A 123,456-nucleotide genomic window follows, 5' to 3' on the forward strand; every position below is an offset into this window, starting at 1 on the left:
AAATTAATAGTTATAGTCAGAACAGCAATTTTACTCTCGACTGCCATAGCACTGCCCATTTTTCTTGTCTCTGATGTCTATTTGGGAACACTGCAGAGTTTTCACAGAAGTTCGTGTTATTAAAGTACCCTCATTGCGCTGTGTTGATTTTCACTGTACATCGAAAACTGAAGAAAGAGGAATGCTGAAATTAGGATACCTTTCCAGCTGCTTGCAATACATTTTGCAGTGCATAGTTCATAAGGGCTATTTAACGCCGATTTCACATTAGCATAATATTCTTGCATGTTAAGTGTTTTATATGACTTTTTTTTGCAGCTACTATGGGCAATAAATAAAGTGGCTTTTCTATAAGAAAATATTTTCTTGGTAAAGGTAATGTTTTAACTCCATACTACTACTCAGAACCATCATGGGCTATCCTAACCTTGTTTTTCATTGTGCATATTCATCTGCAAACATCAGAGCTCACACTGCTATTCTTTTTCAGCCAGCTGTTGGCTTTATTATGACAAGTTCTGGTTTCCATAGCATAGACTGAAGTAATTCTTTTGATTATAAATGGATCAAAATTCGCTTGATCACCTCACTGACTCTTCAAACAAACTTTGCATGTAGAGACAAAAAAATTACTTTTCCCAGAAGTAGTTTCAAAAAATTACCTTGACACAAAGTGAAAAAGCTTTGCACTAACTGTTCAGACTTGTTTAGCCAATACCCAGAAGCATGATCCAGGCTGGACAGTGGAGAAAGCAGTGTTTATGGTGGTGACCTGCACAGCCCATGTTTTCAGAGTTGTAAGCACACTTGGGTAGCTACTGAAATAAGGAGTTGGTCTAGAAAAATCAGTAAAGTAGAAAAGCTTTTACCTGATCTGGTGTCAGTTGGATGAGGTAGAACATGGTGTGGTAGCTTAAACCCAGAGCCACAAGATGGTGTTTAATAAGTTCTGGTGGATGTAAAGTGAGAGATGATTTACCACCACATAAAGTAAATGGTTGGTGCATTAAGGTGTATCAGTAGGAGTACTGAGTCACAGCTCATCATCTGTAACACTGGAAATGTTCAGTACTGCAGGAACCCAGCAGTTGCTGTATATATTCTGGGAGCAAGGGTAAAGTGGCAAGTAATGCTTTTTGGAGTATATTATAAAAGAAGTGGGTTTTATCTTCTGGGTGTTTCCATCCTGTAAGTTTTCCTGTCATATTTGGGAGAACAATATTTCACTTGGCTTTCAGTTTGTCTCTGAATCATTATAACAATGGAATTTATTCTTCCAAATCTGAATTGTTGAATAAAAGAAGGCAGATCTGTTTGGGAGGTGGGTGGGAAAGAGGAGAGGGGGTTAAAGAAAAGGAGTCTGTGCATGACTGATCTAATTTTCTGCATCTCACAAACTCAACACAAATATGAGTGCTCAATAAACATTCTTTGTGAAATGACCAAATGCCTGTTTCTTGGTTTGAAAATCAGAATAAAGAGAGCATTTCTCCCCCGATGAGCTAGCTTTAAGAGCAGCTTCATGTAAGACCTGAAAGGAGTGATGACTTTTTTCGTAAGGGGAACAGCCTGTGCAGTGGACATGCTTCAGTGAAAAAGGCAAGAACTTTCTTCTAGAATGTAGTAACAGTAATGTTATTACTTGTAACAGTTATAGGAAAGACACCTGCAGACAAAAGAATACATTTATGGAGGATTTAGTGGAAAATGACTGAATTCTTCTAGACTGGAAGCATATCAGTGTCTTCTTTATAGCCAATGTATTGTTTGAAGAGACACAGTTAGATAAATCAGTGCTTGAAGTCACTGGCAGACCTCACTGTAGGTAACTATGGAATTCCAGAGTGATATTTACTGGTCAGTAATTCATGGTATCTGCTGGTTACATTTAATAAAAATTAAGCAGAGGGGGCAAAACTGGAAAACACATTGGGGCTTTTTTTGTATGTTTCATTTATTTGAAGTTCACAGAGAAAGAGGATAAACATTTAATCTAGAGATCAAATATTCTTTATTACTTAGTGGATGTAAAATATTGTGCTATATGCCTAACAATTGCCTTTGTAAGCAGAGTTATGACATCCAAATTTTCAATGTTCCTGTTGTCTTCCGAATTATTGCACCGGTGTGCCACTAGGTCCTTAGGTTTTGGAATGAAAGACCAAAACTGTTTTCTTGGTTGGAGTAGACCCAAAATGCTTTTTTTCTAAATGCCCATATTGATTTTTATCCTCATCTGCACAGGTTTATATATACTCTGAAAGCTTTGTTTGATTTTGACCTTCTTATGCTATTAATAGATTGCAGATGTGCTTATATGTAATTAATGCTTATTGTTTTTGTGAAACTAAATTGTTTAAACTTCTTTCAAGATAATTACCTGTCTACGTTGTTATTAAAGATTGTATGTTATACTTGCTACTTGTACTATGTACGGATTTCTGGTTTACTACTACCTATTAAATATTCAGGTAGTCTGGTGTTTTGCTTATGAAACATAGGAGGAACTGAAAACAGCCTTAATTCTGCAGAAAACTAGACAAAGGCAAGTGATTTTACTCTTGTAGTTTGCTTCTTAATATCAATAGACTACGGTGTGATAACTCTAGTTTGCAATATGATCACATGGATTTTTGGCTTGACATGAAAAGGTTGGGTTCTGAAATACAGAACTAGAATAAAACATTTGTGAAGGGTAAAGATTGTCTTATCCGAAGTGGAATCTCTTGCTGTGAAAAGAATGACCGTAACAGATTTTTATTCTACAAAACAGCATCAACGGGTAGGACCAAAAGCCCATGTTTGTTTCATGATGAAACAAACTAACAACCCAGCCCCCAAATTCATATGATCTGGAAGCCTAGGAGAAGTCTGGCTGGAAAGCTGCCTGGAGGAGAGGGACCTGGGGGTGTTGGTTGGCAGCTGACTGAACACGAGCCAGCAGTGTGCCCAGGTGGCCAAGAAGGCCAATAGCATCTTGGCTTGGATCAGAAACGGCGTGACCAGCAGGTCCAGGGAGGTTATTCTCCCTCTGTACTCGGCACTGGTGAGACCGCTCCTCGAATACTGTGTTCAGTTCTGGGCTCCTCACCACAAGAAGGATATTGAGGCTCTGGAGCGAGTCCAGAGAAAAGCAACGAGGCTAGTGAGGGGGCTGGAGAACAAGTCTTACAAGGAGTGTCTGAGAGAGCTGGGCTGTTTAGCCTTCAGAATAGGAGGCTGAGGGGAGACCTTATTGCTGTCTACAGCTGCCTGAAAGGAGGTTGTAGAGAGGAGAGTGCTGGCCTCTTCTCCCAAGTGACAAGGGACAGGACAAGAGGGAATGGCCTCAAGCTCCACCAGGGGAGGTTCAGGCTTGACATCAGAAAAAAATTTTTCATGGAAAGTGTCATTGGGCACTGGAACAGGCTGCTCAGGGAGGTGGTTGAGTCACCATCCCTGGAGGTGTTTAAAAGATGAGTGGATGAGCTGCTGATGGTCATGGTTTAATGGTTGATAAGAATGGTTGGACTCAATGATCCTGTGGGTCTTTTCCAACGCAGTGATTCTGTGATTATGTGACTGATCTGCATTGTCGCATTCAACTCCTCCAAACCTTCTTTCAACTTGGTTGGAGGACTGGATCACGCAGGAATATTCTTTCAATGTTGATATCACAGCGAAACCCATTTGAACAAAAAACTAGAAGATATATAGTAGTTTAAATACATTGTTCGTTTCTGAAATGCAAATACATCATCCAGAGAAGGAGACAACTATTAGTAAGGATTGATCTTCCATGACCAGGGGAGCGAGGACAGTGCAGGCCGCCTCAAGTTTCGCTGCAGTGTTAGGACATTTTCCTCACACTCACTTTTTATGTGTTTACCTGCTGCTTTGGCAAAAAATTTCTAAGCGTCGCAAACCCCATTTTTAGGGCTTTGAGCGCCGTTCCGTGAGGAGGAATCCGCGACGAGGAGCCGAGCGCTCTCAGCGAGGTCACCTCCCGTAACGCCGCCGAGCACCGCGCTTCCAGCATGTTCCCGGACACGTGAATCCCCCGTCGCGGGCCAAACGCAGCCGGGAGGCCGGCGGGCACCTCCGGGGGCTGGAACCGCGCGTGGGCGCAGCCCGCCCCGCCGCACACCGCCCCCCCCCGCCGGCGGCGGCTTCGGCGGGAGGCGGGGCGGGAGGGGGGCGCGGGCAGGTGGGCTGGAGGGAGGGAGGGAGGGAGCTGCGAGCGCCGCGGCTGCCGAGAGCGGCGGAGGGAGCCCCGGGCCCGCCGCCCAGAGGGAAGGGAAAGGAAGGGAAAGGAAAAGGGGGGTGCGGGTCTGCCGGGCGGCGGCACCGGCGGGAACGTGCCTGGGAGGGGGGGGGCTGTGCTAGAGGGAGGGGGGCAAAGGGGGAGGGGGGCTGTGCAGAGGAGAGGGGGTGTGCAGTGGAGGACAGTGTTCAAAGGATGGGGGGCTGAGCAGAGGAGGGGGGTGTGCAGAGGAAAGTGGGGGCTGTACAAAGGAGGGGGGTAGGGGTGCAAAGGGGGGGTCTGTGCAAAAGGAGGGGGGCCTGTTCAAGGGAGGGGGGGTCTGTGCAAAGGAGAGGGGAGGCTGTGCAGAGGGGGGGCTGTGCAGAGTAGGGGCTCTGCGAAGGAGAGGGGGTCTGTACAAACGAGGGGGGGCGGCTGTGCAGAGGAGGGGGGGTCTGTTCAGAGGTGGGGGCTGTGCAAGGGCTCTGCAAATTGGGGTCTCTGTGCAAACGGAGGAGGTAGCCGTGCAAAGGAGAGGGGGCAGGACCGTGCAAGAGGCTGTGCAAGGAGGGGGGTAGCTGTGGAGGAGGCTGTGCAAAGGCGGGGGGCGGGGGGGGAGACATACGAAGCGGGGGAGCGGTGCTAAGGAGTTGGGGGTCTGCAAAGGCGGCTGTGCAGGAGGCTGTGCGAAGGAGTTGGGGGGCCGCAAAGGAGCGGGGCGGCCGTGCGAGAGGCTGCGCAGAGGAGCGAGGGGGCTGTGTGAGGAGGGCTTGCCGAGCGAGCAGCTGCCTCCCGCAGGAATCCCGGGCGGGCGGCGCGGCGGCACTCGGGACCCGCGGCTCCCTCTGGCTGCGCGGCGGCGGGAGGGAGAGAGAGAGAGAGAGAGAGAAGGGAGAGAGGGAGGGAGCCGCGCTGCGAGGAGGAGCCGCCGCCTCATCCTGCGGCACCGGCCGGCGAGCGCGGAGCCCGGCGGCGCAGGTGGGTGGCAGCGGGGCCGGGGCGGGGGGGATGCTCCGCGGGGTCAGGGTGCGGCTGATGCTGGGGGGGCGAGGGGCTCACCGGCGCCTCGGGGCATCACCCGCGCCGGGGCGGGGTGGGGGGGTTCTCTATTCTATTTATTTTTTATTCAAGAGCCGCTCGCTCTTGGAAAACCGCGTTTCATTTCGGTTTCCATTCCCGCTGGCGGGGTCCGGGCTGCGGTTGCTGGGGGGCAGCGCAGGGGCACCCGCTGGGATGAGTTGGTTCGTGTCCCCCGGGGGCAGCCGCTTCCAGGGATGGGAGGAACAATTTTTAACTGGAAGAAGGGGGTGAGCGTGTCCTTGCCAGAGCTCGTGATCCCCCAGAGCTTGTTCTCCGAAACTTCGTTGTTCGGTGAAACCCCAGTTCTGAACATCAGAAAGCTTCGCTTTTTTTTTTTTTTTTTTTTTTTCCCTTATTTCCAGAAAGGCTTGAATTTTCTCTTTCATCACATTTTCAGGAAAGGATTAACGTGCCGGCTCTGGGTACTGTGTGTTTGAGTCTTATTTTGATGTAAATGATGAAGTCGGCAGAATCTGTGGCATCTTGTGCAGAGGGCAGAAAGCTTGGAATAAATTGAGCAGTTTTCATGGAATAAAAAAGTTCAGGATCACTTTCAGGTCTATGAGATGTTCTTCGAAATACTAGCTTTATATTTTTTTTTTTTTTTTTTGGTATTTCTTTACAACCTATATAAGGTAACTAAGCCGAGCGTGGACATTACGTTTCTGTAAAACTATGTTCAGTTTTCAGAAGAAAGAACAAATCAAATTATTCTTTGTATGTACTAAGTAACTAAGCACAGCTTTTTCTTTTTAATTTCCACTTCAGATGTCACCTTGCTCTGTCAAGGTTATGATGTGCCCACTGAGCAACAAGGATACAACAGAAAATTTTAAAGCCCCTATCTGTCTTTGGGAGTTTTAAATGTTCTCTCAGTTTAAGCTGGGATTTTTTTTTTATGTTCCTTCCTGAAATTCACTAAAGAGACAACTACAAGTAACTTCGTTTGCGTGTCTTTAACACACATTTTATTAAGGGGAATGCCATAGATTGGTCGTATAGAAAAAGCAGTGAGCTGAAACATTGTGGTAATAGAATATGCAGTATAAAATATGGCTAATTTCTCTTGTATGACTACAGGTGGCAGTGTAGAAACCAAGAATAAAAATTGGCAGAAACTATTCTGTGTGCAAGAAGATGAAGAGTGTACTCATGACTAAGCACTGGAACCTGGAGAACGACAGGTATGTGAAGTGATTAATGCAACTGTCCATGATTCTCCCAGTATTTACTGAATTCTGATGTTCCTGGCTCAATAGGTGTTTTCGGACCAGTTATCACTTCATGTATTCACAGTAAGAGCCTCATCAAAATGTCATGGAAAAATCTATACTTGATGACTAAAAGGAGCAAAAATAATTTGAAGGCAGTATGCAAGGAGAGGTGGGACTTCCCACTTTTTTCATGGTTTATTTTAACTGTAAAGAATTGGAGCGCTATCATGAGTATTTTTTTCCTTTAAATAAAAGATTTCATATTGATAAACCTATCAGCAGTTATAGGCCTGAATATACTTGAAGTGGAGAAACTTTTAGATGTGATAGAAAGATTTGCATGTCTGCATGTCTTATCATTCTATTTTTATGAGCACTGAAGAATTGAAAGCATGAGGAAAATTACAGCGATGTTATTAAGAAGATGTGATTTGAAATAACTCTCCAGTGGTGATGCACGTGTGTTGTTAAGGGTTAAACCTTCTAAGATTTTTTTTTAAAAGGAAGTTTTACAACAAAAAAGTAAAAATAAGTAGTATGTAAAAGCCCGTGATTAGCTCTCATATTTCAAAGCAAAGGGAAATGCTGGATTACCCTAGTAATTTTTCTCATTAATTAGCAATGTTGGAGGGAAGCAAAGCTTTTCCTGTATGTTTACATCAGTGTGCACAGCATGTAGAAATTAGTCCATGGGTCTGCCTTCCAGGATTCCTGGGAAGCCATGGAGGATGGAACAAATTCGGAGCTGGAGCTTGAGGATTTTTTAGAACTGATGAGTGGGAAGTTGTCCTGGTAAGAAGTGTCAAAGTAACTATCGCTGTGTGCATTTGCGTATTTATACTTTTGCATTTGGCTGTTCTAGTCTAAGAAGGCATTTTGTCTAAGCCTTTAAATTGCTTCTGAGATAATGAGTTATACCACAAATGTCCACAGAAGACCAAATCGCTTGTGTTGGCTACCCTGCAGTAGCTGGCCTTCAGCACAGTTTTAATTAACCCCAGTTGCAACGTAAGTTGCAGACAGAATGATTTATTTCTGTGGTAGAGTGGGCAAAGAGTGTACATCCCATTAGGTAAAACCAACCAGCTGTCACCAATAAACTTAAATTATAGTAGTTTGGTGTCTTGAGATTCTGGAATCCAAATCAAAATGGTTTTTTTCTACCCACTGTTTAAAAAAAACATCCAGGAAACTGTACTTCAGGTATAGCTTTGGGCACCCAAGCCCTGAAGCTATAAGCTCTCTGTAGAGAAGCTGTATCTCTGAGTGGGATTAGGGGTACTGTCATGATGCTTTCAAAACACAGTGTGCTGTGGATAGATATCCTGAAGAGCTATCAAAGTTCTTAAATTCATTTAAAAAAAGAAAAATGTGAATAAATCTAGATCTTCAGGGCTGTTCTGCAAGGGAGAGGTCTTCTAACCATCTTTGCTTGGATATTGTGTTATTGCACGTCACTTGTTTCTTCTGAGTGGGCACCCACTCAGGTGTAGCTGGGATGAAAATAGCATCAGCACTAATTCCTATACAGTCTTGTAGTTTTTATTATTATCTCTTGTTGAGCAAAACAGTTAAGTATACTTCAAAAACTTTATTAATAGCCTTGATAAAGCAAATGGAACTGTTTACGTGGTACAGGTTAGTGTGTGCTTATGGATTTGTTGAACACAGAGTTCATTAGTTTATGCTAACACATTTAGAACAGAAAATGAAAATGTCATTTGTCACTGGCACAAAATTGTAATGGGGTCTTCCATTACATCAAGTGTTCAAGATATTAAATAAAAGAAAACTGGTAACTAAGCAGTGTGCTCAAGAGTTCAATTTACAGACACTTCTCTCTGCTAATTATGAAGTATTGACATAAATGAATGATACTGCTTGTTAAAGTGCCTTTTGCAGTGTTTAGCAGTTATGTGTTCACAAGATGATTCATAATGTTCAGCAATTTGTGATGAGCTTCCCTGCCATTACTGGAGATTACTAAGTATCTAATGTATTTGCACTACACTAGGTTACTTTAAATTTGATTTGATGGTGGAAAGGGAAGGAAAACCATTTTCTTTAACTGAAAAATCAAGCCTGTTTTATGAATCAGTTAGTACTGAATTTCTCTTCCCTGTATAGTACAATTTATTCTTTACAATAAAATACAAATGTTTAATCGTCTTGCCTATAAATACCATAGTGACTGTGTGAGAAATCTTCAACACTTCTTCTGTGTTGAAAGTTGTGTGCATTATAACTAATAAAGTGTAGCAGTGTTGCTGTAAATGAAAATAGAATTCATAGTAAGAAATCTAAATTTGGAATCAAATGTATAAGGTCCCATTTTGAACCAGCAAATCTTAGTTACATAGAATGCTATTTGATTTGTTGCAGGATATATTTGTAAGTACAGCTCCCATTAGCAGTGCAACAGATGCTGCATCTTAGAAAACTGTCTTGGCTTCTGCTTTGAACTGAAAGTTGTGGTTGGTTATGTGTGTTGTTGTCTTAAGAAAACTGTGCTTGAGGACTTGCTCAGTCAGTCATTTTCACACTGTCATGAAGTTAACTGTAATCTGTTAGATTATAAAGCATGATTGCCTGGCAGGTATTGGAAGCGTCTGTTAATGATACTAGGGTTTTACACAAGAAAAAAAAATTCTCACTTCTTAGTACTTTTATAGGATTGTCTTGAAAATGGTTTGTGGGAACCTGGGGAGTGCACTAAGCCCATAGATTACTGATGCTGAATGGAAGAAAAAAATTTGTCTTTTTTGTCAAATAATGGGTACCGACCAGTCCAGTATCTAAGGCTGATTTTTAGAAAACGAATAGATTGCCTATCAGGAGGATGAGGATGGCCTGAATCAAAGTCTCTGGTGTGGCACGAAGGGAAAATTTTCAGTTGGAATACCCTGAGAGTAAGCCTAAGATACAAGGAGTGTGTCTGAGGCTGTTTAGCTTAGACACTTTGGCTTCTTAGGCTAGATGTTGATGCCAAATCTCCAGTTAAGCACCTAGCGTTTTCTTGATTTCAGCAGCATTAATACAGGTGTTAAATCGAAGGGATAGTTACAACATGTCAAATTGCCCATTGTAGATTGCAGTATCTGAAGTGGACTCTTGTGAAAGGCACAACATGCTAAGCATATTTGTAGGAAAATATCTGCAATTAGCAAATGTCTAAAGTAAACCTCTAGGCACGTAGTCCCTACTACATGCTATCTTTGGGCAGGCTGCCACTGGGCTTCAGTGAGATGTGAGCCCTGATGTAGGAGGACATCAAACCTGTAAAGGACAGATATTGTGAAATTATATTCTGTGGATGAGACCTTGCTCTCAGATGATGGCCAAATATCCTTCTGCGCTAAGAATGCCATTGCGTGGTTTTGATTCTAGATTATAGAAGGACTTTTCCTGCCATGTTGGAGTCACACTCCACTTAGTTAAGTGGAGTGCAACAAACTGCATTTATGATGCTGGAAGGGAGCATGTGATAACCTTCTAAATACATGCCAAGGTGGCTTACAGTGAAAGGAGTCTCAACCATTTTTTAGTGCTAGAGAAGCTGATGGAGAAGTGCTGATGACATAGACTACCAAAATAGTGGTGGAAGCAACACCCAAGTTGGTAGGTAGAAGGTTAAGAACCTCTGCAGCATCAGTCTGCACTGTAATCCCAATACCATACATGAGGACAAGCAGAAAGGGCATGTGGGTCAAGATAACACAGCCCCTGGGGTTGAAGTTTTTAACATTGCTGTACATAGGAGACAAGCTGATGAAAATCATTTAGAAAATGGTGAAGAGGTGCCTGAGTAAATTAGGTCCCATTTAAACAGGAGCACAGAAGAACAGGCAGTCAGACCAAAATAGGAGTGTTTCTATACAAATTCTAGAAGATAAGATGGAGGGACTGAATGCCTAGTTCTAAAGTAAATTACTGATGGTATAGGCAGCTAGCAGGTCACTCAGGAGGGTTTCTCTGGAAAGCCTATTAAGAAGAACGCTCAAAAAAGTAAAATGCTTGTAACCAGCATGGAGAGATTTGGAATAAATGCATACACCCTAACAACTGCTTCTCTGACCCTTTAAAAAAGATTTTAAAGAACAAATAAGCATAGTTGAGCAGGCTATAAGGAATATACAGTAAAACAAGTTAAAGCCTGATATGTGGTTTGTAAAAGGCAGAGAAGCTTGTCATGAGTCCTCTTTCAAAAATATCAGAAACCGGAAGGCCATTGGGCCAGTAGGTAGCTATGATCTGAGAAAGCGTAAGGAAGATTGCACTGTAGCTGAGAGAGTATGAGATCTACTATGCAGGAGCTCAGATACCCAAACAAAATCTCTTCTCTGTGGGGAGAGAAGTACAAGGTCCTGTTGAGGCAGCTGTTCCAAATAGTGCTGCTGGGACAATTTACTTTAGAACAAAATGATAAAAATGAGCTACAGCAAATTGCCAACTCTAGATGCACCCAAGGCCTCTAGAAGAAATGTCTGTGTAAAATTGCCGAACTGTAATAGCGGTGTTTAACAGCACAATACTGCTATGGTAGCAGTGAAATTGAGGATGCCAAAGATGATGCCAGTTTTTAAAAAAGCTTCCAGGAAGCCTGTAGGAAAGAACAGGACAAGTATGACTGGCATTCCTACCAGCCAATTTGCTGGTAAATACAGTGAAGAATAATGGATTCATGGACAAATTTGATGATACCAGGAAAGAGTTAGAACAGTCTCATGGGTCTGGTAGAGCTCTTTGAAGATACTGATGAGGTTGTGAGGAAGCGTGATCTTGCTGATGCAGTATGCTTGGGTTTCAGAAAATCTTTTGAGAACTACTTACCAGAGGTGCTGAGCAAAATGAAACTACTCTGACATAAGAGGAAAGTTCTCCCCTAGACTGGTGGTTAGTCGAAAGATGGGGTAGGAATACATGACCTGTTTTCACAGAGGGGATGGAGGTCACTGGTTTAGCTGCACGTACATCTGTGCGAGATTTAATGCTGGCCAGTGTGTGCATTGGTGATCTGGAAGTGTGACTGCAGCGTGATTCTGATTTAATGAGGGCAGCAAAAATGAAAACTAATTATGAAGAGCCGAAGAGGGATCTTGTAATACTAAACTGGGGATGAAGCTTACTGCTGATACTATGAAGTAATGCATACAGGGGAGAACGATCCAGCTGTTACTGAGACTGTGAACTATTAACAGCAAAGGAAGTGATGTTGTAGAGAGCTTACCATGGTAAATCCAAGCATTGTTTAAATGTTCAGGAGTGGTTAAAAGAAAAAGAAAGATTCGTGAAGAATGGCCAACAGAATAGAAGTCTGCTCTGCCGGCCTATAAATTGCCTGTGCTTTTCTGTTGACCTCTGGGTGCAGTTCTGATCCCTATATTTAAAGTAAAGGGAGGGGAGGGAAGAAGAGATAATAGAACTAGAAAGGGGAGGCAGTGATGATAAAGAGCAATTAAATAGATTAAAAATCTTCAGCCTGCCAAAGGAATAGCTAAAGAAGAAAATGATAAAAATCTATATAGAATTGTAATGGAAAAAATGAACAGGGAATGCTCATTAACTGTCTCTTGTAGTACAAGACCCAGAGGGATCAAATACAATTATCAAGTGACAGATTCAGAACAAGTAAGAGGTGGTATTTTTTTCCTAGTACATAGTTTAACTGTGAGCCACTGTACATACTAAAAGTTTATCTGGCTTTGCCTTTCAGTGCAAAAGTACCACCTCTTACTTAAAAGAACACAAGGTTAAGTCCCTGAAGGCTGAGGAGGGAACCTGAGGTGCATCCCTGCAAACTTTCCCTGTCCTACTGCTCTTTCCTAGATCTCCAATCTCAGCCTTTGCTAAAGATGCAATATGGGGTATATTTATGTTTGGTCTGACTGAATATGGCTGTTAGTATGTAAAATGAAGACAAATTGCAGTCCTCTAAAGAAAATGCTGACCATATGCCACTCCAGGTAGATAACAGAATTATTGGTGAAGAAAACGTGTTGCAAAATACAGGGTTTTTTTGTGGGCCTAATAAATTCCAGTTCCGTAAGTTGGATGTTTGTTATTCCTTGCATTTTATCCTCAGATGGACTGAATAAAAAACCTAAATGCAAAAATAAACTGGAAAAGTTTGGGACAGGCATAGTCATCTAATGAAATGCTTACCTGTATAATAAAATGAAAATGGTTTTAAGTCATGAACGTGGAAGGTGAAATCTCTTTTCCTATAAATGTGGTAAGATTACACCTAGGTTCTTTCGTTATCCAAACATACAAGGACTAAAGCCGTATTAGATTCGGACTGAATATAAGGACGTGGAGAAAATAGGTTATTAAGAATAAAGGATGACTTTACTGTTGGACATGAAAACAGCATTTAAATAGTAAAAGGATGTAGTTGAGATGGAACAAAAATTATGTAGTCATGCAAACCAGGTAACAAATGAAATTAGAGTGTCCCAGTGGTAAGGCTTATAAGCTTGTGTGACTACAACCAGCTGTAAGGGACACAATCAGCACAAACACAACACCACCCTGGAGGGAGTTACAGGACTGGATGTTGGGGTATATACAAAGTTTAACAGAGGAAAAAATAGTATTTTGGAGTTCCTGTAGTTGGTAACAATAAATTGGCATCTCCAGTGGGTGATAGGGAGCACCCCAAGCTGGTTTCTGCTCTGAATTACCCTTTACAAGCGGCTTTGTGTCTCTAGACTGGGTATAGGCTGAGAAGGGAGACAGAGATGACTTGCTTCCCTGAGAGAAAATTGACCTTTGAATATACCCATTTTATATGTTAGCATCAGACCTGATTTCTCTATGTGTTTTAGGTAGGTCACTCCCCCCTGCAGTGGTGCTAAGATAAAAATACATAGCAAGACAATACTAGCTAAACCCATATTTAAAGGTTTCATGAAGAAGTGCCTATTTTGTGCTTACAAAAGTTCAGATTGTCCCCAAAAGTTTACTGTTGTTGCCTGACAAAGCTAAGAGCTTTATTAAAAATGAGAGTAAAATATGTTTCTATTTAAGGAACAAAAAGAGAGATAAAAGACTTTTTTTTCTGAAATACAAACATAAATCATACAAAAAGAGATTATGTGGAGTTCTCATTAAATTTTGTAATGTAAAAATAGAGCCTGTTTGAAAGAAAAGGTTAATTGTGTACCCCACCAAACGCTCCCAATACGTTCTTCTTTCTCAAGAATGGGAGAAGAATCAGTTTTCTCGTTAGCTCAGTTGTTCTGATCCTCTCCTTGAACACTTCTTAGAGTTTTTCTAATTGTTCAACAAAAGCAAAACACAAACCTAGAAGTAATTTTTGTCATTTTAATGTCCTGTAATGGCATATGATACCAATGAAAAAAGCATAACGACAATCTTGTTTCCTCTTTACGTAACTATGTTAAATAGTAAACAATGAACTGAAGCACTGGCAGCACGACATTAAAGGAGATTTTGGTCTGTGCAGATGACAGTAAGTTTTAACTTTTTTTCCTAAAAGTACTTTGATACCAGATACTGTAGAACAGAACTTCACTAGTAATGTACTCTGAAGGTTAGTTTTTTTTCGCATCCCCTTAAAACCATACTTTAAACCATAATGCATCATCTTAAATCGCTAAGAGAACGCACCAGCCAGACACACTTCTCAAGCAGTCACCTGAGAAAGTGAACACTGCTGTGTATTTTTTTTTTAATTTGAAGGCAATTCTTTGGAAACTATTTCGGTTATACTTTTCTGATGCAAAATCCTGGGAGAAGATAGGTTGTATGTACAGGTTGAGTCACCATCCCTGGAGGTGTTTAAAAGAGGAGTAGATGGGGTGCTCAGGGACATGGTTTAGTGGCAGATAGGAATGGTTGGACTCGATGATCCAAGAGGTCTTTTCCAACCTGGTGATTCTATGATTCTGTGTTTCAATACTATGAAATTTCTATATATGTACTATTTTTTTTTACTTTTTAATGTCAACTAGACTTGGTTTATTCCTCTTTTTGTTTTGGGGAGGATGGCTGGCTCTGTAGTTGTTCTGTAATGCCTTACAGTTGATTGTACTTGCTAGTTTTTATCTCTGTGGCTCTTGGTGTTCTTGATAATTGAGGTAGTTGTGTACTCTATTATAATAATAATTCTATAGTCAAAATGAAAGTCATGTGCTGTCCTTGACTCAGATTTCAGTTATGTGAAGTCTGTGTTGCTCACAAATAAAGTTGTGAACTCCTATGAAACCTTTGATAAAAGGTTCAGAGACCAAAACAAAAAACCCAGGTCTCTGCTGAGCCCGCTGGCCAGGGACAAACGTACTTCTGACATCATCTCTTACAGCCTTGCATGCTGCTGATTCCTGAGAATGCAGAATTAGAAGTCCTCTAGTTTAATAGACTGAAACTGTTGCAAAATGTTTTTTTTCTCTTTTTAGATATGCCTTCTTTTCTGTTTTTTTTCCTCTGCTTTTTCTTTGCTTCTCTGCAGTTTTACTTTAATCCTCACTCACTTGCACAAATGTTAATTTGTTAATTTTTTTAATTTATTTTGACCTATCTCAGTGATTCCTGAAAATTGTAAACATTATCTCCCTCTTTCCTTTACTCCATGCACAAGTGATTTTGAATTGAAATGAATATTTAACAGCATATTAAGGATACAGACACAACAGTGGTATCTCCTTTTACCATAATACGCAGTTTAAAGAAGTTATTTTGCTTGTTTGCACTACCCTAAGCAGTAGTGAGTTACATCAGTTTTCTGATGAAAAATGTCTTCTGAAGGTTGTGCAGTTTAACACGTTTTACCTCACTAGATAAACATGTATATGATCAATTACAGAGACCAAACCAGTACTGGCACCTTCTTAAACCATGTTACCTTAAGTGCTTGCCAATGTGAGTGTTCGCATGCTGAGTTAGGAACCTGAAAAGATGTAAGCTCCTTTTGAGTATGGTGAAGGTGATTTTGAACAGGGGTGTTCTGTTGCATGGTTTCTGTTAAGTCTATAGCATACGTAGCTCAAACTGCTGTATGCTTGGTTTAATCTGAAATGTTCCTGGGAACATGATTGTTGGAAGAAGCCAACGACTAAAGAACTTGGGGATCATCTGGTTTTTCTACATTAGCTCCAGTCATGACTCCACTTGCTCTCACTTTCTGCGGTCCAGTTCTTTGGGGCAGTTTCTGCAGTGAGTGAAAAGCAGGACTGCTCATGCCAGAGAGCTGCTAGTCTGAGGTTTAGGTTGGTGACGTCAGGGGTGTGGGACTGGGTTGTGGTTGTGTTGTAGTCACAGGCTGCCCTCTCAGGGAGGTACCTGAGCTACTTACTGTCTTTCCATTCAGACCATTTGGAAAGAGTCCTCGTCATCTGCTGAAAGAATGAGCGCAGGTACCTGACTTTGGGGTCCAGGCTAAAGTAGGATTTAAGATCAATGTCTACACTTGGTTAGGCATGTTTTTTCCTAGCTTTGGCTGGGCATTCCTTTTGAGACGTAGCCCTTCCTGCTGCCTAGAGAAGGGGGCCAGGATTCTGGCTCTAGATTCTGCTTTCAGGATCACTCTGCTGTCAGCTGGGAGCACTGGTGCATAGCTTGTATCAGAGCCTTCTGTTTTGTCTAGTGTTTGGATCAGTGTCAGCAAGGTTGGATTTCAAGGAACTGCAGCATTCACAGACAATAGCTGTTCTGGGGCCATGTGTTTCCTCACACTTTCCATCAGCCTTATGTTTCTTACCTTTTAGCTCCCAATGACTGCCAGTAATCCACAGCTAAAACTTGAGATCTGGTGAACATTGTCCAAATGATCTTGTGTAAATCCTTGTCCATTGCTGCCTCCACTGCAGCAATCTTTTTTTTTTTTTTTTTTTAACTTCATTACAAGTCACCACATGTAGATGGCCACTGAGAGTGGAAAGACTTAGAATGGGACTATAACCTACCTTTCTATTTGAACCTGGTCTATATGTGAATGTTACATAAAGAAAAAATACTGGTTAGGTTTAATTTTGTGATTTTTTGTCTTAAACTTCTGGGGAGTTGATAGGAGAGGAACTAATAAAATCAGTGATGTGTTTCACAGCTCTGCCAAATGTCACTTATTTAGCCCTGAATGTTAAGTCCAACATGCAGAAGTTTGTCTGTTCCAGCACAGAGCCATCAAGTGTTCACATGAAGTGGGACATCATGGTTAAGGTGAATGGACATAGGTATGTAATAAGACTCTTCAGGCCTTGAAGTCTTAGTGATTTCTGTAAAGAGTTCTGTGGCATTTACTCTATTTAGCATTTTTTCCCTCGGTGCTCTTAAAATTGTGAAATTGGGACCAGTTTCTTTTGGATGAAATACACAGTTCTATTATTGAGAGAATTTTTTATTTAAAATAGAAATATTGCTCCAGCATTGTCCTACAGAGCCAAAAAATAATTGCAAGAGTTTGTTATGACAAGGTCTTGTGAATCTTTTCTTTCACGAAGTCTTTCACTAAAAAAAAATCTCTCTTTTTAATTATTTTTTTTTTTAGTGTAGTGTGTGTGTGTAGGCAGACCTAGAAAATGTCAACCTAGAAAGGGGATTGCTTTGCATTTGTGGGGCTGCGGCATGGGGGAGTACTCGTAATGTGTTTTTGAAACCTTCAGAAAGTAGCAGTTATTCCAAGAAGTCTGCTATAAGTCCTTTGATTCAGCAAAACTTAGAAAGCTTGTAAGAATTTGAAGCCAGATGGACTACTTACTTAAATACTGTGCTGAGATGTGTTTGTAAACTGTGTCTAGTTCAGTAATTTGAGTTTCATTTCATTTTAATGATTCAAGTTACAAGAAAGTGTTGTCCTGCAGTAATTTCCATTTGTTTTACTTCTCATTTATTGAGTAACATAACACAGCGAAGAGATAATTGGACTTATGGATGATACGAAGCTGGGAAATTGGAAGATTCTTAGGGAGTTAGAATAGAACCTAGCTGTGAGGCTTTTAGGGCGCGATATCGTGTGAAAAAAAATAAATTCTAGGAAGAAAAATGCCTTGGCTTTATTAAAAGCACAAATACTAAGTAACGTGGTGGGCACTGATACTTGGGCAAGAATTTTGATGCTAGCAGTGCAGGTTAAGTAATGTAGTGGGAGAGAAATGTGCCTAGGTAGCATGTCCATCAGGTTCTTCACACTTGATTACATTTGAGGTTGTGACAAAAGTTTATTGAAAGGCCTCTGGAATAAAAAACAAAGGGGAAAAAATAGCCCAGTCAGAAGACATAATGACTGAATACCTAAGCAGATAACATTAAAGAGGTCCATTTAACAGTCATTTTATTAAATGAGTCTTGTTACACGATTCCTTTTCTTCATCTGAATTTTGATTGCTGCCTGCTTGCTGAGGCTTTTTTCTCTCTTATTCTTCAGGGGTCGTACTCTGTCCAAGCATGGCCATCTAACTGTCCACATTTGACCTGAGGAATAGGCTATGGATCTTCAGTCCTCAGGATTTTAGTTTTTATATAAAAGGGTGTCAGAACTGATAAAAAGTTTCATCTCTTAGTCCAAATGTTTCTTAAATGGTACAGAACTTTCCTTTGGTGGTGGTTGTGTGTTTTCTTGGTTATGTGATGAAAGGAATGCTGCTGTCTTTATTATTGAAGTTCATAGATATCTTTGCCTGCTCTAGTCATCTCAAACATCCTTTTACCCTTTCCATCACTGGCCTGTATTACTCCCAAGACCCTTATGAGGTTCTCTTCTCTTAAGAAGCTGGTTACCCTGTCACCATTTAGAGTCATTTAAGTTATCCACTATCTTTACTGATAAAGACATTTGACCTGTGTGATGCCTTGAAAATCTAGCACTTTCCTTCTCTTCCAATGCAGAGTCACTTTACTGTATTTTTTTGTTGTTGTTCTGATGCTGCATGTTAGTCTCTCAAACTGCTTTTACTGAAATGTTCATTATTATCATCCTTTGCCTCTCCCTTGGATATTTTATGCTCCCACTGTGTCAGGCTAGACTTCTTTCCCCTCTTTTAGGCAGTGTAATTTTCTGCTGAAGTATTAGTTGAAGGGCATCAGCTTCGATGACTTCGGTGAGGCATTCACAAAGACTGTCTTCAGTATAGTGGAAATACCGGCTCTGTTTCTTCCTTGGCTAATAGAAAACAATTGGGGTTTCTAGGGCAATTCTGAGTTTCCATGTTAGGTGTTTTTTTCTGAATTGCCCTCCAGAGAAAGCCACAGCTTTTGTAGATGATGCCACCTGAACTATCCCTTCTGCTGTTTCTGCAGTACTGTAAGTGAAGGGCAGAGGCTCCTTTCTGACTCCTGCAGCTGCAGCAAGGCTGAATTTTAGATGGCTACTGGTGAAGAACTGGATTCCCCTGCCCATGGTAGCTGGATGTATCAGGAGAGGAGAAATAAGATGAGCGATTGACAGTTATGCCTTTTTGTTAGGTTACAGGGCCTAAGGGTTTATATTGGCTCAGACTGTATATAGTTGATTAAAAAAATATGCCATACAAGCATTTCAGTGTTCCGAGTTGTGTTTCTGTTTTTAGTGACTGTTGGAAATGAGAGAATCCAAACAGTTTAGCAGTGAATTTCTCAGGGTGCCTTGCATATAATTGGGCTGCAAATATTTAGTGGCTGCTGTCATTGGCTTCACAAGATAGTCAATTTTCATCACAGTTCTACATTATTTGTCCTGTTCTGCCATGTAGAAAACTGTATTTCAGTTTTCAGACTTTTGAAGCTGATGCTTGGCCAAAATATTATGTGATGCTGTTGCAAGCTTGTCACTAATGAATTAATTTTAACTCAAGAAATGTAGTTTTTTTGTAGTATGTCCCCATCTTTGTTCTTCTTCTGGAAAAAGCTGAGACTTCTTAAGAACACCAAGCTACATTTGAGACCTCAGAGGCTTTTCTCCTTACCTCTTTATGTGTGGTTGCATGAGATCTGTTCCCAGGCTACTATTAAATAATTTTTGTTTACTACATCGTGCTTCATTGATGCATGGATTGGAGGACTTTCAGAAGAAAATAGCATCTCTGCTCTAAAATAGATGTTTGTAGAATACAAAAGGCATTAGACAACAGATGAATCCTTTGCTGTGTACCCTTTTGTTTTCTCTTAATTAGTTCTTTTCTCTTTCTTGTCATATCAACTATTAGTCTGTCTAAGCTCATCAGAAAGTTTACCTCAAATTTATATACTTGTGTATTTTAGAGCTTAATTCCAAACTTATGTTTGTAATATTTGTTACTTGTATCTTATGTTATTCATGTAGAAAGCTATTGTTCTACATGAACCCATTGTTCATGTAGAAACCTGCATGATAGGCTAACTTAATTGCATTTCTCAGTTTTTAACGTGAATGGGTTTAATATTTGCACTTCTTGACCTTGCTGTTCTTTTACAGATTTCCCTCCCCCGCATTTCTACACGTATTTTCATTTTTTTTCCCTGTGTGTTCATGTTCTATGTTAATTTTTCTACACGTACTGAGAGGGGCTTCAGGGTGAGGGAAATGTGTGAAGATGTGCAGAGAACTGTGACCTTGTGAGGCATAGAAATAAATTGTTTGTTTGATGTTAGTAATTTGCTTAATGCTATACCTAAATCTAAGCTTGGAAGAAGAACGTGGGGAATTCCTTTAAAAAGTGGCACAAAAGTAGGAAAGAATGTTAACAGACAGTGATTAATTACTTTATTGCAAAAGGGGAGCTTTTTGTGTCTCCTCTTGGTTTGAAATGAGTTGCCATAAGTTGAGAAGGTAGAGAATGGCAGAAGACTTTCCTGTCTTACTAAGTTGTGAGATCAGGAAATAACTAAATTTACCACGGGGAGTTTACCTAAGTAACCACAACCTTTTACTAATGTGTTCACTTTGTCCTTGCAGACAAATTTTGAAATAAAAATGCCAGTACTCATGTGTCACTGATGGGAAGTAAAAGACAGTATTTTGGTCATAATTGGTAGGAGGCAAGACTGACATTCACATGAATTTTCCCCAATTACAGAATGAGCACAAAATATTTCATAAAAACTAAACTATTTCTTAAAACTCTGTCATGCTCACCTGGCACATGGAAATGCTTGTGCTTTCCCTCTCATAATACTTAGTCTTTAAAAGTGGTTTTCTGTTAATAGGAAATACATTATTTGTTTAAAATGTTAAATATTTTCTTAAGATTTTAGTCTTCAGCTTAGCACAGCCCTTGGAATCTTGTCTTCAAGGCGGGAAAGATCCTCACACTATATTTAAAACCTCCTGCATGCCAAAGGACACAGCAGAGTACTCAGCAATGATTCTCCTGTGTTCAGTATCTTGCAAAAACTTAAGGGGATGACAGAATCCACCACTTGGCTTGGTACTCTGTTCAAACAAATTATCCTCACTGCTAATTTAAACAGACTTAAATCCTTAAGTCTCGCTTGAAGGTACTTTGTTTTTTATCCCTTATATCACTTGGGGCTGCTTCTATTTCTTCTCCACTTTTTTTAGCACCCTCTGCATACAGTTCTGATGTCTGTGTATTCTGGTATTGATCTTGCCACACTTAGATAAAGTGAGATCAGCAAGCTTATTTCTGTTAGGTGTGTAGGGATTGCCCTAATCCTTTCTTACCATAACATTGCCTGCAGGGCACACGTTAGGCGATTCCTTCAGCCATCAACACCTTTGTGAAAGTACCTGCCATCCAGGTCATGGTTCTGGGTTTCAGCCATGCACCAACTTTCTGCGTTCTTAGAGGAGTATGACCTTGCATTTGCATTAGTTTGCCTTCACTGTGTGTTATTTGCCTGTGCAGCTGGGAATTTGGGGAAATAACAGGTCTGTCTGAAGGTAAGTTTGCTTATGTTGGGTATCTGACTCTGTAGTGCTCCTTTAGACTTAACTCTACTGTGTGAACCCTAAGAGTAAGAAAACAGTCCTAATCCATGTTCTCTAACTCCTTGCATTTTTGTAATTATTAAAAAATTATCTGTCTATATGTAATGTCAAATTTGAATAAGCATACACTTAGCAACTAAGTCAAACTGCACTTGCCTCTTACGTAGGGAAATAAGTAGAAAAAATTTACCTTACAAAACTGATGACTTGCTGTGGTCAGTCTCCTGATTGCGAGAGGGTGAAAGTTCAAATGAGTGTTTAATATTTGAGGCCTTCTGTTCATATCTGATATGTAAGCTATGTTTTGGGATGCTGTCTTATGAAGTAAGATGCTGTCTTATGAAACATGGGGTTCCATGCTGTCCAGCACCTTGTACTAAACCAAGGTTATGCTCTCTATTTTTAGAACTACTTTCTGGAGCCTTTCAAAACCTGCTCGGAGCTGCTTATGAGTCAGATAACTCTTGTATAAAGTTCTGATTTATTGAAATGACTTTGAAAATGTATTGTCTTCTCAAAGTAAATCAGACGTTCATCTTTTCTGCAGATCCTTCACCTGCTGGTTGATCCTGGCAGATTTTTCATATATAACTATTTTTTGTTTATAACTAAACACAAGCAGACTAAACTAGGCATTCCAGTGCTCCTTCTCTTGTATAAGTGTGTCCTCCCAACTCTGTGTTGTGCATGATAGCAATGGTGGGTAGATAGGTCCCGGAGACTCTTAACTGGGCAAGGTCCTAGAAGTCCTTGCAAAGCTCCCTGACAAATTTTGGAGGAGATGCAAGCAGCATTTCTTCCCTTGCAATGTGATATGAAATGTTGGCGTTTGCATGAATATTGTTGGAACTGTTGGTCTGTTTAAGATGACTGTCAGTTCAGGATTATCACAGCTTCCCCCACACATGCACTTTTTGTCCACTTTAATTCCCCCTTTTTCAGCCTCCTGCATGTTGCAACAATGATCAGCTTTGATAGCCGGTAGCTGCTCCTGGTGTATGGTGATTCCATAACAAGTTATACTTCCAGAAAAAGGACTGTAGAGGTTCAGCCTCTACAAAAAACATATTCTGTATTCCTATCCAGTGTAAACCAGACTAGAGCTGCTTAGCTGCTGAAGTCAGTACGTGACTTGATGGGACTGTTCATGTAATCCTTTTTCCCAGACTGTCCATTTGGAGATAGTAACCTGTTACTGACACTGTTCTCCCTGCAGCCCTTCTGTTGTCACTGTATGTATTGCTCCTCAGGAATCACACTGCCGCCAGCATAACTTAAGTTTGTGTGGGTCCCTTCCTTATCTACAGATGAGTTGGAGCTGGGGATAACTGAGGCTGCTTCTAGGCAGTGTGAATTATCTATGCAGCAGTTGTCCATTCCTGGCAGTTGTCCTCCCATTCCAGAGGGCAGATGAGGATGCAGATTGTGTTGTGTAACATATGTTTGGGAAGTCTGATGCTTTCAGGGTGCATCCAATTTTGTGAATTTGTGCTATGGAGATGTACAGAGCCCCAATGTACAGGTGACTCTTGGGATCTCGCAAGATGTGCGCAGGGCTGGGGCAGGAGGCCGTGGTGTTTGACAGTGCCATGCCATCCCATATCTTTGAGCGTGGAGCGGACTTGGAGAGGCTGGAGGCATTGTCTGTGCTCCTCAGCTGGTCTAGTTTATTAGGTGAACACCAGATCTTGAGGAGGAAGTGTTGGAAACTGGAGAATCAAGTCGTAGTGGGAATACTGGGTCTTCTTTATCTGTCCCTTGTAAATATCAAATTACTTACACTAGCAAACCATTTTTGGGGTGGTTGACGGCATTCAGAAACCCCACACATACTGCATTTGTGCTTTTTTTTTGCTCCTTTGGGGAAAGGGAGCAGAGTGGCAAATCAAGAAACTGATGTTGTCATTGGAAGCTAGGAAGGAACAAAGAGAAATTCACAGCAGAGGTCCATCATGCACAGCGTGTTCAGGCAAGATGACCCAGAGTAACACTAGGCAAGTTAAAAGGTGTTACAATCTGATGCGGCTCAAGACTATGGCAGTGCTGTCATGGTGTTGTGGATCTTCCTCTTCTGCTGTATAATTTATTGTTGTGAATGCAGAAGGCTGGCTCATGTGCAAAGAAAAAGGAGTTGTTACCTTTCTGTGCAAATGAAGGATGGATAGATCGCACAGCTATAGATAAATTTCATTTCTGGAGGAGGAGGCAGTGGGAGAGGATGATGAGCATAGATGATCAACTCCTGCAGTATTAAATTGTCTTCAAAAGAAGAGATGCACACTTGGAGTTACATTACTTTGAGGTTTTAAGACTTAAGTGTGGACTGTACTAGACATCAAAACTGAAAATGGAGAGTGTTGAAGCTCAGACATTGTTGCCATGGAGGTGAGGTCCATCTACATATTATTCAGGCCTCTGAAAGTAGAAAATCAGATGGAGAGTTGAATGAGTCGCTTCGGGTAAAATTCTGTAGACAGTCCTTAAATATTTAAAAATAGCAAACATTTTTCTGGAAAAATTAAAAGTTTGTTTCAGAGCCAAGTGTTTAAATTCATAGGAGAGAGGGAATCACACTATTGTATACATCATGAAAAGCAGGGTAACAATGTAGATCTAGCTGCTATTCCCAATAGGATTTTTCTTTTCTGTGTTCCCTAGTACATGCTAAAAATATTTTCAATATCTTAACATCTGCATTGTTATGAAAAATGGCATGTCTTTGTTTTGTTTTCAGCTGTGTCTTTCTTGCATTACATTTTGTTCCATGAGCTCTCTTCAGTTGGGATGTGAAGTCATTTTCTTTTGTCAGCTGTAGACCTAATTGCCTTGACTCCAGAACTGCACTGTGTACCACTTGGAAGAAGTTACTTCTTTTGTTCTGCCTCAAAAAACCCAACCTCTGTGTTGGGTAACATGGAGTTACTTGACTTGTGAAAGTGTCCTCTACTTGTCAGAAAGGGGCAGAAAGTAGGGTAAACATATAGGGAACTAGACCTGAGATTGAAGAAAGACTGGATATATGAGTATTTTGCATACTACTGTATATTAGCATGTCTAATCTTAAATGCACCAGTGTGTCCCCTTGATTTCAACTGGAAGACAGGATGCATGGGTGAGGTAGACCCTCTCATGGTTGTTCACGGCCTTGGCAAGCTCCTAAGCACCCTGCAGCAGAGGAGGATGGTTCTGTGAGGGTTGGCTGCAGTTCCGATCCACATATTGAGTGCAAACAGCAAAGTAGGCAAGAAACAGGGACAGACTTACTGTGAACACCAGAAAGGGAAATGTTGAGACAATCTGTTAGTGAAGACAAGGTGGCAGTGGGCGAGGGACAGCCGAGGGAGGTCATTAGTTGTTGGATCCTGCTGGTTTCCAGTGCACTGCCTGGGACACAAGATTCCTCGGTTCCTCTTTCTCCTCTAGTCTAAAGCACTGCAAACACTTGTTTTGGCTTCTTGATTGACTGAAGCAACAAAGCTGAGTGTTAATGCTCTAGCTCTGTCTCTCTCAGATGTCCAGTTGTCAATAGGTTGCCACAAAAAGGAATTTGACTGCCTGGCTTGATTATTTTTTTTCCTTTAAAGTTGGGGAAACTGTACGCATACAGAATGCACTTTAAAAGACTTGCAAAGCCAAGCAGCCAGAACTGGGAAATGATGAAGTCAAGGTTGCACTTGTTACTTAAATCCTGTTTCCCTGGATATATGTGTTAGTGCAAAATCTTCTGATAAATGGTAAGTATTGGTTTTTTTCCAGAAGAGTCACACCTGTTATGAAATATTGTTTATGGGATGAATCAAGGCAATGTAGTGGATGAGGTGATCAGAGGTTCCTGAGATGATTTGTTTGCACAATGCTGTAGCAGACACTTGGCTGCCCTGACAACCTCCTCCTCCCAGGGGTTCCTGCCAGCTGCCTGGATCTGCAGCTCTGCCCCTCTGGGCAACAGCACTCATGACAACAATAACCGGTGGGGCTTATATGTGTTTAGTGTCTTCCCTTAAAAATCTTGAGAGGTGTGGGGAGTTTTTGTACCTCTACAGTGAGCTAGCAGTGTGGCAGCAGTTCCTATCTTCATACAAGCTTGCCATGTGCTTCAAAGGAGGTGCTGGGCTGTGCAAGCAGCCTTTGTTTATCATTTTAAAGTAGCCAGCATCCCACTAATGGTGTATGTGTTATACTTTGGGAACATCTCATCTCTAAATTTCTTCTTGTCACAAGAGTGGGAAAGTGTGAATGACATAGGGCATTGGACAAGGACAGAGGAGGTTCTCATGGCTAAGACATCAGATGGTACGAGGTTGTAATGAATTCTGGCACTGCTGCGTGTACTACAGAGTTCCTGCATTTTGTGGCCAGCTGCTTAAATGCTGTTACATGTCTTGTTTTCTGAATTTCCAAATCAGCTCTGGGAGCCACATGGTCATTCAAAGCTAGTTTTAGATGATTTGGTGTGAGGATTTCAATGAAAGGCACAACCCCTATTAAGAAGTAATAGGGAGTGAGACTTAACTATTGAATAGATTATGTGAGACTGGGAAGAATCAAACAGCTTGAGGTCTGGAGTGGTCTAGTGCTCGAATTTGCAATTTCAGGTCAAACAACTTACTGGGATTTCTCTCCCCCAATTTTTATATTCACCAGAAAGCAATGTACTTAAATAGGAGTGATTGAAAGAGAAAAAAGGCAATAGGTTGTGTCAGTTAATCTATAGCTTTTTTCTATACTAAGTTAGTTTAAAATAGCATTAAAGGCTCAGTTTAGCAAAGCACTTAGTAAGGCATCTAGCTGCATATTTGAATTGAGGCCAGGATTGATAAACTTGGATACAGTGTGATAATGAATTGTAATAGGAACACTGCATCCACAATGGTTAATGTGTATGTCCCAAACAGGGCTGTATCTTCTTTCTGCTGAGATTTAGGGTTGTAAGTTTCAAAGCTGGTTTATTTGTGGGTTTGGTTTGGTATACAAAGGAATTTTTTTTTTTTTAAGTAGTGGATTTATAAGCAAAGAATATTCTCTAATTTGCCAAATACCTGCTATCTGTCACAGAGCTCACTCTTCATTCCTTTAGCACTTCTTTATTTTTTCCAGTGGTTGTCAAATCACTTGCTGTCCCTGTCCAGTTACAGCAGATTTTCTGAAAAGTGTTCTGAGACTTCAGAAATCTGGAAAGGAAAAGACATTCTTTAAGTAGACTATCATTAAAACTATGCTTATTCATAATTTATGGGGAAGCATTTAAATTGTCTGAAAGGTCCCTGTAATGAGGCCTTTACAACTAAAAGTAAGACATTATATGCTAGTTCTAAAATCACAGAAAGAAAAAGATTCAAGATAAGACTTTCATGACTTCCAAAAGACAGACTTCTAGGCGGTTACCCTGTTGAAGGAGGGATAAAAATTAAAGGTCTCCAATACACATGAAGGAAGAATAAGAAAGGGTGACTTCTTGCAAGGAGTGAAGACGATAATTAATGATCTATATATAGAAGAGGCACAAGATGTAGCTAAAATACTAACAAAATTTTTGAAGACTTGCTAAACTTCTGTTAACCTGAGCTACCATAAATGGGAACAAAATTGAGATATGTTGTTTTCACTTGACTTTCTAGTGGAAAAGTGTTGACTTTTCTTTTTTAATTCCTGCAAAAATGTTCTAAGTTATTTCTTGTGGCTGGGGCAAGCGCACCTTGGTCAAATATTTTTAGTTTAAAATAATAACATATTTTCAAAGTCTATTTTCCTTAGCCTTGTGGATTGAATTATAATTTAAAAACTGAGAATCAATCTCAGTGGCTCAATTCTTTTAAATCTCTGTAAATCGAAAGAGTAGTCAAGAAAATGCCACACTTTTCTAAATGAGAGTGCTGACTTCTAGCAAATAGTGTCTTTAGAGATATGGAAACTTTGCCAAAATGTGTACATCCAAGACAAAATAGCTATTATAGCAAGTCTTGAGTATATTTTATTATTTTAGAACAAAATGTAATTGCTTTTTTTTGTTAACAGATCAAAGTGGATACGTTCTGAAAATCCTTGATAGGAGCAAACAGCATTTCCCACTGTATTCTCATAAAACTAAACAAAGCAAGTAATATTTGGTTTGCATGATGTGTTTGATCAAAATGTTAAAAACGTGATTTTAAGTAGAATTTAATAAATCTATTACCACTTCCATTTAGGAAAAAAAGAAGATGAAATTGTCTCCTTTTTCACTTATAATTTATGGTCTCCAGCTGAAGGATTCTGTCTGGAAATCCTCCCACAAATTGCTCATAACAGCTGATAAAGTACAAAGTAGTATTGTATACAGTGATAGGGCACTTTCTGTGCTGCTAGTTATAACAGTCTTAAGTTTGAGGCTCTCTGGGGACAAAATTACCATTTCGTTTCTGTGTTTCTGCTAATTGTTTAGTGGTCATAGCTAAATCATAGGAAACACTAAGTACAAATTTTCACCTTTTTTTTAAATGAAAAAAAAAAGAAAGCCTAAGTAACTTTTATGGAGATTTCTCATAAATGTGTCTGCTAGGCAGAGTACCAAAATAACAAAATAAAACTTCCTGTATCTTTTTTGTAGATATTATCATAAAAGTAATTGTATCACTTTATTTCCTTTCCTTTTCTAAATCTAGACTCTTGTTTTATTTTCTGTACACATTAAGACCCAACAATGATGTTAAAGTTTATTTTTAATCAGGAGTGTTTAGTTTCTAGTGCGTAGCACCAACTGGCTAATAGTTATAGAGGAATTGCATGTGTACAGGTAGGTGATGCATCTGTAAACTAGAACATGCTTTAACACAACAGCATTTAAAACAGTAGGCACAGAGGGGTAATCTGTAGTCTTTCCTTTCCTTCCTGGAATGTTTACTATATAAAAATAATTTTTCGCTATTGTTTTCTTTTGTAGTGTTTTGGACTAAACCAAAAAAAAGCTGGGTACCTGATATTGACTTAATGAGTAATATTTTATTTTTGCCAGCTCTCACAAATGTATTAGGCCATTTGAATATGTCTCTGAGATATATTCCATATAAAATATACGTGCGTGTGTGTATGTATAAAGAAAAATATATGGGATATATATATGTAAAAATATATATATAGTGGTATGTATACATACACACACAGAGACATATACATATATGTGATACCTATCCATCTTCTTCTGCTTGTTTCTATTATTGTGACTGAGACAAAATGTTTTTTTCTTCAATGCTTCTGTCTTTCTCAGTAGGTGATGTACAAATGTAGTTATTCTGTGTCTAATTTCTCTTGTGGAACTAACCCTACAGAGAGAATACTAAGGGACTATCACTGAGTGATTCATATGAACAAATAAAGAGCAGGCATAAAATTATGATACAAGTTAGTGGCAAAAGCCCTATCGACTCTAGTAGGAAGGGAACATGGGGCGAGAGGATGCACAGGAACACTCAGTCATTTTGAATAGCTGTTGCCCCAAAATGTACTTTGTGCTGCTTCACCCTGATTCAGTGACTGTACCCTTCCCTTCAGCTTATGAAAACTAATTGAATTAGTAGCCAAATTCAGATAAATCTCAAATGATACTGGTGCTTTTGTTGATTATTATGCAACAAGTTAAAATACTATTAATAAACCGTTCAACAAAAATTAACCTCTGCTAGTTTAAAGTGGTTTTTTTTATTTAGGATCTTATTCTGTCGTGCTTTTACTTTTTATGAGAAGAAGGCATTTCAGTTATAGATTCTACAATAAAGTGACTGTTGCTGCTCTTCTTGATTGCTAACCCAGATTTAAGAAACTTGATGGCATTATGTGATGAAGAGTAGTGAAATAATATAAAGAGTAGTGAAATAATGTAAAGGCATCTAGGGCTTTTTGACTTGGACCCACTGTACTTCCGATGCATGTCCTTCTACAAATAACTACATACAAATCACGCTAGTGTGGCTGCTTACGCGTGTAGTGTTAACAAATTTATGTGCATGACTAAGATCAACCCTCTGTAGCATAGTCATCAAATCCTTCGGTGTGTACTTTGACTTCTGTGAGCTGCGTGACTGCTTTGATGTCAAAATTGAAGCATATGTCTTGGGCCTTGCAGAATTGTTGCTGTGTTTGTGAACCTCAAGTCCAACTGGTCAAGCATAGAAAGCGTAGCTGGTGTTCCACATGACTTCAGTTAAAAATGGAGTAGGTTTGAAACATGAACCTAGTGTTTTCTTTGAGTTCAGTGAGTAATAGTGAGACGTTATGAAGCTGCTTATTGCCTTTTATCTAAGGAGAGGCTGATGCATTGCTCTGTAGAAAATTATAAAACTACAAGACAGCATCTAGAATATTGACATCTGTGAGCAGGTATGTACTAATACTGTTTTCCAAATGTAAAGCTGCATAATTGATAGTTTACAGATAATGCTAATCTTGCTAAGAGGTGCCAAGAAGAAGCTGACAGTTTGGAGCAAGGATTGCTAGAACAAGTAAGTGGGAAATAATACCAGGGTGGGAAAGTATTGCTATGGTTACAGAGTATTTTCTTTAAAGGAGAGGTGGATAAGGGAGCAAGAATTGCTGAAACTTAGGTAACATTGTATTATACAAAAAGCAATAAGATTGAAAGATATTAATTGTCTTGTGCTGTTAATGGTATTTTGTTAGTTTCCAGCAAAGATGGATTTAATTAAAGTAGAAATAATTTGTGAAAGCTTTGTTAGAAAAATATACTTAGCTTTTATTTTTTTTAAAGTGGAATGCCAGTAGAATATCTTGCATATTTTGGTTCCATCTCTTTTGTTTTTTTTAAAGCAAAAAGATTTTTATCTTTTCAAATGGACCAAGAGTTCCTTTTAAAAGAATAGAAGTATGATTATACCCAAATAATTTAATTCATGTGAACTTCTAAGTTAGATTTTCAGTACATTAAAAACTGTAGAATAAATGCATTTTTCAAAAACAAGTGCGATACAAAATGGTTTTAAAATAAAATAAAAATTGTAATAAACAATAAGCCTGCTTTAAGTGTTGCAGTACAATTTTTCTAGGAAATGTCGTAGATGTTTCACTTATAGACATCCTATAAGATTTAGTTATAATCACCTCTTTTGGTTTGCTCCTGAAAATCTGGAATTGGAAACTGAGCTGTACAGAGGTCTTCTATTTTTGATATTTGGGAAGATTCTGTCTTCACTACCATGTTTATCAAGAGGAATAGTGTGAAGCATCTAGACAGTGTGGGCTGGACTGTGCCCGGCTCACCCTGCACCACCAACTGTTCAGAAATGCTCTCTGTGGGAGGGATGGGACAGATCTGTGCTCTAGGACCAGGAAAATGGAAACTGTAAGAAGTGGCACTATTTTTAGTGGCTAGTGTACTCTTTTATCTGTCACTCTCCAAAGTCTTGCCTCTGAAAGCTGCATTGTTCAACTGTACTTCAAGGCCTGTTGCTGCAGTTCACTTGAGTCTGGTTGATGGAATCAGATGTACAAGACAATTTCTGAGCGGCATAACTGCACCGAAGATGTGCACGTGACCCTGGCTAATGTGCCAGCTTCATTCCTTGTCTGTGCTGGAGGGCAGGGAGCAGAATTGATTGTGCTGACGGATGGAAAGAGACTCACAGGATTCTCCTCTTCTTTAGAACATGACTCCTTCACACCACATAAATTGTCCATGTCACACATCTGCCTTGGGCACATTTTATTGAAGATAAGAAGGGAGAGAATTTAAATTGTCAGGTGAAATATGTTCAAGTATTTGTGCCTTTTTTCCATAGTTTTATTGCTGGTTTGCCTGTACTGCGAGATAGGCATTTGAAACTTAGAAGTGAGGCATTGCCCGTTTACTTTGCTTTTGACAAATATACCTAAACATGGAAATAACCTGCTGTACCTGTTAGTGCAAAATTTGGCTGTTTCTAACTGAGATCCAAGAACCTCTTTAAAATAATCTTATAGCTTTTCTGGAGTAATAGGACAAAGGGGAATGGCATTAAATTTGAGAGGGGAAGATTCAGACTAGACATTAGGAAGAAATTCTTCATGTTCAGGGTGGTGAGGCACTGGTTGCTCAGGGAAGCTGTGGATGCCTCCTTCCTCAAAGTGTTCAAGGCTAGCTTGTATGGGGCCTTGAGCAGCCTGGTCTGGTGGGAGGTGTCCCTGCCCATGGTAGGGGGTTAGAATTAGGTGATCTTTAAGGTCCCTTCCAACTCGAACCATTCTATAACTTGATATACTAGTGACATACTATTGAAAATGTTGGGCTTCTAGATATGAAAACTGTAAACAGCTATTTGGATTTTAATTAATGCCTCACATTTGTAGAGGAAGTTTTTGAAATATGCTGTTGAAACGTTTTAGTGGGGAAAAGAATAATGACAGTTTCTCAAAGACCGGGGAACTTATCCTCTCTTTATTATGAAGAGACAACTTTTCTTAAACTATGTAATATTCTATGATTTACTTGCTTTTACTCGTGCTGTATAAAAACATAAATGTAGTTCTCTTGCAGAATGTCACTGTTTATTAATTATAGCATTGAAGAGCTATAAGACATCTTAGTCTAACAAATCCAGAGAATAGGGTGCTTGATTGCTGGTCCTCAGTCTATGTTTATGCTGTTAAGTTTTGGTATCCTGAATAGTGCTGGTGAGATAACACTGAACAAGAACAGCATGTGAGGAATCCCTGAAATCCTCCACTTTTTCTTCTACTGGAAATCACTGCAGGACTTTTCATTTTGAATATAATCATTGCTTGAGTTTTCATAACAAGATACTAGTACACTGAAAAATATTGAACAGGTATTCCTAAAGACAAATACAAGAAAAGTATTCTTGCTGGTTTTGTATACATGGAATGAAAATTCACTTGTGTTGGAACAGTCCAGGTATGAAAAAGCTATATTTGTCTTGCTGTTTGTATGCTTATTTACAGCAGAATTAGATCATTCACAGACATGTTGTTGGTTGGACTCGATGATCCGGTGGGTCTCTTCCAACCTGGTTATTCTATGATTCTATGTTGTATAATAGGCATTAAGTCCCAAAAGGAGGCTTTAAGGATATCCATTCATGCCACAATGACAAAATTAGTATTGTATGTCAAATAGAAGATCACAACACCAAAAGCCTGAAACTGCAGTGTGCTGACAACATTGCAGAAGAAATAAGAGTAATAATTTATACTGTGTCTTTGTATTAGCCTTTCTGAGGAAGCAGAAAATATGCCAATATACTTGCATTGCTGCCAGCTCCTGAGAAGTCAGTTCAGAGCTCCAATATTCTTACGCTGCTCTAAGCCAAGTGCTCAAGTTCATCTTTTCCTTAGACATGTTGGCCTGGAGCTGCGTTTCATTGGTTTTGTGTTGTATTTTTGTATTTTTCATTTGTGTATTGATGGGAGAGAAAAAATATTTGAAGATAGCTTTCACTCTTTTCTTACACTGGAAAGGCCACAAGTCTAAATATTTTGGAGTATAAAACAGAAATTGAAAATATGGAGGACACTGGAAAAACTGTAAGGAAAATCCAAGCACCGGCAGTGTAATTATTTTTGTGTGACAGTTTCAATGACATTTCATTGGTGGTATGAAGCACAGGTGCAGGACCCTGTTATGTTTTGGCTGATTTGCTTGTGCTGCCAGTATGTATCTGAAGGGTTGTTCGTGAACTTTGTGCTATAAGAAAAGATGCCAGGTCTCCAAGTTTGTTTCCCTTTATTTGTAGTGGTAAAATGGCCTAGATTTGCCCCTGTTCCATGTTGGATTGTGAGTAGTTTCTAGTTTATTGCTGAACATAATTTCTTCGGGACAGGCAATTCACTTGTGTGAATAAGGAGATTTTGTTGTCTTCTCTGAAGGGAGGTATTACTGCATTGAGGAGGAAAGGTGGTAGTTGGTTGCAAATTGGATCACAAAGCTTCAGTAAACTAATTCTTCTTTCCGATGACGCTCAGCTTCTCTCTTCTCTGGACTGCTTTGTTGTTGCACAGAGGAATGATTGTCACTTTACATGCACGTCTTGGTCAATGTACTTAACTATGTGCATATACAAGAGTCATGTTGTCATTTGGGTGCCTAGGGTGGGTTTTAGTTGCTTACATGTTATTGTCTAGTGCTTCTAGAGGTGCTGTGGTGTGTTCTGTGTCTTTGTGTGGGATGTGCCAGTCTGATGTGGATCTTGAGCCCTTTGGAGTTTGGAGGACTGGCTGTAAGAGGCCAGGGGAAACATGGCACCAGAGCCCTGGACTGAAGAGACTGAATCGCACCACTAAAATCTGAAGAGAATTTGTTACTCGTTTCATATTAGTCTAGTTTGTGGGTTTGGTGGGGTTTTTTTGTAACTAGCTAGCCCATTTGGCAGTAGATTGTCTGATAATGTGACTCAAAACTTCTTCTACTGTCCTTAGTTTTTTATGGCAGTTTGACACTTCAGAGATTGCTTCTAATTCATCAGTCAAACTCAAAGGTTGGATGCACTTACTGATTCCATTATGTTTAAAAGTACCATGATAACAACCTGCAAGCAAATGTCTGAACAACTTTACGACTTTTAATTACGTAAATGTTTTACATACTTTTTTCCTCTAAGCTCTCTACTCTGAGCACACTCTCCCAAAATGCTGAAAAAACATGGAAGTAAGAGACAGAAAATGTCAGGGTATCAACAATGAACTGTCACTAAAATCTTACCTCCTCTACTTCAGGGAATAACTTTGGTATTTGAGAGAGAAAGATGGAGAGTGTAATGAGCCTGAGGGATTCCTTGTCAAGGAAGGCAGGAAAGTAAAACCTCTTCCATAAAGTCCAGCCTGTAGTTGAAAATAAGGAAAGAATGGTGTTAATGAAAGCAGCGTACATGTTAGTCAAGGCATTCAACGTTTCGTAACATCTTGAAAGACCTGTACTTCTGAAAGACCTGCATGGACAAGTGTTAAGTCCTGTACCTGGGGAGGAACAATCCCGTGTACCAGTACATGATGGGAGATGCCCAGCTGGAAAGCAGCTTGGCAGAAAAGGCACAAGGATCCTGGTGGACACCGAGTTGAACATGAGCCAGAAACGTGCCCTTGTCTTGAAAAAGGCTAACGGTACACTGGAATGCATTAGGAGGAATGTTGCCAGTAGGTGGAGAGAGGTGCTCCTTCACCTCTACACAGCAATGGTGAGGCCACACCTGGAGAGCTGCATCCAGATCTGGGCTCCCCAGTACCAGGGAGACATGAAGCTAGTCGAGAGATCTGAGTGAAGGGCCACTCCTGTCTCTCCTGTAACAAAGGCTGAGAGCCGGAGGTGTTCAGGCTGGAGAAGAATGGGCTCATGGGAGGATCACATCAATGCATTCAAATAGGTGAAGGGAAGGTGCAAAAAGGACAGAACCAGGTCTTTTCAGTGGTGTCCAGTGACAGGATGAGAGCCATGGGCACAAAGTGAAACACAGGAGGCTCCATCTGAACCTCAGGAATCATTTCTTCACAGTAAGGGTGACTGAACAATCTCATGGATTGCCCAAAGAGGTTGTGGATTCTCCATTTTTGGAAGTATTCAAAAGCTGCCTGGACCCGATTCTGGGCAGTGCAGCCTCTGTGGTCCTGCTTGAACAGGGGACTTGGACCAGATGACGTCCAGAGGTCCTATCCAATCTCACCCATTCTGTGATCTTGTAGTTGTGGCGAAGTGCCTCCTCTACTGCATTATTTTAACAATAAAGAAGGTGGAAATCATATTTTTCCTCCAGTACTGTTGTATTTGCCTATGTTTATTTAGCCCTTCCAAAAGTTATTTTTAATTTACAAAATTTATATTAATGAGTTATTGTTTCTTTTAAAAGCCATAGTTCTACTATTTCTCTAGTACTGCAAGGTCTGTGAATAGTTTCCACATTTGTGCTGCATTGCACAGTCTACATGGCTCTGATGCATGCTGGTGTAAACAACATCTAGTATGGCAGAGCAACACTCTCTGTAGCAGTCTACTCAATTCGTAGACTCTTAGAAAAGGGCTATGATTGGAGGCAAAACAAATATCAAACTCTCTAAACATATCAAAGCTCCAAGATAAAAATTTGTACTCATTGTCTGACCAGGCTTTTGGCACACTGTGATTGGTTGGATTATTCTTGTGTAGTTGGACAGTTCTTTTCTCTCCAATTTCTTTATTTTTTGTCTTTTGCACTTGCTTGTTACCTTACCAATACTTTGAGGTCCATTTATGTATAGTTCCATTCGTTCTTGCTTAGAACCATAATGTAGTTTTGAGACAGTCATGCATACTGAACAATGTACCTATCTGGTCGTTATTAGCATGCCAGAGTCTCCTTTGGTACAATGCTGGTCCTCTTTTTTTCCCATCCAGCTTTCCTTGCTTGTCTAAGTAGTGAAATGCTGTTTAAGTTCCTGGCACTTGGAAATTTTGTCCTGCTCATCGACATTAAGCCTTTTTGCTCCCTTTACTTTTTTTTACCTACCTCCAGGCAGAAGTAGCAGTAATTTTTCTCTTCTGACACTTTTCTCAGAAATAATTGATGCTAGTTGTTCTTTGTAACACCCATGTTTATATAGTGACTCAGAAGTCTGGATGCCCTGGTGGAGGTTGCTAGTTTGGTGGACATACTTATGCTGGTTTACATAAACAGAGAACTTTTTCTATATGCTGATTTAAGATAGCTATTTTTAAGAAGATAAAATTTGTGTGTTTGTAACATTTCTTCTTTCTTTTACTGCTTTTTTTGGGTGCATTTTTTTTTTTAAGGTGAACTATCATGGAAGAGTTTTTCTAAATATTTTGTGGATTTTCCTCCTCTTTATTCTGATGCAAGTTGCCAAACCATTAGTGGTGACTTGTGCTGAAGTAGTCTTATTAGTTACAGTAAACCTGTTTGCTGTGAACTGGGCTATATGAATTATATCTAACAGGTAAGTGTGGGGTTTTTTTATATTTGTTTCATAGTTCAGTTCTCCACACAGTTCCTTGGGGGCTGCAAACTAAAAATATGTTAACCGCAGATTGTTCTAGTTGCTAAAAAGCATTTCCTTATTCCTATCAGCACTTGCTTTGGGAGCAGCTCTGAGTTGACTGAGGGGCAAATTTTTTGCAGGACTGAAATCTTGCACCTAATACCACCAGATCAGAACTGCACGTTTCTCAGATAGGTGCTACTAGAATAAAAAAATATCCTTTAGAGAATTAGAAGTTTGAAAGCAACAATCAGAAAAGTGGCTACCAAGGCTCTGCGAACAACCTGACTGGTTTAAAACTAAAAAGCCCAGGAGTGTCACTAAGTTGATCAGTGACAGTGTCTGGTCTTGCAAAATTACACCTGATGTTACAATTCTACGCGTAATGTTCTGCTTTGGGGACATGTTTTTGTATTTCAGTATTAATAGGCTTGCTACCACATAATTGGAGAGCTTGTTGCAGTGAGAGCCCTGAAATAAGAATTGCATCTGAGTTCATCCCAATAGTGCAGGACAGGAGGACAACTAAAAGAGACCCACATGTGTAAAGATACTTAGGATGTTTTTTTCTCAACATTATAGAGTGCTGTCCCTTTGGCAAAACTACTTAAAGTTACAATTTCTTGAATTACACTGTTTTAAGAATGAGATGTTGCTTCAAATGAAATCTGAGAGCTTTATTGATGTTAGTATAGCAGATGTTGATGTCTTGTAAAGTTTGAAAATGTATATTATAAATAAATGTCTTTCCAGACACAGTGTGTACTTTCCTTGCTGCAGTGAAACATGAAGAGATGCACTTTGCTATTCTAACCTGAATTTCTTTTAAAACATTATTCAAAACTTTGTTTTGAGTACAAAAATGCTTTGTTTTGTTTGTAAATTATTCTGACGTAAAGATGGGTTAGTGGATCACATTGTATCACTATTCGTGCAAAAAATACCTGTGCACCGCACTTCATGTATTAGGTTGAAACTAGCAGGACTATTGAACCTTGTGATGTCTGTTAGTATAAAGAAAGGAAGGTAGTTTTTTGTTTGGCACAGGATTGGTAACCAGGGGATGAAGCTCTCTTCTTGCCTTAATCTCGAAACTGCTTGGAGAAAATGATTTACTCTTCTCACAGCCTTATGTTCTGCACATGTAAACATGTAAGCATGAGAAAAGTTCTGAAAGTACTTAATGAGGCCTTTTAATTCCTGAGCCTTGTCACAATGCTTTGGCATCCCGAGAAGGAAATTACCAGATACAGACAAAGGACATGTTGCTATGTTCTTCCTTTTTCAAGATCTGAAAGTGCAATTTGGAAAAGACTCTTGAATTTTGAAGTCTTGCTACGTTAGTCTTTTAATATACCTGTCATCAAACATAAACACTTCTTATTTTTCAACTCTGGCTCACTTTTTGGCTTTCATTTCTTCCTCCTAGGGAAAATCTCCTAGAACTGGTCCGCAGGTTTCTGCTAGTTATTACTCTGTGTCATTTTAGAAAAATGAAGAATAATTAAGATCGAGGAACTGAGCAGTAAAAGGGGTAGATTTTGGACAATTTGTGAAATAGTTAGTGCCTTTTAATGGTAGGATACTCCCTCTGCTCATGAATTATTCATTTTAATGCTTTTGTTATAATGGCAACAGTGTTCCATCTCTGAGGCAGTTCTGGATAGCCTTCCTCTGCTGAAATATTGCACAGCAGCAGCTACTATTTTTGTTATAAACTAGCGCATCTTTGTCAATAATATCGAGTAAATGTATTTTCATGCTAAATAAAATGAGAAAAGGGGAAGAATAACAATGTTATAACTAAGGAGGCCTGTTTTGCTGAAGGATCCAGTTTGTTTACTTTTCTGGGAACTCTTTAGTGAAATAATTAAAAATAAATTTTTTATAGATTAATATGTTTAGTGTTAGATAAAAATTATATCTGTAACAGACATCAGTGTTTTTGCTGTGTATAGCATTGTGCAGTAAGAGAGTTAAAAAAAACATTTATTGTACATAAACATGTCAAGCTTCTCTTAAAACTAATGTTTAAAGATCTCTTTGAAACAATTTTTAAGATGAAACATAACATTACCACATAACCCACACAGAAAATGTATCTGAGTCATGTGTATACAGAAATAAAAGTTTCTTTGTGGTATCTAGTATCAGTCTTTCATTAAAGCATGGACTTTCCTAAGAAGAAATTCCAGTGCAGATGGTTAAGGGTTCTCCCCCTGGCTTCCCCCTGCCTCCCTACCCTTTTCTGACGCTGAGTTAAGCCCCTTAGCCTTGCAGGGTGCATTAGGGATGGTCCCCATGCAGAGTGGGGAATTCAGGGCTGAAGATTCCGTGGTACTGGTGTCAGTAGACAGAAGCACGTGCTCCAGTGCAGTACGCGCTCTCTGATGTGATTTAAAAAGAAGCGTTTTCTCCTAAAAGTGTAGTCCTAAAGTGCCTTCAAGCAATAGATAAGTATGCATGGGGGACGGAAGCCGTGAGCAGATAGATGAGCGATTAGGTCATTTGGATTAGGACGGAAGGTTTTTTCATGCTGAACTCTCTTCTCATTTCTTGCTGATCAGATTCTCTGCGTACACAGAGGGTTTAAACCCTCTAAGAAAGAAAAGAAAACTCTATAGATGGATATAGTTGCAGAACTATAAGGAGCACTGAAGAAGAGAAAAGTTTGAATTGAAAGTATATGTGGTTTCGGGGAATCTGAATCATTCAGTATTACTTTCGCTTTTTCTAGGCTTGTATTTCCTACGAACAAACCATCGGGGAGATAGAAGTTCTGATTTAGATAATGTCTTGCAGTCTTTGGAACAACACATTCTGCTGGAGGGGGAGTCCTTTCGGCAAAAGTTGTGCTCCGTGTGTGGAGAGCTTTCCCCACTGCCCACATTCACATTGTTTCTGCTGGGAATGTCAACTTTGGGCCTTTTCCTACGAATTTTTCATGTATTTAGGTGGCTAGCCCACATAAAATGGAAGCACCGATAGGAACCCCTCCTTTCCTTTTTCCTGTAGCTCTGCTGAGACCATTCTCTGTTAGCATGGTAGTGGTACAAAGTGTGTGGTCTTTCAGCTCTGACTAATGCATTTTGTGCTGTGTGACTGAAAATGCCTCGTAGTCTGCCAGGGCTGACTGAGGGTTGTGGAATGTGGTGCCTTTTCTCTATTTCTCTCTGATTTCCCCCTGCCCCCCCGCCCCCTTTTTTTTATTTATTTTTTTTTTTTTTTGATAGAAGTGTGTAGGCAGCTTGTTGAGAAACCTCGAGATGCAGGGGAAATGCTTGTACGCTGTGGAATGCGGCTTCCCTTGGGAGACCCTGGCCAGGCGGGCAGTGAATGAGCAGAGTGAAAGAATGAGAAAGGCAGGAGGTTGGAGGCAGGGACAGATAGGAAAGAGTGAAAGAGGAGGAAGGAAGGAGGTGGAAACGGAAGGGCCCATTTCCCTTTTTCTGAAGCAGTGACAGCTGGTTCTGTCCTACCTCACATGACAAAGTGCTGTGGAGAGGAGTATTTAAGCTGGAAGCCAGCAAGCAGGAGTGGTCAGCTGATTTGATTTTATTTTCTTTCTAGGCTTCAGTCAGGTGATTGCTGATGACTAGTGAGCCCACCAAGAAAGGACTTCAGCACACAGGTAGGAGAGAAACTGTGTACTCGTACATATAACGGGGGGATCCAGTGGGGGAGCTAAGCAGCCCTAACATTGTTTGAATACTTTTAAAAAAATATTCCTGACTTGCTTGGGTGTGTAACACTGTCTCTTTTAATGCTGCTACTTTTGCTATTTAGGCTTGTTCTCACTTTAAAAAAATAAATAAATCTGTCATTAATTAGAAGCTTTATTGAAAAAAAGACCAACTGTATGTTGCTAAATATAGTTCTGGGTATTGCATGAATGTTGCATTTTGTTACTTTTTGAATAAAATAACTTTCCATAATGGAAGTGTGTCAAACTCAGATTTAGAGGGGAATTCCCAAATACTTAAACTATGAGTCATAAAATGTTAAAGGACCAGTACAACAGTTCACAATAAAAACTGCATTCAGCCCTGGGTAGATGCTTTTATATGTGTTGGTAGTTAAATATGTCTTAAAAAAAAAACCCAGAGGTGTGCAAAAGCTGAAGCAGTCACAACTCTGCTGACCAGAACCCAAAACATGCATAGCAGAGGCTAAACAGATGACTGGGGAAGAGGATTGTTTGAGCACTCTCACTTTCATACATCTTTTCTTTCATTGCTTACATCTAAGAACCTGATGAAAGAGTCTTCTCACGTGCTGAGGATGCTTCAAAGAACTCTGACTCCTTAATTCCTTTTGTATAATGACTTAGAGATCAAGAAAGAAAACCAGTAATAAGTGCGCTTACTTTGAGTGAAAACTTAAAAATAAAAATATTGTAAGCGTGACAGAAGTGGTTTTCAGCTGGTTGTATAACTGGCTATTGTGCCACAATCCCTTCTCTTGAAACATAACTATGTAGTGTGTTCTTCCTTACCATTGCTTCTCTTTCCTAAAAGATCTCAGGTGCTCCCTGAAATTTTGAATGACTTCCTACTGAAAGATGCATTCAAGAATTTTTAAGATGAAAAAGACAAGTGTTCCCATATCACACCTGTAGCTCTGAAAACTTCCATGTGATCTAGGGTAGAAGAAGACTTAATTTTGAAAAGCTGTCATACAGATTTCTGTATTTCACTGCTAGCCTTACTCTTGTCTACTATTTTGCATTACTTAAGTAAAGACTACTTGAGACATACTTTTCCCTATCAGTGTAAGCAGTGCTTCGTAAGATGCTGATGCTGTGCACACAGAGGATAAATATGCATGACTTTCCAGTTACTTTTAATTTTGTGTCATTCTTCTTTTCTTGTTGTTAAAAAAGACTACTTGTGGCAAGCTGGATGTGGGATGTTGGTATTGTCTTATAACAACAGCCACTGCTTAGACACTCTGATGAACTGAAGCTTAATCTCTGTGAAGGAGACCCTGGAATGTGGTAGTGACATAGGTGAAGGACTGTTTCTATTTACCCGAATGGACCTTTATCATATACAGGCCTTAGGAAACACCTGGCTTTGAGTGACAGATTTGGGAGGATAATTGCAAGAAGCATAGGGAGCATCAAAGAGGTTGGTAGTTGTAACTGTATTTACAGAAAGGGATAAGAGTTGTGAAGCTGGCTTTTGTACTAGATCATGGCACAGAGAGAGTTCTTAGGTTTCAAATAGTCTTTGGTGATATTCTCTACTTAAAGGTTTCAAGATGTATATTTTCCTTTTTATGGGATGGGAGAAGGTGAAGTTTCATGAGGTGAGGAAAGATTACTGAAATGAAACAGTGTATGGCCATAATGACTGGTTAGCGAAGATTGCCCTGAAGAGACTGGTCTGCTTGCTACAAGGGCCAACAACGGGGCACTGTGCTCTCCAGTGCACTTCCCTGTCTGAGAATTGGGAATTACATGGGCTTGGTGCTCTGGAGAAATGAAGTATCAAGTCTGACAGTACCCCGAGCTCCTGTAAGTTGATCCACATTGGCTTCATCTTAAGCAAAGTGATCTTTTATGAATGGATGCAAATCTTTTAAGTTCATGCAGTTGTCCTTAGGGGAATTCCTGGCAGGTGGGCTTGTGCTTGGCTGAGTGCTGTAGAAATGCTGTTGGTGCAGGTGCATAAGCAAGACGGTTCATATTCTTACATGTGGGCACTACTATGATGTGAGAGGGGATTGGACGTGTAAAACTGGAATGGGTAAATGTAAAACTATTTCAGGGAGCACTGATTTCTTTTCCTTATTATTTTTTTCCATCTAGTTAAAACTGGGTAGTCATTGTAGACTACTTTTTTTCTTTTTTCTAATTTTTTTTAATGAATGGTTTTCTTTAATTTAGTGATGGTCTGTAAGCATTAGTATCTTTGAACTTCTGGCAAGGTGGCGTGTCTAGTTCAAATATGTTTCAAAGACAGGAAATAATTTCAGCCACATTTCCAACTTTTCATTTGTGTTTTTAGTATGTTTGCCTCTGAAGAGAGGGGTTGGTTTGAACTGTTTCAGGTACAATTCCTAGATTTCTACTTATTGATGTAAAAATATCTCTTTCTAATAACATCTAGCTTGTGATCACTTTAGGTCGTGTTTGTTTAACTCTGGCAATGCCTAATGATCATGATTGCCTTCCAGCTAAGCAGGAAAAAATCCTGCAGATGAGGAACTGATTCTACGTATATGGTGTTACAAAGGACATCTGCAGTATTTAATTCTCCTTAGAGTAGTAGAGCAAGAATTAAGAGTTCAACAGTTGTACTGAGTAAACTTGCAAGAACATGAGCTCTTAACACCTTTAAATAGAGACGCGTACCTTCATAAATAAAATATATTTAAGAATCTCAAGAAAAATCTCAAACACCAATACCTGAATCACATTAATGAAATGTTTATTATAACAAAATGTTTTACTATACATGTCTTATGTTTATTACATTTGAAGAGTTAAGGTTGCAGATTTGTTTGCTGTTTTTTATTGTGAGGTAAAGAGCTGTTACTCATTGTGGTAAGATGTCTATGTGTATATTTCAGTATTTAATCTGACACCAAAACAGTCATTACTTAAGTGTTCTATCCCACTTCTATTACAGCCAGACAGCGTTTTACTTGTTTACAACCAGAACTCTCCTTTCCCCTCTTTCCTAGTTATGAGGAGACTCATATGCACAGACATCAGAAATCTGGAATAGAATTTTCCACTTCTGAGGAACTACGGAGTGTAGAACTTTTTGGTATTATTCACATGAATCTCTTAAGACTTCAGTTGCATACTAAAACTCAAATAACCTCGTGAAATTTTACTGTTAGCAGGCAAAATCCTTGTGTCTTTAAGATCTTCTTAAACTATTTTTCTTCTTAAACTACTTCTAAACTATTTGATAGTTTATTGGTGCTGTTTTAATTTTAATCTAGTCCGAAGGCTTACTGCTTTAAGTCATTGTCATTACAGTAAACTGAGTTGTGCAATTATTGGCTTTTCCTGATGGCCCTGAGGCTGCCGCGGTACCACCCTGCATCCCTCCTGCCCCGCTTCCCCCTGCACCACCCTTGGCTCAGCCTGCGAACCCCCCGACACCGGTGTCTTTGCAATTGCAGGGTCCTGTGTTGGGCTTTGTGCCTTTTTTTTTGCATTCCCCCTCCCTTTTCTCCCCCTGAAAATGAAGAAAGAGGCTGTTAGAGGCAGCTCTAGCAAATTCAGCATTCCTCTAGTTTCTCACTTCTCCTCAATATTTTATGCTTGTTTTCTGTACTAGCATACATTACATGATATAATATACTGTAAGTGCACATCTATTGTGTGTAATTCTGTTACATATACTAAAAAGGAGCTCACCTTGGTGAAAACTGATGTTATTCTGAAACAATGAAAGAAGGCTCTTAGGATGTCCTCACTGACTGAAATGTGACTGCTAGCATATCAAATTTAGTCTTGTTGCAAAAGCATACCAATGGAATCATTTTTAATATGGCTAGATAACTGGGAAATGCTGTTTGTAAACGTCCCAGAGTCTGTTTAACTGTAACAAAATTTAAAAAATATATAAAAGCTCTCTAAAGCAGGTGTTTTTAACCTCAATATTTAACATCAATATACGAGAGCTATTTCCCAAATCAGTTTTACTTTACCTCTTAGCAGCTGAGAAAGAAAAAAGAATTCTGTTAATGCATTGGTAGAAGCAACAGGCTTCTAAAATAGTCACGAGCTCTGACGCTTAATCACTGTTTCTGACGAATGATTATTCAGAAGTGAAAGTCCTGCCACAACATAGTTACATTTCAATTGAAAGCTGTCATTGCAGCACATGCTCTAAACCTCAGTTAGGTGGACTGAATATCCAGTAAGTTCACTGTGGAAAAAGAATAACCAAAAAACTATATGTGATATCAAAATGCCTCTGTACTTTTGGAGCTTTGGAGCATCCTAAGAATCAAGTTGATACTCTATAAAATGCAAGAGCTAGATGTAGGGAGCTGCTTGTATGGGACTTGTCAGTGGCAGCTTGCCGTTTTTCCCCCCTGCCACCACATGTACCGCTTTGACCAGCGATAGCAGATTGCGCTCCGTGGAAGCTGATGAAAAAGATTTTTCTGAGCCTGAACACAGAAGGTGCCATAACAAGCATCATAAATGTCCCATATTATAAAGCTATTAAGGACAAAAAAGTATGAAAACAGTTAGTAAGTGATGCTAATGATATGCAAAATTCTTCAGCAAAATCAGGGCTCAGTACTTGTTCACAGAAAAGACTGAAATGAAGGAAAAAATGCTGCCATTTAAATGAAGCAAACTGGATCTTGACAAACTGGGGTGGCTTTTTTTTGTATTCATTCAGATTATAGCTAGCTTTACAGTGAATCGCCTTTTCTGAGGAGTTTATTTGTGTGTGTGCTTTTTTAAAAATAGTGTTACAATTTGTCATTTATAAGAGGAGATGTGGGTAAGCCCCAAAATGGTTACCTGCGTCTGAGGTTGGCCATCTTTTACATCTTGACAAGAGGAATCAGAAAATCCACATCAGGGGTGCTTTCCCAAGGGCTGTATTCCAAGCTCTTTGGTATTACTCTGTATTCTGAAGCTCATATTTAATTTGATGTTCAATCAAAATTCATGCCAATAGAAGCAACATATTATGACAAGTTAATATAGTTTTTACTGTGTAGTGCCACTGCTCAAGATGTTGTTTTTCTAAGGATTTTTTTCCCTTAGAAATAGGGGCGTGTTTTTACTGCACATCTTCTCTTCTGTCATAGTAATTGAAGGTCAAGACCCACTTTCCCAAATATTTTCTCCTTGTTTACGTAATTATTAAATATCAGACTGTGAATTGCCTGATAGAAAAGTTTTAATCCTCTAGCCTCTACATTTCATCTGTGATACAAATTATTGCTCTTTTCCAAATAAGATGGCCCACTGCTTAGCATGTACTGGGTAGGAATGGTTGCTTTTTGGAGTGGGGTATACAGTTGTCTTCTCTCTATAAATCTACAGCAAGTGTGCTTGTGAGTACAGGCCAGATCTGAGGTGTTGTGATAAATCTTGCAAATAGGCAGTCACGGGTTTAACTGTATTTTCCTGGAATGGTTTGGGTCAGAAGGAACCCTAAAGGTCATCTAGTTCCAACCCCCCCTGCCACGGGCAGAGACACCTTCCATTATCTCAGGTTGCTCAAAATCATAGAATCATAGAATCACCAGGTTGGAAAAGACCTCTGAGATCATTGACTCCAAACATACCGATCTGCCACTAAGCCATATCCTTAAGTACCTCACCTACCCATCTTTTAAATACCTCTAGGGATGGTGGTTCAACCACCTCCCTGAGCACTCTCTGCCAGTGCCTGGTGACACGTTTGGTGAAAATTTTTTTCCTAATGTCCAGCCTAAACCTCCCCTGGTGCAACTTCAGGCCATTCCCCCTTGTCCTGTCACCTGTCACTTGGGAGAAGAGACCAGCACCCACCTTTCTAAAGCCTTTTTTCAGGCAGTTGTAGAGAGTAATAAGGTCTCCCCTTAGCCTCCTGTTCTCCTGGCTAAACAACCCCAGTTCCTTCAGCTGCTCCTCTTAAGACGTGTTCTCCAGCCCTTTCACCAGCTTTGCTGCTCTTTTCTGGACATGCTCCAGAGCCTCAACATCCTTCTGGCCTTGAACATTCATGACTTCTCTGGGCAAATCCGTGTATATATATATATACACAGACACATACACACACGCTCTCTCAGATAGTATGGTTAGTTCTGAGCAATGGCTACATGGGATCTCTTATTGGCTAATTGATAGGGAAAAAAAATTACAGGCCTGTGTATTTGTCCAAAGAATTTTGAAGAAATTCTTTTCAGTGGTTCACTGACTTTAAAAGCTTTCCTATAGGATGAATTCTTCGCTGAGTGCTGTTATGAGAACATAGAAGATGTAATCGAAAGTGCCTTCCCCATAGCCCAACCTGTGTACCTTCTCGCCAAATTCCTCTTCCTTTGAAGGAAAATGAGCCATAGAGTTAGTGTCTTTTCCCTGAATGTTTTGCACTGAAGGTAGTTGCCTTGCAAATTGTTGCCTGATACGGGATGCACTTTACGTGCTGAAGCTGAATATTCTCCTGAACTGAAGACAAAGCTCTTTTCAGAACATCTCATAAGTCTCCAAAAAATGCTTTGTAGATACTGATGTAAACGTTTTCTGAGAATAAGGGGGAAATCCCCTCTGAAAAAACCTCTCCGGCTGGAAAAAGTTCAGCCCAGCACGTTAACGTGGGAATTTACTGGTTGGGGATGGTGGCTGTTGTCTGTTTGGGGGTTTCTTTGGGTTCGCTCCATTCTGCGAAAGGCTTTCAGGCAGACCCTTGCCGTGCACCCAAGCCCACGGGAAGGGAACTTCCACGGAGTGCCCCGGCAGTGGGGCAGCGGTGGCAGCAGGGATGGGGGGCAGCCCTGGTTTCCATCGCCTTGAGACGGTGGGCGAGGGCGGATTGCAGGATGCTGGGTGTGTGTGTGTGGGGTGCGTGGGCAGCGGCTGTGACACGGCGGTGGGTGGAGATTGCGGCATTTCATCTGTTTTTCCTCTGACACCTTTTAAAGATACAGCCCACGATGCTCTTCAGGGGTTGGTGCCAAGTGCTGCTCGAGTCATCTCGCAGCCGAGCTTAAGATTTATAGCTTGCCTCGCTGCGAAAATAGAAATTAATTCTGGGCAAAATCTAAAGGTTCTTTGCATTAACCCACCACCCTCCAGATCCTCTGCAGGAGCAGAGCGTTTCCTTGGTCAGATGCTTTTGATTTCTAGTTAACTTTACACTGATTTACGTAAAAGTACTTTATGGAAGTAGAACCTTAACATACGCGGGTAAGAACTGTTCTCTTTAGTCTCGGCTAAGGTAGAGAAAGATGGGTTTCTTTCTCGTTTGGTTTTCCTAGCTCTTCTGTCTTGCTGCAGCTCTGAATCTGTTCTGCGTTCGGTATTTTTGCAAGTGTTTGGCTCAAAGGCAGAGAACAGCTTGTTATTACTGGTGCCTGTTTCCCCCCGAAACACATAGAGTGTGGGTTGTTGGTTTGGTTTTTTTTTTATTTTAAAGGAATAACAAGAATTTGCCTCTAACTAGTAGAAAACATTTCCCTATTTAAAGTTTTCCCTTCAGTTATGAAAATGCCAAATAATATTAATTGCCTACTCTGTACTCTTTCTGTTCTGTAGAATGCTTAGAAGCTGTTCTAGATGAAACACTTGTCAATTTATTCAGTACTAGTAGTGCTTGGTTTTAGAAAATACAGGCATGGAGTGGGTTACACAGTACTCGGGTTATTTTGTTTTCCCTTGTTATTAAGGCTATTCTTCAAGTAATAATGTCCAGTTAGTCAGCTACTGGGTGGATAGGCTGAATAGATTCCAACTTTATAAATGTTAATGCACATTATGACTAGGCTTGACTAATAATAGATGACAGTATAACATTCGAGAGGATGCCTGAACTGTTCCAGTATGACTCCGCTATGTACTTTTGGGGAGGACATACTTATTTCTCAAAAATAGGAAAGAATCTGGTAAATGCAAAAAGCTGCTGGGGGAATGCAGCTTTGTTTTTCAAAGAAAAACAACAAGCAAAGTCTTCAGAGATGGCTTCTTCTCCTAATTAAGTATGTTGATATGTGTGATACCATACCTTCATTTTGAAATTTGTTAGCTTTCTGCTTCTGAAGAATCTTACCCTTAGTCTCCAGACATTTTGTAACCATTACCTTATTCAAAAAATTGAGTGCTGCTGTGGATCTTAAACTAGCAAAAGTGAAGCGGTTGTAGATTGATACTTAAAAAACTGAATGAGGCAGCAGCAATTCCCTAATCTTGTAGCTGCTGAGTTAATATGAATGATACTTGTCATATGTCCCTATAAGTTGAACTGACATCTGTTTATTGCTTGCTTATTAAAGCACAAGCATTGTCTCCTAAAATTGTTTAATCCTTATTGGAAAAATATAGGCACTTTATTAATATGTTGAGAATGAGAATTTGTCTGCTCTTTTTTTTTTATATAATTATTTAACATGTGCATCTGACATTTGGAAACTTTAACTGAAATACTCTTTCTTAAATGTGTTTTTCACCAAGATTTAAATGGGGTGCAGTAAATTTGTTTCATGTAGTGGAGGAGGAGGGGAAGTAGCATTTGAAAGTTATCACCGCTTGCCTGGAAGTATACAAATGCTACCATATGCCTGGAAGTTTTACATCATTTATTAAGATGAGAAAATAACCTAATCACTCATACTTTGAATAAGACTAAAAGAAATATCTAAAAATGAAGTATTGTTTTTCTGAGAGCAGTATTGTGTGGTTCATTCAGTGTTGGAGAAGCAAGAGTGATCGGTGTTGGCTCTAGAGTCAGCATTGCAAAATAGCAGTAGATCAGGATTTTTCAGACTGCTGTCTGAATAGTAATACTTTAATGTACCAGCACCATTCGTCTTTCAGACTGGACTGAGCAGACATATTTTAAAATAAGTTTATTATAGTATATTTTTAATCTAACTGGCTTCTCAGAACATTTATTTGTGGAGGAGTTTAAGCTGTTAGCTGTCCTGGACTTAAGTGCAGAATAGTGGGAGCTTGCAGGAGATCAAAAGATTCCTGGGAATGGGGTATGTATACACTTGCCAAATTTCACTGCATCTGTGCCATGGGAGGATGGCTGCAGGTCAGGGTGGTAGAAGCAGAACTTTTGGTCTTTTCATGTGTATATTTTGAATCTGTAGCCAGCATGTCCTTCATGGCCACTGGTGTGGCTGAGAACCAAGTGTTGGTACTGCATGCGCATTGATGCCTGGAGCTGGCTTTGGAAGGAATTTAACTGAAGTATTTCCCTTGCGAAAGAGAGCAGTTTGGGCACTGGGGCAGGGATCGTTTAATAATAGAACTGATGATGTCCTTAACGTGATGGAAAGAAGATACACTGGTTGCTTTTAGTCTGCTTTTGAAGGGTTTAGTAACTGTTTGCGTGCGTTTTCCCAGTGGAGGTCTGTGAATGAGATCTTTAGGCAGTTGAGCAAACAGGGAGCTTAAAGAGCTTTGATGAAAAGTTACCAAGGTGGCGCTTTTGGGAGTACCAGCCAGACAAACGTTTCAAAGATTGTACGGAGTTCCTAGTGGTTTAAGGCATTATGCAGGTTCGTCAATTTAGTTGCAATAACAGTTGTGGCATGGCTGCCTTTTAAAAGGGGTGGATGCATAAGGGAAAGGAAAAATTAGGGATATGTAAGAAGGGAAGCCGACCTTGCAAACTTGTTAATTACTCCTGGAGCTTTCTTTTTTTCTCTTTTGTTGTTTCTGTACCACTCACATTTTCTCCATGCACATACATGCTGTGCTGGTCCTTTTTTTCCATCTACAGACTGAGAGGATTTCCACAGGAGTGTTTCACAACTGTTCCTCTGTGTGGGACAAGGGATGTAATCTGGTGCCATATTTTCCAAGGCTTTCCTTGAGAAACCCAGTGAGCTAGCCAACACAGCCTCCTATACAGTGGCATTTGCAGAGCAGATGGCATGAGGATAAGGCAATCTCTGCTCTTTCTCCAAGCCCTTCCTAGCCACATTCCAGATTTTTCCTTAGGACAAGATAGATGGCTAAGAGCAAAAGATTTAGTATTACTGGAATGCGTTTTGTTTGGAATTGAAGATTTCTGTTGACCTTTTCTGCATGTGTGTGGAGTAGCTCTTCAGGATGTCATTTGTGGTAATTTTTTTGCTAGTAAAGAGGTTCTGCCAGAGCAGATTTTTAGCCATGGTCATGTGTCATAGCAGTCAAGGTATAAAATGGGGAGATGGCCCCAGAGCTGGCTGTTCAGGTAGATAACAGCAGGTCAGTGTTATGCCTGATTGCTGGGCAGGTCTGGGGCACCTGGTAACGCTGGTCTTGATTATTGACCGGCAGCATCTGCAGAGGGGTCTGGGCTGCTTGTAGAACTGAAGAACTATGGATTGGGAAACTAAGCATGTCAGCTTTGCTGGAGGTAGGCTTGCTGGGCTTAGATTAAGTCTATACATCTCTCTTTTCTAAGCAAAGTCTGGTGGGGAGTTCTCTGAGTTAGGCTTCCCATATTTTGTCTTGCAGGAATGATAATGCTATCTCTTTTGAAGACCCATGTGACACGTAGGGGTTGCACGGAGTGGTATTAGAAACCAGGCTTCACTGCCTTGGTAAGGGATGTGTTAGCAGTTTCGGTCAACATTTTTCAGGAACAGTCTGTGATGTGCAGCTGTCCAGACTGCTTCTGGTGCACCCTGTGGGGAAGAACTAGTTGGATCCTTGACTTTCCATCTGTCTTTCAGTTGGGACACTCTCAAAATGACTCTGATTGTGTATGGTCAAGGAATTCAGCCTTGACAGAGTCACTAGGAGCACTGGGTGGTGAAAATGCAGCTGTGCTTAGCAGGATATGAATGTTATTAGTTAACTGGTCACAGCAAACAACACTCTGCCACCCTGCAGTTACTCTCTAATGCAATCTGCTCACAGTTCAGAATATTCTGTTGAATGAATGAACCGACGTATTACTTTTGGGGAGCTATAATCCCGCATATTCTGCATGCAGGAAAGGGGATTGCCTTCTGGATTCCCTGTCAGATGAGCCCTGTGCAGGCAGTGAAAGTGCTGGTCCCTGAAACTTGAATATGTCATCGTTCCCAAAGGGGCTTCAGAATGACCTGCTACAGAAAGTAGATGGACAGATGAAGAGAAAGACAGGAAACCTGCTCTTATTTTTGATGAGATGTGAAGCTCTTTCTCACCAGCTCTTGGCAAGTGAGAATGCTGTGTAAATCTAGAAATGAAATTTATTTAAATTGACCTAAATAAAAACAACATGCTTGTCAATAATAACATTTTGATCTAGCATGAAATATTGAGTCAAATTGGAAATTTATCTTCTAGGAAGAAGTCTTACATAAGCATCTCTCCCTTTCTTATTACTCTTTTATTTTTTCAGTGTGAAAATCTTTTGCATTCTATTTTTTTTATGAGAAGTATAAAATACATTTCTTTTCCATGCACTCCACGCAAAAGTGCTGATGTGTTGTCCAAGTCGTATAGAGATTGTCCATCCCAACGAAGTAACTATGAGATATTCGTACATTTCATGTGACTCAAGTTATGGAGGAATTTTGTGTTGGCTGAGCAATACAGCATTTCTCAAACTTTGGGGCAAGAGAATTTTTTTAAGGTGTTTCTTATTTTTCCCTCAGTAATAGAGCTTGATTTGTTTGAACTTTAATAGTTGGGATAGAAAAAGACAACTGGCTACCTCCCATCTTTCAGCTTAGAGAACTTACATGGAATTACTGCTTGTAAATTTTAAGCGATGTTTAGATTGTTAAAGAACAAAGCAAAAAAATTACATTACTTGGATCCTCTAAAGTTTTTTTAAAGATCTGAGTATTGTTTGGTTTCAGTATGCTTGCTTTAGTGTGTTGGTTAGGGCTCTTCATAAACAAAATACAAACATTGTCTTTATTACTCACAGTGCTGCTGCATTCTTGCGGTTTAGGTTTTGCCAACTATTTGCAATGTATAGCCACAGACTCCATCTAGGTGGCATAAACAAAAACAAAGTCTTTCTGTTCCTATCAGGACTTGTTTTTTCAATTAGGCACATTAGTGTATCATTAGGCAGAGAGGTATGAGTATGGCTGTAGTATGAAGTGGCAAAAAACCACATCAGAATAGATTTACATGCATGTTATTAGCCGTAAGCACCCACAACATGATTAATGCTCTACAGGAGAGACAGTCAAGACCGTCTCAGCCCCAAGAAGCTTGCAGTCTAACATTGATAAGACTTGCCTTGTAATTTAAGAGGTGTGAAATTAATTTTGTTTTTATTAGTATCATGACCCTCCTCTGGATGTAATTCTGGGGTTCAGGAGCCATCATGTGCATATGAATCAGCCTGCAGTGGCTTCACTAATCCATGCAAATCGCATACCTCCTGTTAGCTGTGTATAAGATGCAAGATTAGAACTGCCTCTCTTCCATTGTAAGACCTCTCCTGGAACATGCCTTAAAACAATTTTCAAATAACAGGTTTCGTGAATCTTGGGGTAATTTAAATACTCACATGTTCCTCCATTCCTAAATCTCCAAAAGATCATAATCCTAGACTGCCTTTTAGAGGTAACAGAGCAGGAAAAAAAATAACAGTGGAGGGCAAGCAATAGTGTGTACCCAAAGCCGTGCTGTGCCTATGAGTTTTGAAGGAGAAAAGCTCTATATTTTATTACAAGTTTAGTGGTGTATTATGTTGACTACAGCTGCAATTTCCTTACAGTCGTTCACACACCTTTCCAACCTTCCTATAGTTTTCCTTCATAGGATTGGAGAAACAAAGTGTGAAGAACTTCATGAAGAACTGTTTGTGTTTTGGTTTTGATCATGTTCCAATCCCATGCTTCAAATTGTATTTGCAAGTGTGGGCATTTTCAGATGGATTTCCCCATCAGTTTTTCTTGAACTGTTTCAGAATTTTAGAAGTGTACAGTATGTGTGACTTTTTTGAAAGCAAAACACGGAGAGCATTGAAGTAAATAAGTATTCATAATGTATGTACTAGTTTTTAAAACCATTGAGTTTAGAGGAGGTTTTCTACCAGAATCCATAGTGTTTAGGTAAATCCCTGATGATTTTGCTAAGTGCATAAGTATATTTTTTTCCTCTACTCTGATAAGAAAGCCAGAGTGGCTTGATAGCAGGTTCCCTCTTGACACTGAGACAGTTAGAAGAGGAGGTAGCAAAAATACTTACTGGTTTTAAGTCTCATAGCTAATATATACAAAATTGCATTATGTATAATAACAGTATTATTCAAAACATGATTAGTATCTGGGGTTGTGGTGTGAGAGCCTTCTGCTTAGTGGCTAGGAATGCTACTGCTCTGAGCTACATTGATATAGCATGATTTTTTGCCGAAGAAAAGTGTTCTTTTCCTTTCTGATGCACTTTGTCTTCACACCTGCAGGAAATGGCAGCTATTTGCTATGGAAAGCTGGGAATTAACTTTACCAAGCGGTGTGTATCATCTAGAGGACAGTTAGCAGTGCTACTAAGCTCTGCCATTGTATGCCAAAATAAGGAGGAGGAGCATTTGAGGAGTTTGGTTTATGCACGGTAGTTGAGAAATAATTAAACCAGAAATGGAAAAAAACCTCACTACCTGTGTTAATCTATACTGTTGGGCTATAAATACAGAAGGCCACAGAAAAGGTAAAGATCCTGGTTTATCCTTCAATAAGAGATATTCAGCATTTTCTCTGGCTAACTTCTGGCAACTTGCATATTATTTCTACTTGGAGTTTATTCTTCATTGCAAGTAAAAGCTTCAGTTGGGGAGCATTGGTGATTTTTGTCTTGAGGAAAGTGAGAGCGAATTGACCTGCCTTGAGATTGTGAACATAAAGGAAAAAATTCTCATATGCTTATTATAGTCCCACACCAGTAAGCAGTCTCACAATACTGGTGGCTACAGTGGTTTATTGCAAAACAGTCTTTGGAGTTATTTGATTCCCTCTTGCATGTGTCCTGCATGTGAGGTTTGACTGTGAGATGCTTTTAAGACTGTGATAATCTCTGTGAGACATGAGGCATGTTCAAATATGCCTCTTACCAAGCACTGGTAAGTTGATGGGCTTTCATACTACATGGCAACTGATGGAGGCTTGGATGAAGGCATGTACTGAGCGATTCTGAAAAAAGGGAGGAACAGCTTCTACAAGGTAGCAAGGAAGTTGTCAAGCCATCAAACTTAATGTTTGAGATGGTCAAAGGGAGCCTTCCAGTAGGACAGCTGAGCGAATTCTCACGTGTTGTTGGCTATTAAGCTTTTTAACTATTCATGGGCACAACTGTCTGGTGGGTCTGTAATGTGTGCATTTGGTTTTGGTTTTTAAGTGATAGATTGACTGTTCTTGAAGATCACCAGGCAATGTTAACAGCAATGAAGCTGGCTTATGCATTGGCATCAGCATCGATGGGGTGGTTTCAGCTGGCATAAAGCAGGTACGGCAGCCACTGCTTCTGCCCAGAGCTTGTGACCTTCAGCTGTTATAAGAGCAAGGTGAGAGTTAGAACTCACTCCAGAGTGGTTGTTAGTTTCCTCTTCATGGGCCATTTTGAATGGGGATTGTAAAACAAATGCACACATATGCTTGGCTCAGGTAACCCAAGAGATGTTCCATTTTCTTCCTTTCCCTGCATATGCTACTGGAAAGCCACAGCAGCTGCAGAGGTCTCCACAGAACTTTTCTGTCTGTCATATCTTAAAGGCTCGTGGTTCTGCTGACCTCCTGAACATGCTGTATACCAGTTCTTTCTACAAAGACTTTTGCTGGGCACGTGCAAGAGAGTTACTATGGGAAAGATCTGGAGTTGTTTAGGGGAAGGAATTGATTCCAAATGATGTCTTGCTGTAGTTTTATTGTGTTTTTCAGAAAATGAATTAGATACTGGTTTTACCATACTAGGAACTTGGAGACAAAGACTCTCTACCTTTTCAGTTATCAAAATTGGTGGTTTCTTACTAGTACAAGAAAAACATATGTCCTCTGTTGTCTATCTAGTTAAAAACTAAGAATGTGTGGCTTTGTTTCCAAGTATCTATGTTGGCCTCTTTAGAAGGAGGTTTTATATTCTGAGCCCCTTATAGTTTTCCCAGTATTGTGTAATTAAATGCCTACTCCAAAATGCAAAAAATCCAGTGGCGTAACACACACTTTTCCAAGGTTTTATCTCAGTCTTATGGGAAAAGACAACCGAAGGGCTGCTGAGTGTTTTTCTGTTTCCATTTTTCATTAAATAAGTTGTCTTTATTAGAATTCCTAGTAAAGTGTCTGTGCTGAAGTGGTAAAGCATGTACTCGGTGGATTTTCATCCTCAAGCTGGCCCAAACTGATGAAATTACTACTTTTTGTTATTAGCAGCAGTTCTTTTGCCACTGGAGCAAAAGGGCATCTAACAGATTAAGCAATATTTTGTTTAAAGATGCTAATATTTTCCTGTTACAATAGGGAAAAAAAAATAAAAGGAAGAGGAAAGTAATTGAAGGTTTTTAATTCCTGAGAATTTTTAATGGTTATATTGATTAACAAAATTGCTGCATCTTATGGCAGAAACTTTTTAGAAGAAGGGAGTAATTGTAATTAATTTTTAGTCTGTGCCACATATTTGATGATAGCTCTGATTCATGCTATTATATTCTCTCTTCCTTCACCCACAGCAAAACAAATTTAATTTGATTCATACCCTTAAGAAAAAAAATGCAAAATTACTCACATGGTTATGATTCAGCTCTTGGCATGAAACCCAGTCCTCCTCCATCCTCCCCTTCTCCCACCCAAACCACCCCCACCCTCACCCACTGTATATTTATGTCACTGTAGTCTGAAAAAGTTGAGTAGCTCTTTAAAAACATAGCAAACAAAATCTTTCTTCAAGCTGCTGTATTACTTATGTTGATATGAGTCTAATAAGACTTCCTTTTCACAACTGGTATGGAGGCTGCAGCAATACTCTGTTTTTCATGTTACTTTAACAGGCAACAGTACTGCATTAGTCTTGAAACGTGCTTGCTTTTAGCAGTTTAGCTAAGCTGCAGCAAGTGATGATAAAATTACTCAAGTTCTTGTATATGTGAGTCTGTCTTTCAAAAAAAACTTTTTTTGAGGAAACCTTGTATAGGGATCATTGTTGAAATGGAGAACCAGAATAATTAGTCTTAATGATCTCATTTACAGACCTAACAAGCTTTTTCCCAAGAAGAGAGAAATGCTGCACTGCTTTCACTACATAAATGCGTAGCAGTGTGTCCTGTTTTCTGCAGCTTGTGTTAGACACCTCTTTGTATGGATGATGGCAATCTTCTGTCTTCACCTACCACTGGAAGTACAAATGTTACAGTTCTGCTTGCCATTGTATCTGACAAGCTGTGCTTCCTAAGAGCTGAAGGCTAAACACAGCTTAAGTTCTGTGATCAGACACTAGAAGCATTCAAAGGAGATGTTTTATACATGAAAAAGAGATGTTTACGGAGATATGGTATGTAAAGATGAAGCAGTCCAACAGTCCCAGTGGAAATTAGAAGCAGCTCAGTGCCTCTGAAAGCTGACATGTGTTTATATATATAACACTGCACACCGATGCTACAAATCAGTTACAATAGGTACCATAACTTGCATAATTCGGTGGGAAAGTATTTTTTGCCAAGCACATTAACACGGCCCTTCCACTCTTAGTAAAATAGACAAATAGGTGATACCTTAAGGATAGGTATCAAAGGGGAGTTAAAAAAAAAAAACAAGGGAGTGGGGGCTAGATGACTTCTTTGCCCAGAAAATATTGACTTACTGGCTTTCTAGTTAAATGATGCGTGCTTCATTAGCTCTGTGCTTATAAGCTTTACTTTTTCGATAAAGGCACGAGATATTGCAAGGAAAGGAAAGGAATGGAAAAGAAAGGGGATCTATAGGGGAGAGGAAAGAAAATAATTTCTTCCTCCTCTCTTTAACATCTTTTGCTTCTGTATAGGTAACTGTGGATATATATGCTTGTGTCTATGAGCTCTTGTCTATGTGACTATGTACCTAGTTCACATGTCCCAGTGATGCTGGGTGCTTTCCTGTGGACTGGACTCTTCACAGAATCACAGAATTGTTTAGGTTTGAAAAGACCTTTAAGATCATCAAGTCTAACTGTAAACCTAGCAGTACCAAGTCTGCCACTAAACCATGTCCCAAAGTGCCACATCTCCACCTCTTTTAAATGCCTCCAGGGATGGTGAATAAGCTGCTTCCCTGGTCCAGTGCTTGACAACCCTTTTAGTGAAGTAATATTTCCTAATACCTAGCCTAAACCTTCCCTGGTGCAACTCGAGGCCATTTATTCTCATCCTATCACTTGTTACTTTGGAGAAGAAACCAACACTTGCCTCACTGAAACCTCCAGGTAGTTGTGGAGAGTGAGGAGATCACCCTCAGCCTCCTTTTCTCCAGACTAAACAGTCCCAGGTCCCTCAGCTGTTCCTTAGAAGAATCATTCCCTAGAGCTTTCACCAGCTTCTTTACTCTTTTTTGGACACACTCCAGCAGCTCAATGTCTCTCTTTTACCGAGGGGCCCAAAATTGAACACAGTATTCGAGGTGCTGTCTCACCAGCACTGAGTACAGGGGGATGATCACTTCCCTACTCCTGCTGGCCACACTATTTCTGATACGAGCCAGAATGTTATTGGTCTTCTTGGCCACCTGGGCACACTGCCAGCTCATGTTCAGCCAACTGTTGACCAAGAGCCCCAGATCCCTTTCTGCCAGGCAGCTTTCCAGCCACTTTCCAGCCAAAGCCTGTAGCATTGCACGGGGTTGTTGTGGCTCAAGTGCAGGACTAGGCACTTAGCCTTGCTGAACACCATACAGCTGGGCTCAGCCTATTGATCCAGCCTGTCCAGATCCCTCTGCAGTGCCTTCCTTCCCTGAAGTAGAGCAACACTTCTGCCCAACTTGATGCCATCTGCAAACTGAGGTTTGTGAAAAGTGAGGAGGCAAAGTTACTGAAGGTGCACTCAATCCCTTTGTCTTCCCCTCCAGCAGGAGTCTTCAGTGCTATTAGCTATAAAAGTGGTGTCAGTTTACTGGAGAGCTCACTCCATTCCTGGGACTCCTTGGCTAGATCAGGCTCTCTTTCCTTTGTCGTCACCTGGATGGTCCCTATGTCCAATACCAATGATGAGCATGTTAAAAAAACAAATTGGGGAACTCATGCCTTGCATTTGGATCAAGATACAAAGGTGAGAAAGTCAGCATGGAAAAATAGGGAAACTTCCCTAGTGGGAGAGGAGAATTTATGAGTATGGCAGGAAACCGGCTCTGCTGGAACAATAAAGAAAATGGGGTTTGCCGAGGAAACAGTCAACAGAGAAATATGTTGGAGAAAAAGTGGGTGCTTTTGTCTGTGAGGGTGCACAGAGTAGGATGAAGATGAGTGCCTTGCCTCTCACATTCCTCATTCTCCTCCCTCCTGGTCTGATTGAGTTTGTGTATTAAAATGAAGTACCCCTCTTCCAAAAAGTACAATGGACAGAATCCATCTGAATGTCAGTCGTGCTTGTGTAGCCAAGTTGCTGAAATTAGACCATCATTGCCAGCAATTTAGTGATGCGTCTTTGGGCATTCCTTTTCTGCAGCAGGCAGCAGGACGAAAGTCTCAGCATCTGATCCTAATCTCTCTAATGAAGGCTAAAATAATGTCACTGTAAAATATACTGACTTTACCCAAAAAATCTTCCTCAACAGTGAGGTCAGCAATGCAAGCACATGTGCTCCCGTTAGATACTAGATGCTGCCATTTTTAAATGTTACGTTTTAGCCATGTGGAAGGTGATTGCAGATCATCTGTCTCAGGACTAGGTTGGAATGAGATGCACAGTGTGCTCCAGGAGGTGCGGCATGGGACAGAGAGCCAGGAGTTCCTTATGTGCAACTCAGTTCCTGATGGAAACTTCTGTGATGTTGGTCAAGGCATTTTAAATGTTCCTGGCCTCTGTTTTCTCATTTTCTTAAGGAGACTAAAGTCTACCATTTCACAGGGATATTATGAGGATTTACCTTATAATGTACTTCTGAAGTATTTATAATGGTTAATCAGCTTTTCCATTATGGAGTACTTATGTTATTTGGCTGGCTTCATGAATTCACACAAATGCTATACATAGAATACTTTAGTGGAATATTTTGTGTTTGGCTCATCTGAATCACGGTTTCCATTCAAACAGAACAGTGAAATAATTTGATTGTTTTAATCTAAATTATTTTCATGAAGAACCTCATAATAAATGGTTTGGGAAGAACTCGGAGATGAAGCCTGATAAAATCATTAGGCTTAAATAGCTCATCAGAGTTGAAAGCAGATATGACTGATGTATACTGACAAGCTGCAGAATGGAAGAATGGGGGCATTTTGTAGTATAGCACAGAAAAAGGAAAAGCACTGTTTTAGCAAAGAGAGGATAATGCTGACCATTTGATGTTGTGCCAACAGCTGGCCCTGAAAAAGTTGAAGATGGAAATTTTTAAAAAAAGTTCCAAACCTTGGGAAGCGACTTCTGGAACAACCATCCAGTCGCAGGAGCTGAGGAGAAGCTGCAGCTTTTTTTCAAGATAGAGGTGCAGTCAAGTTCAAAAAAATCATCAGAGGTGTTGCCTGGTTTGCTTTCCAGACTCTTATTTCTTCAGCCACACCTATTGTCCTAGGTCTTTTCTTCAATTCTGTTACCTGTCATTAAACTTCCAGGAAGAGGTGGGAGTTCATTCTCTGTTTTCCTACGTTAATAGAAAACCCATGACCATTTAGAGAGAGATTTAATCACTGTCCCTCAAGAAGATTGAACGTGTAACTCTCTGTAAGCTAATAAGTTTGTTACTTAAAATCTCTTCTTGGCCTAACCCTCATGACAGGACGAAGACTTAAAATTTTGAAGTATTCTGATATCTTCATTCTAATCAAGTTACTTTAAACAAAGAGAAAAAATACCGTCAAAAGGTTAAAACATACAATAGTTTTTCATCTGTTGCAATTTTTTTCTAAGAAAATTATTGATAGAGTTTTATATGCACACAGTGAGAGTGTGAAATTTTTATTAGGTCATCTGCCTTTAATTAAACATAACATTTTTTCTGATCCTCATGCTATTCTAGGATAGGATGTTTTTGTCATTTTAATGGTTTCATTTGGCCATGGAATATTCCAAAGAGTTTGAAAATGCGGTTAGATTAGTTTTCCCTTAGGTTTGACCTCAGTAAAATTATCTTGCGGTAAAACTAAATTTCTTTGTCTTTATTGTGTTTATTACCTCAAGACAGTTGTTGTGTGTTTAATTAATAGACTGTGAAAAGGGGGGAGGTGGAGATTGAGTGTTTTCTGGTCTGTATGGAGTGTTTTCTGGTCTGTCGGGTTTTCCCCCCCCCACCCCAGAGAGCAGCCTTGAGTCATTCCTCCAAGAGGTCCTACTCCCCGTTGCTAAAGAGAACTGTTGTTCTGTGGAACAGGAGGGTGGGGGAGAGGCCATTTGAGTCATCTCGACTGGTTTGTCCTGGCATACGTTTCCTGCCCATAAATTGGGATTGGCAAGGCTTGTCAGTGGCAGGCGGCCTCACCGTTGTTCCGGCTGCGCCTCGCGGGGTGTTCGCTGCGCCCGTGGGATGTTGGTGGCCGCACGTGTTTCTTCAGGTTAGGAAAATGGAGACGGAGCGTGGCACATCTTACGTTGGCCCATGTTCCTTGAGGGTTTGCAGGCAGGTGAGGCTTTCGCTATCGCTTTTAAGAGAGACTGCGTTTGTAGAATATTCTTTTATAGAACGTATCTCGCAACCATTCCTCAAAACAAAAACATAAAGCGTTAGCATGGGTGCGTTTTTATTGCCTTTCCTGGCATGGAGAGCCGGTGATTGCTAATTGTTCAACGCCTTTCAGTAATTCTCTTTTTTTTAATGGACTCGCGGCGATCCCACTGCACGCAGAAGTCCCCCACGCTTCGCTTTGCAACCCATTCCCACCCTGTGCTTGAAAAAATAATATATATATAAATATTTAACAAACAGAGCTTCTTTCCGCGGCGAGGTGCCGGGTTTTTTGGTGGATTTTTTTTTTTGGGGGGGGGGGGGGGGGGAGGGCAGGGGGTGTTTTTTTCGCTTTCCCCCCCTCCCCTCCGCCCAGGGCCTTGGCAGGGGGAGGCGAAGCGGGGCGCTGGCTGTGTAAACCCAACCTCGGGGGCGAGGATTAAGCGTAATGTGCGCCAGACATTCCTCCCGCGGAGCCGCTGGCCGGTGCTGAATGCGGCCGTGTCTGTGTGAGGCGAGGGAGTTTCCTGCTTTAAATCACCAGCAGGCTCCGGCTGGGCGTTCCCGCTCCTGCCTTCTCTCTCTCTCTCTCTTTTTTTTTTTTTTTTTTTTCCTTCCCCCCTCAATGAGTGTCCTTTGTGTAACCCCGCTTAATTCAGAAAAATCCTCGGCGGCAATTGGAACTGCCCCGTCACGTGGCCGCCGCCCGCCCATTGGCCGCCGGGCGCTGGCGGGGCGCTATAAGAGCGGCGGCTCCGGGCGCTCGGCCCCGCTCCGCTCCGCACCGGGGCTCGGGCGGGCGCCGCGCCTCCTTCCCTCCGTACATCCCTCCTTCTCTTCCCTCAGTCCGTCCGTCCATCCGTCCATCCATCCCTCGGCGGGGCTCGGGGCGCGCGGGAGCCCGCCTGTCATCAGGAAGCGCCGCGCGGGTGAGTGAGGAGGCTTCGCGCGGTTAAGGGAAGGGGGAAAACGGGCTCCGCGCGGCCGCCGAGCGCGCCCGGAGGGGGCTCCCTGCTCTGTCCCCCTCCTCCCCCCCCCGCCCCCCTTTGTCGAGGAGCGGGAAGTTTTGGGGACTCCCGGCTCTGCCTGCCTTGTGGTGAAAGGGAAAGTTTTGGGGGTCTCCCGGCTCTGCCTGCCTTGTGGTGAAAGGGAAAGTTTGGGGGTCTCCCACCTCTGTTTTCCCTCCTTGCCGAGGAGAGGGAAGAAGTTTTGGGGTCTCACTGCTCTGCCCCCCCCCCCGGTCGAGGGGAAAGTCTTGGGGTATCCCAGCTCTCTCCTCCCTTGTCGGGGAGAGGGAAGATGTTTTGGGGTCTCCCAGCTCTGCCTGCCTTGTGGTGAAAGAGAAAGTCTTGGGGTCTCCTAGCTCTGCCCCCCTTGTTGTGAAAGGGAAAGTCTTCGGGTCTCCCAGCTCTGTTTCCCCTCCTTGTCGAGGAGAGGGAAGAAGTTTTGGGGTCCCCTGTTGCTGCCCTCCTTGTTGCGAAAGAGAAAGTTTTGAGGTCTCCCAGCTCTGCCCCCCTTGTTGTGGAGGGGAAAGTCTTGGGGTCTCCCAGGTCTGTCCCCCCTTGTTGAGGAGAGTTTGGGGGTCTCTGTCCCCATTGTTGTGTAGGGGAAAGAAGTCTTGGGGTCTCCCAGCTCTGCTCCTCCATCGTTGAGGAGGGGGGAGGAAGCTTTAGGGTCTCCCTGCTCTGCCCCACTTGTCGTGGAGGGAAAGGTTTTGGGGTCTCCCTGCTATGCTCACCTTCTTGTGAAGGGGAGAATCTTGGGGTCTCCTAGCTCTGCCCTCCCTTGTCGAGGAGGGGGAAGAAGTTTTAGGGTCTCCCAGCTCTGCCCCCCTCGCCTTGTAGGGGGAAGTTCAGGCGTTTCTCGGAACGCTGCCTGGATAAAAGGTAACTGCAGCACGTGTGGCTGCCACTTCCTTGCTGCGGTGGCTGCTTTCTCCTTCCCTGGAAGGTGTGAGAGCGCGGTGCTCAGGTGTGGAGGGGGGACTGGGGCTGCCGGCGGGCTCTGCTCGGCTATTGTTTTTCAACGGTGGAAGCCGAAGTGGCTTTAAATCACCAGCTAGGCACGTTCGTGGCAGAATCGCCGGGTTTCTGCATGTTAAAACTCGACAGAGCTTCCCACGTGCCTGTTACTTAATTTCCTCTTAAGTAATTAGAAAAAAAAGTCAATGTCATATAGTTCAGAGACATTACTCTGTTAGAGGTAAAAATATGGTGATGTTCAGTGTTGGTTTTTACTCCGTTCCTGAATATAGCGTGGTTCTAGAAACTCTAAAGAAACCAACTTACTGTGTGGGTGCATATAAAAATGTTTCTTCCAATTGTATCTGAATATGGTCCATTTAATTGTTGAAAACTGCCCGCAAGTCATATGGGAAACAGTAGCGCCTGTAATATGTTGTAGATCTTTGCCAATAAAGAGTGGCTATATCATGTGGAAATTCTAACTTCTGTTTCAAATCTGCTGCTAACTGTGAGATGCGTTTTTTACTTTCTGTTTGAACTGCAACTTCAAGATGCATTTAGAATGCGCTTTGGTTACAGGTTAAAAGGTGTCATCCAGAGTGTGCTCATCTCAGTTGGTTCTGATGCTTAAGATACTGGGTTTCTTATTTTTAAATCTCTTGCTTTAGTGCGTCTCAATTCCCCATATGGAGATTTTTCCGAAAAGGAAAAAAAGCACTTAGCTAGAGTTGAGAGTACATTTCTGTTATGAAGCTTGTCTTAATTGTTTAAAGGCCTTTCTCTCTTTCCTAATACAATTTTCGGAAGCTCTTTGAACAATGCTGTATTTAAAAATAGAACTCAAGGTTGTTGTGTAGCTAAATTTATCGTGAAAACGAGTAGGAAATGTCTAATAAGAGAAGCAATAAAAAGAAGAGATTTTGAGATAAGCATGCCTTCTAGAGGCACTATGCCTTTGCAAATTGGGAAGAGAGTAACCCAGCTTTTGCCATCAGAGTAGTCTCCTTAGCTCAGGTGTGGCCGGACACCACCTGAGTGAAGTGCTCATTTTTAGGCTTGAGAAAACAGCTCTGAGGTTCTGCCATTGTGGCAGTGCTGGGGAGCAGCTCCCTGCAGCTGGGTACGTTTTTACTTATAGATTTACCAATTAAAATTCCAGAGGAAGAATTCATAAGGTTAGCATTCTTGCCAGAGGTCCCCCTGCTCCCTTCCCCCCACTCTCCCAAAAATAAAAAGCACATACTACTCTGCTCAAGTAGTCAAAGCATGAAAAAATGTTACTGAAGTTGATTTGTTGCCTATTAATAAAATGATCAGGCATCTCCCACTGTGCTTCACTCACCTGTTTTGAAATACTTGTATGAGGTGAAAGCTGACTGATTTAAGCATAAGCTGAAATTTGGGGGAATTAAATAAACCTGTTCCAGTCTAATTCTGTTTAGATCATGTCTGTTACTTTTATTTTGGTTTGTGTCATACTGTTGACTGTTCCAGTTTATTCATGAAAATAAAAATCTTGCGTTTTGTAGTATATGATCTCATGCAAAACCACATTTTATACTCATTCTGTTAGTGTGTTTTTGCTGGCTGTTTTCTGTGAGTGTACTTAACAAAGCTATATGTCTTAAAAAGAAGACACTTAAAATTACAAAAGGCTGAGAGTGGAGAAAAATCTGAAGTTAGAACTGCTGCAAGTAAATCTTGCATGTATCATAATAACTGCTTTTATTAATTATTGAAAGTGGTGCTGCTTGACTGATGTAGAGAAGGGCAGAAATGAGAGAAGCATAGAACTAGCTTTTTTTTTTTCCATGGTGGCAATTGTAGTTTGTGTCAGCTGGCATCTTAGCTGCTGAAAGGTTTATGTGGCTGGTTAATTTCTGTCCTTGGTTTATTCAGTTGTTTAGTAGCATTTCTGTAGTGGATAGATGCTCTAAAATACTCTGATTGTGTGGATAGCAAGACAGCATGTACATGTGGTGATGCTCACATGTGTGTCACAACAGCACTGAACAGTGCTGCCCAGAATTGTTACACAGCAGCGAATTCTGGACTCCTTATTAATTTTGATATTCTTAGACAATGTGCTGGTGCATGACACATTTCTCTCCATTTTCACATGTACATACGCCCACCTCCTGGATACAGATAACTTTCCAACCAAATTGGTTTTCAAGTGAGGGAGATCAGAAATCACTCTGATAAATGCCATGACCTATGGAAATGTCTGATGTATGGTGTGTACCCCCTCCCCTCACCTTGTAGCATCTTGAACTGGTTAGATTACATGGGTCATTTCAATGTCTGAATAGATTATTTTTCTTTTTTTTTCCTGATAAAATGTAGTGGTGGGGGTGTTGCTTTTGGTAGTGCTATAGTTCACTGCCTCTTAGAACATTACTCCTCCATCCCACTGGAGTTGTTTTTAGGGTTAGCTGTTATACCTCTGGATAACCTGAAATTGTGGAAAGCTTTTGATAGGCAAGGATGATTGTTTCTAATCTCTGGAGACAGGTTATGTTTATTATGTAGTAAAGGGAAGGAGTTGCCCCTTGGTTTACTTCTCTGGACTGTAGTTCTGCAAGCAGTAAGATTCCCAAGATTTCCATCTCCTCCCCACACCCCCATTCTGCTGAGATTTGAAAACTGGATTCTTTGTGGAAGCCGTTCTATATAAGCGCAGAAACATTTTGTTCACCCATCTGTAACTTTAGTACTGCAGATAGTTCTTCTGTACCTATACCTGTTAGAAATGCAGTGCAATGTGACTGAAGTAGTTTTCCCAGGGGGGTGATCAGGCTATTATCTCTGATTTGATTTGTTCTTACGAATTACTTAACACAGCAAGAGCTGAAAAGTTGAAATGATGTTACTTGTTTTCTTGGGATTTGTGAGAAAGAAGAAACGCTTTTCTAAATAAACATGTAAGAGACATGACACGTGTATAGGCTTGTGACAGGCTGTTAATATTGCTTTAAATGTATTACTGAAAATGCTCAACACCAAAAAAAGTTTAAACCTAGGTTACCAGGTGGGCAGACTGAGGTGGAGTGTGTATCTAAATGGTTCTCTCCTACACACAATAAATGTAGTCATAGTGGCTTCAGTTCATAATTCCAAAACATCATCATCATCTCATTTCTGTGAATATCTTGTATTACTCATAAGGGCTGATGAGCAGTAAAGATTTAAATCAAGTGATTTACTGGTACAAATTGTAGTGTCTTAGAAGTTCAACAGTCACAGGACAGAAAATTTGCTTTTGTGGCTCAGATGGGTGAAGCAAGGTTTAAGAATGAATTGACTCAAGAAAACAGAGTTGCAGCATGGCTTTGAAGCTGATGATTGGAGTGATGCCCTACAAATAGAAGCTGTGAAAATGAAGAAAAACCTATACGACACATCGGAGATTCTCTGGATCATTGTCCTGTGCACCCAAAGGGTTAGGCTAACTGTTATTAAGAAATTCCTGGTGGCTGTATTTCTGACCTGTTCTGAAAGTTATCTGACAGGGGCATATTGTGTGATTCCATGCAGGAAAGCTTGCCTTCTGAACAATGAAGGTGCTGCCTAACCTGACTGCTCCTAGTGATAAGTTTGAACTGCAACTGCTTGCCCGAGAACAACAGTTTATATCTCCTATTCAAGCTGATAGGCTTGTGCACTGTTACCCCTCACTATCTCAAAGTATCAGATCATCTTGTTGCCTAAACAGAACTTAGGAGAGGTGGGACCAAGCGTGGCACATGGGGGAGTGCTGTTTGTAGTCTCACAGAAATTATTCTGTTTCTAGAGAGTCCGATTTCATTTTGAAGGTGAAAATTTTCATCTTTGACCATAGTATGTAACAGCTGGATAACATGCGTCTAAGTTTAGGGAAGAAGTTGTAGCTGTTCTTTTTAGAAGTATACTATATTGGCACAGCTCATGCTATGTATTATAAGATGAGGATATTGAACCAGAGAAACTGATGATCTGACAGAATTATTGTCTGGAAACACTGACCAGGCAGTATTTTTCTGAAGTGGAAATACCTAATTTTGCGTACCCCACTTCAGATTCTTCATTACTCCTAAAATGTGCTTTATTTTTCTGTTAAGGTGCTTCATGAGTGATCTGTTCCCATGTTCACTCAAGAAATAAAGTAAGTTTTCTAGGCCAGAGTAGTTCTATTACAGGTTTTTGCTGTTATTTTACTGATCATGCTCAGAAGCTGTGCTTTTACCCTAGTGTTGTATGTATACAACTTAAGACATTTTTGTATGACAGCCAGCCATGCCAAACTCTGGTGCATGCATCCATGTTCCTAATTTCTTGGCATCTCTAAAGGACTTTCAGAGAGGAAAAAAACCTCTTAGTTCTGAATGCATGAATGTTTATTTTTTTTACAACAATGCATGCTTGCTTTTAGTACTAGATAGCAATGCAACTCTGTCAGTGAATCTGTGGGTTGAAGTTATTCTCCACATAATGTAAAGTTAAAGTCAACAGCTTGAAAATATTTTTATTGGCTTTCTAATGTTCATTCTAAACTGCATCTTTGCAATAACTATGCCAATGCATGTACAAGTACTTTCTGCGGACTTCTGGGTTCCCTCTTACCCATTGGCGTGTGCTACTGATAAGTTATGCTCTGTAGTTAATGTGATGACTTACCTGTTTCATAACAGTCTTGAACCACATCTTTCACTTTTCTTCGTGGCTGGAATTATCTAGTATAAATAGGTACACAGTGCAGTACAGTTTTGTAGCTGTCTTGATCACGGTGAAACTGCGTGTTTAAGTTGGTGCTCATTTTAAGAGCAACATCTGGTCTAAATTTTGAAGCCAGCTGTTCACACCTTCAGGAAAATGTTACAGGTCTGGATGACTTGTGAATAATTAAATATTTGTATTTTACTAATCTTTTGCTGCCCTTGCTTAACAAGTATGTGGTTGGGCAATAAGCATGAAATGTTTTTTATTAGTAAATGTTGCCTGTATCTTCACTGAAAATACTTTGAGTAGTTGTGGTTTTGAGGGGCCTGTTTTGCTTTGTCTTCTTCATTTGTATTGAGGGGGGTGGCACACTCAAGTTAAACAAAACCCTGAATAATGCTGTCGAAAATATTTTAGAAGAACAGACTTACATAATGTTTGGATACAATCTTCCTGTAAATTTCAGGCTAGGTTAAAAGCTATGATATTGTGATAAGGCAGGCTCAGCATTCTTAAGTGTGCTTTGCAGAATGGGATTCAAATGCTTTCAAAGGGAGATGAATGTGTGAATTCATGAACATATGATAACATTTCTGGCTTTGTATAAAAAGGGAGATATTTGTCAGTATCCATCTGTGAGCACAAAGAAGGGAAGTTAGTGTGTTGGGAAATTGGTGAAAAAAGGCATGGAAAAAAATCAGGTGTAAGATGAGATGAAGTACTTGGCTATCCTGGTCGTTTCAGGGGGCATTTAGAGAAATTGAAAGCGTGGAGGACTTGGTATTTCTTGAACTGTTTCCTTATGTTAGTTAACACATGCAAAGATTAAACTTTCAGGCAAATCTTGTGAGTTGAAATTCTCTCCAAATTCATTGATTGGTGAGATGACAGCCTCTGCATGGGGGGAGATCCTCGAACAGCATCAACAAATACTTCACTCTTCAAAGCTATGGAGTTAGCCAGCCTTCCAAGGGAATTGTGAGGGGTGTGACATGCAAATACACATCATTAATAGCTACGCTTGTAGTACCACTAATCACTTGTCAGTGCATAATTCTTTCTAAATCAGTTCAGTATGTCTCTTCAATAATGTGAGGGTATTTCTTTAGATGCTTGATAAAGCTCTGACTTCTCAAAGTAAATTAGGGTAATAGTTCAGCTGGATACTGTTTATGCTTTGCATGCGTGTGTTTCTAATAAGAATTTTGCTCTGTGGTTACTACTGAGCCTCAAAAATGAAGCGTGCACTCGACATAGGCACTAGTAAATGGAAACAGTTAATGTTATCATCAGTAATTGGCACTTCCAATTTATCTCTAACGATAGCAGAACCATCCTCCAGGGTGCCAGCTCCCCAAGCGGGCAGGTATTTTGTCGTATGAAATTACATGCAGGCAAAATGCCTGGTGGGGCTTGGTGGGTGGCAGCTGAAGTACGCAAGCTGTGGCAGGGGCTGCTGCAGCTGAGCTGGAGCCGTGGCTGGGAGAGCTCTACCCCTCCACCGAAATTCCTCAGGGGAGGAAGGAGTGGATGGGAGGCCTCCCTCCCCACAAGCAGCTGTGGAATGAGAATGAAATCCAATGTTTATTCTTTCTTCCGGAAACTATAGGAAACATAGTGTTCATGTAAGTTGCATAATAGTATTTGCAGTTGTGATAGGGAGAGCCTGAGTAGAGGGCAAGGAGAGAGGGTTGTTAGAAATGCTGATGCTCTTGGAGAGGAAAAACTACAGCGTGGGCTATTAAAGTATTAAACCGCTTTATCAGGGAACTATCTTGATCCTTGCTTATGGGAATTTTTCTTCTGGTTTCTGAGAATCCTTTCAAGGTTTTTAACCTTTGATTAGTAGGTGCCAGCTAAACTATGCTGCAGTGCAGCATCATTAACACTTGGGAGTCACTGTTAGCATAAGGAGACAAGAGGATGTGCCCTGTGTCTGGGGTGAGAAACTGGGGGTCAAGTGGCCGGTTTGTTTCCACTCTGCAGCTGGGCTGCTGCCTACTGTAGGCAGTCTTTTGGTGGAAGTTTTTTCTTTTTTCTTTTTTTCCCCCTCCTTTTGTTTTAAAGGGAGTTGCTCAATTGAATGCTACTAGTTGTCCTGTCTTCTCCACTGTTGTCGACACCAGATGTCTAGCTTTGCTTTGTAATGCTTGGATGTCTTGAGAGGTTGAAATTATTTGATACCCAAGCCTTTATCTTCATGTATAGAACATAAAAATGCTGTCATTCATCAAACAGGTGCAATGTGAGTGAGGCTTTTAATAGTAGGACTGCTTTAACTGGACTATCACTTGCCTCTCTGGAATTGCTTAGAAACTGTTAGTTGAGGCATATCAAACAGGTATATCATAAATAAGTAATACAGCAGCTGGAGAAAGCAAAAATTTCCTTTCACGTTCAGAAAACTGAAGTGCTTTTTTGAAACTGGTTTATGGCTCTGGGAAGAATGAACCTCTGGGACTGTCTGAGATCCATAAGTAATGTCAGGGAAAGTACACTGATGTCAGGATGATGTTCAACGTTTCAACTGCCTTCCTGGTTTTGTTTGGCTCTCTTCAGTAAGCAGAGTGATAGGGAGGAATGGTTCACTTCTGAATGTAAAAAGCGATGTCTTGTCTTCTAGTAGGTACATGATAACAGCAGCAAGGCTACTGTAGGTGATGCCTTTATGTAATAAAAACTGAGATGTACTGCTTATTTCTTAAGCTACAAAAGAAACCTCTTATGACTGTTATGTATCTAGATATCTCTTTCTTGGAAATTATGTATTCTTGGAGCACTGTTATATATCAAAAATTCCTCTGAAAGATAGGCAAATAATGTAGTGGAAAATGGGTACTGAAGGTGGCATTATATTTGAATAAGAAACCTTTAATTGTATCTTAACTGTGAAGTGCTATAGCATGTCTTGCTCTCATGTTAAGTCACAGAACATGTCTGTTAGTTTATCTGATCTGGTAGGGAGCTTAAAAAAACTGTATTGACAAGCAAAGTGCTGTATTTTCCCCAGAAGTTTCTGCCTGAAGAGATGTGTTGTAGCCAGAATGCCCCTTGGTAAGGTAAATGGTAACTTCAGAGATTATGACTGGTTTAGTTTGGGTACTTTCAATGTACTTACGATACCTGATAAACTGGCCTACACGAACTTTATAACTTCTTGGCTGAGGTTGAGAGCGTGTAATTCTGTGGTGGACGAGCAGTATGCAATTCAATACCACATAAGTATACATCAATTAAAAAGTGCCTCGATATGGGCAGGGAAGCTTAGTCAAATATTCCTTTGGGGGTGGGAGGAGGACGCAACACACTTGTATGTTGTAGATAAAGTTGCTTCCTCATGACAGCCTGGAGAGCCAGAATCATTGGGAAAGCTATTCCCGGGATGTCAGGTTAATGTATGCTTTTAATGGATTGCATTCAAAAGCCCAGTTAGATATGAGCAGCAGAGTGCTTTAGTCAGACCGAAGGTGTCTTCTTCCTGGAATCCAGCATTTACCTTCCCTAATCTGTTTGGTGTGGAGTTGCTTCTTTGGTATCTTGTGCTTGTAAGTGCAGTCTTTATGGAATTTAGGAGAAACGCGTTATGCTTTTGGGATGTGCAAATAATCAAAAATTGTTTAAAACTTGCTTAGTAGACACGTTGATTTAAAAACAACACACCCACTTCATATTGATGCTATTCAGGGAAGTGATTCAGTGCAGTTTCGGTGGGTTTAAACAATGGCTTAGTGGCACACCTATTTTGTAGAAAGCTGACTTTTAAATGGGTTGCTTGTTTTGTACAAGTCTATACATAGCTAACAGCCGCAAGGTGATACTTGGTAAAATACATGTCCTGTACAGAACCTCCTTCGTTGCATAGTATTTTCCCATGCACTAGAGATTGCCAAGTGAATTGGAAATATTGAAACTTAAAGGACCCATCATTCTACTTTCGGAGCTGTTTAATCTTGCAGTACAACATAGCTAGGAATGAGGTTGATTCACACACAGTATGTACAGTCAAGTCCATTTAAAATGGTACAGTTGGTTTTATTTTGCACTCTACACACAGGTTGTAATAGCATGCTAGCTCATTTGTCTTTGGTATTTGTTCATGGCCAGTTTGAGTTACAAATAGTAAAATACACCACAGAGAGCTCATGGTTTTGAGCTCTGCTTACAGTCTTCAGTTCTGTGCGTAAATTTGTGTTCAGAAAAAGAAATCGTAGAGCTAGCACTGACAGTGAGTGGCAGCCTGTTGTGATAAAGATGTGTTGTGAACACACCTTCATGCAGAGCACTGGCATGTGGGTACAAAATCCCTAACTGAAGTATCTCAAATGCAGTGAGCGTCTTGACTGCTTTACCCCTGCCCATGTGCATCTTGGGCACACATCTGAGAGTGACTATGCAGTGGATGGGTACTGTACAAATGAGTCAGTTCCTGTTCCTTTGACTAAAGCTTCGTTAGGAGTTCTCAAAAAAGTATTTCAGAATGTGGATGTGGTCAACATAGTCATTTTCCAGGCATCTTAAAGGAAACCCACATCAACTGTGAAAGTGAACTTTGAACTCCTCTGTCCTGCCACTAACAGAACTCAAGCGGTACTGGATAGGAATACCAGTTTGCTCCAGTCTGTCATCCCTCGCAGTTTGGACTTCTTGCCCTTGAGATTAAGCACTCAGTTATATTTCAGAAGAATTTCCAGTGATGCATGTGTGTTTGAAAACTTGCTGTTCCACTGGTGGTATGTCAGCTAGACATGTAGTTAGAAACGGCTCATGACAATCTTTATGCTACTTTTAATTGTTTAGCATGCTTAAGTAATACTGAAAACGGTTAAATCCACTAAAACTTGGTAGTGTCGTTTCCCAGTTATTATGGCAAGATGTGGTGCAAAAAACAACTTGTACTGCACCTCCTAGGATTTAATAAATAGTTTTGGCTGAGGAAGGCATCAGTCATTAAAGGAGGGGGCTCTTCTTGAGGTGTCAGATGGATTACTTTCACTGGAAATGTTTGTCTTTTACTCTGAAGCTTTGCCTGTTTACAGTGGTTTATTTTTAAACCATTTACCATAGCCTTCCTGACTTAGGCAGTGAATTTTTTGTACATATAGTGCTTCTGATGTATGTGTTATGCAAGCTCATAGGCTGGAATCAAGGTTCTGAATGGCATTATCTCCAAAATGACCGTTTTAATACACTTCCTCTAGTTATTGATATGTGCAACACTGCCATCTAATCGTTACCTTGTGCTGATGTTTGTATTCATATAGTGCACTGGATTTCCCCATCCGTTACCTGGTGATGCTGCATGAGGCATTCTGCCAACGAAAGGGAGATGTTTCCCCTGACAGCCTTTAGAAAGCTACTACAGTGGCATGGTAAAGTAAGTCTCCAAGTGGCAACATGTGCTTCATTTAGAAGAAAATGTTACGACACAGCTGATGGGGGGAAAATGTTTTGAACCTGTGTTGGAAAATATAACTCCCAGGTCTCTTCTCTGGAGACCTACCTGTGTGTTATGTATAGTGATAACTGTGCTGTACAGGTAGAAAGCAATTAGAGTAGAAAAGCTGTGTTATCCATAATTCTACAGATTGTAAATCACTGTCTGTGCTTTCTTAGTAATACGTTCAGGTTTTCTTACAGTTTTTGACAGGAAAAAGGAATTTTGTGCATTACTTCACACATTCACAGCAGTAGTTGAATCTCTTGCCAGGGGAGAGATAAGAAGTAAGGCCTAGTCTGAAGCTGATCATGCCATTAGCAGACATAGAATGGAAAGTCAAGAATGCATGTCATCCTTGCTGTGTATCAGAAGTGTTCGTGTTCGAGAAGTGTTCATTTTGGGCACCCCCCTTCACCTTTAGAAGAAACTAAGGATTAATGAGACTGGCTATTTGACAGTAGTTCATGTGTTACTGCTGTGTATTACAAAATAACAGGCATATCTAGACTTTACTGAATAGTTTATTGAGAAAAATCTACCTACTTTTATTAACATATCCTTTAATAATAATTAAAATTTTAAACTGGTATTATAGTACAAAGATATCTTTCCCTTTTCTTCTCTTCATCTGATAATAGGAATGAGAGTATACAGGGAGAAATCTAAATTTAATATGGCTATGTTGTAAGTTTTCTTAATGTCACCTTGACCTGTTATAGAAATGCGATTCTAAAGGTTTTGCTTCAAAGATTAAATTTAATTGCAGTAATCTGACACATTCCTGACTGTTGTGCAGTTTCTTTTGCAGTGAATGTAATTTTCCTTCCTCAGGTAGCCTTGCTTTTACATAAACTACTTTACTATGAATGAGTATAGCTCTCTGCCACTTGTTTCCTGTGCTTATTACAGAGACTGCTGCTGATTTTCTTTAGTTTTTTAGGCAAACAATGTGTACTGACTTGTCAGTACGTCTTGCAGATGTAGAGAGGCAGAGACCACCTCACTTTTTAAGCCATCTTTTTTCTGAAGTGTAATCTTCATTCACAATAATGGCGCAAATGCGCATGTGGAATGCTTGGTCTGTATCCTCTGCTTGCTGATTCATACTTGTTGGTTTTGAGTTTTGTGCTTTTGAAATGTTTTTATGGTGTTTAGATGTACAATAGGGTTTTGGTTTGGTTGGTCATCCTAATGTCTGCTTGGATGCTTGGTCTTTAAAGCTCTAATTTGAGAGTAAACTCTGCCATCACTTATCCATGCTGTATTTTCATTAGCAAAAAAACCCCTTTTGAATAGAAAATTGTTGAGTTGGAGTAGGCTTGATTCAAAAGAATTCAGAAGGCTTGTTTACTGTAATGTACTGTGAATAATGCAGCTGCTTGAATACCTTAATACTTGGAATGAGAAAGCAAACAATCCCACAGAACTCGTAAAACTTCCAGAGAAGTACCTAGCACTTGCTCATGCTGTACAATAGTGTTCTTGGAAATAGTAAAAACTACATTTGCATTTGGGATAAAATGTCCTATTAAGCAGCTGAATTTAATGACGACTAATGAACAGACATTGCAGTAAATCAAACTGGATGAAATAGATCTGTTATAGCCTATGTTTCTATAATGTAGCCTGTAGTCACAGTCTGTTTGGAGTTGGTTTTAAGTATATATTAGGAGCTTGGAATAATGGTTTCTGAGTAAGTTCTGTAGCTAGAGACTGAAATCCTTCCTGTGTATGTCATAGTCGCTGCACACACCCTTATAGTAGTGCTTACTTGGCACAGGTCAGGAGTTCTCACAAGACGCTCCAATTAAGATCTGCTGTTGCAATGCAGCATTCATAACTCTCCAAGAAGACCTTCTTAAATTGCAGAATGAATTTAACAATAGTCCACCACTACACACTGTAGTAATAGTGGAGTGTTAATCTCAAAGTTTTTGTAGAAGATATTGCTTTACTTGCAGTTCAAAATTGAGACCACCTTGTGATTGGTGTAGTCTACTGGTTTGTAGTAACCTGAACCTATTAGCAATCCATGCAAGATAAAATATTACTGGTATTTCATACTATTCAGAATTTCCCTTAGAGAGTCCTTTTTCAAACCCACTGGTTTGCTAGGCCTTATTATTTTTTCAGTATTGTGAATTCCTGTTAACCATAGCCTCTGTCTGCCCTGAATAAATTTGCCTTCTTCACCTTAGTGAAGGACAATATTACTTCTCATTTGTCTGTTGCGGATATATTTTTGAACCTATGAATATTCTTGAGATATTTCATCCCAATGAATTGATACTGAAGTGAGCTGCTACTTCGTTCTTTCCAGTTACCTTTTACACAGCAGTAGTCCTTGGCTAATTTTTGTCTTTCTTGGAGATGGTCTAAAACCAGTTCATGTTATGGAAAAACTAGAAGATAATCTTGGCAGAACTCTTGAGTGAGTAAAAGAGCCTGGAGATTGTATCTGCTGTGGGAGAAGCTTCTCCATCTGGGGCCTCCTCTATTCTGTTTTCATGGTAGTTATCACTTGCACAAAATATTTCCAGAAGCTCATACTTCTTTTTGGGTTCTGTATTTTCCCTTTTTGAGAAAGGGATAAAGAAAAAGTTAAATCTTCATAGTAGATTGTGGTCATATACTTTTTGACCTATTAAGTTTGTGGCTTTATGGTTTTCCTTCAGTATACCATTTGTCTACCTCTTCTAGTACTGGGTTGCTGAACTAAGCCAAAGTAATCTTTGTATGTTACAAGTAGCCTTTAATTTAGCAGCAGCAATAGTAGCAGTATTGTCAGCATCTCTTGCAGCCTTGAGGCTTACCCCAGACTTTTGTGCCTTTTTACTTTATTGTGACTTTTTCTGAAAACTTACTGCTTAGTGGTCAGTATGCACAGACTACTTTTGCACTGATGGATGCAACCATTTGTTTTGCCTACTTTTTAATAATCTGGATGATATCAAGCATGAGAGGGTGGTCTGGCCTTCACTTGTATGTGTCACTCAAATGTCAATAGTCTTACTAAATGACTCTGCTGATGGCCCTTGCATTGCAGTCCTAGATCCAAGTAGGTCTTTCCGCTTAAATGCTTGAAGAAGATAAAGTCGTACGGGCAGCCATCTATCTCCCTGGCAATGCACTTGTTTGTCCGCATTTACCTAATCTTGTCACTTGTGTGGAGGGAGGGGGCAAGGGATCGTCAATTAAATAGTTGTTTCAGTAAGATACAATCTTATTTTCCTATGGAGCCACTGTATTTTAAAACTATCCCACTGGCTAACTTACGAAGCTGGATCTGTGTGATGACTTCTACAATATGCCTAGAAGTACCAATTTGGAGCAAGAAATTTAGTATCTTTAAAAGTATTTATCAGCTTTGATGCCACTGTGTCCCTTGCTCATCGTTATTTCTGCTTTCACAAGTTAAATATAGAATATTGCCTGTCCAGAGCTATGTGAATTCGTGTTTGTAACCTGTGTGTGACTTGCTGGTGTGTATTACTTCATGCAGATGTAATATCAGTAAATATTAGCCCTGGTTCTGTAGAATAGACATCTATTTTAGGAGGCTTCTTAGTGTGTTATACCTGTGCTCTTCTGCTTTGTGTAGTTCTAGTCAGCGTTTATGGCCTAGAGGAAGGAAAGTCATGTGAGCTGTGGGATAAACATACACATTTAGGTCTGTGGCATAGTAGCATGCTGTTGTCATGTGATAATCTTCAGGCTAGATAAAATGTGTCCCTGGCTTTCAGATGTCTCTTGTAAAGCCTTCTTAACACTTAAAGAATCGTGGTCCTTGGTTTTTGTTGTTGTGAGATTCTTAATCTTCTAAAGTGTACTCCAAATTATTATCTGGAGTACAAATACTGGTTTAATTTCAGATTTTCTGAAGACCTTAACTACATCTCTACTGTAATCTGGGAATTATGTTCAGATTTCCAGGCTTCTGAGGGCTTTAATGTTTCCTACTGATTTTTTTCAGATCTCCACCTTAACAGTACTTAAGGTGTATGGTTTTGACTCTTTGATTTTCATGTGGTTAATGTAACCCTTGGACTTCGCTAACATTGTGTAACTTGGTCCTTGTGTTCCCAACATAGAACTTTCTGTTGTGTAAGGTAGCAGGTGTGACGTTTGAGTGGACTTGTTCTCTTTTTTGTTGGAATGGTTCTAGCCTTTACCAGAAAAAGAAGGTGACTGTCATCTTACTATGCGTCTTAGATGGAGAAAGCGAGTCCTTTTCTGAGTCATAAGGCAAAACTACTCCCAAACCACGCCTGGAGTCCAGGTTCCCCATCTGGCAAGCTTACAGCTAATTAGTCTAAAACTCATATCTAGGTAGTTTATCTTCTTTATCCAGCTTGTCCAGGTCCACTTACAGGGGACAGAATTCCCTGTGGAATAGTAAGGTGGTCAGAAACATAACAAGTTCACAACATAGATGTAGTAAATGTCATAATTGCATTTGATTGAAACTGGGGTGAGAGGGTGGATTTATGTCCCCCAGCTGAATTCATTTCACAGGAGGGCAATTAGGAGAGGGTGGGGTACAGGACAGTAAACTTATATTTGCCACCCTGCTATTGCATATTAGGGTGTAATACACGGCCAGGTGTCTTTGTAGCATCATCTCCATAATTGAATGATCAAGTGCCTTATACTGCACAAGTAACATATGAACGCTATTTTCCTTTGAAGTAAGTACTAACTGCACTTGGAACAGTAATTATCTTTAAACTAGGTCCTTGAGGAATGTACAGGATTACTCTGGTGCTGGGAATTAGTCTTTGGAATTGTTGCCACTTGGCTTGTTATCCAACTTCTGGATCAAACTTCTCCTGTCCCTAACATGCTTTCAGTTACTTCATAGATTGCTGTTTTACATTGGTATTGTCTTCCCTGATATTCTTTGCATGTATGTATCCAGTATGAATAAATGACTGTTTCTAAAGATGAGGGTCCCTATTTTCCACACTGACTGGATACTATGTAAACCAAACTGCATGGTAGCTTGAATTCCGTTGTGTAGTAGGGACATAGTGGGGCTTTCAGAGCCCGAGCATCCAAGGTTATGTGCTGTTAGGGGTATTGAGAAAGTCTTGAGTAAATTTGTCCAGCATCAGAATTTTATTAGTATTTAGTCTTAGAATTTCAGCTGGGTCATATCTGCCCTAAAAGTACACTAAAAATAGGTATTTTGTGCTTAACCTATTTAATTTCTACTCATTGGATAGCTAGTCAGATTGTTAGTATTCAGAATATTAGAGGTGTGCTGTTGCAAGGTGCATGCTTGCTGTTTAGAGAAAGAAAGTTAAGCTAGCCAGAGATCTGAGAGAATAATTCTCTGACACTGTATCTTGCTTAGCATCTCCACTACAACAACATTGTTATGAGGTGAGCAGCAGCTGTTTATCTCTTAAATGGCTGGGTGCAGTACACCCTGATATATGCCTGGAAGACCTGTACACAGTAAGTCTGGCAAACCCTATCGTACAGGCACGGGGGTTGCTGACTGACTCATGCTTTGTGTAGGTCTGGGTTAAAGAGACGAAGGAGTGTGAGGTTTTTTTCATTTTCCCTTCCCACCTCTTTTCTGCTTCGGCAATCTCCTGCACTGCGATCCCACCTTACACTTAGAAACACCATTGTGTCCATGCAAGCAGACCTAGCTGTAGGCGCTTGTCATACCATTAATGTGCAGGAAGCCACCTTCCCTGTGTCTTGTAAAGAACTGAGCTGAATCCTTTGGCAAGGTGTTTAACACTGTGGACCTGAACAGAAAACTCCCTGGCACTGTTTGACATCTTTATATAAAATTACCATACTGCTCATAAAATTGTGATTTGGTGGATAAGTTAATTCAGTTTCTTACATTACCATTCAATGGACAGTTAACGACACACTGTTTTGCAAGCAGGTAGCATTCAGTGGGCAGCTATTGTTAGTGTGATCCTGATACAAGCATTATAGAAAGGAAGTTCATTACTTAGCAGACAGGAGCCTCTAGCTTAGGAATCTTAGTTTGTGTTCATACTGTTCCATGGGAATTTTGTGCCAGTCTTCAAAGCTGTAGGCTATCCATTTGCCATCAGTTTCAGTGAACAGTTTGCTTAACTCCGTATCAAACCTATTTTATTTATGCCAGTATTTGCAGTTTAATCCTAGCCACACAGATACTTGCTGACTTCTCCCTGGTGGGATGGGGAAGAGAATCAGGAAAAATAAGTGAGAACTTGTGAGTTAACAATTTAATATGAAATTATAATAATAGTAATGAATTGTAACGAAAAGGAAGATAACAGGGAGAAATAAACCACAAGATAGACAGGTGATGCAAACAAAAAAACACTTACTCACCACCAACTGACTGATATCCAGCCTGTCCCCGAGCAGTGGTCCCCTGCTCAGCTTTCTTCACAGTTTATATGCTGAGCATGACATTTATATAGCATGGAATATCCCTTTGGTCAGCTGCCCTGGCTGTGTCCCCTCCCAGCTTCTTGTGCACCCCCAGCCTGCTCGCTGGTGCGGCAGCATGAGAAGCAGCAAAGGCCTTGACTCTGTGTAAGCACTGCTCAGCAGTAACTAAAACATTACTGTGTTACCAACACTTTTTTTCAGCACAAAACCAAAACATAGCCCCATACTGGCTACTATGAAGAAAATTAACTGTATCTTAGCCAAAACCAGCACACCTGTGTAACTTATATTGAGTTGATCTCTAGGGGTTTTTTTATGTGCTAGAATAAATAATTATTTATATCATCCATTGTGGGTTTTTACAACTAAGCCAGTTTCTTATCTGTATCAAATACTTCAGAGACTGTGTGAAGTAAACTCAAAAATAGGTCCTGGTTAGAGGTAAGTGTGTTTGCGTTTATCAGCAATTAAGTTTTAAAAACAAACTAGTTAGCTGGCCTCTGAGAATGTAAGCGGGTTTGCCTTTAGGAAGTTGTTTCAGAAGGCTGTGCCAACTCTATGCCTCTCTAGGCTTGCTCATACTAGTGCTGTCTGGCAAAGCAATTTAAAAAATGTCTTGGGCAGGATTCTCATAAATCTATTCAGCCCAGTCAGAAGCTTCACTTAGTGGAGCAATGTATAAATAGTACAGAGAGTCAAGTGACCATCAGCTGGTCTGAATGGGTTTGACCACTACAGTCACAGGGTCTGAGGTATGTGGGAGATCACTGAAGACATGCTTTGCTGGAGAGGTATCGTGGCTCTGGCGTAACTGTGTCACTGCAGAGGAATTCATGTGGGTAAGAATGTGTTTTAATTAGACACCTGTATTTAATACTGGTTTCACCTTCTATATCCTTACTGTGGGCTTTTTGGAAAGTAAAAAAGAAAAGCCAAAAAAACCAAAACCACCACCAACAACAAAACCAGACTGTCGCTGCCTTCATTAATTTTTCATATTTCATTAAGTAGTATGTATTGCAGTGCATAGTTGAACTCACAATTTATGCATTTCCTTTATAAAGTATATGCCTACATGGTTGAAACAATGCACCAATCTGTTTTACTGAATTCAGAACTTAAGACTTAATGGCTCTTTGCCCAAGTTCTTATTAGGTAATTAGAAGTTCTTGGCATGCTTGATAAATACTGAAATTCCATTGTGTTGTGCGTTAAGCATGGAGAAATATTTCTTCAATTGCAGTGCCAGTGTATTGAAATATAAGCACTCTGGCTGTCCCCGGTGATGACTTTATTAAATCTCAGTGAAACTGCCAGCTCTGAGCTTGCAGAGAGACTGGCTTGCTTTCTGTTCGGGAAATTACTGTAGCCAGCATCCAGGTAATGACTTCTCTATTGGAAGTATCCCCATGTCCCAATTAGAAGTATCACAATGTGAATTCTAAGCAAACTAGTAAAATGGCACTTATTTCTTTGTGTTTGTCCCACTTGACACCTGTGACAGTACTCTTCAGAACAAAAAAATTCATCAAACTCCATAACTTTATGGGAAGAAATATTGTTCAAATCCAAGTAATATGTATTTCCCTTCTTCCTTTCCCACCTTCCTTGATCTTCATACTGAATAGTTCTTTCCCTTTTCATTACAGACTTCTATGCTTATCAGTGCCATCCCTGTCCTTGGAACATATTAGCCAATGATGTGAGTCCTTCCCACAGCAAAGTTGGCTGTTGAGGACCTGTGTGTTCTTTCCTGTCAATTCAACAGCCAGGCCTTTGATTAAAAAATTGAGTTATTTGTTTTATTCAAACTGGAAAAAGTATGTTGGTGTATGTATCAGTTACTTTCTTACCTTGATTGGTCTACTTACATTTAATGACTGAATGCTCTTTATCTTGATTCAGCAAGTAAAGGTAGGAGTATGTTAAGAAGTGATTCAGATGTGTTCTAGACACCTGCCTTTGTATTTGATGCATGATGCTTATCCATTAGGGATTTTTTTTTTATATAATTTTTACTTGATCTGGTGATGAGCTTAGGGTCCTTTTGCATTTTTGGCAATAAACATTCATATTAGTACAGTTTTCCAGTGTCAAAAGTTTCCCCTGCCTTAGAGATGACAGGTGATGGGTTTCTCTGTAACTTGGTATTTCTTGCTTTTGTGAAGCAGCAAGACTCCTGTCTGCACAGTTGTCAAACCCATGCACTGCTTGACTGGATCTGGCCAAGGCTTATGGTGCAGCTTGAGACTCAATGATCCGGTGGGTCTCTTCCAACCTGGTGATTCTATGATTCTATATGCATGCAAAGAGCTTGTGCATCTCTGAGGTGTTAACAAACCATCTTGATTTCCTTTCCTGCAAGAGCCCTGAACTTGAAGTGACAAACTTTGAGAGTTGTTGGCCTTTTCTTGTAGCAGATGCACATCCCCACCTGCTGCCTCAGTGGTTGGGGTAGTTGAGAAATGCCACTTGCCAGCTGCCCCTCAGCATGACCTGCCTGAGAGCGAGGGTGGTGTCTGTGTTCAAGGCTCTGCTCCTCTCCTTGCTTCACTTGCTCGTCTTAAGTTGCAGGAGGGCTGACTAAACTCACAAATGACTGAATAGTTCATAATGTAATCAATTAAAAGTGTTTATATTAAATTTTTTTCTAATCGGAAAATAACACCAAGCATCTTATAAATCTGAGGTCTGAGCTTCTGGGCCTCTTCTTGAAGACACGGCAACTATGCTTTCTACGGCTTATTCTAGAGCCTGCTTGTCTGAGGATCAGAGGGGGGATAGATCCTCTAGCTTTACTGTGTTTACAGAGCTCTGTCTCTGTATGGGATAGGTAGAATGGGGTCTAGGACAACTCTCTGTGGGTAGCCCCTAACAATCCTCTTTTGAATAAGTCTCTGCAAGAGTTGTCACACAGAGTGTTGTTGTTTCCTGGATAGGAAGACCCTTTCCTCTTGCATGCTGCTAGGCTGAGAGGGAAGCTGGGAATGTTGCATGCTCTGAGGGTTGGGGATGCCCAGCCTTAGGCTGGAGCATGGTAGCAATACAGTAGGGGATTATATTGGTTGTCTTGAGGAGGATTGAGGCCAGGGAAGCGTAAAAGTTTTGCCTACTAAAGGAGAGAGAAGTAGACAGGCTGCAGTAAATGAATTGTGCAAATCTACTGAGGTGAGTTCTGCAGCGGAGAAATACCGATACTTGTTTCCCAGCTTCTGTGCTGCTGCTTTTGTGCTTCAGCATTATGTACTTGTTCCTGGCAAACTTCTGTCAGTTGTGCAAGCTCCAGGGGTAAGCATAGGTACTGTATAGGGATTAAATAATGTTGATTCATGCTTAATAAATGCTGTTTGTGAAACCGTATTGTGGAAAAGTTCAGGAGGGCATGCATGCACCTCTTGCCTTTCTGTTACAATGGGGGCGTAACAGCAACCATTCTTTTCCAGAAGTATTCGATAGCAAGCAGTTCCAGTTATTTCCTTTCCAACAGACTGGTCTTTAATCACTGATAATATTTCTGTAATCTAGTTTAACATTAGTAGTGAGACTGTTCTAAAAAATTAAATGATAAAACAATATGTAAAAATGCTCTTAGTCAGTTGCAGTTCTGTGTTTAAAAAAACACTTGTCAGGCCAATGACAGTGTTAAAATACTCTGTTACTGAAGTTAAAAGTCTTGCCAGTTTGAAAATAAAGGCTTTATTTTATTTAAACAAATACTTGGAAGTACTTTAAGAGCAGTTCTAACTTATGGCTGTATTTTGTCTTTACTGATACTGACTTATTTCTTGCAGTGCAGCATATTAATGCTTGTTCAAAGACTTCAAGGAGTTACCTAGAGTATATTTTGGTCACCTTTGGAAGGCCAAGCCAAGCATGTATCCACTGGGGTTTTTTTTCAGATGTGCTGCACTGCACCATAGCTGTTCCTGAGCTGCAAGTGAGGAGCTGGGATTCACTCAGTTGACACTGGAGATGAGGGATTTGGAATCACCATGAGTGGCAGTTTTATGTGAAGATTCAAAACGCTGTACTAATTTCTAATAGGAGTTAAATCTAAACAGTTCACTTCCTCTGATAAATTATATAGGAGTTATACTTGGGGTTTTTAATGCATCATGGGATACATTCCCCATTTTTGGGATTACCTCTGTGTGTTTAAGTTTACTTTTATTTACTTGAATGCCCTTTCTGACAGCATAAGAACAGCCTATTTTTGAATAATTCATGGCTTCTTGTACAATGTTGTTTGAGGATTAAGGAGAAACCTAAGGTGACTTTGGTTCTGATATTCTGCTTCACGTTTGTGAGCATTTTTTATTTGCTTTTGGGACAGGTCTTTATTAATACATGAGGATGAAACAAGTTATTTTAGAATAAAGATACAGGAACACAGAGTGCTTCCTAATTATAAAAGCTAATGACTGCATACCTGAGGCAACTCCATTCTTGCAACACACTTTTCTGTTTACTGTTTACAAGAAATCTGTATAATACCAACTGTAGAAAAATGTTTCCTTAAGAAGGCTTAAATACAGAACTGCTTCACATGCTGATTTCTTTTTTCTAATTGTTTCTGCAGGTCTTGTTGGATTAATGCTGCGAATCTGTCAACCTGGAACCTGTAGTTGCCCATCAATCGCTCAGTAGTCAGTGTAGATTCTGTCTTTACAATCAGCAGCTACATCTGGCTACTGGGTCTCTGATGACATCTCATATCTTCTATCTGGACTTTTGGTTGGATTTTTATCTTCTGGGTGCAGAGCAAGTTCACAGTGCTAACAAGTTAACATCTGAGTTAACTATTGGATATCTGTTGGATCCACTTCACAGTGGGAATCGGATTGAATACCTGGATATTGTGTATTAGTCTTTACAAGCCCCAGGACTAGGCTATAGAAGTAGTCCAAACTGTTGAGAATATTAGCAAACTTTAGCCAAGAAGACAAGTTGGACTTCACTATTTTCAATGAAGAATCTTTAACCTCTTGTGTAAAGGATAGGTATTGAAATTGGCACCCTGGCTGATTGCATGGCTACTACTTACTAGGGGAGGAAACGTGCTGCAAACTGTGATGTGCGCAGATGGGTTTTTTTAAAATTGGTTGTATGGGAAGACCATCCAGGTTTGGGGCATGAACCTGGCATACAATGTAGATTTCTGTGTTTGTTAAGCAACAGCTACATTGTCTGCTGGGTTTCCAGCTGCCTGGAAATACAAAGTGGAGAGTTATCTACGCTTTTTTTTTTTTTTGATCCAAGTTCACCTCCTTTGTTTATCTGAGGAAGACAATGCAGTTGATGCCTAATTGCTACCTCCCCCTCTGTTCTCACACAAGGGATCTAGCTGGTGTCAACGAGAGCTTGGAGCCAGGGTAGATGTGAAATTGGTTCAAGAGATTGAAGTGTTCAGGCACCTCAGCATGGGTAGCTGTTGGGCAGAAGCTAATGCCTGCTGCCTGTGTAACCGTTAGTTTGCCTTGGTAACGATGCTTCATTCCTGGTTTTTGTTTTATTTTTTTAACTTCTGATGGAGAACTGTATATATGTGTGTGTGTGTGTACAGTTAGGGAATTCTCTTTGGAGAAAGGAGTAGTGAGGAGCTATTTATAGGTCTGACTTTGTTTTAAAACACGTACTGCACACAGCATAGCTTATATAGAGAAAGTGCCTAGAAATAATTGTGGAGGAATAAGATAATGTCTTGAGTGCTGATAGAAGCTGAATCTCTTGTTTCTTGAGTGGCATCGAAACTGGTGTGCTTCACTGGTGCACCATATCGAACCATGTAGTGACATAACGGGCAGTTTCAATTTGAGAAGATGAGGCCTGGAATAGCAGGGCTGTCCTTTCAGACCTGGACTTCAGTCCCAGTAGTAAATGGGGAAGCTTATACAGTCTACTTTTAACTCTTCATTGGCAAGCTCTATGCCTCTTGCACTTTCACCATGGAAATCGGGAGGGTTGTGGTGGCCACTTGAGGGTGAAGGAATGATTTGGCTAAGCTTGCTTGTCTGTTGGAGTATACATGAGTGGTTTTAGATCAGCAGATGTTCAGAACCCTTCCTCTTGAAGGGCAGTACTTCAGGAGGCAGAAAGGTTCCTAAGTGAGTGCTACTGTTGAAAACTGTGCTTTTGTTAAAACAAATAAAACTTTTCTCATGCAAAGAACTGTGTGTCTTTTCCTGTTTACTGTATTAAACTAGGTTTGCACTAAGTCTTATAAGGCTCAGGGAGTACAAAGCTGTTCATTACAATGTTTAGCGTAGACAACCCATCAATACTTAAACAGCCTAACTGTGCTCAAAAAATATGCATTAACTTACATGTTTCTATGTTAAATAAAAATATACTGACAATTGCTTACAACCAGTAGTTGGTGCAAATAATCACTCCCCATTAGAATAACTGTGGATTGTCTATATAGCTTTCAAAGCTGCTTGTTAAAGTTGTACAAGTGTTTGTCCTTTGCTTCATATGTTGTTTTCCTCAATGCCAGTCTGTCGATATCTAGGATTCTCTGACTTTGCAAAACTGGTGAAGGCTTATATATAGCTGAGTCTTTCTTAAATTAACTGGCACTTTCTTAGTGCCATTACTGATTTTTTCATTCGTATAACCTCCTAAGTCTTGACTATGCACAATAGTCATAAAAAATATATGTATTACTTTCTGCAGTGTTTCTGTGGCTCCTTTAGCTTCAACAGTATTAAGATATCAGAAGTTTTTATAACATTGCTTTGTTCCTGCGTTTATACTTGTTAAAAACAGCTTTTAAAGATTTCATGTGAGAACAAGGTATGTCTGCTCCAAATGTTGTATGACAAGCACTGGAAAGCAATTGAAAAGCAGATCAACCTAATATTTAGCATCAAGCCCCTCTCCTATTCAGTTTCACTTCCCCACTGTGTTTCAGTTAAACCTAGGATGTTGAAATCCCCTTTGTGGGCAGGTACTTCTGGTTCCTCTTATTTTTCTGTCATGCTACTTGCCTTTGTATAGAGACACCTTTAAAAAAAAAAAAATAAAAAGAAAAGTGCACACCCTTCTCTTACCTTATTCTGAAGTTCTTGCTTTGTTTTCAGTGTCTGGGGTAGCTAATGGAAGTATATGAAAGCAGTTAGTCTTCCTACTGTGATGTTTGTTGTAGTTCCTTGATCCTTCCATAAGGATTTTAACTGAAACTGGTATAAACAAATGCCTGTCCCTTCCTCTCCCCTGCTGAGGGAACCATTACTACTCCTGATTAAACTGCTGCTGACAGCAACCTGAAGTCCTCCTTCAGCTTCAGTAGAGGAAACTGGATCCTGTTATACAGTTTTCCGTGTACTCAACCTTAGTGAGGTTTTAAGAATTTTTTTCTTTGAACTTTGACTTCCAATGGTAACTTTGTCCATGTTTTTATGATGCTTCTACATTGTGATGTTCATTAGTGCAAGGACTAAGGTGCTTGATATTTCTCGGAAGGTAAAGCGGGACCAAGACTCTTGCCTGGGCAAAGATGTTTCTTATCACAGCCAGGTCCAAGGCAGTAAATAATGAGAACACGACTGCTGAATTACTGAGCTATATTCCTTCTCCAAAAGGTGGAGCCTTGGAGTTTGGCAATCGGACTTTGATTTTTTTAATTTTTTTTTTCCCCTGCACAATTCATTAAGCATATAGTGGCAGCTAAGACAACAGTAGCAGTTGGATCTGTTTAGACTGAGATTGGGAAGACCACAACACTTTCATAGATATTTTTTGTTGTGTCTTAGTTTGTATAATGTCTTCCCACACTGATCTTTCTCCCAGTCTCTCTTTTAGAATTTACCTGAATGTCTATTTAAATCTTAATACCAGATTAATCTTGGCTCCAGGTAACTGGTAGGAAAGCCTCACTGCCTACTATTTCTCAATTCTGTGAAGAATGCCTCTGTGAACTTGAAGCTGTGTTTTCTTGCCTATATTTATTCTTTCTGTGCAAATCAAGATTCAAAGAATTGAAAGGATGCATGCAGTCTGACCTTGATGGTACCTGACAGCACATGCTGCCATATCATTACTCAGTAGTGACAAATCAATTCTGTAAGTTTCTTAAACCAAACCAACCCAAAAAAAAAAAACCAAAACCTTGGAGTTGTTATGTTCTTAAAAATGCAATAACAAATGCAAAATCTTAAGGTAGGGAGAGAACCAAAAAAAACCCCAAAGACCTGCCTTAAATAGAATAGAACAGAATAGTGAATGGATTGCTGTAATGCCCTAAAGTATGAATAGGTATTCCTAATGGGAGAGCCCCATCAGTTGGGCACGTAGCTTGTAGCTAAACTATGGAAACCCTCTCTAACTCCCTTGTCCTGAATAACTGAGCAGGTTCTGTCTTGTGCACAGCTGTGTTCTGGGGCTGCTTGGTTAAGGGGAGCTGGTGGAACTGTTCCTGTCTTCCCAGCTCTGCTTGGCACAAAGGAATTTCCTGAGAAGCTGCTGCCTAAGGTCAGAGCCGATGGAAGGCGCTGAGGGATTCGGAGCAGTCTTTCTGGAAACCTTCCAGCAGGCACTTTTTCTTTCCCTCAGCATGAGCAAGCAGTTTTCCGAAGGCATAGACACACCTGGGACTGCTCACGAGAAGTACCCTCTTGACAACATACTTTAGTGTCTGACTTGAAAGATGTTGGTGTGCTTGTGCATTTTTTATTCCATGAATAACCCTCTGAGTTAATGGAGAAAATTGGTCTTCTCAAACAATGTTTTAGGCAAGGTGGACTGCCCTGGGACTTCTGTATTTTATCTCTTTGGGCCTTTCATGTAAGGTCCTAACACGAGTCCTGTAGCATAGGAGTGCTTATGCGCAGTGCTATAACATTTGATTAGCCCATATGCCATGTGGGTTTTTGTACTGTGACATATTGGTTTGGTTTTTACAGTGAACTGGAAAACTAGACCTTGGTTGTGGGTGTATACAAAACAAAGCTCCACTAAAGACATGTTGAGCTTAAGCGGTTCTTGGCATGGGAGAGCCCCACCACTTCTGAATCTATCCTGTCCACGGCTAGCTGGCTGCTCATAAAATTGCTCAACCAAAATTATAAAAAGTTTTGTGATCCAGTTTAATATTGATGTTTTTCTCTTGCTGTGTAACTTACAGCTTCTAGTGGTAGATGAAAGAAAATGCTGAGTTGTTTTAGGAGATGAGAGGAAGAGGCTTGGCTAATATGGTAGTTGCTCTCCACATATACAGCAGTAGGTTTTAGTTTAAAGGCTTTGAAGAAGAGTTGCTTTTCCTGCACATTAACAAACTTCATTCTTTTAAGTTGGCAATTTTTTTAGCTACTCTTAAAAGTTTTGTTCTGTAGGTTGCTAAGTAACATAAGCACATGCTCCATCTTCCATGTTCTCTGTATGCCAGTCTTCAATGCAAAACACCTTTCCAAAATTAGTGTCTGTCAAGCTCCTGAAAAGTATTGGTGCTGTGATTCAAGTCAATCACGTTGCCTGCTGTAGGTGTTAATTCTTCCCTCTAATGACACTTGCAGAATCATTAATATGGTGAATCTCATTTTTTTTAGCTACAAGAAAACAGTATCTTTTGAAACACTTACGTGCTAATTCCAGAAAGAGAAGTAAATCGTAGGGGGCACACTTGCAGTATTGGTTTGTTCATTGTGGTCCTAATATAGCTTTTTAAAGCTTAGTTTTATTTAAAATGCGGAGTTCTGAAGGTAGCTGGGCTGCCTATGTAGGTAGGTAGTTCTCCTGTGCCCAAAGGCTGGCCCACCAATACCTCAGTGCAGAGGATTTTAGGGAAGGGCAAGTGTTGGAAATATATGAAGGGAAGGATTGACTGATGATTATAGAAAACCCCTTTCTTTTAGTCTGTTTTATTTCATGGAAGGAAGGATATATACCTTCCCTTCCCCCACCTCTAGAAATTCAATATATTCTGGTAGATATATGTGCTGTACCAGACACTGGATATTTTTTTTCTTTTGTTCACCTGTACTTATTGTTTGAATAGCCTGGGCAGGTGAGCTGTTCCTGTTTTGTGAAGGCTATCAGCAGCTGAGCAGAGCACCATATATGCTGAGACTAGAGACTGCTGTTACTTTTCTTGAGCGTACTGTCTCTGGTGGAGTTCACTTGGGCAGTACACACGCAGTCTGTCTTGTAGACTTACACGGAGCAGTGAGATAACTCTGGATAATTGCAGTCTTTCTGAAACAGCCCCATAGAAGGCATTAAAACCCCAGAAACACAGCCAGGAATACCTCAACTCTGTAGCTGCAACCTTTCCAATAAGCAAAAAAAAAAAAAAAAAGCATAGAAGTAAACAAAACTGCCACTGCCTTTTGTCTAGTTCTATAAGCCCAGGCAACTGCTGCCAAGCATGGTGGCATTGTTTGTCATGGTTACTACACAACTGTTTCATGAGAATAGTGGTAACGCTTCCTGATATCTTCCTCTTGTTTATGCATGGATAGATAGATTAGCTAGATAAAGATGTGAAATTAAGTTGTACCTGTTGTTGAATGGCCCATCTACCTGCTTTGCAAATGGTTCTTGATGCTTTCTGCTACATGGTTAGTCCTGGGTCTATTTGCTTCCCAAGGGGTGTGACTTTGCTGCTGATGCTATTTAGCTGTTCTTAGCTATCGCTACAGCTTATGCCAGTATACTGCACAGAAGAGCACCCAAAATGTATGTTGCTTTCTTGCTGAATGGAGATATCAACTTTTAGACTTAAGTGCATTAAAGTTGTTAAACTAAACTAGCACAGGCATTTAATCACACTTGGTTAACTGTCCATGGCCTACCTGACGTGTTAGAGAAATGTAATTGAAGTCCCGGGATGGTTGCTGTGTGTGACAGCAACATAGAAGTCACTGGAGCTTCCCAAGCAATAAAGGATGTTCACTGCTCGTTGTGCGTCCCACTGGTCTTGTTATCAGTCCCCTGAAGCTTTTATGTTGCTCTCAAAGGCTAGCGTACCCTAGTTTTTTTCTTCATCTACAGTGCATAATGATGAAAAAAAAAAAAAAGATTTAGGGTAGTAGTTAGAAGATATTTCAGAAGCCAAATTTTTGTAGAGAATTTTCACCTTAAATGAACTTCCTAGTAATTTAGAAAGACAGGGATTTACATGGTCAAATAGGCTGCCAAGCTTCTGGATTTCTTTGTATTTAATAGCTTTATGAAAAACAAAACCCTTCCAGTGGCCAAACTCCCTTCAGTTGTCCCCTAACACGAGGGACAGTTTGATTTAATGTGTTGTCTTGGATCCAAGCTTCTGCTCTGTCACAGGACCACAAAAGAAACTTGCTGTCCAGAATACATGTTCTAAGTGTGTGGGGTCTTCATCTGCCCTGTAACATCCCTGTTTTTCGGATGGGGAGCTGAGGAATAGTGAAATCAGGGGCCATTTTGCCCCCTCTCCCCACTTCCTGGATTTTAATGGAAGTCTCTGGAAGGCTGCATCTTTTGAGTGGCTTCTCAGCCCTGATGGTAGGGAAGCAGTTCTACAAAACCTGTGGAGAACTACAAGGGAAATTGTTTATATTTAAGAGAATTAGAAGGTAAAGGAGAGGATCTGAGTTTTGAAAGGCTTTGGATGCTAATCAGAAGAATGACCTATCTTTAATGTCACAGCCTTTATAAATTAGACAAAACCCCAAGGAAATGGGAGACCCAAATTCATTACCTGCAGATTACCCTCACCTCTAGGTTTCAGACTGCTTGGCAGCAGCAGGATCCATTCATTCAATAAAGTAGCATTGCTTTGCCACAAAAATGGAAGTTCATCCATCCAAAGAGCAGAACCATAGCTAGGATTTGGTGGTCAAAGCATACATGACTGAAAGAGAGTGTGGCTTGAGGTAGAAAACCTGCTCCCTGAGACTGCCAGGCATGTTGTATTAAAGAGCTCTTGGATGCAGAATTGTTGCAATGGTGTTTTACTTCTCAAGGATATTTTTAAGTATCTTATTTGGAGACATGGACAATGGGATTGAGGACACCCTCAGCAAGTTTGCCAATGACACCAAGCTGTGTGGTGAAGCTGTTAGGGCTCAAGTAAGGGATGCCATCCAGAGGGACCTTGAGAGGTGAACCTCTCTGTGTGAACCTCGTGAAGTTCAACAAGGCCAAGTGCAAGGTCCTGCACCTGGGTTGGGGCAATCCCAGGCACATATACAGGCTGGACAAAGAATGGATTGAGAGCTGCCCTGAAGAGGACTGAAGAGGTGTTGGTGGATGAGAAGTTCAACATGAACTGACAATGTGTGCTTGCAGCCCAGAAAGCAAGCCAGATCCTGGGTTGTGTCAAAAGATGTGTGACCAGCAGGTCAAGGGAGTTGATTTTCCTACTCTACTCCAGTCTTGTGAGAACTCCCGTAGAGTAGTGCGTTTTGTTCCGAGTCTTTGGCACAAGAAGGACATGGATCTGTTAGAATGAGTCCAGAGCAGGGCCATGAAGATGATCTGAGGGTAAAGCACCTCCCATACAAGAACAGGCTCAGAGAGTTGAGGTGGCTCAGCCTAGAGAAGAGAATGCTCTTGGGGAAACCTTATAGCAACCTTCCGGGACTTAAAGGCAGCTACAGGAAAGTTGGAGAGGGGCTCTTTATCAGGGAGTGCAATGACAGGATGAGGAGTGGTGGTTTAAAGCTGAAAGAGGGGAGATTTAGATTTGATATTAGTGAGACATTTTTTTCCTGTGGGGTATGGTGAGGCACAGGATCAGGTTGCCCGGAGAAGTTGTGGATTCTCCATCCCTGAAGGTGTTCAAAACCAGACTGGATGCTTTGAGCAACCTGATCTAGTGGAAATTGTCTCTGCTGTGTCAGGAGGGTTGGAACTGGATGATCTTTAAGGTCTCTTCCAACCCAAACCATTCTATGATTCTGTGACTTTCTAACAGGATGTTTTGTTTCCAACTCTGCTGAAGGATGAGATGAGCTTGATCACAGTGTAATGAAAGAGGGCACAGGACTGGAATCTTGCTTTCCTTTTGCTTCTTCAGGATCCTCTGAACTTTGCTGCTCCCTGCCGCAGATTAACTGAATTGGGAGTATGACCACCACCCCTTGGGAGGTACAAGGAATTGAACCTGAAAATTCGTCAGGCTTTTAGTCAGTTAAAAAAAAAACCTAGATGAACAAGAGTATTAATTCTGTCAGTTTCTTATGCAACATGGAACCTCGAGAAAATGTAATGTAAAGTTTTGAATGCAGCAGATAATGGTGCAGGTTGTTCTCAGACACAGCTGATGCTTTTGCTGTCCATAACTGGGATCTTGGGAACTCTAGCTGGAGTTTAATAGGGTCTGTTGTACAAAGGGAAGCACCTATACAGGTGATGTGTAGTACTACTGGAATAAGACTATAAACTCTCTCAGAAAGGGATTTAACCACGGGTAAAACTTCGTTGAATAATGTGTTGACATTCATTGTTTATCTGCTCAGACTAGTCATATTTGGAAACACTGTTCTATTCTGACATATGACTTTTCCCAGGAGCAGCAAGGCTCACAATGAAGATTTCACAATAAAGAAAATTCTGTTCCTCTTTGTGGGAATGTTATAGTAACGCCATGACAACTCATTTGGCACAAGATTGTTTTGTGTTCAGCAAGGATTCCCTCCCTTCCCCCAACCACTACTCGTTTTTGATGTGTTTCCATGTGTTGGAGTTTTGTTTTGTTGATGGCATTTTTTTTTAATCCAAGAGGGTGGGGGGGGATCATTTTGTGTTTAGCCTTCTGGCCATCTACTTAGAAACCATGCAACAGGTACGAAGAACCTGAGTCCAGGCTTGTGTGTTTCGGTGTCACCACCAATAATGGAGTTGCTCCTGATTTATGACCATGTGAACAAGTTCAGCATCAGGCCCTTGGGATCTGCTCAGCTAGTACTGTGCTGGATGTATACATCCTGCTGCAGGCAAAGTGGGAGGGGAGTCATGGTGTAAAATATGAGAGGTGACACAAAAAAACAGGCAATAGCTTAAGTACACGGTAGCAATTCCAAACCTACATGACTGGAAAGGCTGACATACCTGCAGTCACTAGTGAGGCCAGTAAAGATCAGACACCAGTATCATTCCCTGGCTCAGTGCTGATGGCATGTTGGTACAGGATATATTTGGAAGTCAATGGTACTTCTGGAGGCTGCCTAATCTTTTTGAACTTTTTTCAAACTACAGTACATACTTTTGAAGTGAAAATTATTTTTACACTCTTACAACAGATCTTTCTCCAAAATACCAAGCTAATTAACCAGATGACAGTCTAACAGCTGAAAAGTCATTAGGGTTTTTTGCAGTCTTCCCTGGAGTTAAAGTGGATGTTTTGAGCAGAATAACACATATGGTGAAATCTGGTCTTCACTGTAGTTCTTGGAAGTTCTCTCCATGATCACAGTTTGCACCCTCTGAAAATTCCTAAGTTATAAAGAGGGTGACATTTTCTTGATTCAGTATTTACTGCTCCGTCCAAGTTACCTCACCGGGTTTTGGAGCTGGAGAAGCACAGGATTCTACTTTCAAAGAAGAAAGGAGAAAGACAGGAGGTTTTCAAAGCTATGACTTTGTGAGAATAGAAAGTAAAACCACGGTGGCATTGCCAACACCTCCAAAGCATTTCTGAAAACGCTGGTAGGCCAGCGTTTGCTGCATGTTGTTGAAACTGTAGCTCAGGTTATGTGGCTGTTACTATTATAAACCCTAGGAAGTGGGTGTTTATAAGTGCAGTCAACATTCCCTCTGAGCAAAAAAATGTCCTTAAAAGGGAGTTGTCCCAATAGCAAGAAAGATTATTTAAAGGAAAAGAAAATGCTGAATTCTTGCTGTTCAGAGAAAGAAAAAGGAAGCAAAAGCAGGGATGGAACATAGAAGTGCTGCCCCCAGACAAATGTGAGGTTTTTTCCCCTTTTCTTTTGTGGCTTTTGTCCAAAAGATATTACTCAGTAGGGCCAGTAAAAGTTCATGATGAGAAATGAGTTAATTGCCTTTTTTGCATATTTAATTAACTAGTTTTGTTTAATTGGAAAAAATTATGGTAGCACATCAGCAGAAATGCATTGTCACTGGTAGCATGATAGCATTCTACTGCTCATAGTAACTGAAGTCAAGAGCAGGCTCTTAATATTTCATTTGCATCTATTTTGTTCAGTAGCATCCTGACACCTTGCTACTGCACCGGAGAGAGATGGTAGTGAGTATGCTCAGGGGATATCCACCCAACCTGCCACTCTGGGAGAGATGGATGCTAGATTATGGCTGGAGTAGGAGGCAGGAAGGAGGTGGGTATGGACAGACCTGATACTGTCAGAGCCCACCAAGACAGGTGCCTCCAAAAATAGATAACCACCAAGCAAGCTTTACTAAATCACAGTTTTAACACTGGTGTGAACTTCAACATAATCCACAACATCCCAGGGACTTGTCCGCCTAAACCTTCCTTCAGAACTGGCTTTAGTTAGCATCATTAATAAATCACATGCTTTCCAGACACCTCCAGTTTCCATGACATCTGTTTCTCTGCTTTCAGGTCTGACGATTTCTGCCCCTTCTGGTCTTTCTCGTGTGACTTCCCCACACAGGGCTACTCTTAAGGAACTTATTGTCATCAGACAGAAAATGAAGCTGCTACTGGGAGTTCTCATTCATGACTGGAATTTCTCTTTCCCTCTTCAACTGCTGTTTATAGCAAGATGCTGGCACTTTCTTTCTGCTTCTCCAAGGTTCTTTGACAAATTTGATGTTTTCTGAAAAACCAGGTGCAGTGCTCCAGTTGTGTGTGTTTGGGTATGCACATAGTTGTCCATCCAGCTATCAGTGATGCACATGTACTGGGTGACAGGATGAAGCTGAAGAACATCTGCCCAGATAGCCAGCACTCAAGTCCTGTACAGCATGTGCCTTAAAATCCCAGCACCTGTAGTCATCTTAACATAAGATCTTCTCTAAAGTGAAACTTCTAAAAAACATACTTTGAGCCTTTGGGATTATAAAGCATAAACAAACTTTTTTTTTTTTCCTCTGAGTCAAGAAACAAGCAAACAAACAAACAAAGGCAAACATTTTTGCAAAGATTGCTGCAATGTTGAAGGGCTTCAGTCAGACCATTTGTACTGCATAGTGTGAAATGCATACTGGGCTCCTTGTGGCTGTGGTTGCAAATCAGTTACACATACTCTGCCTCCTGCCATTTCAAATTATGTTTGCATTCACAGTGCTTAGGTTGTGTTTGCTAGTGAAACTTTTTCCTCAAAAAGAGGAGAGCAAAGTCTGTGTGTACTCACCAAGACAGGTAAAGCATTCTGTAGGGCCAGCCCTAGAACCCCATTAAAACTACAGCAGACTGTCTTATCTCAGGCTTATTGTGGCCTTGTGCTGTGGCTGCAGTTCACTGTGCAGGATGCTTCCAGCAGATGGGACAAAAGCAAGGTGAAAATGCACCCAAGGTTACGTAGCTGACCTAGGTAAACTGCTGCAGTTAAAGCTGACTTGATGTGATGCTTCACTGTGCTATCTTCGTATCACAGTGCTACCTGGCTACAGTGTGATGCTGCTGTTGGAGCTTTTGTGTCAACCTGAAGGAGCAAGAGTGAGCTTTTGGGGTTTCCGTCAAGTTTAGTTTAAATATTATATACTCTTCTCTGATTTGTGCTAGTCTGCCCATCACCACAGATCATCATCTTCATTGTTTTCCTAATACTGTGAGAGTAAGTACTGGGAAGCCAAAGGATATCATTGAACAGGGAAAATGTCGCAGGCAAGAAATGTAGAACTCTGGGAATATTTTCTCCACTGAATATTCAAAGTGGGAACATAAAGGTGGAGAGTTTGAGGGAGGATTACAAATTTCCTCTAGTAACTCACAAGGGGAGAGGCTGGAACTGCTACATCTTTTTTGCTCTTTTATGATCAATTGTGATGTAAATGCTGATGGCTGCTTAACAGGCAAAACAAAGTAGGGGAATGATGAGTCATGTGTACTCATAGCTTGTCTGAACAAGTAATGTGCAAGTCAAGTTTCATTTAAGTGAGGCAGAACTTTCCCCTAAGGATTATGTTTGCAAGGCAGGTCAGCGGGAGGCTGACAAGGGCTTTGGATTGACATCTGTGGACCCCTCAAGCAGAAAATTTTCATGATATCAGGGCTGTCCTGGTGCAGCACTGATTGTACTAGTGATACTGAAATTCACATAATAGTCGCCTTCACTGGGGAATATTGTGAAACAAGGGGTGACACTCTTTTATTGCTCTTCATGGGAACTTCTGATGTGGGAGAATATATCCTCCCTATGGAGAGGAAGCACCTATGGCTCTCTGGCAGTTGGAAAGAATGGGCTGGCTGCCATTCCCATCTGAGACGTTTAAAGATTAGTCTCCCTACCTGCACACCAAGATACCTCAGGAGGCTTTCCATTCCAGTGACTGCAGCTCAGATGGCAAAAGCATCCTTAACATTTGACTTTCAAGGCATCATTTGAATTATTTGTCTATAGATTATTTTACATGCTATTGTATTTTTTTTATTTCCTTTAGTGAAATGATTTTCTTTAGCAGCAGAATACTTTCATTCTCCACAAAGAAAGGGAAGTACTGGCAGTCAAAGGCACTGCACGTTTTAGAAAGTTGGTAGCACAACTCCCGTTGACTTCAGCACACCCAGGAATGAAACCCAAAGCAGATGCAAATCACTGCAGGTATCAGTAAGCACAGTGGCATGAACCTAAACTGTAACACCTATGGCAAGTGTACCCATCTGTACCTCAGAAATGTTATCCTTTTCCCTGAAACTGTTCTGAAGGCTAATGCAAAGCCCAGTCCAAGCTGCCTGCTCTCAGCTGCTGGGATGTAATTGAAATAGGTGTATGGGAAACAAGTCATGGTTGTTCAAGTCAGCCAGAAACTGGAGGAAACAAATTTCAGAAACCAAGCTGCTGTGTGTGTATATAGCAAAGGCACAATCCTTTGGAACTGCACAGTGAAAAGGATACAGTTAGGAACATACTGCAAAAGGAACAAGAGCATAGTTTTGCAGTTTTGAAAACTACTGTTTGAATAAGTAATCCAGGTCCCAATTCAGAACTAAAATAGCCTTCCTGTTAGCGCAGTGCTGCAGTCTGTCACAGCTGGCAATAAGAATTTTCCTTTTTGGTCGACTCTAGGTTTAAGTAATAAGAATATGCCTGAAGTGCAGCTTCTCTTCACAGGAGGCCTTTTTTTTTTGCACATGATTTATTGAAGTGCTGCCCCATCATTTCAACATTGTACAGTTACATTGTTTTGAAAATGCCACCTAATAAGAGGTGTCATTTGAAGCACAAGTGCATTTTCTACCAAAGTTTCGGTAAATATATCTTGGCCATCTGCTGTCACTCTCATAAAGTCATTTTGTATTTAATCACCTGGCTAAGAAAGATTAAAGGTCTGATTCAGATCTTTCTTACAGCTGGTGACATAAATCAGTAGGAGTGTTACTGACTTCAGGCTTTTACTTATTTCAGATCATGTTGCTAATGAAAACTTTAATGTTACTTAATCAAAGCAGATGCCAGGTAAAGCAGTGGGAAGTGTCCTATTATTCAGTTGACAGGGCTTCAGTGAGTCAGTCAAAGGCTATTGCTCCTGGAACAATTTAGAAAAAGTTGATTGAGGAACCCGGGGAAGTTTGGGTAGACTCAGAGTCACTGAGCGAGCACTTACAGTCAGTTTGCATCGGCCAGCAAAAGTCCAGGGCACATGAGTGACAAGGAGGAGCACTAAACCACATCTGGAAATTTCTGCCAACAGGCATTTCACAAGACACAGCTGTAGTGTTGAATTTGGTACAAAGGACAGACTTTGAAAGCAGCAGGAATAATCAAAAGTGCAGCTGATTCCAAGGTGAACCAGGAGCAGTACAGCAAGGAATCCTAGTCATCAGCATGCATGTCTGAAGTAGAAAAGTTGTCAGGAAAAAATGCAGAGATCAATGTCCAAGTAATCCTGTGCATGATGTATGAGTTGCTTATGAAGGAAACCAATTCTTTTGCTGAATTCAGCCAGACGTGTGAACCAATCGATCAGATTTGGAATGAGCTGTTGGATTGATTAAACACAAATGTGATTAGCTCTTTCTCTTTTGCTTGATGCTTATCATTTAAAATGATGAGGAAGCAGGAGAGTGCTCTACTGAAAAACTACTGTATTATACTTGTGAAAAATGCATGGCTGTTCTGTTTATAGTCTGCTCTGTAGCTGCAATCTTGAGCAACCAATCCAATAAGGAACTTGACCATCAGCAAAGCAGCAAAGCTAAATAAGAACAACCTAGTCATTGAGTCTTAGCAGTCTGCTTATTGCTGTAAAAACACAAAGTGCTCATATTTATTTATAAATAATTTGGAGTGCACTACGGGCTCCTGTGACTAAAGAAGCTGTCCTCCAGTGTAATTTAAACTTCCTTGCTCATCCGTAACCACAACCACAAGGTTAAACTGACCTTCTCTGTTCTTTTGAGTTTCATCCCTGAAAAATGCACTGAACTCCTACCCCTGCCAAAACTGAGGATGTTCCCTTCACATCAGTTTTAAGGCCAATACAGAACCCTGTCCCAGGTATGTGACTAAGTCTTACTCATGTAAACAGAAGGTTTTAATCTTGAATAAGCTAGTATGTGTTCCTTCCTTCTTTCACCATATGCCAAATTTCTCCCTTGAAAGCTATGTCCTAGTGGTATGCAAATTAATGTATCAGCCTCAACTCTTCTCAATGACACTGCAAACACCCAAACCAAAATTAAAAGCTTGAAGGACATACATTATTCTTAGACGTCTACAACAGAGAAGCAAAACGTTGCATGAGATGTCAGACCAGGCTTCATGAAGAGAGCCAAGTTCTCCAAAGAAAAGGCTCTGTCCTTTCAGCTCCTGAAGTGTCCAGGATCTTAAAGCATGCTCTCCCATGGGAAATACTGATTCAGGAGCACCTGACCCAGTGTAGAATTTTTTACTGTGATAGGTAGTAAAGAAAGGTATTTAGAGAAGCTCAGAAAATTAGCTTTTATATTAGGGATTTGGCAAGCACTGTTCTGATCTCTTACTCTTGAAACGCTGTTGTGGGAGTTGTGGGACTAGTATTAGAGGGTCACCGATCAATCAGTCCAGTTGCATCACATTCCAGAATAACAGAATTGAGTTGCAGCCAAAAGTTAGGTACTGATGGCAACCAAACCCTGAACAGAAGTTTACATATATGCATATGCTCGTGTCTGTATATCCTTAGAGAAGAAGTTACTGTACTAGCTGTGCTGACACGTCTCATCTAAGGGCTGTCATACAGAAAGGGGAAATATACCCATGACAAACAGGCACATATTCGTTATTTTCAGGCCCTGTGATCTAATACTTTTTTTCAGACACTATTACACTAAGTTTCTTTTTCTTGAGTTTCTTTTTCTTCTAGAGGAAGAACACTTAGCAAGTGCTGCAAAGCACAATCGATGCCTGGATTGTGTCCAGCGTGAGAATGCATGGGAGAAATGGGTTGATTATTAAAAAGTCAAGCCTTATAGAAAGGAAAGGGAAAATATCATCAGCTATTATAGATGTTGTTTCTTACTTACTTTCAGTCCTTTAACCTGATTGTTTAAAGGGATGTTAAACTAAGTGTGAAATGCATTTATCAGTTCCATTACGCTGCCTGTTTAGTGTTAGTAGGAAATCTGTTGTACTAGAGACAAGATCTTCATGGTTTTTTTAGCATAATCTGCAGCAGAAGCATAATCCATCATCATTGAGAGTGATGAAAAATTTAAAAAAAATTGAGATGGAAACTTGAAATGTCAAATACCTGGATTAGCACATTCTAGTCTATGACATACAATTAAAACATCTGAATGTAAATGGTAATGAAATGGTCTTGAAATATCTCCAAGCACCTCTGTGTCCTTAGAAAATACTGCATTTATGTCACTCAGTGAAGGAGAGCACAAAAGGTGTTCTCAGTGCCAACCTTACCCTGTTCTGCTAGACTTGCTCTCCTAACATGAGCAAAACATTGTTTTTCATTCCTGGTCTTCCTGGTGCCAATTTCTTAGTTAAAGCAATTCAGTCTATACCAGGTGGAACAGCAGGGACCCTGTGAAAAACATAGTCTAGCTATGGGTGATGCAATAGGTCCGTTTACCAGCTTCAGCCTTGGTATCAAAGGGGACCAATAAGGCGAAAGTCATCATCCTGCATCTTCAGTACTAAGCTGTGAGCTCACAGCTGAATTTTTGGCTATCTTTAAAGACTCTAGCCCCTCCCAGCAATTTCTCATTCTTGCTCTGTCCTGCACCTTGCCTGCTGAGGTGTTACTGCACTGTGTGCTTGTGTGTCGATCTTAGCTTGAGCTGGCTACTCGAAGTGGCAAGAGCACCAAGATAATGCCATGCAAGCTTCAGCATAGGCTTCCACCAGAGTATAGTGTTGAAAACTTGTAATTTTATTATGAACGGCATATTGAAAACCCATGCTAGTATATCTTCACTGCTGCTTCTATCCTTTTACTATGCAGATAGATTCTTTCCACATCTCCCTTCCTCCCACTGGACCTTCCATAGCGCAGTAGGATTTTGTCATGTTCTAACATATTTTTCTCCCCATCCTCATGTTTTTCTTTGAAAACTCTCATCGCAGGGAGTGGTGGTGATGAAACTTAGTGTGACACCATCTGTTTAGCAAACCCAGTCTGGTTTTCAATAGCCCACCTGAAATCCACAGCTACTCCCCGCCTTTCCTTCTGCTGGAGCACTGGCCGAGCAAGCCACCTTGCTTCTTGGTGGTGCTGGTGGTCGTAGTCTCCCTGAATACATCAGTAGGGAGAAAGCCTTGTTTCACAGCCAACACTTGCAGAATTTCTGTCAGCTTCTAGAGAGCCAAGATTTCACCCAGGATATCCCCACTCCTCCCTTACATAAGCACACATATAATCCCAAGGTGAGCGATAGGACTGATTAGCGTAGGACTCCTCTGTGGCCACCTCAGCTTTTGGCCCAGGCCAGACCGCATGCACGGCAGTCATGTAGCTTAGTCTTCTGTAGTGGGGTCTAGAGCAGAAACAGTGGAGCAAGTTTTGCAGATAAGCAGCTGGGTGTGTCCCTCTCATTAATAGGACAGGAGAGAAGGAAGATGAGGGCTATGCAGCTGCTGCAAAAGCATGTGCACCAGGAAGCATGTAATGCACAGAGGAGTGCTAACTGAGAGCTAGAACTTCAGCCCATGCAGCGTAAAATAAACTCTAGGGATGTATAATATGGCCTTTGCTGGGAAAGGAAAGGAGAAGATAAGAATAACCCCTGTATGAGAAATATCTTCTACTAATTCCGCCATAGCTTGGCAAAGTGTGCTGCCAAAATGACTCACCAGCTGCAGCCAAACAAATCTCCAAGCACTGGGCACCAATTCATTCTGAAAAGTGACTACTCCTTGTTCGGGACCAAATATTCTGCTTTCTCCTTAATGCTCTATTGTTGGCTCCATCTTTTGCCATCATACACCGTGAAAAGCAAGTAGGGGGAAAAAAATCTCAAGGAAAAATCAATAGTGTGTTATGCTAATTAGCAAGTGTTGCTGAGAGTGTTAGCCCCACATAATAACTACTGACCCATTTGGGTTTATTTTCAAACACTCTTTCTGTTTTGGTGATGGCTTGTTCTACAGCTTTGGATTAAGCAGTTGCCTTGAAGCCTTCATTTTAAAGTACGCGTTGCACTCACCCATCTGGCAACTTTATGTTGTATAATACAAGGGAGTGCAGAGTATGTGGCATAAATTACAGACAAGAAGAATGCAAGAGCACAGCATGTAGGGTAAATCAAAGCAAGCATTCTTCATGGCCCATAGCAGAGAAGGACAGAACAATTTTGCATCATAAATACAAGAAAAACATGTGTTTTAAAATGAGAATTTAAAAAAAAAAAAAATGAAAAAAAATATATGCCCACAGAGGCAGGCCGCCTGTTCCTGATGGCAGCAGCAACCAGGCAAGAGCACGTAAAGGAATAAGGAAAGGGATAGTGCTAGATAACAAGTGGTAACATATTGTGGTAGGAGGACAAAGAAAGAAACCAAATGTTGAGGTAGAGCAAGTGCCAGTGGACTTTTAAAGACAAGAGTGCAAATTGAAAAGGAAAGGAGCAGAAAGCATACACAAGTGTGACGATGGAAAGCATTCTGGTCATTATTTTGTGGTATGAATATATGTAATGTGTGTAACCTTTTGTTAATAACATAGCATTTAACATCAATGGGTTCATAAACATTATGTACTGACCATGGCCTGGTGAACTCAACATAGCCCCAGGAGCCTTGAGTTTCTGCTCTAAAAATGCAGAACTGCTGACCATCCTATGTGACTCTCCAGCCTCTGTACTTCTTTGTGTGTGTGTGTGTGTGTGTGTGTGTGCAGGCGCTTATGCATATATAGAGGGGAAAGAGTGGGACAAGTTGGTTTCCTGAACAAACTGTACTTGCTGGCACATGCCAGCGCCTTTATTGTGCCTGTATTGTCCATTTCTGGCTATCCTACTTGCTGTTGTAGGCAAGGGTCTGACCCTGCCTGCAGAATCCTTCCTAAGGTGCTTTGCTATCACCAGGCAGTTAGGACAGGTGAAGTTTGCAGCACCTTAGGGTGGCCATGGTGCAGAGAATGATGTGGTGGCATGGAACCGTGACACTGCTTTCTCCTGCTCAGCCCTGCACTTGTAGAGATGGAATTGGTGCAGGCTTCTTACATGTGAACTTTGGTGGCAGTTGATGGCAGCCTAGGGCAGGGCTATTGCTCTTCTGCTGTCCTGCCATGGTCCTTCGCTCATGACAGAATTGGTGCTTGTATTTTTGTACTGTGAATCACTTCAGGGAGCTAATTCTACTAAACTAATCTTACCAAAAAAGAAAACAAACCATAATCAGTTTCAGGTGGATCCTACTCTTCTAGCTGGAATGCAGTTACTGAAGCCATGGGCCAGTTTAAGCTACCAAACAGTCAATCAACAGTCTGGATTGGAGGTGTGGGACTGTGGCAACTTCAGTTTAGATGAGGTTAAGCTACCGTGGAATGGTGCTCTGTTTTCCTTTCCCACCCTGAGTTGTTTTTGTCGATTCAGAGTATATCTTTTTGAAGGCAGGGAGTGTTTCCCATTATGTGTGCATTGCCTAGCAAGTTGGAACCCTGATCTGAGGTAGAAACTTGAGGCCCCACCATAGTACAAATAATAAATGTAATGCCGTGAAGAACAGATGCATTCACATATGGTGTATTATAATTCAGACAAATAAAAATTCTTATGTTGTATGTTAAAATCATTCTATATGTGCCACAGTTAGGATGACAAATTGAAAACAAAACCAAAACTGTGAAGAGTCAAGGCATCTAAGAGTACTTACCCTAGTTCTGCATCTGCAAATGCAGACTCCTTCATGCCCAGTTGCCAAGGACATCATCATGCAACAGTGTACTGTGACTTTAGTGTTGCCCTAGCTGTGCTATCAATTTTTTCTAACACTGATTTCAGAACTCCATTCCAGCCTAAACAGGATCTCCTTAGCCAACTGTCCCCACAACTGCACATACACTCATATATGGGACTGTACATAAAATGTCCACAACTTCTTCATTTTCATAACTCCCAAAGAGCACAGCATTTTTGTCTTTTCAAGAATGTGGTCCCTAATGGCAGTGTCATCCCAGGGCAGTCTTGGTTTCATACCCCCTGGACTGGGAGTAGGGATCATTGTGAACAAGGGTATCTTTTCCTACACTCTGCTGGCAATGGTAATAGTAGCAGCAACAGCTATCTGCAAAGAGGAAAGTTTTCTATTTGTGGAAATCTCTGGAATATAGCATTATTTAACTCTTTTGGAAGAGGAACCTTCAGGTAAAAGAAAGAATGAATTTTTGGAGACTTACAGCTACATGGTAATTCTAAGCTGAATATATATCTATACAAGATAAGTGAGAATCTTATAGTCTAACAATGGTGGAAAAAGTCCTTAAAGAATGTATTTATTTTTTTTTTAAAATCACAGTAATTCATGCTTTGCTATGTCAATTTTCAGAAAATGTATTCTGTACATAAAAAATCATAAATATAAATAAATAAATATTATGAATATCAAGAGGTTACTTTATATGCTTCAAAATAATTAAATAGTTTCATTCCTGTTTTAAGCACCAAATTCACAATAGGCTATAAAGTCATGAGTTATGCCTCTGTGATAATTAGCATTCATAAATATAGACTTAGCAAGGCTGCCTTTCAATAGTATGAGGCATTCCAAGAATACAAACTTACATATGTAAACTGGATACACCAAACCCAGCATTTTTGACTTCTTGATACTAAGGTGTACCGGTTTGCATCCTTGCACAAATAAAGGATGCTCTAAGGGAAAAAGCAGTTTGGGCAGTTGCCAAAAGCACATCATGAGGAAGCATAAATCAAAGCACTAGTCCCTTATGCCAAGCATTCATTAGGAACTAACATTAAATTGAAGGGAACCTTTTTACAAGCAAGAAAAATAGGCAATCCTGGAAATTGTTTTACTAGCAGCTCTTAATCCCACTTTTCCTTTCCTTGGCAACTAGAGGAAACAGAGTTGAAACAACACATTTGGCACCAAAGATCTTAAATAGTTTCCACTTTATTAATGGATTTGAAAAATGTGCATAAAATCATATACATAGATAAGATACATAGTGCCAAGCAAAAGTCATCATTTCTCACCAGCTGTTGCCCAGAAGCAGAACATTTATTTAATAGGTATTTGTGATTGGCTTCTTTAGACACAAAACCTAATATTTCTACATCAGTCTCACATATCTACTTGAGAAATCCTTTCTAGTACTTAGACATTCAACACTGATTGTACAGAGGATTGTAAGTAGTGTTTGGAATTAACCATTGGTGCTAGCCACTTGACCGAAAGATAGAGCTGAAAAACATCTAGAAATTCTTCATTCAAACTGACTTGGTTCTTGCCAATACAGTGACAATCTGTGGGATCAAGTAGTTGAAGAATAGGACCAGACTCTCTCTAGCCAGTGTATGAACTCAAAAGTTCATTTGGGTTGGTGGAACAGGGCCAGTTTACAACAACCAAGGACCTGATCCCCACAATTTTTTAAGATAATTGACGTAGGACCAAGGGAACACCAAAACAAATGTACTTCTGAGACACAGCTCCTGACTTAGGTCCTTGCTTTCCTCTCCCAACAACTCATACTTAATGGCATGGTAGTTTCTGGTGGTTCTCTCTTATGCCACTTAGTTCATCCAAAACCAGACATCATCTCTTAGTGTACCTCTCTGCACAATTCCATCCTCTTCTCTTCATACCTCTCTGCACTGCTGTTTGGACATCTTTACTCTTGCAGTGAAAACTGTCACCACCCACTTGTTACTTCATTCTCTGGTTTTCTCACAACCAACTTTTTACAGTGAAAGAGCATGGTGTCACGTGTGGCTCCGGCTCCCATCTACCTGGGTTTATCTTTTTAAATTCAGTTTCTGTAATCACCTTATTTCTCTGCCTTTTATTGTGGAGCCTTTTTTTTGGACTAAGCATTAATCATCATGAAAAATAAAGCAACAATAAAACTTTCTCTAACACTTTTCTTCCATTTGCACATGGTCTGTAGAGTTGCTTAGTGCTTAGGATCTTGTTCATTTGGAGAACTCCTAATGAGTCACCAAGAGTACACAGCACAACCCCCTGAAGGCGTTTCAGCCAAGTGCTGACCTGCTCCAGCCCTACATAGCTGGTGGGGTCCCCTGGAACTGCAGCAGATGAGTCCACAGTCAAGGAGTCAGCAGCACAGTGATAGCTAGGAAGAGCCATGACTCGGAGAGAGCTTCTTCCCTGAGGCTCATTGGGTTGCAGCAGCTGGCTGGGCACTGAGCAGCCCTACTAGCCCTGGGATTGCACTTGATTTTACACCTGCATATGTGCGTGTAAGGGCAGAGTCAGTCTGCTTGTGAGCAGAAAAGCAAAGAGCCTGAACACATATGGAAAGGGCAGGAGGAGAAGGGGGTGTGTATGGGGAGGAGTTGTTTATAGACAGAAAATCAGCTCATAAGCATGGCTATGTGTTCATACACGTGTGGATCTGTAGGACAAGAGAGAGACCAGGTTGTTCACTAGAAGTGATAGAAAAGTTCAGCAATTTTGATTTCAACAGTTTTTCTGAAGATAGCTCACTGCTTCTTAAGCAGTTCACAGAGTAGCTGAATTATTTCTTTTCCAGGGTGGCACTTTGAGAAAAGCATTTTTGTGAAGTTTTATGGTATTTTTCTACTTGCTGTGGTATTCACAGATATTAAGGGGGGTGGGAGTCAACAGGCCCTCTAAATCCATAATTACTGTATGCAGTTACATTAATGAATGTCACCATTGATAAGTACTGCGTGTTATATAACCAACCAAACATTACCCAAACACAGAGAATTTTTATATGACCCATCAGAGCTACAAGGAGACATTTTGGTGCCAAGAGTATGTCCTCTACTCCACATTCCAGCCAGCACTTTCCCAACTCCAAAGCTCCTTCTGGCCACCACTGCTGCTTTCAGGTCCTCATCTTGGGTTGCAACTGCAGTGACAAGAGTTGGTACTGATCTGTTGCATTTTCCCAGGTTCAAAACGCCCTCTCACCCTGCTGTGCCCCTTCTATCTATGCAAGCCTTGCACCCTCCTGTAAACCCGGTTTTCCCTCTCATGGGAACAAGTCCTAGGTCTTGTGTTGCAGCCTATCTGACTTGAACAAGTTCTTTTTGCATGTGCTTATTGTGTGATAGAAGATGTCTGAAATATCTTCCAAAGATGAACAATCAGCCTGTTCCACTGCAGTCAAGGAGAGATTTGTCAACAACTGTACAAAAATTTGGCTCAAACCCTCATCTGAAAAACGGATGAATAAAAAGCACAACAGACATTGAAGCTGAAAATAGATAATTTCTAATTCCCACAGCTCTTTCTTTGTGGTTTAAAATAAGCCTTTCTGCACCAAGACTACAGTTTTCAAACCAACAAAATTAAAATGTTCATTGAGTGTTGTTTCAATTATGTTTCCATGAGTGTACATACTTTTGGTGTATGAATTTTCCCATTAGATTCAGAATACTTTGATTTGGACACCATCGATGAAGCATACCCTGTACAGTGGCTGTGAGATTAGACCTCTCATTTTTATATCCAAGGGACCAAAGGAAATGAGTCAGCAAATTGGCAAGGTCTTGTCTGATTGCAAAACTGCTGAGCATTGTCAGACCTTGGGATTCAATACCTATCCCTATGCTTTGTAGCTCCAGATCAGTCTGCTAAACATTCATGGTTTCAGGGTCATGAATAAGCAGGTAAATTGTGGCCCAAATATGCATTTTAGGGACAGTCATTATTAAGAATATTTATTACTCTTCTGATCAAATCAACTGCTACCCAGAAGTATTAAATTTATGTAATAGATTGATGTAACTAGCAGGTTTTTAGTTACAATAAAGACCTCAAAGATTACCCTGGCCACAGTGAAGCTTGTGGAGGACATCAGAAAAAGATAACTTGGAGGAGTAAGATTTGGTGTACTGTTGCAAGAAGAAGCCAATCATCTTGCTTGCTTCTTTCCAGGACAGAACTTGACCCGTTTACAAAAAACACTCTACATTTGCACTGCCTGTGCCTAGACTTGACGGCTTGGGAGTTTTCTTCCACTTCTGTGTTCCCTGACTTCCACCTCAGGTGTGCTTTAAGCCTACTTTATACACCAGGGGACTCAAAACGGGCTAAGATGGACTAAACATTTATTTTGCTCCTTTGCTTCATGCCTCCCTCTAATGTTCTTCATTTACTTTTGGCAGCAAGTGTGAACCATGTTGGAAAAATAAAATGTCAGTACAGGAAAAAAACCATTTCTCAAGTACAATGTAAAGAGCAGGAATACAAACTTAAGTCTCAACATCAATGAGTGTCCCAAAATCAGTCTTGAAAAAGTGCATTTCTTCTACATAAAATGCATGAAAGGTTTATTATTTACACCACTCCCTTGTCAATTACATACGCATATTGCTCTGCGGCCTATGGAATCTGCCTAGGTAAGGAAGGTAAGTTTGCTCTAAGGAAGCCACAGTAATTGCCCCTTTCAAGCACGCTCCAGTTTTTGATGTGCACCTTGCCCCATTATACTAAATATTTCCCTATGGGATTTTGCTTCTGACTCGGTTTGGAACAGGATTCCATCCCGGCAAAGCCCATAGCCTGGCAACTAATAAGGACTAGACAGCCAGTGCTCTTGGGATTTTCACCTACACCGGCTCTGAGGGAGTTAAAAATTTGTATGCAGTGAAACAAAAAGAGATCCTTAAAATTTGATTTGCAGTGCAAGTCATCATTTACCATATGTTAAGGTATTTATCCCAACTACACGTTGTTCAGTAAGTCATAGAGGTTTGTGGGGTGTGGGGGGAAGGAAGGGGGTGGTTGTTTTGATTTCAAAGTTCTGTGCAGCAAACTGTGTAAATTGCTGTCATCACAATGGCTGTGAACCAGTCTGCTGTGTAAGGCTGATTGGAACAAGCCACCAGAAGCACTGCCCTTTTTCTTTCCCTGCCCCACACCCTTGCTGTGCGTATGGCAAATGTGATCATCCTTCAAAGCTGGGATGAATGCTGGGACCTTTTATGCACAGCATGGCTTTGCCTGATTTACAAGCAGATAAGACTTGTCAAACCAGGCAAAGGAAAGAAAGACAGGCAGCCAATACTAGCATTTTCAACTTTGTAACTACTTTCAGTGGTGACAAGCAAGTTTGTCTTGCAATAGTTAGGCAACTCAACTTGCCAGAAAGGCAAATATCCAATATACACCCACTGGCCACCTCTATGGGGCTTTATGTTGTTGTTTGTCATTTATTTCTGTGGCTGGTACTAATTTTCAGTTTGTCATCCTCTGACTCATAGAAATTCTTCCTCTTCAAAAAGGATGCATCTCCCTGTCGACCACGGAAAAAATGTGGCGTGCAATTCAATCCTTTCCTGATAGCACCGGAGACGAGGAGAGGGCAAGTTAGAACACCATGATGAGGAAGTTCTGTCATTTCCAGAAGGAAGCATGATTCACTGTGCAGAGCATTTTTGGGAGCCTGAATCAGAGCTGTCGAGGAAGTCAGTTCTTGGACAGTTTAATGTTTAATTTAACTATGACTTTACTGGTGAAATGTGTGCCTCTCCCCACAGCCAGTAGGTACAAGATCAGATTACGTGCCACTGAGAAGTAGGCAAGAAGAATGCCAAGGAAGTGGCTTTCAAATGTTTTGGATAAAATGAGAAGTGCCCCAGAAAATCTGTCTTTAAATGTCATTGCAAAGCAGAGTCCTTCTAAAGCAGATCTAAAGGAGAAATATTTTCTCACACTTTTCCTGAGTACAGTGCAGGCAGTGGGAGGAACCCGCAGGGTGGCCATAAGGAGCCTGCAAAGGGAGGGCCACGCAGTGTGCTGCAGCTGGGCTCCTTCCCAAAGGGTCTGGAATTAGCGCACTAGCGGAGAAATGGCTTCATTAGTCATGGCACAGACCTGCTAAGTAAAGCTATGCACAGAAAGCATGAGTTATGTGTTAGCTGCCAACAGGCTGGAGGATAAATTCAGGTTGTTGTTTTTAATCCCTTATTGTACCCTAAAAAGATCACTATATGATTAATGTAGTGTGTCCCTCCCCCCCATACATACATGCCATAATTGCAGAAAACAAGATTAGACTGGAGTGTCTTCCCCGGCCCTTTTGCCTCCTCACCTTCCTTTCTCCCTCACAGGAAAGAGAAAGTGCTATACACCTTGCAAGGGTCCTCAGTTCAGGAACTTAGCATGTGCTTGATCTACCACAGGTATGAAGTACTGTTCATATTGGAGCAGGCAGCCAACAAAGGCTTTTCTCTTCAGGTGTAGTGGGGGGACGAAGACAATCTGTTATTATATGTGTCGATTAGCGAACTGTTGATTTCTTTGTGTCTCCAAGGGCTCATGTACATTATAGAAGCAGAGCAGAGGGAACTGACTGTTAAGATATTTACTGTACAGAATTATACACAAGCACCCAAAGCATACTGCTGGAGGGTCATGTTTTTGTCTTGTACATTTAAACAAATAGAAACTATCATTCGTACTTGCTCTTTGCACTCTGCTGCACAGGGATTTACATTTCTGGCCACGTGGATAAGGAAAGTCTGAGTATTAGGGAGAGGCAGAGTTCCTATACAATGTGAGATGAGAATGGGATACATGGGGCATGCCTACGCATCCCTCGAAGACGTCACTCTATCTGGGAGCCAAAAGGTAAGGGAGTGGGTTTGCTGACACTGACACACAGTGGGAGGAGATCTGAGACACAAAGGAGTCATGGGTGTGAACCAGGAAACAAGCCCGTGCCCACCCAGCTTTTTTGTTTGCTTGAGGAGGATGTAAAATATGCTTACACCAGTTGTGCTCCAGCTCCAGTGCTAATTGTTAACAATAAAAGGTCACCAGAAAACAATTGCTGGGAACCAGAATTACACAAGGGGCCTGAGTAATGTGATCACTCCTTCGAGGGAAAATGCCATCCCAGGAGGAGTGGGGTACGGGGTATCCTCTGGAATGACTCGCCAGGTCAGGCGAGGAAGGGAGGTGCGCAGTTGTGTCAGTCAAACCTCCCCCCACCAGCTCCCCACTCCCAGATGGACACCCACACACCAGGCAATCTCTTTCAAGCTTATTTAGCCTTTATTTTAGGGAGTTTAAATAGAAGGTGAAGTGCTCTTCTCTTCCCTGTTGTCCTGGGAGGAAAATATTTGCTTTGATTTCCCTTTCTATAGCAGAGTTGGGACTTTGCAGGGCAGAACTGGTAGGTTTGCATAGCAGGAAAGAGGACTGCCATCAAGAGAGGGCTGGGGTGAGCTGTAAGGTTGCTAGCAGAGCACAAGGGAAAAAGAGAGCAGTACTTCTCCAAGTATCTTACTCTCCCCTAAAATACATCTCTACTTCATGGGTGCGAGTACTGCTCAGGAAGAAATTTGCAAGCTAGCATTAAATTTGTCTGCAGGAGCACCAGCAAGGGCTGAAAAATCCTGCCAGCATGTTGAATGAGTACTTTGTCAACCCATCCCATGCCAGCTCTATGCTGTTATGGCTTTCTGGTCTGCTTGCATATCTCTGCTTGTGCGGTCAGCACACCATGGACTGCTCTCTAACTATCTTGCTACTTTAACCTTCATCCTTGAGCAAAACTAAATGATGTTTTAATTAATTAGATATGCTTTTAGGCCATGGCCATGCTGAGGAACAGCCAGACTGTTGGACAGAACCTGAATCCAGGCCATTCAGCAGTCATTAGCAGGTACAGCTACAAAAAGGCTAACCCTGTGTGGAGGCACTGTGGATCACCCTGTGACTGAGCAGCCTGAGACCCTGTCTGCCAAGCCTCCACTCCAGGTCCTCACAAGTGCAACTATTCCTAGATGGTCCAAAGATGATTATCAGCCTTTTGCTGTACCTTGCCCTCTGAGAAGTATGTGTGTCTAGCTCATCCTCATCCTCACCTGGATGCTGAGCTTTCTGTTGCTGCATCCATCCAGAACAACTGCCCCCCTTTTTTGCTGCCCCCACAACCACTCCTGTCAGCCACCACAACCCTCCTTTTAACCCTTCATATCCAACTCCTGTGACCAGGCTTTATAGCCAAGGAGAGAGAACACTGACTGTGGGATAGATACATGTGAAAAGCAGTCATTAGGAGACAGTGCACGACTGTTTTCCCTGTTTCCAGTGACTGATCCCTCCTCCACCATGCAAATTTGAAGCTGTTCTGTTCAGTGATGGCTCAAGTCTGTTAAGAAAAGCCATTGCCAAAAATTTCCCCAAAACTCCAAGTCTAGAGACGGTGGTAAGGATGCAATTCTTTGCAAATGAAAGAACAGATGACCAAGTAGCTGCTCCATAGGTGTTCAGTACAGGTGCGTTTCTCAAGGACACCAGAGGATTAGCATGCAGTATAGCAAGACAAGGGGTAATAAGCTTTCAAGCAGCTGATGGACAGTGTGAGAGATGTTAGGTGATTTATGTGAGAATAGTCCTTTCCACATGTAGTTCCCTCATGTGAGGGATTTTGCTGTCTGAAGACAAGGAGACCTCAGTGAGAGGGCTAAACCACATCATCTTGTCTTGTGTGGCTGAGAGGCAAAAAAGAGGAAGCTAAAAGGTCTGATTGAGATGAAAGCAAGAACAATTTGGGGCCAGATTCTCACCAAAACACCATAATGGTAAAAAGTGGAGGCAAGATGGCTATAGTTCCATTTGAAGGGGTGCGGTGTATATACTAGAAACTGCTGAAGCATGTCTGGGGTCATGCAGATGCTACACGCAGGTCATAGCGTTTGTGGACTGTAGTGTGCCCAATGACAGTGACAGAAAAGGAATTCAAGAGCCAGAAGATTCTAGGCAATACTGATATTTTGACTGTCCATGAATCTGGCCCCATTCAGTTGAGTTTGGTCACAGCACATAAAAAAGATGCAGATAAGCTGAGGAGGGTCCGGGGGTCACCAGAGCTACAGCAAATATTACCTGTAGAGGCAAGACTGGACAAACTGTATTTGCTTACTGTAAAGAAAAGGAGATGGATAGTGAGAATGCCTTTGAATATCTAAAGGGTTACTGGAAATAGCAAGTGAATTTGTCTGTATTAGCTTGTGATGAGCTGCAGAGGTAGGGAGAGGCTTACACTGGAGTAGGGGATATTCTTATTAAACACCTGTGGAAAAAGCCTACCTTTGTGATAGTAAGATTATAAACCCCTGCAATGGATCCCCTGGAGAAATCCTGGAGTCTCCTGCACTGCATGCCTTTAAGAGTAGGAGAACAGCAGCTAGGAAGAACAAGGATACAGGTGATGCTACCATGGATAACTTACCAAGTTCTTTCCAGGTAGGATGCAAGTACTACAGTGAAGAAGAGGAAAAAAATATTTTCCAAATTGTTCCTCATTCATTTCCATTTCTGTACATATCACTTTTCCTTCCAACAGCATTAAAATGCACAAACCCATTCCTTTGTCAGCATATGACTGTATAGTATAACCCATAAGTTAGGAAAGAGTGGACCTTGTGAAAAAAAGAGGATGTGAAAAATACATACTTTCACTATGATGACCAAATCCTCCTATTTTATAGAGCAGATCTGATTTTGTTCATTTGTTCTTAGCAAGCAGAAACTGGTTGCTGTTTTCTATAAAATAGAACTTCCATTACTGAAAAAATCATTTTACAGCACTCAATGTTCAGCCTATAAAGTTTAAAAGCTATATGAGGATTTTTACATTTTGAAACATTTACTTTTTGGTGAACTATAAAGATGAGTCTTAATGCCCAGATTTCTGAATCGATAAAAACTCTTTGTCATCAAGGTAGTGAAACTGAATCCAAAATGCCACTAAGCAGAAGATAAAATCTGAGATGAAATGCCTTTACTGGCATTCTTGAGAAGTGCTGCCACTGAATACAGAGATATGAGCAAAAAGTGGGTCCTGGCCACCATGTCTTACCAATGGGTGAGTGAAATGGGCCCCAAACAGGCCAGTTAAAGTAGTGCAGTGTTTGCTGTGTGCACTGGGGCTTTTAGCACATACTTTTGATGAGAAGATATTTATGACAGAAAGTGTAGGTGTTTATTGTTGTACTTAAGGTTGAATTCCAGCTTTTGTCCTAAACCCTACCTCCTTCTCCTCACTGGCACGTTTTTAGCTGCTCAAAACTTTTGGAAGAAATGCCTTTTGTGATTACAATTGTCATGTTTATTGTTAATACTTCTGTGGTAAATGAATCCATGTTAGATTGAATAACCTTTTTCAGCTGTAATTTGAAATGCAACCCCGGCACAGCTCAGAATTAACAAACTAGACACCTCAGAGGGATCTGAAAGAGACCTATGGAACAAAACCAGGCCTCAGATGATAACTGAATCTGTAAGGGTCTACTGATCACCTTTTAAGGGCTCAAGGTCCATGGCTGCAATAGAAATCTTAGTTATTTTCTGAAATGGGAAGAAAAGAAATCCACAGGTCAGAATGTTAAAAGCACTGGTGTCCTGGAAAATGCTAATGTGACTCTGGGTTTGAAATTTTATACTTTCTTGTGCCACAGGGCTTTGTGCATGTCTTAAGTTTGGTCCAAAGAAATTATGTCCCGTGCTGGAGTCTCAAAAACCTTCATGTCAGGGTACTCAGAGCACAAGATATTTGAAGTGTGATGATTAAACATGGCTTGAAATCATGATGGGGGAAGCTAAACCTATTCAGATTTGGGTTTTTAGCTGGACTTTTTCTTACTAAGAATAGATAGTATAGTTTATGGTCACTGAAAGCAGCCCTAGCACTGTGTCTAAAGAAAAACCCCTTCAAAACCTGTAGAGCTGGACTTCCAGCAAAGAGCAGGTGTCTGCCACGTGGCAGAAGCGTCAGCGAGAGCCTCACAGCCAGGTATATGCAAAACCAGGGTCTGTCTAGAAAAAAAGGAACATTCCTAGGATGTGAAGTTTTCTGATATCATAGAGAACCTGAAATACAGTCCTAACTTTCCAAGGGGCGGGATTTCCAGAACCTGAAGGAAAATAAATTGCTAGATGCTCAGCAAACATGGTTTACATTCTAATTACTTATTGTAAGATAAGTATCTTTTTCTATGAAGATATAAATATGTGAGGGCAACTATATCTCACAGTTACCTGTAGAGTGGAAAGGAGCCTAGCCAAATTCCCTTCCTCTGGGCATATCTTGCCAAATGTACTCCCTTGTCCCATCACTTGTGCAAATCTTCGTCATCAAATAAGAACTTTCTCTGGCTGGAAAGCAGAAAATTATATTGCAAATCATGCCAGCGTATGTCAGCAGTATTACTCCCTTGGCACTTCTCCTCCTTGTTAATTGTGGAGTAGAAAATGTTCTTCAGGCTTTTCCTCTAAATACCCCAGTACAAGAGCCAGAAACCATGGACATTTGTGTGGAGGGAATTTGGCAGCTGAAATGCATGGAAGCCTGGCTCGGGCATGAATATATCCAAGAGCAGCATCTGGACCCCTGGTTAACTTCCTGACTGATCTCCTGCCTCAGACAGGAGACCACGATATGTGCACCAAACATTTGGGCTGGGCAAAGGCTTGGACATGTCTTAGGTTTTAAAAATAGCAGAGCAAATCCAAAGTACTTTGGCAGACCTCATTCAACTTCAAAACTCAACTAGAAAGTGCCTCCTCCTGATGATTGTCTTAGAGATTATTCCCTGGGTTGATTTTCTGCCTGTCCTAGCAGCAAAGCCACAGCTGCAACCTCACCTACACAAGTGGCTGAATTCTGAGCTCAAACACAAGTGCATTTCTGGTGCACGGTGAACAGTTTCCTGGCTCAGTTTACAGGGGCATCTGTGCCAAAACTACTGTGATGTTTGCAAAGTCGGTCAGCTATTTGGTTGTATGTGGAGAGACAGTAGTGTTGTATGTACTGTTCTCCTTGGTCCTTCATTCAAAGAAACTTTGTGCTAGCTTTCCAAAACAAAACAAAAGGAAAAAACATCCTGTTTAGGTTACCTCTCAGCTGTACATATGTATGCATATGTATGTGTGGGTGTATGTGTACATATATGTGTATAGGAAAGACTTTCCTTTGGTGGTGAATGGGAGTTTAGTCTGTGCTGGCTCATAGGCTACAGATGATTGCAAAGTTATTATGTTCTTCTGTCACCCAAACAAATCCATCTTCCCACTTGTTTGACTCATTCATTGGTAGGTGTTTAGACTAAAACATAATTTTATGTTACCTGTCTATTGACCTCCCTAGGGATACATATGTGTAGAATGAGAAGACAAAATCACTAAAGCAAAGTGTCTAAAGCAGGTGGTGGTAAGTTATTCCAGTATCCCATTCCTGTATAGGGTTGGTACATCCCAACCCACTCACAGTCTTTACCACTGCAGCGTCTGAGCATTCATGAATGAGAATGTGACAAAGCCGCTGTAACTTCTCTGGGACTAGGGTCAATCACTTTTCCTTCACACCAACACCTCATACGTACAAAGATAAAAACATGCAAGTGCTCACAAACTGTATAAACGTCATCTAGCAGACCCTTTATACAAAAGTCACCCACTTCTTTGTTGATTCACCATTTCTCTTTTCATCACAGGCAAGACTGACATTTTCTGAATAATAAATACAAAGTATTTTGCAAGTGGGGAATAAATGGCATCAGATAAAAACTCTTGTTTGAACAAATGATTTCTCTTGTCCTTCTGCTGCTCTTTCTTTCCATTACCATTTTTACCCCATCATTATAGTCTAAAGGTGCAGAGAAGAATAGAACAACAAAAACCAACGTCATTATCCAAGATGTACATTGCATCCTGAGACTCTTCAGCCCAAGGACAAACAAAGTTGATTTCCTTCTATGAGAAGGTAGCAGGGAGGTGTGCCAAAGGAGGAAAATTATCTTTTTACAAAAAGAACCTTGTCAAAGACAACTTCATTATCAAACACAAAGCCAGGGGGCTAAAAAACTTCTAAAATAATGATTAGGTTAGGATAGAAGGATGAGCTCAGGATTTACAAGCATTCCTCCAAAGTGTGGCAAATAGATTCTGACTTCTGATTGTGTCTGTAGCATCAGCAGGTAACTAATTCATTTGCAGCATGGAAACAAGTCTTTTTAACACTGTCTGTACATAGGACGTACCGCTGTTTACAGAAATCACTGGCATACTTCAGTCACTTGGCAATTCTCATCAGGCCATGAAGGCACGTTAATCATGCTCCGATTAACAAAGTTTTTGATACTTCTGCTTTGCTGTAAGCAACGAAGCCTTTGCACCTCAGAGAGACATTCCCCCTTATAGATGTTGTGCAAAAAGTGAGACTGTAATATCTTAAATTCTATTCCAGGTTTGTCTGATAAGTGGGTGGCAATAGTTAGAGGCCAATTTGTGCTTTTTCATCACACTGTCTAGACGTATTTGCAAGCACTGCTTTGTCTTAAAGAGGAAAGCGTATATCGTATATTACACTATAATGGGTTACTTTTACTTCCAATGCATTAAGAGACTGTTTTCAGTCAGAAACCATTTGATATGAGGATATGCTCTGGACGATAAATGGAAAAAGTGGAACATATCCTTTTTTTTCTTTTTTCACACAGCAGACAATACCCATACTTTCCATATAGACAGGAAATGGCTTAGGTTATATATGGAAATACAGTATATTTTATACACATACATAATGTAATGATTTACTTAAAATCTATCACTGGATAATTGGTTGAAGCTGCAAAATTGATATGCACCTAAAAAAAAATCTTTACTACAGCACAGAAAAGACAAATCTGGACATTTTAAGAGAGATTCCTTCCCATCACCCTCTGAAGGTGTGATATACGTTGTTCAAAGGTCATGTGCTGTTCAGCAGTCACTCAGAGACACCAAATCCTCTCTGTTCAGCTTGTGTGTGTCATGACTGATGGTCCTACTTGGCTCCCGCAAAATGTTCTAAAGGTGTATTTTCTGCCTGCCCTCCTTCCCATCACTCCTAATGGAGTCCAGCTCTTTGCTGGCTCTGCAACTGGCTCTGCAACCAGCAGGGCTGGGCCTGGGGCCCAATTGGTCTTAGGGATGTGAGGGTCCCCAGTCCCATTCCCCCTAGATACCTGCCATCTCTTTTGGCTGAGGCTGTCCACTGTCCTTTTCTGTCCTGAGATCTGGAGAAGGTGCCTTGCATTTTTTAGGAGTGGCGCATCTCCATAGCAGAGCAGTCTTCTGCAGGGCCACATGCTGTCCATGGCCACCCTCTCTCCACTGGAGTGACACATAAAATCACTTCCATGGGAGGGGGACAGTTTCCTGGTGGGAGCTTGGGTTTGGTTTTTGGTTGTGGTTTTTTTTTTTCCCTATCCTTTTCTCTTGGGCTTCATCATGGTGGTGAGCTGCTCCCAGATTGCTGGAGCCAATTTAAGCAGTTAAAGAACCTCTGCTTTACCAGAACTGTTCTGCAGTTTCACAGACCTAAGTCTCTTTTTGACTCTGTCTTCTTGCAGAAGATATTTGGGTTGTTTTAAGATGATTTACACTAGACTAAGAAACCTGGTTTTAGAAAGGCTAGAAATGATGTGTTTAAACCTATGTTCATTTCAAATTCGATGAATTCCTGCTCACCAGACTGTGATCCGCAGTCAGGCAATATAGTCAGATTGTTTAATACATAAGCAAAAGATAATTTGATGGACACAGTCACCAGCTGGACTGTGATCTGATAAGGCTGTCTCAGAGAAGGTACAGTAATAGGCCAGAACAAATAAATATATTTGTTTCTTTCCAGAACTGTAAACAGATCTGTGTTTACTTTATTCCAAAGGGCTTTTTTTTCTCTGTGTTACCAACGTATAATCTTCCTCTTGATTTAATATATGTGGATTTTGTTTGTTTGCTTGTTGTTACATATGCTAATACCCTTAATGGAATTCTTCAGACTTGTCATACACTTCATGTAGATAACAAACTTCTCCAGTGTTTCTTTTCAGATTTCTCAAGATCCACATGGTGTTTTTGTCTTAATAATATATTTTTTTCCCAGCTGTTTTTTAATGAAGGAAGGGAAAAATACAGAGAGAGTACTAAGCTACTTGCAATTGCAACCATTAATGGCCACGGAAGGCAGAGTTTAACAAATCCTGTTACACATAAGAAAAATAAATATATCTCTCTATCATCAGGCTGTGGTGTGAAGACTGGAATACTCTCTAAGCCATAAAAGTTGAACTTGCAGTGAGGAGAACTCCAGCCGTCACCTTGCATATTTCATTTGTTACAGGCCATCTGTGTGCATCATCAGGGATCTCAGGAAAATATTACTCAGCTGTCTTTTATCTCTGTCTAGTCTAGCTGGAGCGTGGGTAGCAGAACACAAAGGAACAGGTTCCTAACTTCAGTCTGATGATAAAAGATGCTGGTAACTTAATAGAAGCAAATGTTTTGTATTGATTTATAATACAAGGTTATAACCTGCTGAATCTGCTGTGCTTGGAGCACGGTTTAGAAAACAAATAATGAAGGGGTTTTCCTTCCTAATAAGGTCTTTATTATTTGTTGAGGTGGAATGTGAGAGTAGAAAATAAAGCTCAGGTATCAAAAAGAAGTGGTGATGACGGGTTGAAGGGGGTCACTTGTGAAAACAGTGGAAATCAAATCAATTAGGCCTGTCAGCTGGAAAAGATCATGGGGAATTAACACTTGTTTGTCTGGATTCCTGCAGCCTGAGAAAAAGTGCACGAAAATGTATTCAGGTAACAAAGAAAGTGCTGTCTGAAAACTGCAGTTCAACTAAAAGAAAAATAAAAAGAAAAGTGTTATGTAAGACTTCTATCCACAGAAAAATGAAATAAGTAAAGAAGAGAAAACTTTAAAAACAGCAATATGCTCTTAACCAGCAGGAGAAAATGCATCTGCACAGCCACAACAGGCCGAGGTGAAGGTACCACCTCTGTAAACCTTAGGGCTCATAAAGAGTAGAACCTGGCAGGGTGCTGCTGAAAGTGGTGTGATTTTGCCTGGTTGCTATGAAACTGAAATTACAGCTGGTAGCATAAATTGAAAAGGCATGCAAAAAATCCAGGGAATATTTGGATCATGGGGCTACAAAGGAGGGAACCTTGGGGGCAGAGGCATTCAGGAGTCTTTGGATCTCCACCTCATTTTTGGTTTATTTGTTATCTCTCAATTCAAGGTTGAACTAAACTGGAAGCCCTCCCATCTACTGCGAGAGTTGGTTTTTTTCATGTCATAGTCCTGGAGAGCAAAGATGGTGCCAGGACAACTACAACGGCAGCTTCTACTGGATCAGTGCCTGACTGAGGAAAGCAGGAATTCAGGACTGTGGTCTCCAAGTTCTCTGACTAAACTCATTAAAACTTGGACACAACTACTAAGCAGTGAGATGCGTTGGCCCCAATGCCCCCTCCTCCCCTAAGTCTGGCTGGAAGAGTCCCCCAGCCCCTGGGGCTGCCAGAGAGGTGACCACCGCTGGAACAGGGTGGGGATTCTCTCCTGCATCAACCTGGACTATGTAGAGCACAGCCCAGGTTATCAAAGCCTAGGGCTCGAGACTACCTGCACACAAATTCAAGCCCCTGGCTGCCAGATAGGCTAATTTCATGGGTGATTTTTATCACTCAGCTGTTGCTTGGTTAGTTCATGCAGGTTCTACTGAAAGACCTCGAAGACCCAAAAAATATAGAAATAAGCAATGGGATCAAAATGTTTCAACAACTTTCACTTATACTAAATTGGATAGGGCTAATGAATTACTTCTTTATCTTTCCATTTGTATATACCATTACTGATTTGTAAGTGCTTTTTTTTTTTGACACGAAGTGGCTGAGGTAGCACTGAAGTCTGACTGGATTCCAGAATAACAAAAGCAATTGTTCTTTCCCTGTTCTTGTGTATTATGTACTGACTACAAGTACACATTCTTGGCACACACCACAGCTTTTACAGTGCACAATTTTTAATGCAATTAGAAAAAGAAACAATTTCAAATGATGGGAATAAATTAAAGGAATGGCTTGAAGGGACAATAGTAAATGGCTCAGTGCTTTTCATTCAGAGGGAAGTACCTCAGGAAAAATATTTCTTCTGACTGTCTAGCAGCTTTTGAATCACTCTGTCCAGTGTTTCAAATGTCTTGGCTATCTGTAGCTATACTTTGAATTATTTGATTTGTATAACTGTGTATAAACTTTTTTTCCTTTACTTGGGTGTAATGATAGAAGAGAGAAGTGTTCAACTTTTCCTTTATTATTCCAAGCATCAAAACCCCCTGGTCACTCCTGCTTTCACAGCTTTTATTTTACAATGAATTTGGGATATTGAGTCAACAAACTTACACATTTCAGTGCAAGCAAAATATAACAAAATAAGAGCTAACTTGTAACCCTTTACAGATCAGTGGTGGGGAAGGTGTGGAAAGCTATTTGGAGGTCCCTTGCTCACCCCTGTTAACACATGGATGTTTCCTTAAGGAACTTCTGATAACACTTTCTTGTTGGCAGTGCAATGCATAGTAAATCTTTAAATTTTCACTATGGAAGATGGGAATTTCCTCTTGCTTCTGTGGGCAGCCAGCCAGGAAAAGGCAATGGGAAATACATGACATCCTGTTCTGCCTATCTTTCATCTTTCCTGTTCACAGACACATTTTGTGCCTGACATGCAGGTGTAATTAAAAACCGGTTGATTCCATGCACAGCTCAGCAAATGCACACAAAATTAGTACTTGCTGTGAATCCAAGTACATTGGGTTTTATGAAACAGCCGGGCATCTGCAAATCATCTTTTGTAACTGCAATATCAACATAGGAACAAAATAGATTGTGGGGCTTTCACTAACATAGATTGCCTCAATGGCTAACACCTTTCACAATACTATTTGAAATAACATAATACTAACTATTCATGCTGATTCTTTTCAGAGGAGTTAGTAGTTTTGTACTGGTGCATTTCACACTTTAAAAAGAACCTCTTTCCCTACATTTCCTGGGCATGATGCTAATTAGGCAGTAATGCAGCATTTGCATTCTGCAGCTGGCCACTGCTGTGCACCAGAGCTGGGGCTGGAAATGGCAGGTGTGCTGGTTGCCCTTCCTTGCCATGGTGTCTCTGAGGAAGATGCAGCTCTCCAGCCTGCTCACTGTATGCCACACATACCTGGCATGCCTCATGCAGCTGCCATACCTTCTTCTCCCTAAAGGAGCCAAAACGGGAGAGGGAGATGTAGGCAGGAGATGGTTGCTCTGCAACCTACCTTGCCCTGCTCTGCTGTGAGTGCTGAGATACTATTGCCAGGAGTGGATCCTAGGTAGGGGGACACACCAGAAGTGGCAAAGAGCAGAGGCTGGGACCATAAGATTTGATGGCAGAAAAGATTTCAACTGCAGTGCTTCATATACATGCCATGCTGGCTTCTCCCTAGCAACTGACATCAAGAAAAACACAGTTAAAAAAGATCCATCTCTTGTTGTCTGCCTCAGCAGCAGTTCAGCCAGGTTTTGTTGCTTTCAACACTGGGGCAACATTGGCTACTAAAATTCTCTCCATTTTAGTTTACTGATCCCAGATCATGAGTAGGAGCAGCCCTTCACCCCAGACGAGCATAGCATCGTAAATCTGTTCAGCTGCACTTTTTAGCTCTGTGGTGTCAGACAGGCATAATTAGAGCTCCAGAGTCCAAGTGCCACCATACTAGTCTTACAGCAGCGCAATTGCCCACGCTTTACGTGAGTCATCTGGTGGGAGAGGAGAATTAGGCCCAGCATGTCTGGGCTGAAGCAATGATTTAATCAAACTGCTCCTTCCAGCTCTGACAAGTGTCTTTTTATGCTTCATGGTGTTTAGTTTGAAGTTGCCAGTTGAAATTTTTCACACCTATGGTTTATTTAAGACCTTATTCTACTGCTTTCACTTCTAAGACAATAAATGTGTCCTGTAGAGCTGTGAAGTATTAGGTGAGGGAGACATTTAAGTGCAGGTGACGAGAATAAAGGAATGATACATACAATACTGCATTTGCTATTCCTTTCCAAACACAGAATACTGCTGCCCATCACCTCCCAGCTCAGAAAACTAGTGTTAAATATGGTGAGGAGAACCTAGATGAGTCCTCAAAGAATTCAGAGTGTGCGCTCTGGCTATTCATGCAAGTGAAGTGTTCATACCACACATAAATATCCCCAAGAATGATCACGTGGGCTGATTGTGTTCATCAGGAACATTTTATGACAGAAAAGGAATTATTTTATTTTAATGCCATCACACCTGAGATAAAAAACTACTTAACGGAAAGTAATTTGGAAAATATTTACAGAACAAAAATTTAAAAAAAAATAAATAGAAAGCCTCACTGAAAAAAAACCAAACCCCAAAGAAACCCCAGACAATGCAAGCAGATCAGATGGTAGGAGGGCACTGCCATTCTTCAAAAGTGGAGTTACAAAGTAACCCAGTATCATTTCAAACAGTAGAGAAGTTGCAGTGAATTCACCACAACATTCATCTACAGGTAAGCAGAAAAGGATTTTTTTAAGTGTAAGAAATTATTTTGCCTTGTTAATCATTGCTTTTCAAAAATCCTGCTTACTCCAGAAGTTTAAAGTTAGCCAG

The 123,456-nt window shown here is 40.7% G+C and overlaps 1 long non-coding RNA gene across 3 annotated transcripts; it reads left to right on the forward strand.

Moving 5' to 3' along the window:
- Positions 1–6,264: 6,264 nt before the first annotated feature.
- Positions 6,265–85,887, forward strand: LOC138729174 (uncharacterized). Of its 3 annotated transcripts, XR_011338845.1 has the most exons (6): positions 6,265–6,486; positions 7,223–7,308; positions 39,063–39,184; positions 39,896–39,956; positions 72,654–72,766; positions 83,820–85,887. It is a non-coding gene; the product is annotated as an uncharacterized lncRNA (long non-coding RNA). The 3 variants fall into 3 exon arrangements; XR_011338844.1 differs by lacking the exon at positions 39,063–39,184; XR_011338843.1 differs by lacking the exons at positions 39,063–39,184; positions 39,896–39,956; positions 72,654–72,766; positions 83,820–85,887 and adding an exon at positions 27,395–28,180.
- The last annotated feature ends 37,569 nt before the right edge of the window (positions 85,888–123,456 follow it).

This window comes from Phaenicophaeus curvirostris, chromosome 1 (assembly GCF_032191515.1).
Source record: "Phaenicophaeus curvirostris isolate KB17595 chromosome 1, BPBGC_Pcur_1.0, whole genome shotgun sequence".
NCBI lineage: Eukaryota > Metazoa > Chordata > Aves > Cuculiformes > Cuculidae > Phaenicophaeus > Phaenicophaeus curvirostris.